Genomic DNA, 136,712 nt, shown 5'->3' on the forward strand with positions numbered 1-136,712 from the left:
GTATATGTGTGTGGGTGTATATATGTATGAATATATATATATATATATATATATATATATGTGTGTGTGTGTGTGTGTGTGTGTGTGTGTGTGTGTGTGTGTGTGTGTCTGACTCTGTATAATTTGACAAAGCAGCTGAATAATATAATAATCTCATAAGTGTTTTCTTATTAATTTTAATATTACAGTTTTTCTTGATTGCTTAAACTCATTCCTTGAAATTATGCCTCCTTTTCTCGAAACTCTAAACACAAATCCATAACTTCTCACCAAGGACGTGCACAGGGGGGTTGCTCAGGTTGCCCGGGCAACTGCCCATATGCCCTTCTCGACTCACGTTGCCCTTCCAAGGTGGAAAAAGATAAATAAAAAAAATCGTACAATGGATGCGAAATTTCATGTAGGCCTAGATAAAAAAAAAAAAAAAAAAAAAAAAAGAAAAGCAAAGCCTCATTCACTTCCATATTCGGGCACCTGTCCGAAAGTGAAAGTCAGTAGGGGAAGGGCAAACTCTGTTTACGTGGCTGCAGCGCTGCACGCGACCGGCACCTGAGCTGAGCCTGCATGAGCGGCACTAGAAGGAGATTGTCGCGGTTGTCGGGTGAGACGACTTAACGTTGTCGGAAAGGTGAGTAAGGTTATAATCGTTAACGAAAACGAAAAAAAAAAAAAACGAAAACTAGATGGGAAAAAACATCGTCGTTAACTAAAATAAAAATAAAAACGAGGCATTACAAAAAAACGATAACTAACCAAAACTGTAATGTGTGTTTGGCAAAACTAACTAAAATAAAATAAAATTATAGATTAAATGTCCTTAGTTTTCGTCTTTGTCAATGTCTTTCATAGAGCAAACGTTCAGCTGCATTTCATTTCCCTGCGTCTCTCACTCACGCGTCTCTCTCACATACTCGCGCACGCACAGCCCCTCCCCTCCGTGCACACCGCGCCTCCATGAGAACGAGTGTTGGAAGCAAGTTCGCGAAAGGTTGGTATCTCGTGAAAACCTTTACACAATCACACATTAAAAAGTGGTATAAAAATATTTTTAATTCTGAATATAATTTTGTCAGTGTGTTAATGTCGACCCGAGAAGCGATTGCTACTTTAGAAAGTTAACTAGACTCAAGTTTGAGGTAAAATGCACTTGGGTTGTCGATGTCAAAACACTATTAAAGCTGTGATTCAAGTAAGGAATAATTGACGACGGGCCGTTGAATTATTAGAAAAAATAACACACCTGAGGTGGGGGGGGGGGGGATTGGTAGGGGAGTGCCCTTTTTTAGGTCAGAGCAACTGCCCCTCAAAATTCCTGTGCACGTCTCTGCTTCTCACCCAGTTCCCCAAACTTCCTATTTTCTGGTCAAAATGAAACTCTCCATTCAAAACCATTCAATCTAGGTGAAAAACCAATCTTTGCCCTCAGACATGACACACACACCCTCAAAAACACACACACTAAAACATAGTCTTAGAGATAAATTCAAAACAATACAAAGAAAAACAGTAAGTTGATTTTCCCCTCAAAAACATTTTCACGTGATCAACACAACAAAAGACAACAAATGTTTACATTTGCACATTTTATTTATTCATTGATACTGTACAGTACAATACACCAAACAACAACATATATATATATATATATATATATATATATATATATATATATATATATATATATATATATATATTCTGCCCCACCCCAGCATCCCATCTTTGGTCTGGGACAGGCTATATTTGCGGGGGTAAAATCCTCTTGCATGCCTGATCCACCCCGGCACACATCAACCGAAACGTCTCCCTCATAGTCATACCAAGGACAAGGACACGGTCAACTAGAGTGACAAGAATTTCATCCAAGGCTGTTTGTTTCCTTGCCCTTCCTCATCCAACTCCTCTTCCTTCTCATCCTCTTCCTCCTCCTCCACCCCTTCCTCCAGAGCTCAAGCTGTGCTGACTTGAGTGAACAATATTGAATGCTATTGCTTTCTAAATGACCACACGGTCATGGTCAATGAGAAATGAAGGGATTTGTGTGTAGAGTTTTGCAGTGACAGTTGAACAATCTGACTCATGTGTCAAAACAGGGGAATAGTATTTATAGTTTAGGGAAATGGGTGCGCTTTTTGATAAATGGCATGATGAAATTTTAATTCAAAAGCCTGGTTATAGTGTTTAAGCAATGGAGAAAAACCGTAATCACTATATTGTGCCAAAGTTCGGTCTTTAAAAATGTGTGCGCAGTAACAGTATAGATTCACTGAAACTTTGCTGACGTTTGAGGATTCATGTGATGGATGTGAAATCAGTGTCGTTGGGCTGCTTTCAAGTGGTTCCTTTCTGACAATGACCTACTGAGATCCTGTTCCTTCTGCTGACTCATGTGTCGCCTCTGTCAGTGCATGTGCGCTCATGAAAGACAGAGGGCCACTTCCTTCCTCGGCCATGTTCCTTTTCTCCCTGTTCTTGGGGTTTTACATCACCGTTTCTTCCAACTAGGCAGCCCCAGGAAGCTTTAACAATATGAGAGGAACTGGACGCACACACACCCATCACGCCCGTCTCCCAAAAATGGCAAACTCACATCCTTGAGCGTTAGGAGAGATCAGAGGCAACAGTTCCCCTGTACTATCTCTCCATCTCTACTCCCAGAGTAAAATTTCAAGTCAAAGGTCAAGCAGCCGCTTTATCAGAGGGCAGTGATGATATAATGTTAATTTTTGGCTGATCTGACTCTTTAACAGTACCTTCACACGCCTGCTTTAACCTTCACATGTCTCGTCACGCATTCTCTCTTACACCCTCCAGCGGTTTATTCTCTCTTATCGGTGTCAGTGATTGTGCGCAGACATGGCATCCTGTTGCAGCTTCCTGTATTTCATTCACATGGGTGGGACAAACATTCCCAGTGAGGTCATTTACATCAGGACTGGCATCTGTTTGTAATGAACGTACCTTTGCAGGCCTGCTTAGCTCTGATAATGTATCTGTCTCATGTGGATAGAGCACAAGCTTCTGAACGGGAGTGAAAGCCTCCCCGCGGTCGACTTCAAAGACGCGAGGAAACATTACGAACAGCTTAACCTCTGACATTTCCCCGTATACCACACCCACATCCTCAGTACCAAGCAAAACTGCAGAACAGACAGCCAAGATAAACTAAATATGGGAGAAGAATGCCATTTACATTTCGCAAACCAGGGAAAAAGTGTCCAAAATAAATTGGAAAAGAAGATAATGATTATAATTTCTTAGAAGAAAAATGTTTTAAATCTCTTACAAAAACACCAATAGTGAAATTTCAATAATTATTAATTAATAAATGCAAAAAATTAACGCTAATTATTTTCTTCTTAGGCCTGATTGGTAGAGATGAAAATTCTATACTATTAAATAAATGAATACGAACTCAGACTTAATTAATTAATAATGATGCCAATAATTTATATAATAATTCTTATTATTATTTATATATAAATAAAAAAATGCTTAAAATGTAATTTTGGGTCACGATTAGGGTTATTTTCGTTAACTAAAACTACAAAACTGTTTCAAAATAAAATATAAAAAGAAACTTGCTGAAGCAACATGTCTCATTTTCATTTAAGTTCTAATTTACTAATTTAAGTACTAATTTAACTAAAACTAAAAACTAAAACATAATAAAAAATATACATATTTATTTAAATAATAAATTAAAAATGGCAAAAAAAAAACAACAACTAGAATTACAACAAATTAATGATAATTAATTAAAGTTTCCTCTCATGGCTGATAATAAATGGCAGAGATGAAAATATACTATTAAACAGATGAAAACAAATTCTGAATAAATTAATAATAATAAAAAATTTTGCCACAATTAAATAAATAATTATTATGTATTATTTATACATAAAATAATAATTATTATTATTTAATAATTTTAAATAATTATTTATCGATTGATAATTTATATATAAATCAAAAACCAAAATTATAAAAATGTAATTTTGGAGGTCACAACTAGGGTTATTATCGTTAACTAAAACCATTAAAAAAATGTTGCAAGACAACAGGTTTCATTTTTGTTTAGTTTAAAAAAAACTAAAAAAGAAACTAATAAAATTAAAATTAATAAACAAAGTAATTCATAATTAATAAAATTATTAAAGAAACTAATAAAAAAAGAAAAAAAATTACTAAAACTAACAAAAATTAAAATGAAAAAAGTATAAAAATAAAATCGAATTCAAAATATTAACAAAAATCAAAGAATATCAATTATACTACAATAACACTGGTCACAACATTATGATGTACGATATGAAAAATTGATATTTTGAGAAGTTAAATTATATTATTAAATTATAAACAAATAAATGAATTAACAAACATTAACTGACTGTTGGCAAAGGTAATGTAAATGTAAAAATATAGAAATTACCAACAAATATAGATATCCAATATCAGTGGATATATTAAAAAACTGTAATATAATAAAATTGTCTTCTTCCCCGTCTTTAATTTAGAAAGGTCTTTACATCTCTCCTCATTGAATATTTTGTTTCACTTAGAGATTGTGTAACATTATGGATGTAAAACAGACTGTGCCTGGCATTTCATGATATTATAAACATTTACATTAAGTTACATGAATAATTACCACCATGTAATCTGCTAAACAATTTTATTCAAATATATTAACTCATAATTTACTGTACAATAAACGATTACAAGTGCAGATGTGGCTTGCAATCCAACAAACAAACAGAGTCAGACTTTGATACAACAGAATATTATAATATACAATAGAACGATAAACACGCACAATAACAAACACGTGATTTATGTACAATCCCTGCATTGTTCCTTACTTACACACTTTCATTGCACATGCGTTCCTTACTGTACATCACAGAAGACAGAGCGACATACGTCTGCTGTCTATACACCAGAATGCTAATCAGAAAATATGATTCGACTTTTTGGTCAAAGCCAGCTGAAGGGCAAACGCCCTCCCTGTCGTAACAGAGAGCCATGGGGCGTCCTGACAGAGGAACAGCAAAGGTGGAAGGAAGTTGAGGGTGGCCGTGGCGCTCCTACAGCCGAGTCACTTCCTAAAGAGTCTGTTTGCTTATATTTCACACAGGATGACAGGGAAGTCCACATGGATTCGTGGGTGATCCAAATGAACGATTCCCTGAAAGCATGAAATATGAAAAAAATACGAAATATTGAGCTATAAAATTAAATTATGTGATTTAAGGTAAACAAAACATTTAGATAAGACACCAAGAATGAATAAATAAATAAAAGGGTAGCTTAGATGTTTAGATAAGAGACCAGAAACAATCAAATGTCTTGTGGTCAATGTCTTTTAGCTTTGAGGCTAAATGTATTTTTTAGCAGTTACACATCCTTCTATTCTGGAAAAACAGACTAAAAATATATTACATTTATTCATTTATCAGATGCTTAAATCGACTCACAAATGAGGAATACAACAAGCCATTCATCTTAAGGAGGCAATAATAACATGAGAAGAGCTAGTAATACAAAGTTTCATACCCAGTCTAGAATAGTACAAGAACGGGGAGGGATTTAAGAAATGGAGAAAGAAGAGAAAGAACAGATGTTTCAAGTGATTTTTTTTTTACAATAAATTATAAATATTTTATGGCACCGACTAGTTTTCCAGGCTGTGATGTAAATTAAAGTAATTTAAATAAGTCGCTTCTAACATAGGATCTTTAATATTAATTTAACAGTTTAATTATCATCATTAAGAATTATTGAGTTTAAATGTATTTATATATAATATATAACCAATATAAATATATAATTGATTTCTCGAGCTGATCCTGTCAATTTGCACTAATGTGTCCATGTATCTGATCGGATCAGTGTCTCTCACCTGAGGTATGAGGTTTTTCTGAATCCTTTTCAGCTTAGCTTTCTTTCTGCCATTCTTGGTCACCACAGTCTCCTCATAAAACTCATGAGCCAGATCTCCATCTTCATCAAAATACAAGGAGCTGCAATCACAAAGAGCAGCTGGGTGAATGTCACAATAACACATCCAGGTCACATTTCACACACACGTCTTTTATGAGTTAAAATTTGCACAAAACTTGAAGTCTTATCTTATTAAAATTTTATATTTATTTATTTAGGATTGTGGCATTATGACAATTGTATGGAAGCTTGTTTCTGCCACTGAATTAAAAATAAAAAAGGTAATTGTGAGTTTTTAATCTCATAATTCTGACTCTTTTTTTCCACAATGGCAAGTTTATATCTCACAATTCTGACTTTATAACACACAAATGCAAGAAAAAAAGTCAGAATTGTGAGTAATAAACAATTGTGAGTTACAGTCAGAATTGCGAGTTATAAATTCAGATTTGCGTGATATAAAGTCAGAATCGCATGATACAGTCAGAATTGCTAGATATAAATTCAGAATTGCGAGTTATAAACTCCTGCAAGTTATAGTCAGAATTGTGAGATATAAAGTCAGAATTGCAAGATATAAAGTCAGAATTGCGAGATATAAAGTCAGAATTGCAAGATATAAAGTCAGAATTGCAAGATATAAAGTCAGAATTGTGAGATATACAGTCAGAATTGCGAGATATAAAGTCAGAATTGTGAGATATAAAGTCAGAATTGTGAGATATAAAGTCAGAATTGTGAGATATAAAGTCAGAATTGTGAGATATAAAGTCAGAATTGCAAGATATAAAGTCAGAATTGCGAGATATTAAATCCGAATTGCGAGATATAAAGTCAGAATTGCGAGATATAAAGTCAGATTTGCGTGATATAAAGTCAGAACCGTGAGATATACAGTCAGAATTGCTAGATATAAAGTCAGAATTTCGAGATATAAAATCAGAATTGCGCTATATAGTCAGAATTGTGAGTTATCGTCAAAATTGTGAGTTACAAAGTCAGAATTGCGAGATATAAAGTCAGAATTGCGAGATATTAAAACAGAATTGCGAGATATAAAGTCAGAATTGCAAGTTATAAAGTCAGAATTGCAAGTTATAAAGTCAGAATTGCGAGTTATACAGTCAGAATTGCGATATAAAGTCAGAATTGCGCAATATAGTCAGATTTGCGAGTTATACTCAGAATTGTGAGTTATCGTCAAAATTGTGAGTTAGTCAGAATTGCGAGTTATAAAGTCAGAATTGCAAGTTATAAAGTCAGAATTGCGTGATATAAAGTCAGAATCATATGATACAGTCAGAATTGTGAGTTACAAAGTCAGAATTGCGAGTTATAAAGTCAGAATTGCAAGTTATAAAGTCAGATTTGCGCAATATAGTCAGATTTGCGAGTTATACTCAGAATTGTGAGTTATCGTCAAAATTGTGAGTTACAAAGTCAGAATTGCGAGATATAAAGTCAGAATTGTGAGTTACAAAGTCAGAATTGCGAGTTATACAGTCAGAATTGCGAGTTATACAGTCAGAATTGCGATATAAAGTGAGAATTGCGCAATAGTCAGATTTGCGAGTTATACTCAGAATTGTGCGTTATCGTCAAAATTGTGAGTTACAAAGTCAGAATTGCGAGTTATAAAGTCAAAATTGCATGTTATAAAGTCAGAATTGCAAGTTATAAAGTCAGATTTGCGCAATATAGTCAGATTTGCGAGTTATACTCAGAATTGTGAGTTATCGTCAAAATTGTGAGTTACAAAGTCAGAATTGCAAGTTATAAAGTCAGATTTGCACAATATAGTCAGATTTGCGAGATATAAAGTCAGATTTGCGAGATATAAAGTCAGAATTGCGAGATATAAAGTCAGAATTGCGTGTTATAAAGTCAGAATTGTGAGTTATAAAGTCAGAATTTCGAGATATAAAGTCAGAATTGCGCTATATAGTCATAATTGTGAGTTATCGTCAAAATTGTGAGTTACAAAGTCAGAATTGCGAGATATAAAGTCAGAATTGCAAGATATTAAATCAGAATTGCGAGATATAAAGTCAGAATTGCAAGTTATAAAGTCAGAATTGCGCAATATAGTCAGACTTGCGAGTTATACTCAGAATTGTGAGTTATCGTCAAAATTGTGAGTTAACCCCTTAACTGTCACCGTCCCACAGGTGGGACGTTTGCCATTACATATTTAAAACAGTAATATTCTATACTAAACCTAAACGAATCTTGACAAACTATATATCATTTGAAAGCTTAGAATCTCTTGTTTACATATTTGGTGACTGATTTCCAAAATAAATTACATAGGAGCAGTAATTTATCAATTTGCAACAAGCATATTTTCATACTCATAAGGCATGTTCAGACCTTTATTTTGAAATTGCAATGAACATGAAAAATCATTAAAGATTTGTTGAAACATGTTTGTTTTCATGCCAAGAGTTCAAAAGATAAAATCCATTCAATTTTTTGAGAAAAAAAGGTCTGAAAATGTTTTTAATAGGAAAAAAATACATTTATGATTGTGGCGCCGATCTATAACCTAGGCCTACATACATGTTATTTTTATGTTTATTAGAGGCTGAATTCATATCAAATTCTGCCAAAATTCCCATACTACTTCTATATAGGATATCTACTTCATAAATTGTATGAAAATAATGGAAATATATGGTTCAGATCACTCAAACCACATATGGAAATGGAGGCGCCTTTATATGGTCAGTAATGGAGCTTGGTTGTCATCTAGTGAAAAAGTGTGGTACTGCGCCCAAACAAAATCTTACTGAAAGCTCATTTTTTGAGATATCAACCTGAAATTTGGAACACAACTTGTTCAGATTTTTGGCTTTGATTTCCTTGCAGCTTTAGAGTAAAACTTGTTTTGTAAAATATATATTTTATGTAAAATATAAAATATTATATTTTTACATTTTACATTTTCATAAACATAAACTTCTATAACTTTTTTTCTGTTTCACTTACATAAGTTTTTTCACATCTACAATAATCTGCCAAATTTCATCTTTAAAACAAGACCAGCCTTTTGTCTATACTCCAAAGTATTCTTGAATTACAACCATTTAAGTTTGGATAGTGCATTTTCTTGTCTAAAAAAAAAAAGTGGGGGTGACAGTTAAGGGGTTAAAGTCAGAATTGTGAGTTACAAATTCAGAATTGCGAGTTATAAAGTCAGAATTGCGAGATATAAAGTCAGAATTGCGAGATATAAAGTCAGAATTGCAAGTTATAAAGTCAGAATTGCAAGATATAAAGTCAGAATTGCAAGTTATAAAGTCAGAATTGCGCAATATAGTCAGATTTGCGAGTTATACTTAGAATTGTGAGTTATCGTCAAAATTGTGAGTTACAAAGTCAGAATTGCGAGTTATAAAGTCAGAATTGCGAGATATAAAGTCAGAATTGCGCAATATAGTCAGAATTGCGCAATATAGTCAGATTTGCGCAATATAGTCAGATTTGCGAGTTATCGTCAAAATTGTGAGTTACAAAGTCAGAATTGCGAGATATAGTCAGAATTGCGAGTTATACAGTCAGAATTGCGAGTTATACAGTCAGAATTGCGAGTTATACAGTCAGAATTGCGATATAAAGTGAGAATTGCGCAATACTCAGATTTGCGAGTTATACTCAGATTTGTGAGTTATCATCAAAATTGTGAGTTACAAAGTCAGAATTGCGAGTTATAAAGTCAAAATTGCATGTTATAAAGTCAGAATTGCGAGATATAAAGTCAGAATTGCGTGTTATAAAGTCAGAATTGCGAGAAATAAAGTCAGAATTGCGATATAAAGTCAGAATTGCGCAATATAGTCAGATTTGTGAGTTATACTCAGAATTGTGAGTTATCGTCAAAATTGTGAGTTACAAAGTCAGAATTGCAAGTTATAAAGTCAGATTTGCGCAATATAGTCAGATTTGCGAGTTATACTCAGAATTGTGAGTTATCGTCAAAATTGTGAGTTACAAAGTCAGAATTGCAAGTTATAAAGTCCGATTTGCGCAATATAGTCAGATTTGCGAGATATAAAGTCAGATTTGCGAGTTATAAAGTCAGAATTGCGTGTTATAAAGTCAGAATTGCAAGTTATAAAGTCAGATTTGCGAGTTATAAAGTCAGAATTGCAAGTTATAAAGTCAGAAATGCGAGTTATAAAGTCAGAAATGCGAGATATAAAGTCAGAATTGCAAGTTATAAAGTCAGATTTGCGAGTTATAAAGTCAGAATTGCAAGTTATAAAGTCAGAAATGCGAGTTATAAAGTCAGAAATGCGAGTTATAAAGTCAGAATTGCAAGTTATAAAGTCAGATTTGCGAGTTATAAAGTCAGAATTGCAAGTTATAAAGTCAGAAATGCGAGTTATAAAGTCAGAAATGCGAGATATAAAGTCAGATTTGCGAGATATAAAGTCAGATTTGCGAGTTATAAAGTCAGAATTGCGTGTTATAAAGTCAGAATCATATGATACAGTCAGAATTGTGAGTTACAAAGTCAGAATTGCGAGTTATAAAGTCAGAATTGCGCAATATAGTCAAATTTGCGAGTTATACTCAGAATTGTGAGTTATCGTCAAAATTGGGAGTTACAAAGTCAGAATTGCGAGTTATAAAGTCAGAATTGCGAGATAAAGTCAGATTTGCGCAATATAGTCAGATTTGCGAGTTATACTCAGAATTGTGAGTTATCGTCAAAATTGTGAGTTACAAAGTCAGAATTGCGAGTTATAAAGTCAAAATTGTGAGTTATAAAGTCAGAATTGCGAGATATAAAGTAAGAATTGCGTGTTATAAAGTCAGAATTGCGAGATATAAAGTCAGAATTGCGAGATATAAAGTCAGAATTGCGATATAAAGTCAGAATTGCGCAATATAGTCAGATTTGCGAGTTATACTCAGAATTGTGAGTTATCGTCAAAATTGTGAGTTACAAAGTCAGAATTGCGAGTTATAAAGTCAGAATTGCGTGTTATAAAGTCAGAACTGCGTGTTATAAAGTCAGAATTGCAATATATAAAGTAAGAATTGCGAGTTATTAAGTCAGAATTGCGAGTTATAAAGTCAGAATTGCGAGATATAAAGTCAGAATTGCGAGTTATAAAGTCAGAATTGCGAGATATAAAGTCAGAACTGCGAGATATAGTCAAAACTGCGAGATATAAAGTCAGAACTGCGAGATATAGTCAGAACTGCGAGATATAAAGTCAGAACTGCGAGATATAGTCAGAACTGCGAGATATAAAGTCAGAACTGCGAGTAATAAAGTCAGAATTGCAATATATAAAGTCAGAATTGCGAGTTATAAAGTCAGAATTGCGAGTTATAAAGTCAGAATTGCGAGTTATAAAGTCAGAATTGCGAGTTATAAAGTCAGAATTGCGAGTTATAAAGTCAGAATTGTGAGATATAAAGTCAGAATTGCGAGTTATAAAGTCAGAATTGCGAGTTATAAAGTCAGAATTGCGAGTTATAAAGTCAGAATTGCGAGTTATACTCTTTGTTCTGAGTTAACCTTTTTTTTTTTGTGGCAGAAACAAGCTTCCATACAATTGAGCACACTTTCCCCCAAACTAACCTACTGAAAAATTAAAGGTTCTTAATGTTGATTTGGAGTCTCCTACAATAGGTTTACAGCATCCAAGGTAAAAAAAAACACTTTTTTCAATTTTCTCATAATATACATTGCAGCATCAGCTCTTTTCTCACAGTGTCTGAAACAGTTTGTTTGATTATTCAGCCTTTCCGAGAGCCTCCTCTGCTCTGATTGGTCAGACGGCCCAGTCTGTTGTGATTGGTCAACCACTTATAGCATGTGTCGGAAACAAAACGCCCATTACAATTTCTTTCAGATTTCCTTCAAAAGTTTCTTCTCTTGACTTTGGAGTGAAATATGACTTGAACATGGTATTACAATGAGAATCACCCAGTTAGTGACTAACATGGCCCAAAACATCAACAACTGACAAGACTAAACTAAATGGTGCTCAGAACTTGCAGGTTATTGACCTGGAGAATCACAGGTTGTCCTTACATTTCTAGAACAATTTTAAAGACTTCACATTACCCTATACAACACAATGTTTACCTTCTCCTTGTGAAGACAAATGGTGTCGCATTCTTGGAGCTTCGGAGACGTGCTAAACACTGTTCACTGACCTCACCGGGAGCTTCTCCTCCAGCTCCAGAGCTGGTAAAAGGCCAGACTCCTTTAGTTTTGGATCCGCTGCCTCCCATTTTTATTGATGATGCATTATTTTAGAGGAGGTGGACCGGCCAGCAGATCATCTCAGTTCAGTACTGAAAAACAGAGAGCATGTTACAGACTTCTGCCATAAAGGCGAAGTCATATGGCATTGTAACTGGGCATGTGTGGCTTGTGGTGTGGCTTCAAAGCACTGCTGTGGTTGCGCTAGCTCTGTGAAACTGTGGTGAGGTCTTTTTATAGTCTGTAATACCTGGAGGCAAGGTCCAAAATGAACACTCGTCAAGTACTAAATGGAAGTAAAAACTGGTTTTGATGAATGGACACTTTTATAAGCAATGCAGCATACCACCTGATCGGTCTAGCTATATTTGTTCTGGCAAAAATACATAAATAAACAAAGAAATAATAATATTTTATAGGGTCATTCTGTGTCAACTCAACCAGAGGTCCTTGACTCAAATTTTTTATTTTGTTAATATTTTTTCTGAAGAAAGACTACCATAAATAGTGATGAAAGCCAAAATATTACATGACGACATGGATGAATATTTACTGAGAAATCCACTGTTTTGTAGAGTGGGGTCAAAATTACAATTTGTACCTAAAATTCAAACCAAATTACAGGGGTAATGTAAATGATTTTAGAAAGGCATATAATGCAACAAAGATTGTTAAAGACAACAGATTTTACTAAAAGACCTACCAATCTCCATGTAAAAATGAATGATGTTGCCATCTCAAAATTTGTCATTTGAACCCCCTCTACAAAATAGTCGATTACTCAGTAAATATTTATGGCATTTAATATTTTGGCTTTTAATAAATAGGCCTATTAATGTTTGTCTTTCTTCAGAAAACACTACTAACAAAATAAAAAAAAAAATTGCCAGGGATGTTTCCAAAATGTGGGTGATTTCACAGAGTAACCCTAGAATTATAATAACAACAAATGAACAGAAAAAGTTTCTTTTTTTTTTTTTTTTTTTGCTGCCTTGCCAGCTGAATATTATGTGTCAAAAAGAATTATAGTGATCATAAAGAAGCAGAATATATATATATATATATATATATATATATATATATATATATATATATATATATATATATATATATATTCTGCAAATAAAATGCAATATAAAATGCAACATTCTGTTTATTTCACTAAATGTAATGAACACTTCATGTTAAAACAGCTTGTCAAATTAATAATGAACTTCTCCAAATGTGTTATGGTACATAAATCTTCTCTTAAGATCCAGATCTGCTGGTGTAAACTGTAATCCCAGTCTGTTAAAGCTGTAATCCCAGTTAGTTAGCATGCTAGCTGCTTATACCTGAAGAGCGTCACATGAACCAAATTATACACACAAGTAAATGCTATTTACAGGTCTCTGAAATTAATCAGTAAATTGACGTGTTTTTTTTTCTCAAAAAATGTCATTGACTCACCCTAATAAAGATGAACGTTAAAGAGTTGTTTGCGATGTAAACAAGACATAAACCATTGACAGCGATTCAACACTCAAGAAAACGCGACTATCACGCATTTCAGTTCATTGGTTCGTTTTGTTTTCATACCAGAAAACATTCAAACAAAGGACAATATGAAATGCATACATACAGATAATGTAAATCTCATTGTTTTGGTTCTTCTAGCCTGCTGTCTCCAAGCGCAATGACGTGATTTGGCGACGTCACAATTACGCGCCGAGTTTCTGAAAGGAACCAGCATTTTTTTCTTTTAGGGTTGTTTTAATATAATTTATTTATTGGATCTATCTATTTCAATATTTGTTTATATATTGTGAAGCGATTTGTGTTATATTATATTATATTATATTATATTATATTATATTATATTATATTATATTATATTATATTATATTATATTATATTATATTATATTATATTATATTATATTATATAAAGAAGGTATACGATTTAGGCTATTTATTTTCTGTAATCTATCTATCTATCTATCTATCTATCTATCTTTCTATATCTTCATCCATATCTATCTATCTTTCTATCTATCTCTATTTATCTAATTAATTATTTGTTTATGTATTGTGAAGCTATCTGTATTATATTATATTATATTATATTATATATTTTTATATTATATATATAAAATAGATTTAGGCTATTTATTTTCTGTAATCTATCTATCATCTATGTATCTATGTATCTATCTATCTATCTATCTCTCTATTTATCTAATTAATTATTTATGTATTGTGAAGCTATCTGTATTATATTATATTATATTATATTTTTTTTTATTATATATATAAAATAGATTTAGGCTATTTATTTTCTGTAATCTATCTATCATCTATGTATCTATGTATCTATCTATCTATCTATCTTTCTATATCTTCATCCATATCTATCTATCTTTCTATCTATCTCTCTATTTATCTAATTAATTATTTGTTTATGTATTGTGAAGCTATCTGTATTATATTATATTATATTATATTATATATTTTTATATTATATATATAAAATAGATTTAGGCTATTTATTTTCTGTAATCTATCTATCATCTATGTATCTATGTATCTATCTATCTATCTATCTCTCTATTTATCTAATTAATTATTTATGTATTGTGAAGCTATCTGTATTATATTATATTAATAATATAATATAATATAATACAGATAGCTTCACAATACATAAATAATGAATTAGATAGATAGATAGATAGATAGATAGATAGATAGATAGATAGATAGATAGATAGATAGATAGATAGATAGATAGATAGATAGATAGATAGATAGATAGTGTAAGGTAAGGTATACGATTTAGGCTATTTATTTTCTGTAATCTATCTATCTATCTATCTATCTATCTATCTATCTATCTATCTATCTATCTATCTATCTATCTATCTATCTATCTATCTATCTATCTATCTATCTATCTATCTATCTATCTATCTAATCTCTTATGCCTGTATATTATTTATTTAATTTGAAGCTATTTTCATATTATAATTTTTAAAGAAGATTGAAGACATATTTTCGCCTTTTTTATTTATTTTTTTTATTTTTTTCTTGAAGTTCATTTGTAGCTGGCGCCAGTAATCTGTCCCAGCCACTATATGCAGCATATGGCCCGTGAGATCCGCCTCTCTTCCCATCAACCTGCGGCTCATCCTGCTTTTCCATTGGCCTTTTATTCCAGTGACAGCCTGCTATTCCTGAACTCGCTTTAATCGCATCTATTCCGTGTATCCCTCGATACGATCGGAGCCGACAGAGTTAATTTCGCTGTTTTCCACCCGCAGACGTGTATTTGCCTTGGAATTAGACTGTGGTTTATTGGTAGACGATCGCTTGCGCTCTAATTCAATCAGCAGACATTGTGCGGGAGGTGGGGCCACCGAACAGAACAGCGCGCGCACCACACCATTATTTTCCTGTAAGTGCATGTAAGTCAATGTTTCGTTCTGTCTTAAATGGTTGCACGAGGGCTGTAATGCTCATTTGCACGTCCGTCTACAACGCAGCGCGCGCTATATGGCTTCCATACTGATTTATCGTTGCATAACCTATTGAGCGCCTCGCCTGTGCATCAACAGTTATTTACCAAAGGGTTTTAGACGTGAATGTAATTATTAAACTTTATGAGAGTGATTGTGGATTTTTAGGTTTGGGATCCCAGAGACCCTCAGTGCTGTATGCGTAACAATGATCTTCCCTTTAAACTTAACTCATTGCATCAGTCATTGCATTGCTTCTGTTTTACCTAATTATAAAGCAGGTTATCAGGGTGACATCAGCTAATGCATTCGATGCAACCTCTATTTAAGTCATATAAATAGGTAATCAGCATTAGGCTATGAGCTCAAATTGAATTTCCATGTATAGAATCAGCTGTTTAATTAATTTAATTTGTATTTTAATCAGCCTAGAAACATGAGCGATTCAGAGAAACAAACTGTCTCCCTCAAAGACAAGGATGGAGTGGAGAAAAGGGGACGAGGAAGACCAAGGAAGCATCCACAGGTATATAAAGTAATACTGCATTATTAATAATCAATTATCTTTGATTAGTCGGTATTAAACCACTTTACTTTCTGAGTGAAAAGGAAAAAAATTGCATGTGTGTTTATATAAAAAAACCTCAAATTTTAATAATGCATCCTCAGATTGAGTAACATTGTAGTCTTTTGTATTCAGGGAGCTTCTTAATAAACATGTTTTTTTGATTGTTTTTTACAGGAATCAAGCGGGTCACCGACTGCAAAAAGACCAAGAGGACGGCCAAAAGGTAGCAAAAACAAAGGCCCATCCAAGAGAGTAAGCATTCTTCTTTTTAATTAACTCACACTATGATTAATTAGTCTCTTTGTGTGATTACGGTATAACAGTTTGTATAGATGTAAATATAGACATTATTTTTCTCACTATTGCAGAGTAGTACAACACAGCTGTCTCCGCTTGGCAAACACACAGAGACATATGCATTATTAATTCTGAAGAGTGTTTGCAGGTTTTTCATTGACGGCTCATCCGCCGACCAAATGCAGGTGACCTGCTGTTAGCCACTTAGCCCTGAGCAATGCACGGTCAGCTCCCTCCTCAAGAGTCCTCAATGAACTCAATGCCCCCTCCATCTGTTGTCATGTGCAGAAAGAGGCTCCCTCTACTGGTGCACTTGTGATGCATTGCTATTGGCCTGTGAACATGCATTGGAAATAAATAAATAAATAAAAGCACCCTGGTTTTATCCAGTGGTTTAGGCCTGGGAGGGATGATTGCATATAAATAACATATTTTTTGACACTTGAATAATTGTTATTTCTGTTCAATAGAAATCATCGGCTTCTGGTACCAAACCGAGGGGAAAGCCTAAGAAAGAGGTACATCTTAAAAAATAGTTGAATATTCTGTCATTATTTACTAATTTCTTTCTTCTGTGTAACACCAATGTATACATTTTAAAAGTGGGCATGAAACAGAAGTTGAGATAGTCTTTTCTTTACTATTGCTACGTATATCCAAGTGAAACAGCTTCTCAAACAAGAACAAATGTAGGGCGGGGCTTGAATTTGTCTATGGGGAATTGATTGGATGGTTATGGTTTGCTACTGGATGATCTCATGTGAGTGACACGTGGCCCCGCCCTCGCACCAATCAACACATCATCAGAGAACAGAATAGATGACACTGCAAGAGGGAAGGGAAGATCATTTTATTAAAGATTACAAGGCACATGAATTTAACCCCTTAAGTGTCACCAACGCTATCTCACAACCAATTCGTATGTATTTTACAAGGTGGCTAATTCTTACGAATTCGTACGACCTCACTCGTACAAATTCATACGATTCGTCTAAACCCCAGTGACGGGTAGGTTTAGGGGCGGGGTTAAGGATAGGTCATTCGTACGAATTCATACGAATTTGGTTACTCGGAAAATACGTACGATTTAGCAAAAAATGTAGGAATTCATACGAGTGAGGTCGTACGAATTTGTACGGATTAACCACCTCGTAAAATATGTATGAATTGCCGTGGGATCGGGTTGGTATCACCGGCGGGATGCTTGGCGCTCTTTTTATTTATTGCCTTTTTTCCATATCACGTATTTTTACTCATATCATTTGAAAGCATCCAAACTCAAGATTCAGCCTGTGAAAACCATTTTGAAATCGGATGTTGCGTTACCATGGAAAAAGTACTTTAATTTCTTTTAGCAAGCTCCTCCCCTTGTGGGTGGTGTCAGGTTTCATATTACAATATTTATTTTAGCTACTTTATAGTCAAAACCTTTTCTAATCTTGACAAAACATATCGTCGGAAAGGTCTGAGTCTCACGGTTCCATATTTGTCAACTGTTTTGTTGGAGAAAAAAATTTCGGTTACACCTGGTGGCTAATTTTGGTACAGCGCCTTAACAAAATCTCATAGGAACTTCAATTTTTAGAACACAACTTGGTTAGACATTTGATAGCAATTTAATAGTAAAATATATTTGATAAAATATAAATTTTATATAATACATTTTATATAATACAGTACATTTGATTTACAGTAAATATAAACTTCCATAACGTTTTCATACTTTGATTTTTTTCAAGCAATTCTTCAGCAATAATCTGCTGGGTATCTTCTTTGAAACAAGACCAAACTTAGGTCTGTACTCCAAAGCATTCTTGAATTATAATAATTTAAGATTGGATAGTGCATTTTCATGTCTACTCTCAAAAAAACAAAAAAACAAGAATTGTCCATTTTGATTTCATGGTGACTTTAAAAAATTTTTTTGCGGCATATAGTGTCTATGACCCGAAAAATACTTTATGAAAGTACCCAGATGGGAACGTTCGACTAATGCATTAGACGCACAAGGTCCTGTTGAATATACTTCACATGTATTTTTGCAGCATCAATATTTGCACAACATCCATGGACAAAAGAAAATCATAACAGCATGAGAATACATAATTCATTTTATTTCTGGGTGAACTGCCGCTTTAAATTTTGAATTTCAACTTGCACAGCAGTGATACCATCCTGCATGATTTTAAAGGTCAAACTATCTTACTAAACCTATTTAAAATGGAGGTTCAATGCAAATGTCAAATATAACATGCAGCAAAAGAGAAGCTTTGCTTCCATGCATTTTATCCCCAAATGTTTGATTCTGTTCCGAACAGGAAAAGGAAAAACCTCATGACTCATCTGAGGATGCTGAAGAGGATGACGAGGAGGAGCAGTAACAATCTAACCGGAGCACTACCTCATACTCAACCAAACAAGCCGACTGGTCTCCAACCTGGAATGTCAATCAACTCTTTCTACAACCACAAAAGGACAGTAATAGATGTAATATTCTGCATTAATATTACATAAGGAGTTTTATGTCATTAGATCAAATATATGTAGAAACCAGAATCACACTGCATACAAATATGTCATGTGTTTCCAGCTATTTTTACTATATATATATTATTGAACTGAGGTGCTTTTCTACGTAAGATTTGTTTGTAGGTTTGTTTAGTAACGTTTGTGTCCAAATTGTAGACTAGATTTAGATGAAACTATAATTTAACTGTGTAACATCATGTGCTCGATAGTTCTCATAGAATGCATTCATTCTGAATGTAGCCATTTACAGCTTACCTAGCTTTTTGTTAGTGTATATTCCAGTGAACATTTGTTTTAAGGCTGGTTCTTATATTTTGTAATCAAATATGAGTTACCCAAGCCAGGTGTTGAGGGAGCACATTATTTTAGCTTATAATGTGATGTTTTCCACTAGAATCCCCAGGAATTAGCATTGAGGATAATAACAAAGGTTTGTATTTGGATGTATATTTCTGCATTTGTCTGTATTTATTTGTCACTATAGAAGTTTATGGAAGCATTAATCAGTTTTAAAGCCATTAATCAGTTTTAAATCACTGACACCAACCTTGCGGGTACAAATCGCACTTTTAAAATGATTCGCAGAAAACAGACGTCTTTGCTGGTGTATTACTGTGCTAAATGACATTCCTGCCTAAAAGATTTTGTGTTTTGGAACTACATAATGACATTTATTGTACTAATCCCTTATTTGGCACATCTTAAATGGTTAAAAAGGATAAAAAACTTAATGGTAATGAAAGAAATTAAACATCAAACTAAATAATTCCCTAAAACGCTTTGCTTATTGAAGTGGTTCTCAGGTGGTTTTGTTTCAGGACGCCATCAAGTGCTGACTCAAGGTACTAAAAAGTAAATAAAAATGTCCTTCAAGGATTAGTTTACTTCAAAATTAAAATTTCCTGATAATTTACTCACCCCAATGTCATCCATGATGTGCATGTCTTTCTTCAGTCAAAAAGAAATTAAGGTTTTTAAGGAAAACATTCCAGGATTTTCTCCTTATAGTGGACTTCAATGGGGTTCAACGGGTTGAAGGTCCAAATGTCAGTTTCAGTGCAGCTTCAAAGAGCTTTACATGATCCCAGACGAGGAATAAGAGTCTTATCTAGCGAAATGATTGGTCATTTTCAAAAAAAAAAAAAAATGGTATATACTTTTAACCACAAATGCTCATCTTGCCCTGTCTGTGATGCTCCACGCATTACGTAATCATATTCCTCCAACTTCAAAATCGTCCGACATCTTTGTTTTACCTTTTTTTTTTGTAAAGGGCATTTGGCGCTTGCTTTATAGACACTGGATTGGTACTTCCGCCTACGTCACGCGTGACCTTTCCAATGTGATTATGAAATGCATAGCTGATCGCAGAGCAGTGCAAGACAAGCATTTGTGGTTAAAAAGTTTTTATTTTATCTTTTTAGAAAATGACCGATCATTTCTCTAGATAAGACTCTTATTCCTCGTCTGGGATCATGTAGAGCTCTATGAAGCTGCACTGAAACTGACATTTGGACCTTCAATCCGTTGAACCCCAGTGAAGTCCACTATATGGAGAAAAATCCTGGAATGTTTTCCTCAAAAACCTTCATTTCTTTTTGACTACAGAAAGAAAGACATGAACATCTTGGATGACATGAGGGTGAGTAAATTATCAGGAAAATTTTATTTGAAAGAGGACTAATCCTTTAAAAATCGAACATTGAAATGTATTAATATTGCCAACTATATGTAGAATACACAAACCACTTTATTTTTTACAGCATCATTCCTTAAAGGACTGTTTGCATTACAGGGATCAGCTCAAGGTTTTCCACACCCAAGTGCTTATGGAATATTTATGATTTAATCATCTGGCTGTGTACATGACAGATCACAACAGTGACAATAAGCTATGGTTCTCAAGGATTCAAATGTACAACTTTTCAGGGCACTAAAAAGTTCAATTTACACACTCCCTTGGTATCTTGAGTGAGATACATACATATATGTGCAATCTAAATCATGGCCCATATTAATCCTCTTTAAACACTTCAGGATTGTATTTTCTGCATTCAAGTCCTCATAACTTCAGAATTCTGAAATATTCACCTCAGGTATTACGGTGTCATGAAGAGACAGCAAAAGCCCAAGACAATTTCAATAGTAGAAATACCCTTTATTCTGCAATGATCGTCCGTGTAGCAGTAAACGCCTATATAGGCATACTGTGTGTGTGACATTTTATTAATACAATATTAGAGTTCTAAAATGTGTATTAGATTTATAGACTGTTCATGTATAATGTGTGTTGCTCTTAATAAAAAATACTTTTTCAATTTGTTTATGCATTTACATGTTTTACAATAATAACTGTTACTGTTATAACATATTTCAATATGTTATTATATATTAAACATGTTTCTAATATTAGTATACTCATCATTTATATACACAAAACATAATCAGAGTAGTCTGGTAGGCGTTATGTTGCTATGTTGGTAAAATGTATGTAAAATTCTTTTTTTTTGGGGGGAGAAATATATATTATTTTAGGAATTAGATGGATTTATATTACACAAAACATAATCATAGAGTAGTCTGGTAGACATTATGTTGCTATGTTGGTAAAATGGATATATTTTGGGAGAAATATATATATATATATATATATATATATATATATTATTTTAGGTATTAGATGAATTTTTATTTAATGATTATGATGTTTATGATATTTAATATCCACTTCAATTTAAATACTAAATAAAATGCAGAGGTAATGATTATATTTTTGGAGATATATCTATTTTTATAGAGTTTTAATCTGTATATTTCGTAATTATTTGTCATTGTTAATATTGTTTATTTGTATACTTATTGGTTATAATGATTTTGTTTTTTATTTTAATTGTGAGAGATGTTATACATAGTATTATGTAATGATTTGACGGTATAGAGTCCAAGACAAAGTTACTGTGTATGTTTATTCAATACTGATTTTATCAACTTAATAATATTATAGAAATTATTCTTAAAATAATTGTCTAAAATATCAATAATAAATTAATCATATTATGTATATTCTGTAAAATATTTTAATTTATTTATATCAAATACGATTTATATCAAATTAATATTGTTATAACAACTATTGTTAATGTTAATGTAACTATAGAACTATAATAAATTAATCATATTCTGTAAAATATTTTAAATAATGTTATTAAATTAATTAATTAATATTAAATACGATTTATATCAAATTAATATTGTTAAAAATAAATAAAAAACATTTATAATTAATAACAATATAGCATGTATACAATGAACAGATGCGCAATTTTATATCCGCAGGCCTTATTCTCTAAAACCTAGAACGCGCCTTTTATCAGTATGCGCCGTGCAGGTTGCGCACATCCCGTAGCGGTTTCGATAATGGCGTCTGTCTCCGAGATGCGCTCGGCTTTGGAAAAATGAAGCGTAGAAGAGTCTATTTTCAGTGATTCACGCGGGGTTTCCATTTCGCGGACTTTGCCTCTCTATCCGCGCGGCAGGTTCAGGTTCCGATCTCAGTCGTGACGTCCAGCCCGAGATGATGAAGCTCAAGTCGAACCAAACGCGCACCTATGATGGAGACGGGTACAAGAAGCGGGCCGCCTGCCTGTGCTTCAGGAACGAGACCGAGCAGGAGGTGAGTAACGGTGTGCCGGTGGAACGGGCCGCCGGGAGAGCGCGCGATGCTCGCGCCTCTCAACGCGTCAGCTGGCGAATCTCAAACGCTTTGGCAGCGCTTTAGCGGCGTGCTATCAGCGGTTAGCCCGGGACTCGTTAGCGGAGTTGGCCTAGCATTAAACGACGCGACGAGCGGTAATCAATGAAGCGTCAGTGTGAACGCGCGACTCGGTGACAGCTTGATTGATTCATTGACATTCATCTGATGTGGGACTGTGCTAAATCTCAGTTGAGATAAGACTTTATTGTGTGGTGGTACTATGGCAACCATGTCCAAAAAACATGGTAATGCTATTGTTTTTCATTGAACACCACTAACAAGAAAAGTACCATGGTAAATCCGATGGTAAAAGTGATTTGAAATATATTATGGTACTGAAATTCATATGAATTTGGTGCTCTGTATGATTTTCCCATACTCGCAGTACTTCTAAGAATATCATGGTACATCTCCAACATAGTATGTATCATCTAATACCATAGCTCTTTATTAACTAAACCACTTACATTGCTTTAAAACATTGTATAAAATATTTACTGAAAATTGTCGGTAGATTTTGATCTGACACATCACTTCTGTTAAAGGATTAGTTCACTTTCAAATTAAAATTTTCTGATCATTTACTCACCTCCATGTCATCCATGATGTTCATGTCTTTCTTTCTTCAGTTGAAAAGAAATTAAGGTTTTTGATGAAAACACTCCAGGATTTTTCTCCATATAGTGGACTTCACTGGAGTCCAAATGGTTAAAGGTCAAAATTACAGTTTCATTGCAGCTTCAAAGAGCTTTAAACGATCCCAGACGAGAAATAAGGGTCTTATCTAGAGAAACCATCAATCATTATCTTTGAAGTGTATTGCTGCCCTCCACAGGTCAAAGTATGAAATAATTGTTATATACTTGCACTAGCATGTTGTATATGACAATTTAGTTCAAACTTTGACCTGTGGAGGGCAGTAAAACACTTAGAAGTGTGCTGGAATTCAAATAGAGATGAAGAGAGCTAGTTCAAGATGGGCATTTATGGTTAAAACGTATAAAATTTAAAAAAATCTTTAGAAAATGAGCGATGGTTTCTCTAGATAAGACCCTTATTCCTCGCCTGGGATCGTTGTAAACTGTTATTTTGACCTTCAACCATTTGCGCTCCATTGAAGTCCACTATATGGAGAAAAATCCTGGAATGTTTTCATCAAAAACCTTCATTTCTTTTCGACTGAAGAAAGAAGGACATGAACATCTTGGGTGACATGGAGGTGAGTAAATTATCAGGAAATTTTAATTTGAAAGTGAACTAATCCTTTAATGAGCACTGGCCAATGATTATTTCATGATGGCCTATTATTAATTGCCCTGTCCGGTATATTGTTCAGTCACTGACTTTGATAGACTGATATCTTGTAATATGTATCCACACAGGTGTTATTGGTGAGCAGCAGCAGACATCCAGACAAATGGATCGTTCCTGGAGGAGGAATGGAGCCCGAGGAAGAGCCCAGCGTCGCTGCTGCCCGAGAAGTCTGTGAAGAGGTTTGACTTTTATTCGGCACATGCACTTCTCTAGGATTATCATACTCAATGTTTTATAAAAGGAAATGGATCATTGAGGTTTCACACACCGTTTGTAGGCGATCTTGTTGATTTGTTATGATTTTATAGTACTAGTGCTTCATAGGTTTTTTTATGGCTAATGTGCATAAAATATAGAATTTATGACTTAAAGGGTTAGTTCACCCAAAAATGAAAATAATGTCATTAATTACATACACTCATGCCGTTCCACACCCATAAGACCTTCATTCATCTTCAGAACACAAATTAAGATATTTTTGTTGAAATCCGATTGCTTAGTTAGGCTTCCATAGGGAGCAATGACATTTCCTCTCTCAAGATCCATTAATGTACTAAAAACATATTTAAATCAGTTCATGTGAGTACAGTGGTTCAATATTAATATTATAAAGCGACGAGAATATTTTTTGGGCGCCAAAAAAACAAAATAACGACTTATTTAGTGATGGCCGATTTCAAAACACTGCTTCAGGAAGCTTCAGAGCCATCGATATATAAGTTGTATTTTTTGTTAGTTGTTTTTTTTGGCACACCAAAAATATTCTTGTTGCTTTATAACTGATTTAAATATGTTTTTAGTACCTTTTATGGATCTTGAGAGAGGAAATGTCATTGCAGGCTATGGAGGCCTCACTGAGCCATCGGATTTCAACAAAAATATCTTAATTTGTGTTCTGAAGATTAACAAAGGTCTTACGGGTGTGGAACGGCATGAGGGTGAGTAATAAATGACTTTATTTTCATTTTTGGGTGAACTAACCCTTTAAATGCATTTAATTTCTAGCTTTAAATCTCAGTGGAATGACCAATAGGCCTGATCATTTTAAAATCTAATTAAAGTATTAGTTCACTTTCAAATAAAATTTTCCTGATCATTTACTCATCTCCATGTCATCCAAGATGTTCATGTCTTTCTTTCTTCAATTGCAAAGAAATGAAGGTTTTTGATGAAAACATTCCAGGATATTTCTCCATATAGTGGACTTCAATAGACTCCAAACGGTTGAAGGTCATAATTACAGTTTCACTGCAGCTTCAAAGAGCTTTAAACGATACCAGGCGAGGAATAAGGGTCTTTTCTAGCGAAACGATCAGTCATTTTCGATTTTTTTTTTTTTTTTTTTTTTTTTTAAATGTATATGCTTTATATAAACAAATGATCGTCTTTGTAAATGCTTCCGCTTTCCGCATTCTTCAAAACACTTATGCTGTATGTCCTACGCCTTCCCTATTCTACTTACGTAAAAAATGGAACTGGCGCTGCGTTCGTTCCGTAAGTATAATAGGAAAGGAGGAGGACATACAGCGTAAGATTTTTGAAGAATACGGAAATGCTGTTTTGGTGGAAGCTCTTGTTTATATAAAGCATATACATTTACATTTTTCGTAAACGACCAATCGCTTCACTAGAAAAGACCCTTATTCCTCGTCTGGTATCATTCAAAGCCCTTTGAAGCTGCAGTGAAACTGTCATTTTGACCTTCAACCGTTTGGGCTCCTTTGAAGTCCACTATATGGAGAAATATCCTGGAATGTTTTCATCAAAAAACTTCATTTCTTTTCAACTGAAGAAAGAAAGACATGAAAATCATGGATGACATGAGGGTGAGTAAATTATCAGGAAAATTTAATTTGAAAGTGGACTAATCCTTTAATTGCCTGACCTATGTATTAGGCCATGTTCAGACTGCCAGAGTTTTTACATATCCAGATTTTATCAGATGGGTTTTTGACAGCAAAAAAACAAAAAACAAAACATGAAATCTGATTTTTTTTTTTCAAGTCTGATTATAACCACATATAGAGGTGTTTTGAAATGGGATTCCAATCAGATTTTTACAGATGCGTCTCAGTATAGACAATCCAGCTGCTCAAATTGCATTTCAGACTGTCTTTTGCGTCACTCTTAACACGACACACAATGCTAACGTCAAAACTGGTGAGGGAAATGCCAGAAGTATTTATATAGTGTTCAAATACTATGTCCGAAGATTTCGGAATTTTCCTGTGTGATGGAGGAGCTCTGCACTGAAACTTGACAGGGAAATTAAACCAAAATCACGCTTAAAGTGTTTGGCTTGGTGCGATTATGAAATCGCAACGCTTGCGCTTATTTTATTTTCATGCACAGTTTGTCAGTGAAGCACGGCTCTGTGATCAGTAGTAAATGCTGCTCCATCTGAAAGCACAGCGAGTTTGAGTCCCTTATAACGTGCATTTGATAAAGCAACACGTGTCAAACATCTTTCCAGACATGAGAAGCATTTATGAATCTCTTTTTGAACAAAAAACAACATTTAATAACATGTTTTTACTCCAAATTCACTTCATGTCAGTTGAGTCTTTGAAATAATATACACAGAATAATACACAAAAATACTCAGAATAAGGCGCACAACAAATTATTTCTTAGTATTCTATACAGTGATAAAGGCTATATCGATTAATTTTGCATTATAAATATACTTTATTATCCTGAAAATACCTAAGACGAACTCTGATAAACCATAAATTGTCGTAGTCGTGTGTTTATTAGACATGTTTAATAAATCAAAGGGTTTCAATCTTCCGTTGATTCAGCTACAGCGATGGTGTTTCTGCGTGAGAGCGCCCTCTGGCTTTCAGATGGAGCAGTATTTAGCTGTGCTTCACTGACTAGCTGCGCATTAAAAAAATCGCAGCCAGTTGCCAAATCGCATGCAATTTAATTTCGTGCAGCCCTAGAGAGCGAGATGATGCACCTCCATTTTTCCTGCATCCATTTTGAAAGTCACCTTCAATTAATAGTGCTGACAGTCTGCCTGAAAAGATCTGATTTGAGAACAAAATCGATTTTGGCTTCAGTCTGAGCATAGCCTTCATAGTCATTATACTAACAATAACTGTAGTAACTCTGATGTTTTGGCATATATTTTTTTCTTTTTTCTCAAATGTGCAAGCATGGAAACTCTAGGTTTTCTCTCTGCTTACACATAACCTATGAGGTTTCTCATAAAGAGAAGTGATAATGTTCCATCAGCTGAGATCTGCCACTCTCTTTCTTTCGCTGGCCACCTGACAGACGGCGAACATGCTGCTCATTCTGCCGTGACGATCGCCTTACAGTTTTAAAGGGCATTACACTCAGATTAAGAGCTGCTCTTCACACCTCAACTGCCAGACAGTAGCCAAGAGTGACCGCGGACTATAAACGTACTATGACACAATGCCATCAGCGTTCAGCGGGACCACATATGTGGGATTGTCCTGAAGTGTAAGACCACATGAAAAATGAAATGGGATGATAAATTAGTATAGAATATTTCAGATTCTGCATTCCTAGGTGACTGACCACATTTAAGTAAATGAGTGTTGTTGATCATGTGACTCTTTGGACAGGTGGTCAGATTTCCTTGCTTACATTGAAGCTTAAGATGCAGGAGATCACGAACATCAGGTTTCCTGAGTGTCATTAAAGCAAAAGAGTCTCACGTTGTTATCCTGATTATATCATTTGAAATAATAAAACGGAACACAATTGTTCAGAAGTTTGGGGTCACTAAGATTTGTTTATTTTTGAGAGGGAGAAATTAATACTTTTTATTTAGCAAGAATGCATTAAATTGATTAAAAGTGACAGTAAAAGACATTTATATTGTCACTATAGATTTATACAATGCTGTTTTGAAAGTATCCTGAAAAAAAAGAATCCGGGTTTCCCCAAAATATAAAGCAGCACAACTGTTTTCAACATTGATAATATTCAGAAATGTTTCTTGAGCAGCAAATCATCATATTAGAATGATTTCTGAAGGATCATGTGACACTGAAGAGTAATGATGCTGAAAATTCAGCTTTGATCACAGGAATTAATTACATTTTACAATATATTACAATAGAAAATAATTATTTAAAATTGTAATAACATTCAGTGTTTTTATTTTTATTCAGTGAATAAGAGACTTCTTTCAAAAAGATTTAAAAAAAAAAAATCCCAAACATTTGAACGGTAGTGTATATTAAATTTTAAAAATAAATGTAATAGCATATTCACTAGTGGTCTCAGCCATTTGGACCACCGTTTTATAATCAGGATTAAATTTAGCCCACATTTGACGGCAATCAACTACTCAAGTTGAGGTCAGCCACCATGTTGTGTACATGACATTTGGCCTAAAGAGCGCCACGATGGATCGCTATCACTCAGGATGGGTGTAGACTGTCACTGGCTGAAGAAAGCCTTCATGTTCCTACTTGAGTTCGCCACTACATCAAAACAAACTGTCTTTTCCTGACCTCTGAAAACATATCAGCTGTCAGATTCCCACATACTGTCAGTCAGCAAACTGAAGGACCTCACATTATAATGACTGTCTGTTAAAATTCTTTGTTTTATAGGCTGGTGTCAAGGGCACTTTAGGAAGACTAGTAGGAATATTTGAGGTACGTAGAAGTACTATGAGAAAGCATGGTGTTTTATAAAAGCTGAACAATTATTGTTAAGCATTTAAGATGTTGTGCTGCTTGTCATAACTGTTTTAATGTTTTGTTTTATACTCAGAATCGGGATAGGAAACACAGAACGTATGTCTACGTTCTCATTGTAACCGAAGTTCTGGAAGATTGGGAGGATTCAGTAAACATTGGTTAGTACTTCTGAATAATACCCTGTCCTTCAAAGTTTGGGCTTGGTAAGATTTTTAAAATATCACCAAATACACAGTAAAACAGCAATATTTTGAAAAATTATTACAATTTAAAATAACTTTTTTATTTGAATATATTGTAAAGTGTAATTTATTCCTGTAATCAAATCTGAATTTTCAGCATCATTACTCCAGTCTTCAGTGTCACATGATCCTTCAGAAATCATTCTAATATGCTGATTTGCTGCTCAAGAAACATTTCTGATTATTATTAATGTTAAAAGCAGCTGTGCTGCTTCATATTTTTGTAGAAACTGATAAAAAAATTTTTTTTTCAGGATTCTTTGATGAATAAAAAGCTCAAAAGAACAGCATTAATTTGAAATAGAAAGCTTTTGTAACATTATAAATTACTTGCTAATTAAAAGTATTCATTTCTTTTTAAAAAATTTGAACGGTACATCTAGAGTCAGCCTCAACGACACTTACATGCATATTATTTGCTGGTTAAAGGTCAATAATCTAGCTGAATAATCAGCCTGAGTAAACTAAGAAATTCTTTTCCTGTTATTCCTCTGCGGAAATACTGGAGATGTTTGCATTTGTTTCTCATAGTACCTAGGTGTGTGTGTGTGTGTAAAAGAATATTTCTTTACATTGTATATAATGAATACAGTGCACACATGACACACAATTCAGATTAACACAGACATGTGGCAGTGTTTAAGCAACATTTACATCATGTGTATCTCAATTAAGAGCCAATTCTATTTAAAAGGGTTAGTTCACCCAAAAATGAAAATTCTGTCATTAATTATTCACCGTCATGTCGTTCCAAACCCATAAGACCCTCAATTTTATAAAGCGACGCACCACGACGCATGCACGTCGTGTTGATACGAGAGCAGGCGTTGTGTGAACGCGTATTGGAGATAAATATTTTGTTAATTAGGTGGTAAATTTTTTTCACAAACAAAGCACTTGCGTCGTTTCATAAAATTGAGGTTAAACCACTGGAGTCATGGATTACTTTAATGATGTCTTTACTACCTTTCTGGACCTTGAAAGTGGTAGTTGCGTAGGCTGTCAATGGAGGGACAGAAAGCTTTCATATTTCATTAAAAAGATCTTCATTTGTGTTCTAAAGATGAACGAAGGTCTACAGGTGTGGAACAGCATGAAGGTGAGTAATTAATCACAGAATTTTCATTTTTGAGTGAATTAACCCTTTAATATCAGAATATTCTTATGAGTGCCACTGGGATTTGCAATTGTGTAAAACCTTGAAAGGTCCTAAAATCAAAAGTTTGTGATTGACTCACACACAATTGCACTGTGCTGGCTAACATCAACCCGTCGTTTGTCTTTTTTGTTTCGACAGGGAGAAAACGGGAATGGTTCAAAATTGACGATGCCATAGAAGTATTGCAGTGTCACAAACCAGTACAGGCCACTTACTTCACGGCTCTACAGGAAGGCTGTCTGAACAGTAACGGGACGCCCCTGGTGGCAACGATAGGCGAAGACATGTCGCCCACCTACAGCATTAATCAGAGCTCCGTCTCTGATATCAGATAACTAATACAAAACACAGACACTCCGGATGCTTCCACCACTCTTGCTCTTACTTTCATTATTCTGTTCTTATTTGCATTCTTTTTCTTTAAAAAAAGACACAAAAACAACGGTTTGCCAAGGCTTTTTGAAGGTGGCAAAGGCGTCGAGTGTTGGTCGAATATTCGAAACGATGTTTTGTAAATGTAATACTTTTGCTTTTCCCTGTTTAATTCTCCTTTCATGCGGACTGTTGCATGAAACCCATGACCCACGTCCTTTTAGCGGCCCAAGTGTGCGATTAAACGAATGCAAGAACTACTTTTTACTGTTGTGATGTAAAAATATACACATGGTGCATCAGCATGTGGCTTTCAGTATTTTTACACCTTGGATTTCCTCTGCGTGTGTATGTGCGGACGAGTGTTTCATTGGTTCTATTTCCGTGGTTGTGAGGGGAAGCGTTTAGTCGTGTGAATGGTGGAACTGTGAGAACTTGATAGTTTTGCATGAACACTGGTATTTATTTGTCTAATGAGTTTGTGTGATGCGATGAATGTTTAACCTGTACTTCGTGTTAAATTGTTGCTCTTAACTTAACCATTTTTTTGTCTTGCCATCTTGTAAATAACTTATGGGCCTCCAAAAACACATTTAATTTATTCTAGTACCTGATTAGACTGGAGCGTAATTCTACAAACGCACACTTTTTAATTCAGAACATTTTTTCCAATCGGCTGATGTATGAAGGACTTTGAATCTAATATTGTAAAATCTACAATGGATCCTGTGTGTCATTTTGTGCCACTAGCAGCACCAATTAATTGCAACTGAATTGTTTGGACATTATTTTTGCAGTTCTGTTTGGTGATGCAGAAATGAAACACTTCCCCTTTAAGCAAACTGTGATGTAATGGTGGTATGATTTTGTGCTCTTATGGTTATCTGTAGCACTTTTTAAAGTCGGCACGTCAACAAAATGGACTCAATTTACGTTTTAATACACTTGCCTGGTTTCATCAGTGCACCATATTGTGCTGGCACAATTTGACTGCAAACGCATACTTTTCATGATCCAGTCATTTCCAGATTTATTTTATTCCTCACCATATGGAAGTAAAAATGGAAGTAAAATGGGTTGTGCATACAATGTTGACTTCAAGAAGTGCCACAGTAGATTGGAAATCCACACAAGAAGATACACTTCAATTTTCAATGCAATCTGTTTGAAAAAAAAACTGATTGGAACATAACCTGGCCATTTCCAAAATCGTAACCACGTGAAATCAAAATGGATTCTTTTTACTTTTTTAATGTGCTTAATGTATTATTGAGCATGACTAATTTCAGTTCATGTTATTCCATGTGGAAAGAAATGCCATCAAGAATGAGCAATTGATCTTCTGAAAAAATGAAGCCATTTTTCTTTTCTTGTAATGGAATCTACTGTTCCGCTCTGAAATATGTCACATTAAGGAAGTAAAATGCTTTTACGTAGCAGATGTTTACATTTTGTTAACACCATAACGGCTCTCAAATGACACCTTAAGAGCTATTTGAATGAAGATGATTATATAGTTAATATTTTTAGTTTAATGCACTGTGCATGCATACAAAACTAGCTCTAGTGCGCACTAGCAGCGTACATACAGGACACATTTCACATCATGTTTTTGAGGACACTTTTGACAGATCTTCAGTAGACCCCTGAAATTGTTTCATTTTCCATTAGTAGATTTGGCCATTAATATTATTGTGACAATTGTTTTCTGGCCTTAATCTTGGATATTGAGATTTTGGGTTGTTAAACCTCTTTTAGAAGTGACCACATCTTCATCTACAACTCTTTAGACGCTTAACATTGCGAGATTTTGATCAACATGCACAGATTGTTTTAGTATATAAAAACGTTTAAACATCTCTTGCTTTGAAATGCCGCTCTGTAAAGTGCTTGGAAAGCAGCGGTTGGTAAAATACTGTGAATCTTGAGCCACTGTAGTTAGAAAGATGTTTTGGTGTCTTTTCATTGCTCTTGTACAGAAAAAAGGCAAAACGTCAAATTCGAGTGCTCGTGATTGCGATGTATTGATATGGTACATGTTAGGCTGGGAGTTTTATTTCCTCGAGACTGAACTGCATCGTTTCGCTCCTCTAGGAATTTTAAGTGCATTTATGATGCAAGGTCCTTATTAAGTACATTTCTGATTCAAGATTTCATCTTTGCGTTGTTAGTCTGACTGCAAAGTGAGTAATGAACCCAAGATTTAACAAGTGAATGAACATACATTTCTCAGTGATTTCCGTTTACATGCCTTTGATTGATCGATATCTATCAACACTAATGTCATAGATTTTGCAGCTGATTGCAAGTCTTTCTCTTTCACTTTTAGTGTAGCATGTATTACTTAATCTGGACTGTTTTCTGATTGATATGTGATGACGGCCATAATAATGTACCCCTCAATGGCACAACAGCATATAAAAGAACAACTTCTGTATTGAGCGGAAGTGGTCCGAACCACCTTTAACCAACATCAGTGCTGTAAATGACCTTCTCTGAGCACACTCATACTACAAAACAAGGATGTGAGATCTTAACTGCTGCATTTGAAGTACAAAACCATGTGAAATACTCATATCCTTTGACAAAAATCTCACGGAAAGCACCTTAAATTTGCCCTGCTTGTGACTCTGAATGTAAACTTTAGTAGATTGCATTTTATTTGGCCACATGAATAAAAGAGTTCGCCCTGGTATACGTGATGTAATTGGTCCGAATGGGATGTTGTAATTATGACTGAAATCTCCCAATGCTTCAAAACAAAAGCTGTGACCGTTTTTAGTTCCACAGCTGTACGCTTCACTGGAATATTTTGCTTTTTCATTTTGGGATTGTGAAATCAATCAGTATGAGAATGTAATATAAATGTGCCAACTAATAAACACCAGTATTTCACCTCAAGGTTTCAGTGAGTTTGTTCCCTCAAAAGTCAAATTTTTAATGGTTTAGCATGCTGCATTTTCCTGATTCACATTGTTGAAAGGTCACGCTTTTGCAGCAATATGTATGCGTGTAGATATATATACATTTGTAAGAAAAATGTGAACCACTTGCAGAATCTGTGAAAATGTGAATAATTTTAACAAAATAAGAGATCATACAAAATGCATGTTTTTTGTTTAGTACTGTCCTGAGTAAGGTATTTTCCATAAAATATGTTTACATAAAGTCCACAAGCCAAAAAACTAGCTGAATTTATTCAAATAACCCCGTTCAAAAGTTTGTTACCCATTGATTCTCAATACTGTGTGGTTACCTGATGATCCCCGACTGTTTTTTTGTTTTGTGATGGTTGTTCATGAGTCTCTTGTTCTGAGCAGTTAAACTGAGCTCTGTTCTTCAGAAAAATCCTCCAGCTCCTGCAGATTTTTTGCATATTTGAACCCTTTCCAACAGTGACTCTGTGATTTTGAGATTCATCTTTTCACACTGAGGACAACTGAGTGAGTCAAACTCAACTATTGAAAAAAGGTTCAAACATTCACTGATGCTCCAGAAGGAAACACAATGCATTAAGAGCCAGGGGGTGAAAACTTTTGAACAGGATAAAGTAGTCAATTTTTATTTTGAAATATTTTCATTTAGTACTACCCTTTGGAAGCAACATAAGATACTTGCATGTTTCCTGGAAGACAAATTAAGTACAATTTACCTTGATCTTCAAATTCAGAAAATTTTTACCGCTGGCACCGGTCTTCTCTCAATAATAGTCACTGCTGGAAAGGATTCAAATATGCAAAAAATCCTTGAAAACGGATGAATCTGCAGGACCTGGAGGATTTTTGTGAACAGAGCTCAGTTTAACTGTTCAGATAAAATAGGACACTCATGAAGAACCATCACAAAACACTCGTAGATCATCCAGGTAACCACACACAGTATTAAGAATCAAATGGTTCCCAAACCTTTGAATGGAGTTTAGTAAATTCAGCATTTTATGTCTTGTGGACTATAAACATCTTTTGGAAAATATCTTACTCAGGACAGTACTAAATAAAAATGATCTCTCATTTTGTTAAAATATTCACATACTTTTTCTTGCAACTGTATATGTATTTTAACAGGTTCTTTCCATGAAAATGTGTCAAAAACACAAAGCAGGAAGAAAATTAAATATTGCACTGAATGCATTCACAATTACCAGCAACCAATATACGAACGAGTCTGACACAAAAGTACTTTTGAAACTTTATTGTACAGATAATGTGGAAAATCACTGTGGCTGCTGTCCTCGGCCACGGCCAAAACCACCTCTCTGAAAAAAAGCAAAAAAGAAATAAATTGAGTGTCACCTTTTCCATTTCCCAGGTGGATTATTCAAGCTTGCATTTTTGTAATCGAGTCACACACTGAAATTGCATTTTAAATAGTATTTAAACAGCAGTACTTACAAACTGGAATTCTGTGGCTGCACCTGCACCAGCTTCACCCTTCTTATCAGCAACGGCTGTAAAACAAACAGTTTTAGTTTAACACAATGCTGCACGTCGAGGCCACAGATAAAGATCACGCTGATGTCAACAGTATGTATTGTGTACGTACGTGGAGCTGCAGACCGCCTGTAAGCATCTCTGTCTCCCTCACCACGGGCCAGACGAGCCGGTCTCTCTCCCTCAAGACCTGAAAAACACCACGTTTGATTTAGCAAGGGCTTTGAAATGGACTGACTTTGTTTTCATATACAACCATTAATAGATCACACTCCAAATAAGAGCAAAATTAGTCAATGCACTACATTCAAGACATAACAGCTTTCTAGTAGTAATGATTTTTAAAGATTGAGTTCTATGATCTACTTTTTTGGTCCTAACAATGTTTACTATGTCATTGAATGGAAAAGATGTGGATCTTCTACAAAAATTGCATGGAAAAACAAACAAGTTTATGGGTTTGGATCATCATGAAGGTGCAAAATAACCAGTTTCAATTTGAAAAGCTTTTTAGGTGAGGAAACAATGACCATCTTACCCTTGGGACGAGGTCTGGCGGTCTCTGGGCGGGTCTGGCGGCGGAGGGTGGCGGGGACGATCTCCGGGGGCAGGTGGAGGAAGTCCCGCAGGTACTGGATGCCCTCATTGGTCAGGTACCAGTAGAAGTGGCGCCAAGCAAACTGCTCTTTCACGTACCCACATGACTTCAGAGACTGGCAAGGCAAAAGTATTTCAATATACTATGGAATATAGAATCGATAATGAAAATCATAGGACAACAAATATTATTCGCATCTGCCCTCCGTGCACAGAAAACTTCCACTAGTTGCGTCAAATTACAGCACTGAATAACGCATTTCTATTTACAAAATGCAACTAAAAATAGCGGAAGAAACAAATTGAGCTGCTGCAGGAAAGGTACGTGATCCAAGCTGCCCAAAACATGACAATTCTTTAAGCTTCAAGCTAATGCATAAGCGTAATGTTGTGACATGGCTTTCCCTGTCACGTGCTTTGCCGTTTTCTCATTTTTGTTGTGTTTATTTTGTTACGGAGAGGAAAATGCACAGCACATACATTTACATATTCATCTTAATGCCGCTCTCAGCAGTGTGGGCGGCATCAGATGTTCGTTTACAGTATATCGCTGCTCAAGTATTTCGAACTACGCTTTACCCCTAAACGAAGAACGGAAAAGAACTTTGTTTAAAGTATATCAGGGCCTTAAGAGTGAATGTGTGTTCCTGCAAAACATTCCTCTTATCCAGGGGTACTCAAGTTCAGAGGCCAAGAGGGCCGCATTTTAACCAAATGAAACGCGAAGGGCCACAAATTATAACTTGGATCGTGAGACTTATTTAGTTAAGACAATATTTGTAGTTTTACTGTTTAGTTACTAAAAGTGCAGTTTTTAAAGTCTGGCTGTTGTTCACTGGCTGATGAGAGTTTGTCCATAAGACGAAAACATTGCACTTTTTTTATAGTCTTTTTATACTCCATTGCACCTTTTTAACACTTTTTATAACACCTATTTATACTCAGAGAATAAATGTTGTATTATTTGTATTATTACCTATCTTTTAATTTGGTCAGAATCCAAAAATCTTTTTTCTTTTTTTTAATGTTCAATCACAATTTTATGAATTATCTAACTATAACCAACGTTGTTAACATGATAAATCAGATATTCTCCGTGAGCTCAATGATGTGATGACAGATCTGTAATGGGAGCGCTGCTTGCTTTCTGTTTATAACACATTGACATTAAGAATAAAAGGTGTGTTTTTCATGCTGCTCGGCAACTTACACACTGCAAAGTTTGAGGAATGTCAACTGCATTTCATCATGGTTACTTTGTTTTTTACTTGCGCGCACAGTCTCGAGCCTTTAATGGCGTTCACGAACACACGTGCTCGACACATGCGCACTAGAGAGATTCATGCTTGTCTAGTCTTTTTCGCTCAAATAGTTACAATAAAATGTCTTTGTACTCGTTTAAAGTTAGTTGCTGGTATCTTTTAATCCCCTCAAACGAGCGCTCTTCAACACGGTTAGCTATTGTGTTTGTTGTTACTCTTGTTCCGTCTTATCCGTTTCTTTTCAGACTGAAACAGCCCGTTTCAGTGCTGACACCTTGTGGACAAACTAAATTAGTGCAAAAACTATTCAATGCGCGCGTGCAAAGTGCCTTCAGTTTATATTGTTCTTTGCGGTTAGAAAAACTGTGCTGCGCGCGTACACTATACGCGTTCTCTGGTGGTGATTAGCGTCACACGCACTGTACGCCTACCCTTGTGTACGTGTAAAAAAACGAAGTAATATTCACGCTAATTTTGAACGCAAATTATAATAAAAAATACATTTATAAGTAGCATGATGCGGGCCACAAATGTAATGCTGACGGGCTGGATGTGGCCCGCGGGCCGCCTGTTGAGTACCCCTGATCTTATCTGTTAACTAGGGGTGGGAGAAAAATTAAAAAATAAAATAATAATAGTAGTATTGATCCATCGCAATTCTCTAATGATTCTGGATCAATTCTTAAAAAATTAAGACAAAACTAGCTGATTAGGCTAACGTTACATTAATTTTGTGACAAAACCATTTTGAGACACAAGTACATTAAACCACATACATAAAGCAAGTACATAAAACCGCTGTGCGCGACTCTGTAAGTGGTTTAATGTACTTGCGTCTCAAAATGGTTTTATGACGCAAAATTAATGTAACGTTAGCCTGAACACAGCCATTTTTGTCTTAAGATATTAAATGGACAGGACAAACCGCATTACTTATATTTCAGAAGAGATCGGTGTGTGAATGCAACTTAGATCGCTGTCTATGAACAATGAAACGACAGTAAACGTGAGAAAGAAAACGTTCAGATAATCTTAAATACTGAAAGCACTCTTTGTTTATTGCTTGTAATCTGTTTCGTTGCTCATTATTTGCTACCTGCTTGCATTTTTTGAAGTTGTATTAGTTTAAATTCTTAACATACAATTGTTTTAATTAATTTCTCAACTTGTAATTATTTTAAAAAGTAAGTAATGTAATTGTAAGGGTTTTAAGGTTGTCAAAATAAAAAGAAAAAATGAGGAGACTAAAGATTCCCACCCCTACTGTTAACACGGAGTTCGTTTTTTTTTTTTTTTTTTTTATCATGGTCATTTTTAATGTAGGGATTTAAACTGTCCTTTTGCTTTATAGCTATTTTGCATATACACACACATGTTTTCATAGCATTCAACTGCCACGTTTGTTTGGAGGAATAAATAGTGTTTTGTCAAAAAAAAAAGTATCCGATTAATCAAAGAAATATCAGCAAACTAATCAATTATCAAAATAACTGTTAGTTGTAACCCTACAATATATAGTCACAGTCTCTGATTGGTCCATTAACGAAGGACTCACCTGCATCGCCTTCATCACGTGAAGGTTGGGTACGTTCTTGTCGGCGAGCTCTGGATGTTTTGCAAGATGCACATCTTTTTTGGCCACCATGACGCCCTCTTTGAAGAGGAGCTCATAGATAGCAATGCGGTTCTTCTTGGGCATCAACATCTGCAGAGAGAAAAAAACAATCATGAGCATGACATGCATTCATACCTTTTATGATATTTACATTATGCACTTGGCAGATGAGACTTGCATTGCATTCAATGTATATTTATATAGAAACAAACTTTTAAGCCAACATTTGAGACCTTAGTTTTACCATAAACACCATTGGTATATCTTACAGAATCATTTACATAAAATATGACAAACAGTACTATGGTATATTGTTCAAAACACCCCACTATTTGTCAGTTGTCATCACTAAATCAACGCAGAACCACATACAAGGAAGTGCTGCTGTAGTAGTGATGGTAATATCATGGTATTACACTACTATCATATTCAAGTATAGTAATTTACACGTTAGTACCATCATGGCTAAGAGAAAAAACATGGTAATAGCATGGTACTTTTAGTAACATTATGCGACGACAGTCATGCTAAACGCCTAGATGTATTCACACTAATAACGGTTTCGGCATTTAAAATATATTTATTTTCTGTAACAACAACACTAATAAATATTTTATTCAATGTTATTTTCTCATTTCATGTTACTATGTTGACTTTATACCAGCCGTGAAACACTCTCGCGCCGCAGACACATATCCCGCCTTATATATAGTATTTCTCCTATGCATATTTTCTCAAGACTGAGATATATTCATTATAAGGAGTTTATTCAAATGGAATTCGCTTGAAATGACACATAAAATAGTAAGATGATGAAGATTTTGAACGGATTTTTGGCTCTTGTTTCGGCCTACCTTTACTCTTGCTGAGAGACCGGAGCCGGAAAGAACGTCATCAGCTGTTCTTCCTGTATTGTTTCGCTGCTCTTTATGCGTCACGTGTGAAGCGCGAAGCGCCATCTAGTGAACTGGAGGTAGTATTAATTTCTCACAAAAGCGTTTCAATAATAATAATAATATTAAAAAATTGTACATGCAGCACTGTTCAAAAGTTTGGGATGGGTAACATTTTTTAATGTTTTTAAAATAAGTCTCTTCTGGTCACAAAGTCTTTATTTATTTGATCAATAATACAGTAATATTGTAAAATATTATTAGAATTTAAAATATCTGAATATATTTTAAAATGTAGTTTATTGTGATCAAAGCGGAATTTCCAGCATTGTTACTCGAGTCTTCAGTGTCACATGATCCTTCAGAAATCATTCTAATATGATGATTTGATGCTCAAGGCACATTTCTGATTATTATCAATGTTAAAACAGTTTATTGATGAATAGAAAGTTAAAAGAACAGCATATCTGAAATAGAAAGCTTTTTTAATATTATGCACTATACCGTTCAAATGTTTGGAGTCAGTAAGAATTAATTTTTTGACAGAAATTAATAATTTTATTCAGCAAGGATTCATCAAACATTCATTAAAAACATTTATAATTCCTTCTGTTCATCAAATAATCCTGAAAAAGATGTTTTCAACACTAATAATAATAATAAATGTTTCTTGAGCAGCAAATCATCATATTAGAACGATTTCTGAAGGATCATGTGACACTGAAGACTGGAGTAATGATGCTGAAAATTCAGATTTGATTGTAAATTACATTTTACAAAATATTCAGATATTTTAAATTCTAATAATATTTGATGTATGATTGATCAATTAAATGCAGTCTTGATGAGCAGAAGAGACTTCTTTTAAAAACATTAAAAAATCTTACAGATTTCTAAAACGTTTGAACGGTAGTAGTTTATACAGTATATTACAAATGCAATGGATGTCCTCAGTCGTAATTCATTGTATGCATGCAAAACAGCGACCAGTACAATTCAGACATCGCCTGTTTTGCCCATAAATACTGTCCTGTTGTGACATCAAATACAGTCCACAACACTTTGATTCAGTTGTCATTTCTCTGCCCTGCTATTTTTTGAGTTGAATGCTAAAGGATAACCTTTATATCTCAAGGTCGCTGTCTAGTGACATAGAGCTCATCCATCATACATGAGAAGTAAGCAACTTAACAATAAAGATACATTATATTGCCAAAAGTTTTGGGACGCCTGCCTTTACGTGCACATTAACTTTAATGACATCCCACTCTTAATCCGTAGGGTTTATTATGGAGTTGGCCCACCCTTTGCATCTATAACAGCCTCAAATCTTCTGGGAAGGCTTTTCACAAGGTTTAGGAGTGTGTTTATGGGAATTTGTGAGGTCAGGCAGTGAAGGCCTAATTCATCTCAAAGGCGTTCTGTCGGGTTGAGGTCAGGCCAGTCAAGTTCCTCAACACCAGACTCGTCATCCATGTCTTTATGGACCTTGCTTTGTGCACTGGTGTGTAGTCATGTTGGAACAGGAACATCCCCAAACTGTTCCCACAAAGTTGGGAGCATGAAATTGTCCAAAATGTCTTGGTATGCTGAAGCATTAAGAGTTCCTTTCATTGGAACTAAGGGGTCAAGCTCAACCCCTGAAAAACATCCCCACACCATAATCCCCCTCCACCAAACTTTATACTCGGCACAATGCAGTCAGGCAAGTACCGTTGGCAACTGCCAAACCCAGACTCGTCCATCGGATTGCCAGATGAAGAATTGATTCGTCACGCCAGAGAACAGGTCTCCACTGCTCTAGAGTCCAGTGACGGCGTGCTTTACACCACTGCATCCGACGCTTTGCATTGCACTTGGTGATGTAAGGCTTGGATGCAGCTGCTCGGCCATGGAAACCCATTCCATGAAGCTCTCTGTTCTTGAGCTAATCTGAAGGCAACATGAAGTCTGGAGGTCTGTAGCTATTGACTCTGCAGAAAGTTGCGCACTTCATGGCGGAGTTGTTCCCAATTGCTTCCACTTTGTTATGATATCCACTAACAGTTGACCGTGGAATATTTAGTAGTGAGGAAATTTCATGAATGGACTTATTGCACAGGTGGCAACCTATCACGGTCCCACGCTTGAATTCACTGAGCTCCTGAGAGCGAACCATTCTTTCACAAATGTTTGTAGAAGCAGCCTGCATGCCTAGGTGCTTGATTTGATACACCTATGGTCATGGAAGTGATTGGAACACCTGAATTCAATGATTTGGAGGAGTGTCCCAATACTTTTGGCAATATAGAGGTTATGCATAGATGTCACTTTCCAGCCGGAATGCGCTCCCACAGCTGGACTGAGTGGCAAAAAGAACCTGCTGCATGACTGGATTTAACAGGGGAAACTGCGAAAACTTGAGTAAAACAAACAGTTACACTAAATGTTTGGCTCGAAAGTGTTCCTTATAACCTAATCCATGGATATTGACATGCAGCCTGGAATCGTGTTTCCTGACATTTATATGTGCCTGATTTCGACGCAGGGGAAATACATAAAGAAAATCGTCCTGTGAACACTTTATATAACTAATATCGCTTATATCAATGTTATATATATCATCATATCGTCCAGCCCTAAAACTTGTATAGTTTTTGTCAGTGTTTATTTAAAAACACCCAATTATGCAGAATATTAGATGGTAAGTATTTATTTGATGAGTTGTCAACACAATATATAACAACACAATATATAGGGTATGATTTTACCCCCAAATCCAACATTTTGACACAAATGTTTCTTTGCATGAAATCAGTTGTTTCTGTGAAAAACAGTGACCTATTTGCTTCTTTTTTTCTGTAGCTTTCAGCAGTCTGTAAAAATATTCCTCAGATTTTGTGTCAAAGCTATTTGTACAGACAGTCGCAAAGCTTTTTCCCGTTTTGGATGTGTTTTGTGTGTTTTTCGCAGCATTCACGCTGAAAACTAATGCTGCCACTCAGTCTTTTGCCACTCAGTCATAACGGTCGACGGTGACGTCACGTGCATACCCTCTATGTCCTTATATATATGGCCTTTGACCTTGTTCTCAATTATGGCACTTAATGGGTTAATTTGGCATGTATTATGTATGGTCTACTATTATGGTAAAGTTTTATAGGTTGACTTTTGAGAGTAGGCCAAATAAATGCTGTTTTTAAGAAGAACAGTTAAATTTTAACTCTTTTTTTTTTAAGTTTCTTGAAGTTTCAGCTTCTGAATTGGCATCAGATCTGTGAGAATTTCAACAGCAGTTGCTCCATTCAGTTGCTAAAACTAAATTAAATCTTCATTGGATGCGTTAACAAGAAATGTATTGGTTAATATTTCAGCGCTCAGCACAAATCTCTGGCAGTTTGCGTTTGGCAGCGAACAGTTTTCCTGTTTCCCCATCTGTGTTGTGAGGCGGTGATGTGTTTAGTGCCTGAGGTTTGTGGACTTATGGGAATGAACCTTACAGGAGCTCTGATTGTTGTTCCACCTGCGCCAACAAATTGAGAAGTTAACATTGCAACACCTCCATCTGCTTTCATACACGGACCACCTGTGCCGCACTGACTTCGCAGTCGAATTCCTTTCATGTAATATTACATTTAGGAGCAGATATATGCAAGAACCGGTTAGTGCAAATACTGCACAGGTTTGAATTAAACTTTTTTAAAGAGTGCAAATGCAAATAAAAATGCAAAGTAGCTCATGAATATTGTGTTCGATGTTATGACGTCACCAAACATTTAGTTTTACTGCAGTATGATGACACTGCTGACCCCAACATCACATTGAAGCCCAAGTAAATGCATTAGCAATGTTTCACCAATAGGTGGCAAAAATAAACCCTAATATACCCTGAGTAAAGTGTAAATAAATACCACAGTACATGAATTTCACTATCATAGCACCGTGATATTAATATAACTGCACTGCAACAGACCAGTTGTTTTGCCACTTTTTTGCTAAATGCATTGAATTAAGAGTTCAATTGAATCATAATCAATTGCACGTTTTTCACAAGAATCATTCAAATAATATTTAAAATGGTGTATTATTGCACTGGTCACCCATTCATTGGTGCTCATTTCAGTAAAGGTCATTAATATGTAACGTGGGTCTCTTGACTGACCATCCCCCATCTGATACACCCGCAGCACAACACTGCCTGTGTTCATCCGATACCTTTGTGTTATAGTGATGTTCGATTCGCGAACGAATCATTCTGTCGAACCGATTCTTTTTTATTCACTTGAACTGTTTCGCAATGCGTTTGTAAACCACTTCCTGTAAATACCATATAAATGACATATTCAAAATATGTATCGAAATATTTATTTAATCACATGAAAACACTCGCTGAAACGAATTCGCCGAGCGAACCGATTCCCTAAACTGAATCAGACGGCTCACCGACCGTTATTGTGTTTTACTAGAGTGGAGGATCGTGAGAGGCTGGATTCTCGTTCATCCGTGTTTGGTATGTCTTAACGCATGATTTTGTTCTTATTTAGCTGCAGAAATGCGACTCTTGTTGATATATGCGGATAGACGTGTCGTCTTGTGTTGTGTCGTTTATTTCTGAACGCTTGCGCAGTCATTTCAGAACGCTGCGGTTCTTCGCATCAATACCGAACACTGAACGCTCTGTGCACCTGGAATTAATATGCATGTGTCGAATGAAATTGAATTGCATGAATAAATTAGACTTTTATGCATTCTTTATTATTATACACATGTTTTGCATTTGGAAAAATGCAAAAACTACTTTTGTTAACTATTAATATTAGCCTAGGTATACAGCCATTTCACAGAGACTTGAGTTGAATTTTTTTTATATTAGTAGAATGTTAAATGGTTAAATTCTTGCAAAAAAGTGGTAATCACTTGATAATGCAATGGTACTTTGATGATGAAATATTTACATTGCACTCCAAGGTACTTTTTGGTACTTTTTTTGTGAGTGTACCTTGTGTTTTTGTACTGTGTTTCAATACAGTTGTTTATAGAAAACACCTACTGTCTAAATGCTGGAAAATATGATGCTTTAAACAGCTCATTAGGAGGATAAGGATAAGGATTTTTTTTTTGTCATTTCAAAAGACATGCACTTGGAACGAGTTTAGATACTGAGGTCTGATTAAAACCCACTCACAAATAAATAACTAAACTATAATAAATACAAATAATATGTAAACAGTATAAACCTGAGAAATCCAAAGCATAATAATACAAATACAATGTAACTTTGAGACAAAAAGCTCAAAAATTTAAATGATCCTACTAAAATTACTCAACTTTTAGTTTAAAATAGACTGATTTTGTTTCTTAAAAAGAAGGTTTGTGCTAGCCTAACACGTAAATAACAAATGTTTTTGGACAAACAATGGTACACTGAAGTACCTTGTATGAATAAAGATGCCAGTTTACGAAACATGTTAACCCTGTGATTCACAATAGACCATTTTAGTAAGTGCAATCTCTGTTGCTCCCTAAGGAGACTTTATTGCCCTTTTCCATGTTGAACTTAAAAGGTCTGCTTTAATAAATCAATAGCAGCAGCTGAACATTAATCATTACACCAGTGTGTTGTTTGATTAGGAAATGTCTGGTAGTCCCATCTGTCTCAAGCAGCAGTAAATATACAAATGAGTGTAAGCTTAACCGCTCGTTCACAGACACCAGATGTCCGTTTGACTTCTTCTGCTCGAGTCAAAGGTGAAATCCTCCCCCTGGAGGGTCTTGAACTGTCCAAGGTCCTGAATTATCTCTTGGCACCTGAATTCTTTAGCTCCAGGACAATTATTATTTGTTCTAAAGCTTCAATTTTTGTGCACAGTTCTGTGGTAGTTTGGGATTTCTTATCGTACATAGATGTTAGTATTCAATCTCAAATGTAGGGTTTTGCAATCCTTTCACCCAGTGAAGTCAAAGCTGTAAAGTATATACTGTAGCTCTGTAACTGGATTGTGTTAGAGGACTCATTCACCTTCACTCTGAGTCCGTCCTTCAGCCTTCAGTAGCTTCAGATGGCGAGTAAACCCAAGGAGAGTGTGTCCTTAGAGGCTTTTAACTCAACTCAAGGTACATTACAAGGTCTGAGCACAACATCTCAATGCAACAGTTTCAAACTCTGCTGAAATTTCATTCCAGCCAAGACATCACCTTTAGAAAAGAGATTATCATTGCATATTGCCTAGTGCATCACATGCTTTTTATAAGTGTATAGTATGCAGTTAATAGCATAGGTTTGGTTGCATAACCCAGATTGAATCATTTGTATTTTATGGTGAACCACCTGTGGTTTTGAAGGATGACCCAGGGGTCAGCAGGGCCGTGTCATTGCTCACTTCAGGATGATTGGGGTCAAGAGTCAGGCTCAAGGACACAAATTTTATCACCCATTACTGCCCACATGGGATTTTAAACTGGTTACAGCGCTAATTTCTGTTCTTTTGATTAATCAGTAGCTTTTCTTGGTAGTTTTGACAACATATCTGATTGAGCTTTAGTTATAATTTCTAGCTAAACTTATTTATATAATTAATTTGGAATTTTATTTATAAAATTAATTTGGTACCTTATAAAGGTAATTTTTATTTATAAAATTATTCAGTAGTTTATGTAAAACTTTATTTATACAATTACTTTAGCATTTTATGTATAAATACATTCAGTTGTTTAGTAAAAATATTATTTTATATTTTATTTATAAAATTAATTTAGTGTATTTGTTGTTAGTTTTGGCAACATGTCTGATCGAGCTTAAGTTGTAATTTTTAGCAAATTGTATTTACTACCTATTATTGATATAATCAATTTGGAATTTTATTTATAAAATTAATTTGATACTTTATAAAATCTATTTGATATTTTATTTATTATATTAAATTACTATTTTATTTATAAAGGTAATTTAGCAATTTATTTATAAAATGATTCAGTAGTTTATATCTAATGTAATTTTGTAATTTATTAATATAATTGTTCAGTAGTTAAGTAAATATGTCATTTTGATATTTTATTTATAAAATTAATTTAGTGTTTTTGTTGGTAGGTTTGGCAACATGTCTGATCGAGTCATTTTTAGCTTTTATGTTATTTGCCAGTTTTTATATAATTAATTCATTTATAAAATGGATTCTAAAATTAGCATTTTATTTATACAGTTATTCAGAAGTTTATTTAACAATGTAATGTAGTATTTAAAAAAAATGTATAAAATTCTGTTATGTATAAAATACATTAATATAATTAAATAAGTATTTTATTTTCTAACTACACTAAAAATTATTTTCATGATTTGTTATCACAACTTTTTTCTTTTGTCAAATCAACTGTTACCCATAATATTTTGAATTTCTATTTATTAAACCAATCTCCTTCATTGTATTAACTCAAATTTTTTATTTTATAGAAGGCAACCAGGTAACTTTTTTAAGTCAAACCAACAATTATTTTGTACAGTGTAGTAGTATTCATTTATTTACATGATCCAAATCAAGCGTAGTGTTAGTTCTGGCAGGTCAAGTCAGTCAACTTTGCATCAGCTGATTCACGTCTACCTATAGAAAAACGACGCATATCTTACCTCAGCATCCCTATATATAAGGTCTGTTCAATATTATCAGCAGCTTTATCTCCTCTCGTCCAGTCAGGACTTGGCCTGATATTTCTTGAATTATGTTGTTGGTACATAAATTATATCTGCAATACATTTATGCTGGTTCTGTTCTGTTTACCCTGCTGTTATCACTGCTCTCCCGGCTCTTAGTTCTTGCCCAGAACAGAAACACACCACCAATCCAAGCTGTATGCTAACTGTCAATCATATTTGATGATAGTGGTCCTGACAGAAATCAATATGTGGTTTCAATAAGACATCTTTTTGTACTTTTTATTATAATATCATCTATTTTGTATGTGCGAGATTTCTGGTAGATAGGAAGAACAGAATCATGTGAAGAATTCTGTGGAAACGAGAGGGAGATGTGATCAGAACATCACTGCTGGTCAAATCTGAACCTGAGCTGCTGGAAGGAGCCAGTAGAGAGTGTTTTAAGAGTGTTTGTCCGTATATGACGTCTTTTATAGGATAGATTACGCTGTTCTTTGAAGCCTCAGGGAATCCATGCAACAAGATCTCAGCTGCTGCAGCTCTCCAGCGTCGTATTTCCAGGAGGCTGGCTTGCTTTTTGACAGGTTCTCATGTGTGTCTGAGTCGGTGTGGATGTCAGCTGCGCTGTGACCTTGCCTTAACACACACAAACATGTGCAAATCCTCACAGACACGATTTTGGCTGCTGTAAGGTCCTGCATCGATCCTTCTCTGCAGTCTTGCCCAAGTTTCTGCCTGTCTTTGAGATGGATAAAGATAGAGAGAAACAAATTGAAGACTTGGATGGAAGGACGTATCGATTGAGACTAAACACTTGAGAGAATGAGATGCTGAGGAGAGATGTGAGATTTATGCTTTGAACATTGCCAAGCAGCAACGATCTGATATAAATAATCCATTCCTCGGTCTCTGAAAATGTTTACTTGTGCTTCACGAATGCGAGTGAGAACTTATTTGAAGCTTAGTGCAGCTTGTTAGATGTTTCCACAACCTCACCCATAAGCAAGAACAATATTGTATGAGATATTTAAAATCTCAATTGTTTCTCCTATAGACTTCTTGTATGAGTAAAAGCTAACATATGTCTCCTCTAGAGATCTCAAGCTCGGATTTGCCAAGATGCAAGACCAAAAAGTTAGTTATCTTGAGCTCAAACAGTATATTGAGCTGAGATTGAGACTAAATGCTTGAATCCAAGGGATATTTCACCCAAAAATTAAAACTCTGTTGGGTAATCAAACAGTTGCTAGATCCCATTGACCTCCATTGTACTTTTTTCATACTGTGAAAGACAATAGGGACCAGCGACTGTTTGGTTACCAACGTTCTTTAAAATATCTTCTTTTTGTGTTTTTGAATGGTTAGTGGATAAATTTGCATGTTCTTGGGGGCGGGGTTTATGTAACGTTTGTGATGTCACCAACCCGGGAAGAAGCTCGTTGTAGTCCCTACCAGCTGTTTGTTGCAGTCCTTAAAAAGCAATTTCGGTAAAAGAAAATATCTCCCTTTGCATTGAACTTTGAGCGTCGTAACTTTGCAGATGTTGTTTATGTTCAAACAACAACGTTACACACTAACTAAAGTTAAAAAAAAAAAAAGTGAAATCATAATCAACCACCTCTTATGACTATATTGGTGAATATTTGTATATTATTGTACATTGAATGTGTGAACTCTCTCTTCTTAGGTTAAATGAGCCTCTGTTTTTCCAGGGTGTGACTGTCTCTGCTGTTAACGCTTACGCAGCTCCTCCAACACATTATTAAAGCAGGAGAGACAGAGGGAGTGTGCATCAGTCTCTTGAGTATTTATTGAATGAATGATTCAGTCTCTCAGTTTATGACTGTCTTCCTACACAAAGCTTCACCTGCGATGTTCAAATCCAAACACAGCTGTGGAGCATTTGTATTTCGCAAACATAGTAATGAATTGCATTAATTAGGGCGTTTACTGCAAGCATTTCTATTATTGCTCACATCTAGCAGTATTGGTATTGTTAAATGAAACAAAATAGTTTTCATTAATTGTAATAAACCTGAAATTTAATTAATATTATATTAGATTAGATATATTGCCTTGGCAGCTACCTGAAATAAAGTTAAAATTGAAGGACCAAAATCACTAAAACTAATACAAATAAATTAAATATAACAGAGATAATGAAACAAAGTAATAAAAATGATAAAAGCTCATAATAAAATGACTAAAACTACAATGAAAACTGAAAATATAAAAATATAAGCTAATGTAAAATAATAATAAGTGCTATGATAGCATATAAATAATACACTGAAAAAATGCTCAATATAATTCATTGGTTTGAGTAGGGCAAACTCAAATTAAACAAATTAGTTCAACCAAATGAACTTTTAAGAGGATTTAGGACTTTCTTTTTCCTTTGAGTTCAAGTAACTGACACATTTTAAGTAATCTGAACTGTTTCATTGTTTTGAGTTTTATAAACTTGTTTCTTTTAATTTAGACAAACTCAAATTTACCGGAAACTGGGCTGAGAATCATGTTATAAATTACTGTGTGTACCTCTTTGTTTCATTATCTAATGCAATTGTCTTGCATAAAATGTATCTCTTTTATGAAAACTGAATATCATCTGGATCAACATGCACATTGCCCAATTTCTATATCCTAATTATTGTTAATTTCCAGGAGCTCATTGCTTCTGCCTTCAGTTAAACTGCTAACAGTGATTGTAAATTAATTGCCTAAATGATTACATTATTTGCTAACTGCATTCTTAAATTGTGATGTTGACATGCATTCTCTGTAAAGCTGCTTTGAAATTATATGTATCGTGAAAAGCGCTATACAAATAAATGTGAATTGAATTGAATGGAAATCCTACCTTTCAGTTAAAAGAGCCAATCAGCTTACTGATCATGCATATGCATTAACTGGGCCGTGATTTGAGCTGAAGGTGCAATGTTTTTTATACTATCGTTGTTAGATTTTATTTGAAACGAGTGTCATATTGTTATTCTTTATGTGTAGTTCTATTTTGGATAAAAGTATACTAGTCAGTGTGACTGCAGTCAACATTTGCTGGCTCTCATGTCAAATGGATCCTGTCACTTTAGTGTTATTGAGCTCAGGTGTGTGTGTGTGTGTGTGAGAATGCAGTGTTGGTAATGGATGCTCTGTGCTGCCTCAGCCACTGTATTTCACAGTTGAATGCACTGAACTAGAGCCAAGAAATTTGTCGTAGAGATCTGTTTATTGTGTTTAGAGGCAAAAGCACGAGGAAGAGAGAGGCATGTAAGCGTCTATTATATGCAAAGAAACTTTGAAATCATGTAAATGCATAAAAAAAAAACTTGTTTGTTGATAGCTGCTGACTGCTCATTTTGGTCGTTATGGTTATTTTATGTGGCTTTCATTACTATCTGTTATGCGGTGAGCTGCTCTTTCATGCCGAGGAACGAACCGAGAGAGAAAGTACACGGGCTAAATGTTAATGTGGTTATTTAGGCACAGAATAGAAAAGGACCCTTTGAATTTCCCTTTGGGTCGTGGAGGAAATTAGACTTCTGAGGGTGAAGAAAAGGCCATTGTCAGCGTGAACTGGGTTTGAACTCATCTGAAATTGGAAAGACATTAACAGAGTGAATCTGTAAGCCTCATCTCCTGGAAATTAGCCAGTGCAATTAAACTGACTTGAGGTGCTGAGTTGGCTAAAGAGGAACGAGAAACCTGTCAAACTCTGATTCTCACGCAAACCCTTCGATTATACGCAGTGTGAGGTACACTATAATCACACTGCAGGACAGAACATAGTTGAGAAGAGTAGAATAGAATAGAATTGCTGACACCATATATATATATATATATATATATATATATATATATATATATATATATGTATATATATATTTATAGGCTATATTATGGCTATAATATTGGACTAAATCGCTCAAGTCATATGGATTTGTTTTATGATCTCTTTATGAATTTTTTGAAGTGTCAGTTGACTAGTTGACTGTCAATGGAGGGACAAAAATCGCTCAGATTTCATTAAAAAGATATTCATTTGTGTTCCAAAGATGAATGAAAGTCTTATGGGTTTGGAACGACATGCGGGTGAGTAAATAATGACAGAATTTTCATTTTTGGGTGAACTAACCCTTTAAGTTTTAGTAATTTTGTTATAGGCCTATGCTTTTGCCATGTTAGTTTTTTTTATAGTTTTATTTAGCTTTAATGTATTTTTATTTCAGTTTTAGTCATTTTTTGGGCTGGGACAATACATCGAATCTCGATTCGCAATACAAAGAATCTTTTCTAATGTATCGCGATCCTCTCTCGAATCGATTCTGAGCTTAGTTTTTAAACAGCAGATGGCACTACGTGCTTTAGAAAGACTCGGACACTGCCTGCTTCCAGTTCCTTTACACAAGCCACTTTAACCTAAAATAATCATTCATAAAGTTCGAAAAGGGTGAAGCAACTTAAAAATCTTGCATCATAAAAGCTTTCCGAGGTGCAAGTATATTTTACCACTTACATGGCTGCGTCCGAAAACTGGAAAATGCTGCCATCTGCTGTTAAAACTAATTTCTAGAGAGAGAAATTACCAGGATCGATCCAGATTCATTGTATCGATCGAGAATCGATGTATCGTACCAAATTTTACCATAATTTTAGTACTTCAACTTAAACATATTTGTTTCAGTTACTTGTTAAGGCCACATTTCTTTTGCTAGGGCTTTGCTGTGTGGTTGCTAGGGTGTTGCTATGTGGTTTCTTTGATGTTCTAGGTGGTTGTTAGGGTGTTGCTAGAGTTTTCAGGTTAATTTGCTGGGGCGTTGTTATGTAGTTGCTAGGGTGTTCTTTGTGGTTGCTAGGGCAGTGCTACATGGTTGATTTGTTCTAGGTGGTTGTTAGGTAGTTGTTTTATCCACTTTTAAGTCTAGTTTTTAAAAACAGCACATTTCATTTCAGGCAACATTCATGTCTGTAGCTAGCCTGACTTCGTCATACTCATATTCTAGGCAGAATATGAGTCTGATACTGCTCCATTGCACTTGAATTATGGGGCGTGTCTTAACCGAACCAGTAAAAAAAAAAACTCTGCACTTAATTGGATAGACCTACAACCAATCAGAGCAACGCAGTAAGTGACGTATGTTGAACTTGTACTTGAACTTTTGCCGAATCCCGTTGGAAGGACGGCAGACACATCTTTCCCATCGACAAATGCCTTGATTGCGGTTCTTTGTTCGTCTTTTAAAATGAATGCGCTGTCGATTTCTTTTATTACAGACGAGATAGCGGAATCTAAAGCAGTCATCGTTGGTGAAAACCAATTCAACCCAAGCGCTCTTTGATGACGTGGGTGGTTACGTAACCGCAGATAGCCTGTCCATCATCGATTAAAGCCCGCCCTGGCAATTTGATTGGCTCGGCCTTCTGGGAGCGAGCATAATTACTCCACAATGGATCGAGTCCAGACCGAACTTCCCATCCAAAAAATGTTGTGGGCGGGGTTCGGGCTGGCACCCAGGCTAGTCTGTAGCACAAACAGGCAGGATTATTTACACCCTGAATTCATATACTTAAAGTTTGGGGTTTGTTCCAATCACTAACCCTCATTATGAGCGATCTATCTTTCTGTCTATTACCATTTCAGTCGTATCTGACTCTTGATGATTCTATGACCATCTCTCGTCATACATGTGAGAGACTCTCCATGAATTTTCTTGGGGTAGGTTGTTCTTTCCCCAATCCTCCTCATTACATGGCTTGGGACTCACACACACGCATTCACACCTACGGACAATTTAGAGTCTCCAATTCACCTATACTGCATGTTTTTGGATTGTGGAGGAAGCCCACGCATACACAGGGAGAACATGCAATCTCCAGTATGAGCAATAGTAATAGTACTTATCAAACACTACTGATAATAATACTAACATTAGCCATTTAGTTATTAGCCTCAGCATTAAGCATTTCAGCTATTGATATCTGCTGGCCTCAGTCTTCCTTCACATTGACCCGATCAATGGTATTGATTAGTTCCTGTGGTGGGCGAGATCCAGTTGACTGTGTGCTGAACAGCTTTTAGTTGGCAATTAGCACCATTTAGCTCTCTTTCTCGACAACACGGGCGTATCCTTCGGTATTACTGGTGGGTTTACTGATGTTTATGTTTCTTTCACCAACATTTTGGGACATATTAATACCAGTGTCTTAGACTTTGTCCTACTACTAGTATGCACTAAACGTTGGTACTTTGCTGGTGATGGGAAAGCAATGTAACACATTTATGCCCCCTTGAGGAAGACTGGATTGACCTGAACTATGCATTTTATAAAATATCACCTTTTTTGAGGTATTTTATTTTAATGTCTTCTGGTTGGTTGTGCCTGTCTTTTTAAGACTCAGTATGTGGTAATGTTGACATGACATTCCTCTGGTTAATCATTGATCGTCTGCCATCTTGTTGGGTGGGGTTGTCAAAGTTCAGTTTAATGCATGAGTGTGTTTCAGAGCAAACATTTCTAATTGAATATACTGTGTGTGTTTGTGTGTGTTTGTGTGTGTGTGTAGTAGAGAGTGGGAGAAGTTGTGTTTGACATCTTTAGACACACCCACTAATCCAACACTCGTCTGATGTCAGGAGTATCCAGTGTCACTCGCAGGTCCTGGAACATCTTTCTCTTTTAGGCTGGATTTCCAGGTGAGATATTGTCTTATACTGAACAAATATTTTAAGTCTATGTCAATGACTGTAAGTCTCTCTTGTGAAACAGAAATGATATCCTGTGTAAAGGTGAATGTCACGAAACCTGTCAAGAATATGTCCAGGTTATATTTCACAAGAACATCAAAAGAAATGTATATTATGTGGTTACACTTTACAATAAGGTCTCATTTATTAACATGAACTAACAATGAGCAATACATTTGTTACAGTATTTATTAATCTTTGTTAATGTTAGTTAATACAAATACAGTCCTTCATGTTAGTTCACATTGCATTAACTAATGTTAACACATACAACTTTGATTTTAATAATGTATTAGTAAATGTTGAAGTAAACATGAACTGAGATTAACAAATGCTGTAGAATTATTAATTCTTAGTTCATGTTAACTAAAGTAGTTAACTAATGAAACCTTATTATAAAGTGTTACATATTATATTATATTATTATACTGACAATTTTTGTATTCTAATATTTTTAAAAGTAATAGAGTAACTGTATTAAAATAAAGAGAATCTAGTGAGAATCACTTTAATGGGAATTAGAATTTCAAAAGTAAAACATCTAGATGCAATATTGTAATCGGAATATGTGCTTAACGTTTATGCCAATTTTCTTCTGCAAAATATAATTTCTTTAATTTGATTTTGGAGTGATATGTGACTTGTTGGAAAGGTAGTGATGACAAAAGATGAATAATTGTGAATTATAACGAATGATGGAATTCCAGTGACGTCCGTTATGCAGATATGCCTATAATTATGTGACGTCATGCATTACGTTTGAGCGTATCATCTACATGGCTTTTATATCTATTGCTGCAATGCAAAGCTTTTCTATCAGTATCACAAAACGTGCTTGAGCCTTGAGGATGTGGTGAAGTTTTCCCTCTCAGCTCAGGAAATTACGTCTTCTCTTATTTCAGTATCGTCACATTTCAGGACTGCTTTAATCAACTCGATGTGGAGCCGATAGGCTGAAATTGTGTTGACTTGCACAGGGCAGCGTGTGTCAGCGATGGATTCAGTGTGTGCGGACATCCGTCCGGTTTTTGTTGGTTGTGTGGAGAGGTTTTGGGAGAGAGGTGTTTAGTTTCAGTGCAGGGTGCCAGTGGAATATACTTTATTTATAGCTGCAGACAGCAAAGAGAACCTGGTCACTTGCACAATGACAAAAATAAGGGATAGACAATCACCTCTGAGTTTCATCTGTTAGTTTAATTTATATGCAGAAAAAAATACACTGACAAACAATTGGTGTATTTACATTTAAAACAATTTTCACTCAGAAATTTTATGTAAATTTCACAAATAATTAAATGTGAAATTTTGAAGAAAGACTGAAATAGCATACTCTAATAATCTTTTTTTTTTTTTTTACACTTTTGAAAAATTGTTTTTTTTTTTCTAACAGTGCATATTTGCATTCATATTACAGTATTGCAGGAAAATAAAATGCAAATAGAGGATTTTTCACTGGTGGTCTCATATTTTGGACCCTGGTTTAAGCTGTAGATTTTCATCGGGTATGGCATAATAAGATATGTTTTTTCATGGTTGAACACCTTGCAATCAGATATGCAAAGAGATTTGGTGCTCAGTTATGTTTTTGCTGCAGTTGGGTAAATGACAAGTAACATGGACTTAAAATTTATATTTTTAACATCAAGATTTTAGGTTAAACATACAGTTTAAACATACACTCTAAAAATGCTGGGTTAAAAACAGCCCAAGTTGGGTTGAAAATGGACAAACCCAGTGATTGGGTTGTTTTAACCTACTGGGTAGTTTTATTTAACTCAAGTTACTATTGTTTAAAAATGACTATATGTCTGGCTTAAAATGGACCCAAAATAGGTTGGAAATTAAAAGTCAGACACATAATTACTAGAGGCAACAATAATAATCGAAAGGTGAACATTTAATAATAAGCTATTTAATAAATGCTTATTGTTTATTATTCATTAACCTTATTAATAAATGTTAGTTTTTTAAACATATTAATACATGTTAATTTCCAACATATTTTGGGTTCATTTTAAGCGAGCAAAACAGTAATTTTTAAACAATAGTAACTTGGGTTAAATAAACCTACCCAGCAGGTTGGACAAACATTTTTTTATTTTTTTTACTGGCCACCAATTTCTTTGAGTTTCTAACCATTTTGCCCCCATTTTTTTGCAGTTAATCTACAAATCCTGACAAATTAATTGCTAAATGTACAGATATTTCATCTCAGCTGCAGATGAGAAAATACTATTCAAGAATTAGCTAAAAATATTGTTTAAACTACTTTTACATGGACAGCATACTAACTAGCATGTCACACTGCAGGACACTGTGGTCACTGATCATGTCAGTTGCCCAAATGCAAAGCAGTTAATCTGAATAAAAGTCCATGCAGCATCTTTTGAGGGCTTTGCAAAAACCTTTTCGTGTTCAAGGGAATCTGCATCATGATCTGTGATATCAGATCTGAAGTCACATTAGAGAAAAAACAGCCCACATGGCTCAAGTTGTACAAGCGTTGGTGTATGTGGGTATGCAGGGGCTCTAGAATCGGTTGCCAATGTGATCTGTTAAATGAAAGCTGTGAATTATTCATCAACCCTGGGCTTAGCTGATCATAATCCTGCTACTCTTGCATTTTCAGCAAATGGCAAACGTGGGTCATAATGCAAATCTGTGTCATTTAGTGGGTTTATCATTCGAGAGTTCGAGAGAGAGTTAAGTAGATTACTTCTGCAAAGCCAAGAATCTCTGCTTGATCCGTTGAGTTCATAACAATACTCATATTCAGTCAATATTAAGGCCACTTTGTATTTTGCATGTTTTTTGTCTTGACTGTGTGGGAAATGTGATCAAATATGTGGTAAAATGGAGAGTACTAGACTTTTATTCACTGTAAACCTGAATAAGTTGGCAAAACTTGAAAAATTTGAGGCAATCAGTTACTCGGGGAGATAAGATAATGTGACAACCATATTTATTAACAATCAGCAAGCAAAATGTTGTAAGTAAGTTCTTTGACGTATAGGCCCCGTCCGTAGCTCAGATCCTAAAGGGTTGCGGACTCTGCATTTCCTGCCTGAAGATGAAGGCAGGGGCATAGCCGTCCCCCCGGGAGGTATGGACAGGGACCATCCTGGTGGTGGTGGGGAGGATGGAGGTGAAGGTTTGCGTCAGCATCTGCAAACTCAAACATGTGTCAGCAATCTTATATACTCCAAGTGCAAGATAATGATTGGTTAGCTCTAAACTAATTGGTGACGTAACATTGAGTCTTCCTGGCAGAACTTGCGCTAGAGCTTTCATTTAAGAAATTCAAAGTTTAAGTAGCAGAACTGGCAGATTTTTATTTTGTACTCAGACATTTTAATTGGTCTTAACACACTTAACTTAAAATGATCAGGTAACCTCAATGTGAACATTTTTATTAGTGTTAATTTAGCTAGCTATAACAAGATAAATCAGAAAATGCTAACTTGCTAATTTGCTAATATGTTAACAATAGCGTGGTATAGCACTTGCTGAATGAGTGCAAAGCATTTAACATACTTGCTCTCAAACCAAGCCACATGCTCCACTCGACACCATGATGGTAACACCATGAAGACAACATCTCCCATGATTCCACGCTCAATCTCGGTTTCATCAAGCTACGCCTTTGTTTTGAATTGGCGACCTCTACTGGCGAGAATTTACATATTGTGCCTTTAACAGTACCTAAGATTAAAAAATGCTTCAGAATTACTTTTCATTGTTCATGTTAACTAGTTAAATAATGTTAACAAATAGAACCTTATTGTAAAGTGTTACCATGGAATTAGACATAGTAAACAAACACACAGTGGCCAGGGAATGTGTTTAAATTAATGACTGATTGGCATCAGAATTGTGTGGATTGATGCAGGTGGAGTCTTCAGGCTCTGTGAGCAGGCAAGCGCTTGTATGTTTCTGGTTCGGAAGCGGCGTATAGGGTGTCTTTGGCTTTATTGATCTGCAGGTCTCATGAGTGCTGCAGTGGAGGCACTGCGGAGACACAGCCACTGCAGATGCAGCCGTTTACTGCTTATTACAGGACGGGTTATGATTACAGTGTGGCTCAATACTCACTGAAGTACTTGATAACAATTTCTTAGGATGGATGTGAGAGTGAGCTTTAATAGACTGTAAAAATGTTTCGTCAACTAACCAAAAATCTTATTTTTATTAAAGACAAATTATTTATTATTTTTAATCATTATGACATTTGTGTTCTTTAACATGTTTTCACATTTTATTATTATTTATTTTCATATTTGCTATAATTAATTTAAATGATTTTGTTATATATTATTATTTAATTTTCTATTATTTTATTTTATTATTATAACTGAATCAACCTGACTGCTTTAGTTTACGTCAGAAAAACTAAGTTCTAAGAGTCGAATCAGACGGAAATAGCTTCTTTAAAGTAACATCTGCACATTTTCACTTTTAACAGCGATAGAAATAGATATAAAACAACAAAAATAAAATGAATATTTAGTTTATAAAATTTCAGAAAGATTTACAAGTATTTGTTGTTACCACATTTCCCCTTAGAAAAAGTATACCATAGTATTTTTTTTTTAAATACTGCAAAATTTCTTTAAGGTTCGAGCGTGTGTATGTGGGCTTGACTTCTTTTGCTGCTCTTCCTGCTGACTGTGATCAATAAGAGTCAGTTCTCCTCATTATTACGTCTTTCTTCACTCCATCCTTTTTGCTTCCACCTCATGTGAGGGAGATGCTTAGATGCGTATTCACTTATCATACATTACATTGGTTTAATTTAACATATTGTTGTTTTCACATTTTATAAAAGCAATAATCCTTGAGGATGTTGAAGTGATTAAAGGGGTCATTTGAATGAGCTTTTATCTAATTTCAGTTTTTTTAAGCTCCATTTGTCTTTAGTTGTGATTGAATGTGACGTGATTGAGGGCTTTAAATAACATTCTCACATAACTTTACTATACTTCAGACTTTGAACAGCAGTTGAGCAGCTTTAGATAAGTTATCTTAAAGGGATAGTTCACCCTAAAATGAAATGAAGTCATCATTTACTCACACTTGTGTTGTTATAATGCAGTATGCCCTTCTTTCTTTTTTAACCACAAAAGGAGAATTTTTAAAAAATGTCCTGCTTGTGCTCGACCATATAACGGCAGTGAATAGAGACCGTCATCAAGCTTTAAAAAAAGACGCAAAACTATCACAAAATGGTCTTGGTCTTCTGTGCACGGTTATGTGACGCGCGTGTTTGTGTGACTCTGTTACCGCCACTGTTCACTCCAACTCTCCCAGAAGAAGCACACAAGTTGTGAGAAATCAAGACTGAAATACATCACTACCTGAAATACACAATCCATATACTTCTCTGAGGTGAATATATCCATTGTGTTCGTCGAAGAATTTATCACATTTACATCTGTCATCTGTCATCCTGACTGTCATCTGACAACCAGAGCTCCAGTGAATAAAGTACAAGGATTCTTTTGTGGGATTTTTAGGCATTGCATTTTATTTCACGTTTTTAAATATCTTGCCTTCTCACATCTTGTGTGCATTTTCTGGGTGAGTTGGAGTCAACTGCGGCATTAATAGAGTTTCATGAATGCACAGTCTTGCACAGAAGACCAGCAGCCAAGGTCAGGAATTTCCTTAAAGGTGCCATCGAATGGAAGATTGAATTTACCTTGGCAAAGTTGAATAACAAGAGTTCAGTACATGGAAAAGACATACAGTGAGTCTCAAACTCCATTGTTTCCTCCTCCTTATATAAATCTAATTTGTTTAAAAGACCTCTGAAGAACAGACGAATCTCAACATAACACCGACTGTTACGTAACAGTCGGGATCATTAATATGTACGCCCCCAATATTTGCATATGCCAGCTCATGTTCAAGGCATTACACAAGGGCAGCCAGTATTAACGTCTGGATCTGTGCACAGCTGAATCATCAGACTAGGTAAGCAAGCAAGAACAATAGCGAAAAATGGCAGATGGGGCAATAATAACTGACATGATCCATGATTACATGATATTTTTAGTGATATTTGTAAATTGTCTTTCTAAATGTTTTGTTAGCATGTTGCTAATGTACTGTTGAATGAGGTTAAAGTTACTATAGTTTCTTACTGTATTCACGGAGAAAAGAGCTGTCGCTATTTTCATTTTTAAACACTTGCAGTCTGTATAATTCGTAAACACAACTTCATTCTTTATAAATCTCTCCAACAGTGTGTAATGTTAGCTTTAGCCACGGAGCACTATGAAACTCATTCAGAATCAAATGTAAACATCCAAATAAACACTATACTCACATGATCCGACGCATGCATGCGGCATGCATGACGAACACTTTGTAAAGATCCATTTTGAGGGTTATATAAGCCGTGTGAACTTTGTTTATGCTGTTTAAAGCGCGAGCTCAGGGGGCGGGGAGCGCGAGGATTTAAAGGGGCCGCAGCCTGAATCGGTGCATAGTTAATGATGCCCCAAAAAAATTTATTAAAAAAAAATCTATGGGGTATTTTGAGCTGAAACTTCACAGACACATTCTGGGGACACCTTAGACTTATATTACATCTTGTAAAAAATTTGATGGCACCTTTAAATAATACACTACATTTTGGTTTGTTTTTACCAAACCCTATTGTATACCCCCAGAACAATACGACATGGACCATTCTTTGATACTTTTGCATCTTTTTTTTAAAGCTTGATGTAAAAATTTAAAAATTTGATTTAAAGCTCCTTTTGTGGTCTGAAAAAGAATACTGCATTAGAACAACACCAGGGTGAGTAAATGATTATTTTCATTTTAGTGTGAACTATCCCTTTAACACAAATGTAGTAGCATTGCTTTAGGCATTGTCATTATGACACTTTTATTCAATAGAAGTGCTGAAAGGTGTCAGTACATTGTGTGTTTTATTTTTACATTTTAACATATATTTGATTATAGTTTTTTCATTTTTTTTTTTTTTTTTAAAGTATAATTTTCTACAAAGATATAAAGCAGCACAACTGTTTTCAACATTAATAATAATTAGAAATGTTCCTTGAGCAGCAAATCAGCATATTAGAATGATTGGATCATGTGACACTGAAGACTGGAGTAATGATGCTTTGCTAACAGGAATAAATTACGATAGAAAGCAGTTCTTTTAAATTGTAATAATATTTCACAATATTTCACTTTTTATTGTATATTTGATTAAACAAATGCAGAATTGGTGAGCATATAACATAATTATTTCAAAAAGAGTAAAACATTCAGTGGTAGTGTATATTTACTGATTACATTTTCCATATTTACAAAAGCAATATTGAACTAAAATAACATATAATAACCACCAACTTAAAGCTTAACTATATTACTGGCCTGATCGAATGACAAACATATGCTACGCTAGTAAAACAGTCATTATTTTATTTCGGTTGACAAACAATCATCAACATGCCACTGGACATTGTTATGTCTCTGTCATTTTATGACACAGAAAGACATTCATCAGTCATTCACATTGCTGTATTCAATATCCACCTGTCATGGAAAAATATCAGGAAATGTTTAGGCATTCCAGCTGTTCTATCGTTCCTGATCTTTTTTTATCATTTCAGAGCTTTGGGCTTCAGGCATGGATATTTAAACACATTATAAAACTACAGTTATAGAAGATAAATAATGGAGACAAACTTTACAAAGAGAAACTTGATGACAACTTTCTTTTGTTGAGTTGAGCTTGAATAAGAATTAAAAAAAAAAAAAAAAATATATATATATATATATATATATATATATATATATATATATATATATATATATATATATATATATATATATATATATATGTGTGTGTGTATGTATATATACAGTGAAACAAAAAATTATTCAAATGTTTTTAATATTTTTGGTATATTTTTTCTAGAGGTTTGCAGAAGACTATAGTTCATTTATGTAAGTGAGGATAGCAATATGCATATATATATATGACACAATATATAATTATGAAAGAAATACATAGAAAATAGAACCAATGTTATTGTTGTCTAAAATAAAACAGAATTCACCCCCCATCATCCCAAGGCGAATACTGACCCACCTCCCACCCCCCCTTGCTGTCAGAATAATTCAAGTCAAATGTGATTAGTATCTCTCTCTCTCTCACACACTCACACAAACACACACACACACACACACACACACACACACACCCACATACACACACACACACACACACACACACACACACACACACACTGCTGCTCATGTGAGCACCCACTTTGTCCACCAAGAAGCATTTTTAACTTCCAGACATCAGAGGTACAGTGAGCTTGACTGCATCTGCTGTTACTCTAATGCCTAACCAAGTTAATTCAGTAAGAAAGAGGCAAAAATTGAACAAAAGTGTGGAGTGGAGAGGGTTGGTTTTGAGGGGGTGGAGAGTCCCACGTGCCTGAATCTGAATGCAGCCTGAGCCACAGCTGAACGCGGGGGATCGGTGAGCCTTTTGTTGCTTTTCCTCTTTTGTCATGGCTGGATTGGACTCTTTGGATGGAGCGTTCATCATCAGTATGGAAGAGATGATGCATGTGTGTGGATGTTGGAGGAAAGCTTTGTTTGGGGGTAGTGTGGGGTTTTGTTTTTGATGGTGCGATTTGGAGAGAGACTGTCTGACTCGTATTTACATTCATGCATTTGGCAGACGCTTTTATGGTACTTGGTTTGCATTTAAGGTATACATACAATCAGCTCATGATTAGGTCAGTTTATCAAATTTACTTTAACACACAAGCTCATTAGCTGGAGTCTGTCTTTTCGTGTTTTTGTGTGTATTTTAGTGCGTTCATATATGCACTGACCTTTGTTCTTTTGATGTGTAGATTTTATTTGAAGTTGTATTATTCAAAACTGTCTCATATCATTTGAAATGAGATAAAGATAGCATTTAATGTCAAAGCCAATCAGACATTTCATGACATTTTTAATGTGATCTAAATAAGAAAGTGGTTAAAGTTTATGATCTTAAATAACATGCATGCAGTGGCATGTTTTTTTCATTTGGGATGCAATGTTTTGAGTGTTGAATCAATAGTTAGGAAGCCTAACCACTTTTATAGTTCTTTTGTTTAACGTGCCAAAGAGAGTCATGTGCAATGATTAAAATGCCTCCCACTGCCGCCCCGTCAATTTGAATGGATTAACTGAACATGCCGTCCAGATTGAGGCCATTTTGCCAAATTGTTTTTGAGTAACTTGCGCTATAATTTGTTTAACCCTGCAAATCTGACATATGAAATAATAGTTAGGAAAAAAAAAAATGGAATTATTTATTGAAACTTTAGACAATTCTGTTTAAAAAAAAAAACAAATACATTTGATACATTTGGCTCATATAGTATGGCTCATATAGACTACTTAAATCAAATGCATAGAAATATTAGCAGTCACTTTATATCTCAGTAATATGACTGATTAAGATTATATTTAAATGCTTAGTTTTATGATCAAAGCTCTGTACTTTATAATGTCACAGGCAAAATATATAATGCAATGCAATACAATGACGATTGAGAGATGAAGAAATTAACATTCTTCAAAAGCCTGTTGTATAAAAATTTAGATATTTTAACATAATTTTTCTAAAAAAAAAAAAAAAAAATGTGTGGATAATGAAGTAGACATAAGTTGCTTCAGTCCAGTTAATGTCCATCTTGAAATATTACAAAAAATTTTAAATAAATTAGACTTTCACATGCTAATCAGACAACAGAAGGCATTTAGTAGCATTATTAGCAGTTTCGAGCAAGTTGATTATTTAGTGGCCTTATAATTTTGCATATCAAATTATACAGTAGGCTTTATTAGGCTAAGGGGTTAGTTCACCCAAAAATGAAAATTCTGTCATTAATTACTCACCCTCATGTCGTTCTACACCTGTAAGACCTTCGTTCATCTTCAGAACACAAATTAAGATATTTTTGATAAAATAAGATATATTTGGCTCAGTGAGCAGTTCATGTGACTACAGTGGTTCAACCTTAATGTTATGAAGCGCCGAGAATACTTTTTGTGCACCAAAAAAACAAAATAATGACTTTATTCAACAATATCTAGTGGTGGGTGATTTCAAAACACTGCTTCATGAAGCTTTGAAGTTTTACAAATCTTTTGTTTCAAATCAGTGGTTTGGAGCATGTTTTAAACTGCCAAAGTCACGTGAACTATTGAAATTTCAAAACATTTCGATACGCTTATGACATAACGAAGAATTGTTTACTGAAATCACATGACTTTGGCAGTTTGATACATGCACGAACCACTGATTCGAAACAAAAGATTCATAAATCTTTGAAGCTTCATGAAGCAGTGTTTTGAAATCACCCAACACTAGATATTGTTGAATAAAGTCGTTTTTTTTTTTGTTTTTTTTTTTTTTTTGGTAAAACAAAATAACAAAAAGTATTCTCGTTGCTTCATAACATTAAGGTTGAACCACTGTAGTCACATGAACACTTTCTGGTCATTAGAATGTGTTAATTATCTTGCTGGCAATGCAGGCCTCACTGAGCTATCAGATTTGATCAAAAATATCTTAATTTGTGTTGCAAAGATGAACGAAGGTCTTACACGCGTGGAACGACATGATTAATGACATAATTTTTGGGTGAACTAACCCTTTAAGATACTTTTGTTGTAAATTTTGGTGCACTTTTGCCACCCTTCATTGTTTTTGTTGCTCTAAACTGTTCACATTTATTGTTTTCAACTGACCCAGATATTATTCACCCGCCCTCCCAGTGTCCTATAAATAAGTGGAGGCCGTCTTGTCAAGTCTGAATAATGGCATGATATCATCATGGCTCGCCCATAATTTTATTATCATTGCAAACACTCAGAAGTCACTTGAGTCATTTGTCAATGTCGTTTTTGTTAGTTTTGTTAGTACACCTTCAGCGCAGCAATTCGTAGTGACATTCATAAATTTTATTCCAAGGTTACATAAAGATATACATTCATCAGATGTTATTGTGCATGCAGGTTATGTTTGTGTGATGTTGTGACATTGGATATATCATGACAATTATACAATCTTAACCATTTAAAAAAAGTATTATGTAATATGTAAAGTAATATGAGATAAGATATCTATCTATCTATCTATCTATCTATCTATCTATCTATCTATCTATCTATCTATCTATCTATCTATCTATCTATCTATCTATCTATCTATCTATCTATCTATCTATCTATCTATCTATCTATATATATATATATATATATGTATAATGTCTTGCTCATTTCCTTCAGTGTTTTCACTCTGATTGTTGTTCGTCACTGTGATGAAATCACTGACAGAGAATTAAATTTTCATGATACAATCAGGGCTCAAGGTTGAAGGCTGAAGGTTTGTGTTTGTTTTTGAGCATAATGTGGCCTGGAATAGATCAGGTGGATCACAGATTTAAAGTGGCAGTGTGATTTAATCATACTGAATCATTTGTGTAGTCTTGGTGGATGATGCCTTTATCTTCAAAGTCTGGTCTTTTTTGTGACTTTTCTTTGAGTGAGAATGTAAATTCAGTGTTTTAAAGATTGGATGCCATATCTGGATTGTGCAAACAGTTACATTGCTCTCTTGCCCTGCAAGAACACATTGATCTCTACATTACTAATTTGTCATATTAACAATTTGTTGAATGTTTTGCACAGGCAAAAACTACATTTTAATTATATTTCTTCCAACAGATTCAATTAAGGTATTGTCTGGGTTTAGATAATCACAAAACAACATAAGTCATGACAATTACAAAAATTCCCTGTTGTATTGGAAACAGCTCACTTTGTCAGATGGCGTCTGTTTTGATTCAGTTGAAATGATATTCTTTATCATGAACCGCCGCTCACAGCAATATTGGATTAGTGAAGTGAACTATATTGGTTTAAAATGACCTTGCAAATCCATCTCATAGTGTGCATGTCAAGAACAACAGATCTAGTTTCCACATGATTGCTAAAAGAGTCCCCCAGGGGTCTGTTTTGGGCCCTACTTTGTTTTCTGTTTGTCAGTGATTTAGGAAAAGGCACAGCCAAATGACTGAATAGTTTAGTACTGAAAAGGCTACTCGGGTTGGCAACCAGCAACAGGTCATTATGGACCTCTCTGCAAGATTGTAAAGTGGTTTTGAATACTCTGAAAATTAACTTCATGACTTATACAGAACAAGACACTACATGACTTTCCATTGTTTTCATTGTTTACTAAATTGATATTTTGAATGATTTAAATTAATTTTTAACAAAGCATTATTTTCCTGTAAGAGGTCTTATTAGATCGGTATTGTAGGTAAAATGCATTGTTGTTGTTCTTTCCCAGCTAAAACAAGGAACGTTCTGGCAACGTTTACCAGAAACATTAATAGAATGTTGCTTTAAAATGATCTGGTCTGGTCTTTAATAATGTTCCCAAAATGTTAGCACAAAAATATTTTTAAAACATTTGAACAACGTTCATAGAACATATTTTCATAACTTGATGGGAACATAAGCAAAAACATTTTTTGTTAGCTTTTTTATTCTATACTTTTTCCTTTTATTTTAAATGCAACCATATGTGTTCATTATTAAGTTCTCATAACTTTTGTCTTTCTTTTTCTGCAGTACATGGTGAATTTCATTTGTTAGCTTCAATCCTGCTCTGCCAAATCTCACAGCATGTCGGGTGCCTACGATGAGTCCGCCATGTCCGACGAGACCACAGACAGTTTCTGGGAGGTCAGGCTCAAAATCTTACTATTTCTGTAATATTATTATTCACATTACTTATTTGTACAGGAAACCACAGCTATGAAGCTCTGGTGGATTGATTAGCTGCCAAACAAGCTGTTAGCGGCTGTTACATGTTGTTGTATCATATTGACTAATTGGCTTTTAATGCTGTGAAAGTATGTCATTGAGCCAAAGGGCAACCAAACATTATATTGAATAGTATGGTGTTAACATAGTATTAGAAGTAAAACTGTGTCATTGTTGATTTATTGGCTATACATTATAGCGCAGACTGTAGTAGGATCACACTCATTTTCTCCAGAGATATCGATTTTTAACAGATAATATATAAACCTTTAAGGATGTGAAATTCTTTTAGAGCCAAGGACACCAAAAAAGTGGACGGTCACTGTTTTCCATTGAATTATAGATAATTTAGCTCTAATGCTTTACTAGTGCCCTGTCCTTGACTTTACCTGTGTTTCTCAGGTTGGGAACTACAAGCGTACAGTAAAGCGAATCGAGGATGGCCATCGACTCTGCAATGACATGATGAGTTGCATACAGGAGCGTGCCAAGATCGAGAAGGCCTATGCCCAGCAGCTCACCGACTGGTCTAAGAGGTGGAGGCAGCTCGTGGAGAGAGGTGCTGAATGATTTATGACGTGGCCATAGAGAACGACGTTTGCGCACTTCAGAAATCCTTGAATACATTTAAAGTGACAACCTTGAAAGCGAACGTTGTGTTACTTCTCAATCTAAACAAGCTTCTCTTTCATCCTTGCATTCTAACTCAATCAATTTTAATGCGCTGTTTATTGCTGCTCGCAGGGCCGCAGTACGGTTCTCTGGAGAGAGCCTGGTTAGCTGTGATGACAGAAGCAGAAAAAGTGAGCGAGTTGCATCAAGAGGTGAAAAATAACCTGCTGAACGAGGACTTAGAGAAGGTGAAGAACTGGCAGAAAGATGCCTACCACAAACAAATGATGGGCGGATTCAAAGAAACCAAAGAGGCGGACGAGGGTTTCAGGAAAGCCCAGAAACCATGGGCCAAAAAACTCAAAGAGGTGAGGGAACAGAACTTCTCTCACAAGTCTTTTTTTGGGACCCATTTCCAATTAATGATCGCACTGACATTTTTCCACATAAAAAAAAGAAAAATTACTTTCAAAAAATGATTTATAGAGAATATCAGCTTATTATTTTACACACCTATCAACCTGATGTGAAATGCCATAAATGCTGATGATTTAGAGGCACCAAACCTGGGCTACATTTGGAATAACGTACTATTTATGCAGTATATAGTGTGTATTATGTGCATAGTATGCATATTTTCCGTGAGCATGGAAAACCTGAGTATATTTGTTTAAATGTGCAGTATATAACAGCACTTTGTGGAATACTGTATCCCAGAATGCAATGTGCTTGACTTGACCTTCCTTTTTCAGAGTAAATATTGAAACCGAATGAGATATATATATATATATATATATATATATATATATATATATATATATATATATATATATATATATATATATATATATATTAGATTAAGAAATGCCAAATAACCATATATAATATATATATATTTTGAATTAAACATGAGGGCTAGGTATAATGTGTTCTGTTTCACATACTATTTTTAAAAAATATAGTATGCAGCAAGCAGTACTCTACTATTCCATTCCAAAAATTTCCATAAACAAGAAATGACGTAGTGCATGTTATATCTTGGCTGAAGAAATATCTTCATTTGAAACTACAAACAAATCATTGAATAATTCACTTAACATGCTTATGTTCATCTTTAATTTTTCATGTTATCTTTAACTTGCAGTTGGAAACAGCAAAGAAAGCATACCATATGGCCTGCAAGGAAGAAAAAATTGCATCTACAAGAGAGGCCAATAGCAAAGGAGAGGCGTCAGTCACATCAGATCAACAAAAGAAACTCCAAGAGAAGGTGGACAAGTGCAAAAACGACGTTCAGAAGGTCAGCCAAGAAAACAATGCATGTTATGCACAACTTGCATTTTTCATAAACAAACCAAAAGTTGTTTATGTCATGTACCTACAATGAATGTCTATGGAACAACTCCAACATTCCTTTAAGTGCATGACATATATTAGTGTCAATGTTTTTGTATTTTAAAAGTATCCAAAACCATTTTGATCTAGAATGCAGCTTATTTGGCCTGGTTTCTTCTGAAATTCATGTTGCACTTTATGTGAAATTTCTTTCAATTGTCTGTTAACAAAAAAAAAAAAAAAAAATCTTTTCAAAGCTCACCACAATAGATGCAACAGACGGCAGCCAACAGAAATATCCTCAAGCAATTTCATCCGCTATTCATTACACCAGCAGGTCCGACTCCCCAGAGCTTGCTTTCATATTACTGCTCTGCCTTTGGACCACTTAATGGGAAACACAGGGACGTTCAATAAATGGGCCCCTAACACACTGTAGAGCCAATTCATTAGCCTTTAATCTAACCCAGCATCCATTATAAGCACTTAACCTAGAGTCCCAGAGGAATCAGCTGTGTCACAGTAGAACAATGGACAAGCTGGACATTTGAGTGATGGCTGTAGTTACCTATAAAACCATCCCATATTATGATATTGTACACATCCTCTAACTTTACAACTCACATTTCACCCCTAAAAGAAAAATATAGAGGTATTTTGCATAAAGCAATCAAACCTGCTTCACGAGTCATTAAGATGTTTGCATTTTGACACCTTGTTTCCGCCATGAAATAAAAAAATAAAAAAGGTAATTGTGTATTTTTATCTCATAATTCTGACATTTTTTCTCGCAATTGCAAAATATAAACTCAGAATTGCGAGAATAAAGTCAGAATTGCAAGTTATAAACAATTCTGAGAAAAATAGAGTTTATATCATGCAGTTCTGACTTTATAAGATGCAATTGCGAGTTTAAATCTCGCAATTAACTCTCAATTTTTACTTTTTTTCTCAGAATTGCAAGTTATAAAGTCAGAATTGCGTGAAAAAAAAAAACTCACAATTGTGAGAAAAAAAGTCAGGATTGTGAGTTACAAAGTCAGAATTGCGCGATTTTACGTGATATTTCCCTCAGAAATGATAAATTACTTAAATGTGTCTGAACATTTAACTTAGATAATTTGAGCTTATTTTTCTTTATTACAATAATGAGAATTTAGGGAAAATTGTCATTAAGTGAGCAAATATTATATACCTTAGTGGTCCTAAAAATAGTTTTATTTGTTATTTAATATATATTTACCTAAATTTCATTTTAAATTGATTGTGTCATTTCATTTTATTTAGTTTTTTTTTGTTCTTTCAGTCCACTTGTAATGCCATGGTTTTGTGTACAGAAGTCATTATTTAATTTAACATCACCATTTTCCATCCTCTCTAATCCTTGAACAGGGCTAGAATTTCATAGGCTTTAATTTTAGAACTTTATGCAAATCCCCTTTGTTATGATTGGCTCACCTTTTCACATTTGCATAAATAAGACATCTCACATTATATGCAACAAGTCAGAGGATTTAAGATGTCATTTGTTTTGTGTTTCAGGCCAAAGAGAAATACGAGAAGTCCCTTGATGAGCTCAGCAAGTGCACGCCGCAGTACATGGAGAACATGGAGGTCGTGTTCGAGTCGTGCCAGCAGTTTGAGGAGAAGAGACTGAACTTCCTCCGCGAGGTGCTTCTAGATGTCAAACGCCATCTTAACCTCACTGAGAGCCAAAGGTCAGCTTGAAATCACAGATCTGGTCTCCTAAGCCTGATGATCTGAAGCCTAGTTATTTTTATTAACATAATGCATTCATAATGCATTTTTTTTTATGTCATCCTTATGCTTTTTTTTTAAAGAAATTAATGTTTTATTCAGCAAGGATGCATTCAATTTATCCAAAGTAACAGTAAAGATGTTTATAATGTTTCTAAATATTTCTATTTCAATTAAATGCTGTTCTTTTGAACTTTCTATTCATCAAAGAATCCTGAAAAAAATATGTATGACTAAATAAATGAAGCAGCACAACTGTTTTCAACATTAAATAATAATCAGAAACATTTCTTGAGCAGCAAATCAGCATATTAGAATGATTTTGATGAGTAATGATACTGAAAATTCAGCTTTGAATCGCAGGAATAAATTACATCTTAAAATATATTTAAATAAAAATACAGTTAATATAAATTGTAATAATATTTCACAATATTGCTGTTTTTTACTGTATTTTTCATCACATAAATGCAGCCTTGGTGAGTGTTTTTGTTCAAAAACATTAATAAATCTTACTGACCCTAAACCTTTTAACAATAATGTCCACATAATTCACAGTATTTTTCTTTTTGGAAAACACAACAAAAATATGTATGCTGGCCCATATACATTTTTATCAAATCATAAGCTGTCAAGTGTGATAAGCCCTTCAATGTCCAGCCACTAACTTCCTACTGTATTTGAATAGGAAATGCATTAGTACATAAAAAAGAAAATTGCATTTACCAAACCAGTCATCAGTCTCTTAATAATCTCTATAATTCTAATTCTACAGCTATGCCACAGTCTACCGGGAACTGGAGCGTACCATCACCTCAGCCAGCGCCCAAGAAGACCTCAAGTGGTTCAGTAGCGTCCACGGGCCCGGCATGCACATGAACTGGCCGCAGTTTGAGGTAAAGTCCATATGTGGGATCAGTGAGAATGCATAACAACACATATCTGGTGTTAGGACTGTTCATTTTATTACTGAGTATTTCTCATATAATTCACCTTGTCTCTAAATCAGGAGTTCAACCCAGAACTGAGCCACTCCATTAATAAGAAAGAGAAGGTGAAGCGGAACCATGATGGAGTCACGTTGACTCACGTCACGCATGGTGCAGATCAGGGCACACCGAAGTCTGGAGACCGGGGCAGGTACAGAGGTTTTTTTGTGTTATTTAACCCTATAAAGCCTTCTGTATCATATTTGATACACACATTTCTGATGCCTCTAAGTGATCTACTACATGCCCTCTATCATCTGATTGATAGTTTATACATTTATATCAAGTAAAAGTCCTTTTAGTATAATCGTAAAAACATCCTCCTTCAGGTCGTGGTCTTTTTGCTGTAAAATCTTGACTGATTTTTATAAAGTAAATGTAAGAATAATTTTCAGATTATTATTAATATTTCAAGAGGAACTAAACCAACTTAGGTTTACTTGATTATTCATTCATCCATTCATATTTTTTTTAAATCATGCTAAAATGTGAGTATTAAATATGATACTTAAGGCTTTTGAGGAATGTTTATTTGTTGATCTCTCAATCATCATATATTATACTACGCAGCTGTTGAATGCTTGAATCTGATTGGTTGATGAACATTCTAAGGTGTGCAGTTATTTTTAGGGAAACACAAGGCTAAAGTAGTAAACCGCATTGTATGTCCGTATCACTTCACCAAATTATTTCAGTTATTTCAGAGGACCTTACAGCCTACAAGAGCAAAAGAACCAAAACCCAAATAAATATAGTAAACAATAGGATAAAAACTAAATTAAGTTTTATTATGAAAGCACATACTCCCTCTCCCACTCAAACGCACACATACAGTACAGACACACACTCGCACAGAAACGCGTTGTGAAACGCTGCTCTGGTCATTTTATCAGTAAAATTGTTTAGCAACTTAATAGCTACGTGACATTTTGCACTAGCGAGGTAATAACGTCGCTGTTCTTGAAGCAGATAAACTTACAGTTTAGCTATTAGTAGAGACGTTGCTGCCGAACACTGTTGAGAGACGCACAGACTCAGGTAATTCACATGCTTAAAGGTGCCCTAGAATTAAAAATTGAATTTACCTTGGCATAGTTGAATAACAAGAGTTCAGTACATAGAAATGACATACAGTGAGTCTCAAACTCCATTGTTTCCTCCTTCTTGTGTAAATTTGATTTGTTTAAAAGACCTCCAAAGAACAGGCGAATCTCAACACAAATCCGACTGTTACATAACAGTCGGGATCATTAATATGTACGCCCCCAATATTTGCATATGCCAGCTCACGTTCAAGACATTAGACAAGGGCAGGACATCTGGATGTGCGCAGCTGAATCATCTGACTAGGTAAGCAAGCAAGGACAATAGTGAAAAATGGCAGAAGGAGCGATAATAACTGACATGATCCATGATAACATGATATTTTTAGTGATATTTGTAAATTGCCTTTCTAAATGTTTCGTTAGCATGTTGGTAATGTACTGTTAAATGTGGTTAAAGTTACCATCGTTTCTTACTGTATTCACGGAGATAAGAGCCGTTGCTATTTTCATTTTTAAACACTTGCAGTCTGTATAATTCATAAACACAACTTCATTCTTTATAAATCTCTCCAACAGTGTGTAATGTTAGCTTTAGCCACGGAGCAGTATCAAACTCATTCAGAATCAAATGTAAACATCCAAATAAATACCATACTTACGCGATTAGACATGCTGTATGATGAACACTTTGTAAAGATCCATTTTGAGGGTTATATTAGCTGTGTGAACTTTGTTTATGCTGTTTAAGGCAAGCGCGAGCTCCGGGGGCGGGGAGCAGGAGAATTTAAAGGGGCCGCAGCCTGAATCGGCACTTATTTTATGATGCCCCAAAATAGGCAGATAAAAAAATGAATTAAAAAAAAATCAATGGGGTATTTTGAGCTGAAACTTCACAGACACATGCAGGGGACACCTTAGACTTATATTACATCTTTTGAAAAGACGTTCTACGGCACCTTTAATCTCTCTCTCTCTAATAACTGCATTAATAACTGCATTAATAACTGCATTGAGGCCCGTTCACACCAAGAACGATAATTATATTTGCGTCCACACCAATGAACATTAACGGTCTGTTAATTCTAAACTCGCACACTGCGGTTTTAAAGTGTATACAACATGTTTTTGCTGTTCTTGTTGCATTTACACGGCGTAAGAATTTTGTAAGAAATTTGTCCTTCACACAAGAGCGTTTTAAGGACAAAAACCTGACAAATATCTTAAAATACAACATCTGAACAATGTCTTGAAGTGTGGTAACTGTAGTATAAGCAGAATAATTGACTCAGGTTTGATTATTTTCTAATAATTCAACAGACCGGAGTCAGTTATTCCCTACGTGTTGCATTGCATTATATGTTTTGCCCCCCAGAATTAAACCACAGAGACTTGTTCATAAAACTGAGCATTTAAATATCATCTTAATAAGACAAATCTGTTCTATGTGTGGAATCTTATGTTGTTTTTCCTTTGGTTTCCTTGTTTCCTTCTCATGTTTTGTTTCTGTTCCCTTTGTTGCTAGGTGGTTTCTAAGGTTACCCATTGGTTAACTGATTATGTTCACCTGAGTCTTGTTTGGTTCCTCATTTAGCCATGTATTTAAGCCCTCAGTTTGGTTCTTCTCTTTGTCCTGTATTGTCTTTGCATTAGTGAAGCTGTTACGTTGAGTGTTTCCTTCTGGATTGCCTTTGTTGTTGTAAGTAAAAGTATATCTGCTGCAGCTTAGATCCTCTGCTCCTCTTCCCTTGCCTGCACTGTGCTGTTTGTGAATGTTCACCATTGTTGCTAACCCTAACCTCTGGAGAAATTAACCTGCACTTCTCCCATCTGGTTGTCGTCTTCAGCGTGAGCAGTTACGAGAAGAACCAGCAGTATTCTGCCGAGTGGTCTGATGACGAGCAGCCGCCTGCCGCCCGACCAGCCAGTGAAACTAACGGTGGTGAAAATCCATTCGATGAGGAGAGTAAAGGAGTGCGAGTGAGAGCGCTGTATGACTACGATGGCCAAGAACAAGACGAGCTCACATTTAAAGCTGGTGAGAATCACATGAGTGATGTTTTTGAGAAGTTTTTATGTTCACAAGGCTGAATTTCTTTGATCAAAAATGTAGTAAAAACAGGAATATGGTGAAATATTTTAATTTAAAATGATTATGTTCTATTTAAATATATTTTAAAATGTGATTTATTCCTGTGATGCAAATACTTCAGTGTCACATGATCCTTCAGAAATCATTCTAATATGATGATTTGCTGCTCAAGAAACATTTCTGATTATTATCAATGTTGAAAAAAGTTGTGCTGCTTCTGATTTTAGTGGAAACTGTGATACATTATTTTCAGGATTCTTTGATTAATTGAAAGTTCAAAAGAACAGCATTTATTTGACGTTATAAATGTCTTTACTGGCAATTTTGATTAATTTAATGCATTCTTGCTGAATAAAAGCATTATTTTTTTTTTAGAAAAAAAGTTCTGAACAGTAGTGTATATCATATGGTGGTTATGGCTCTGCTATAGCCTACAATTTGGTTTAAAAATGTTTTTCAAACATTCCAGGGCTTGACATTAATGACCTTGTTACAGTAAATACATTATTTATGGAAGCTTGTTTCTGTCATGAAGCAAAAAATAAAGTTAATTGCGACCTTTTTATCTGACTTTTTTTCTCAGAATTGTGTGTTAAAGTCAGAATTGCAAGTTATAAAGTCAGAATTGTGAGAAAACCCACAATTCTGACTTTGTATCACGCAATTCTGACTTTATAACACGCAATTCCGACTTTATACCACGCAATTCCGACTTTATATCTCGCAATTCCGACTTTATACCATGCAATTCCGACTTTATATCATGCAATTCTGACTTTGTATCTCGCAATTCCGACTTTATACCACGCAATTCCGACTTTATATCATGCAATTCTGACTTTATACCATGCAATTCCGACTTTATATCATGCAATTCTGACTTTGTATCTCGCAATTCTGACTTTATATCTCGCAATTCTGACTTTATACCACGCAATTCCGACTTTATACCACGCAATTCCGACTTTATACCACGCAATTCCGACTTTATACCACGCAATTCCGACTTTATACCACGCAATTCCGACTTTATACCACGCAATTCCGACTTTATACCACGCAATTCCGACTTTATACCACGCAATTCCGACTTTATACCACGCAATTCCGACTTCATACCACGCAATTCTGCAATTGTGAGAAATAAAGTCAGAATTGTGAGATGCAAACTCACAATTGCGAGAAAAAAATAGAAATCATTCTCCTTTGAATTTTTGGTGCTTCCCAGGTTATTTTTTATTTTTCAGTTTAATAAGACTGCTTTGCCTGCTGGGCAAGAAAAATCCTCTTTCGCTTGCCCTTTTTCAAAAAATCCACTTTCGAGCCCTCGAGTTGTCGAGCCCTACATTTCATTTTGGTTGTGAGAATCTTAAACTGTACCTGTTTTCTTACTGTGAATAGAATGTTGTTTAAACGTTTTAACAATGTTGATTCCGAATATTCAAATAGTGAGTCGTGTTTTGAATGTAAGGATAAAGTACATTCAGCTGTTTATTATAATGGCCACTTCACTCTTCGCATACCAAACAGATAAATAAATGGACATTAAATATTGAGTTTAACATTTATTACGCTAATAGAACATATTTAAGGATGCGACTTGCATCTTTAAAAGTGCCTACTTTAGCATTTTATCATATTAACTGTTGATCAACATGTTTTCTCAGGAGATGAGCTGACCAAACTGGAAGATGAAGACGAGCAGGGTTGGTGCAAAGGCCGATTGGACAGTGGTCAGCTAGGCTTGTACCCAGCTAACTACGTGGAGCCCATTTAGTTGCCTCATGCGGTGAAGAAGGCCTTAAAGACTTTACCCCACGCTGCTCGAATGCGAGATTCCGGAGAAACTATTTCCTTGCCTGATTGACTTGCTGAGAAGCTTTACGCAGCATTTCTTTAATACCGTAACGAAAACCTACAGCATCCAAAACACATATCGAATTCCAGCGAGAGCAGGGAATGATTCTGTGCGTCTATATAGCCATGTTCAGTATGAGTTATTGTGCTGCTGACATGTGTTTGCGTATGGTCTTCTGTAACAATATTAATGTACTGATGTCCATGAAGCCTAGCATAGCAAGAATCAGCTATGCAATGTGTATACTAGACTTTTATTTTGAAGTGAAATGTTCTGTGTTGAACCTAGTGAACATGAAACAGCATTTCGCTTGCATAATCTGACGTATTTATGTGTGAAATGAGATTTAGGGCGGGGTTTTGATTCTATGTTAATTGGATTGTGAAAAGTGGGCGTTACCAGAATGGATTGGAGGGGAGGGGGTTAAAATTTAAAGGGACTGGTGACATCATTCAACAAGGAGAGTTGAGATGGAGGTGGAGCATTTTAAAATTTATTTTTCTCAATGAATTGTGTACAATAAGACCAGAAATATGTGTTAACAAAGTAAATAGGGGCAGTTTTGAATATATGTTTGCTTTAATGCAAGATGCGTCAGGATTTTTGTCCCTTTTTTTTTTTTTCATCTAAGTGCAAATTATGCCTCAAAACACATTAAATGCACATTTCCATTTTTTTTTTTTTTTTTTTTTTTTTTTTTTAAATCTTTTGTTTTTCCAGCCATTTTAAGAACCTGTAAAGAGCCTGTGAACAAATTGTAAGTTTTCACTTTAAAGAGGAGTGAAACTTTTTTTTAAATATCCTGATTCTAAAGGATTGCTGATGGAATTTTTTGTCGTAATTTGGAATAAATCCAGAATGAATCAGAACTGAGATTCTAAAAGAAAAAGAAGTTTAGTTTACCTAGTGCATTTTTTTTTTTTTTTAAATCTTTAAAAAAAAAAGCATAATTTTTTATTTTTATTAAATCATTATAAAAAAAAATCCTCTTTTTTTCAGATTTTTTTACTCCGGATATTAGTTCTGATTTCATGACCATTGAACTGTGTGGTTCACAGTGATATCTGGACACATGCTATTGAAAAGTATGTTCAAATGCTTTTAAGTATTTCTTCTGCCCTTTTGTCTCTTTATGTAAATGGGAATGTCTTTTAACATGCGATCCATAACTTATGTAGCACAACAATTATAATTTTGTTTGTCATATGTTTTTAACACTGTAGCTTTGTTTTTAGTGTGGGAGCTCACTCGGGCTCAGCTGTAATGGATTGTGTCTTTAAGAGCAGGATGGAGGAGGTGATGTGTGTGTGTGTGTATATACTGTATGTTTAGACTGGACTGATGTGTTCTACTCTTCATGTCAGTGTAGTAACTCTTCCATTCAAGTTCACAATAAAAATGATTACAAAGCTTTGGGTCACCACTAGAGGTCAGCATTGCAGAATACCTTATACTGTTTAAAGTGCCCAATAATATAAAACGTAAGTCGGTCATATTTCACCCCAAAATCAGTAGATAAAGAGAAGCTTTTTAAGCTTTTAATATTTTTTTACATAAAAATTATAATAATAATAAAAAAAAAGTACTATTAGAATAAGTAAATACAATTTTAATTAAAATATTCGTATTTTTTATTTAATTTGCATCTGAAAGAGGAAAAAAATCTTAAAAGTAAAATATATGGATGTATTTTGGTAATGAGAATGTGAGAGGAATATTAATTGTCATTAAAGCTGTTGAAAGTTTTATTGTAAAATAAACATTATTTCTGTTTTGTTTTTTTCTGTTTTGGGGTGAAATATGGACATGTTTTTTTTCGCGCGTGTGTGAGATTCACCCATTCCCTTTTAGAAAAATAAAAAATACCATGGTAGCTACATGTTCATGATAAAAGTATAATTAAATACATGTAAAAGAACAAGTGAAATATACAGGAGACAGCAAAATGAAAAAGGAATATTTAATAAAGAAACTGAGGCAAAATTAATGAGGAAAAAACAAGTGAATGTACATGAAAAATTGCTTTTCAGCTCTGATATAGTTATAACAGTACGGATAATGTTTCATAACATCGACTCTTCGAGATTAGAGTTCACAATAGAGATTTACAAAAATACAAAAGCCACAATAGAAACCAAACCTCCCTCAGGCTCAAAATGACTTTCTCTCTTAAACTCGGACTTCCTGACTTAAACGTGTGTCAATTAACCGTTACAAAACACGTGACAAATGCGGTATAAGAAAATACGCGGGCCGTCGATAAGCCCTCGTTTGCATCTGTATAAAACGTGACGCGATCACAAAGCTGGCTGATTATTGAAGAAAATGGAGAAAGTTCACATGGACAGACTTGAAAGGTTTGCAGTGCAATTAATCAGAAACCAGAAAAAAGGAGATGTTTGTTGGGTGGCAGGCAGAGATTAGCGCTAACTCGTGGCCTTTCCACTGGTTTGCTCATTAGAGACACGCTGGCAGATTCACACGGTGATTCACAGGCAGACCTTGCGAGTAACCTGTAACATACTTTAAAGAATATAGGCTACTAAATCTCTCTTATTTTAACATTAGTGCTAAACATCATCATCATTTATTCTTGAAGTAACAGGAAGTAGCAGTGCAGAGCTGAGGCAAGACATTACAGGCAAAAGTACTGGTCAGTTTTGAGATGTTGGGCTATTTTGCTTCCAAAACATGTTTTCTTTCAGACTAGTGGAAAGAAAACGTTCAGAATACACATTTATATGTTTATTTTATATGTAGATTTCAATTACAAAACAAAGGCTGAGTATTTTCTCCTCAGAAATCTATAGAAGCTTGTTTGCGCCATGTACTAGTAGAACAATTTTTCAATCTAGCAATTATGACTTTTGTCTCGTATTTGGGAGTTTATATCTCGTGTTATAATGTCAGAATTGCGTGATATAAACAGGCAATTTTGAGGGAAAAAAGGCATTTCTATCTTGCAATTTTTACTTTATAACTCGCAATTGCGCGTTTATATCACGCACTTCTGAGAAAAAACTTTAGCGTTCAATTCTCAGTATTAAAGGGATAGTTCACCCAAAAATGAAAATTTGATGTTTATCTGCTTACCCCCAGGGCATCCAAGATGTAGGTGACTTTGTTTCTTCAGTAGAACACAAATGATGATTTTTGCCGTCTGTTAGCCGTATAATGCGTGTCGATGGGAACTCCATCTATAAGAGTCAAAAAAACATGCACAGACAAATCTAAATGAATCCCTGCAGCTCGTGATGACACATTGATGTCCTAAGACATGAAACGATCGGTTTGTGTGAGAAACCGAACAGTATTCATATCATTTTTTACCTCTAAAACAACACTATGTCCAACTGCCCTGCGCAACCGGTTAGTGAGGTCTGAACGCGCTCTGACAACGGAAGTGATGTTTCGCACTCACTGAAGCAAAGCGTGAGACATCAGTTCCGTCATCAGAACGCATTTTTGACCTCACTAACCGGATGGTCAAGGCAGTCGGACATGGTGTTTTAGTCTTAGGCCATGTGTCGTCAGGAGCCGCAGGGTTTACTTTGGATTTGTCTGTGCATGTTTTTTTGACTCTTATAGATGGAGTTCCCAGTGACATGCATTATATGGCTGACAGACTCGATGGTTGGAGTTAAAAATCATCATTTGTGTTCGACTGAAGAAACAAAGTCACCTACATCTTGGATGCGCTGGGGGTAAGTAGATAAAATTAAAAAAAAAAATCATTTTTGGGTGAACTATCTCTTTAACTACAACTTTTGCCTCAATAAACGCCTAAATTCTGCTTATTAATAGTTAGTAAGGTAGTTGTTAAGTTTAGGTAGGCTATTGGATAGGATTAAAGGGATAGTTTACCCAAAAATGAAAATTCTGTCATCATTTACTCCCCTTCAAGTTGTTCCAAACCTGTATAAATTTCTTTGTTCTGCTGTACACAAAGGAAGATATTCAGAATAATGTTTGTAACCAAGCAGATCTCGCCCACTATTGACTACCATAGTGGGAAAAAAACATACTATGGCAGTCAATGGGGGGCGAGATCTGCTTGGTTATTGATGTTCTTCCGAATAGGTTTGGAACAGCTTGAAGGGAGTAAATGATGACAGAATTTTCGTTTTTTGGGTGAACTTGGATGTAGAATATGGTCATGAAGTATAAGACATTAATATGTGCTTTATAAATACTAATAAACAGCCAATATCCTAGTAATATGCATGCTGATAAGGAACTAGTTTATAGTGAGAATTGGACCCTAAACTAAAGCGTTACCGAAGTCAGAATTGCGAGATGTTAAACAAAATGTCGCAATTACCTTTTTATTTTTTTATTCAGTGGCGGAAACAAGCTTCCATAGAAATATTTACTTAAGTATCACTTACATACTCTAAACTTTACAGTTTTATTCCTATTTATATTCTAAAGGTTTTTACAGAGGGGTTTGTTCTAGAGATGCACCGATATATCAGACAATTATCGGTATTGGCCGATAAAAGCTAATTTTCACATTATCGGTTATCGACCGATAGTTTAAAAACAGCCGATAGTCATGGCTGATATTCCTGTCAATCAAAAAAGGACAGGAAAATGCACTGAATTTGTACTTTGTGTAAAGAAAATGCTAAGAAACCAGTTTGAAACCAATTAACATTCTGAATGAAATATGAATAAGAAATATTAATTTAATCTTCAGAATTTAGTTAATGAGTGTTAATATTAATGTGAGTAATAATGTGTTTGTTTATAATTATACCAGTTACTCTTAAACAAGTTGATGAAATGGAGAGAATAAAGATTTAATTTGTATTTCTTTCAAAATATAATGATTCATTATTAATTATAATGAAATTATCATTAACTTAAAAGAAGGTAGGCTATAAAAGGCAGAACCCCCAACTATTGGTATCGGCAGATATCACTTTGAATAGTCAGCTATTGGTGGAGAAATTTAGTATCGGTGCATCTTTAGTTTGTTCATATATCATTTGCTTGATTTATATGACATTGTATTCCTAAAAACATGGTGAATTTATTTTTCTGTTTGACTACATTTTTTTCTGATTTATGGATTGATAAAAAGAGATCCAAAAAACCCTCTGTAAAAACCTTTAACTCTAATATGTCATCAAAATCAAACAACCATTTTTGAACCATGGCTTTATCCAATGTACAGGTTTCTGTTCTGGAAATTTATGCAAATGAGTGCATATTTCATTAAATAATGCATCATTTGCATATTGCATAAACAAAACATTTCAGAAAACTGTACTGTCATTAATTATCTATTAGTTCACCTCTAGTTTCTCGCTTTAATGGTACATTTAAAATGTTAAACAGACACACAAGTGTTTTTAAAAGAGTGCAAGTTTATATTGGACGTTTCCAAGCACAATTCTATTTTATACTTCGAAAAAGACAGAAATAGTCTTCAAAATAAAGCAAGAAATGTGTAGGAGGGTCTGTCAGTTCAAAAAGTTCTGAGTTCACTATCTCATACTGGATGGACAAACTGATAGACGAGTCTTTGAGAGACATCTGGCTTGCGGATGATGCCCTTTTTATAGTACTGCCGAATAGAGCGGCTGAGTTTGTCATAGTTCATAGCCGGACGGTTCTTCCTCAAACCCCAGAGACGTGCCACGTGAGCAGAATCTTCGATTTTGAAGATCCCTGTGAAGACACAGATCCAAAAGATTGGCATTAGGCAAGTAACAACTAACAAACAAACCAAAGAGTAGTATTAAAAATAAAAGTTTCAAAAGTTTTTGCAGTGATGCTGTACAAGAAACAGTTTGGGTTTCTTCAAATAGCCTCACAGTGAGCAGTTACATTTCTTCTTAGTGTGAAGAACACTTGAAGAATCTGAAGAATGTTTTGTGCAGTGAAAAGATTCATTGGATATTAAAAGTTCTTCATGGAACTATTGATGGCAAATAAAGGGATAGTTCACTCAAAAATGAAAATGATTCCATGATTTACTCCCCCTTAAGCCATCCTAGGTGTATATGACTATCTTCTCTCAGACGAACACAATCAGAGTGTTAAAAATATCCTGGCTCTTCTAAGCTTTATAATGGTAGTTAATGGGGGGCGTGTATCCATCCATCATAAAAAATAATCCATATGGCTCCAGGGGGTTAGTAAAGGCCTTCTGGAATGAAGTGATGGGTTTTTGTAAGAAAAATATCCATGTTTAAAACTTAATAAAGCAAAATAACTAGCTTCCGGCAGACGGACATACGCATCGATTTGCAGCGGAAGAGTAACCCCTGACGTGACGCATGACGTAATGACGAACGCAGAAGCGCAAAACACTGCTCACGAATTAGAAGTCTAAAATGGCCATTTTTAAGAGAAAGGGGGTTAACTCTTGTGGCACAAGTTGACTTGCGCAGTATGTGTACACAGCAAAATCACTAGAGTTAAAATCAACTCTACTTAGAGAAAATATGGTCCCTCTCTAAATAGTATTAAAGTAACAATGAAACAGAGTTAAAGTCAGTTGTAGTTTTTGTGTTTCTCTTTTCTTCAGTGATTCTGCTTGTTAACAGCAGGTGTTCATCACTAATGCTCAATCATCACTTAAATAATCGCTTAAGTATCTCATTAACGTTAACTCTGCTTCAGTGTTACTTTAACACTATTTAGAGAGGGACCATATGTCCTCTGCGCAGAGTTGATTTAACTCTGGGGATTTTGCCGGAAGCTAGTTATTTTACTTTATAAAGTTTTAAATCTGGATATTTTTTCTTACAAAAACCCATCACTTTGCTCCAGAAGGCCTTTACTAATCCCCTGGAGCCGTATGGATTATATTTATAATGGATGGATATATTTATTTTGGGCTTCAAAACACGTTTTCTGTTTACTCCCATTATAAAGCTTGGAAGAGCCATGATATTTTTAAATATATCTCTGATTATGTTCATATGAAAGAAGATAGTCATATACACCTAGGATGGCATGAGTAAAATATGGGATAATTTTCATTTTTGGGTGAACTATTCCTTTAAGAATCTTTAATTTTAAGATTGTAGCATGGTATTCTTGAAAACACCTTGGAGTACCATGGTTTAAAGCATCATGGTAACCATTCAACAAGTCCCTTTTTACTGACCCATCATCAGCATCCAAGACTGACTTTTATTCTTTGGCCATTAAAGGTGCTAAAGGTGATGTTTTGTTTTATACATTTTTGCTATATTACTTGAAACTGTCTTTACTAACTGATAAAAGACTATTTATAAGGTGCACTGAAAGGAATAATATTAATATACATCATCTGTGCACGAGTTAGGGCCTTAAAAACATAAGCCAATCGTTTACACGATCAGCGCCCTCTGGCTTGTCAATCACTGCCATGACGTTCCTTGTGAGAGACGAGCGCGGCTGCGCACTCCAGTAACTTTCCACACTCTACAGGCGCTGCATGCGATGTTTTTGTCAGGAGACAGGAATAACAACTGCAGATTATGAGTTACCTGCGGTGAGTCCGACATAATGAATCCACTAACACAACACAGCGAATGCCGGTGGTAAACACTCGTGTTCCAATACTCGTGCACGAGTTTTGGGAGGCGTTCCCTCGAAATGAGGTGTGAAGGAGGGGGGTTGTTCTTACGCATGCGCTTATTTCAAAAACTCAGTAACAGTCTTTGGTTTCTCAGTCAATGAAAAGATCCTCTTTAGCACCATTAAGAGCTGCCTGCGTCATGTCCTCACCTTTGTCTTTATTCAGCCAGCGGATGCAGCGTCCGTAACTGTGAGGTTTGAGGAGAAGTTCTCTGAGGAACTGCCACAGGTGGATCGGCTGACCAGAACAAGAAGAATCTGCTTCTGACCACAGCTCTTCACCTTCTGTGAGAAACACACACACAGACATGGTCACCGGGAGTTTGCCCAGTAAGACGTTTCATTTTGATTGTTTTGAAAAATGTAGTCCTAATCATATCCTTACCCCTAAACCTATCCATATTATCCATAATATCGGATTGAAAATTATAGGTGAATAACACTGATGTAGAAGCACCTAACCTTGGTTGTAAGTCTAAATTTGACAAAAAATGTAAAATTGTCCCTCAAATCTGATTGGTTGATTGGAATGTTCGAGGATCAACAAAGACATTGATTCAGGCATATGTTGTACTTGGTGAACTGTGATTTTGCCAAGCAAGTTTTTGAAAACAGTACATTACCATCTCTGCGTAAACTACAAAAACGTGAATTTGTGAATATGGTGATTTCATGCACGTGTATTACATGTTAAGTCTATAGGCACGTAGTGTTTCTTTACAAAGTGACATCGCCATCTACTGGCCTGGCAGTAGAATACAGCATTTTTAGTTGTTTTCGACTTTGATTTTGACATTGTTGTCGTCTATACGTGAAAAGGAAAAACTGTGTTTTTAGTACATTGTTGTAGAGTAAATGTACCCTGAGTTTTAGTTAAAAATAACAACACTGCCATGGAAATAACATGGTATGTGAATATTGTAAGCAGCATCAGTACCTTGATATTGTTAAAGTATTTGTAAAAGTAGTGCAGTATAACTTGCAATGGAAATTCTGTATTGAAAATGCCTCATGATAAGCTCTTTTGTTTATTGGCATTAATCGATCTGATCTGGACAGGTTAATTATTACATAGCAATGACTACTCTCTGCTATCCTTTTCTGGTCTGTCCATTGTAGATTTGTAAGCGAACGGCATGGTATTTTTCTGCATTTAGTAACATCTGTGTAGTTTACTGTGACGTACCTCTCATCCTGGTCTCTCCACCTGAACATCTTTCCTTCATCCAGGCAGCTGAATGCACAAAGAAACGAGAAGTACAGCATGAATACACACACATGCAAGTATCCAAGATGCCTCATATAATACAATTTCTGAATTTAAAATACAGTTTCAAACAGGATGCAAACTTGTGAATGTGAATATAAGCAAGTGGAATTAAAATGGAATAGAAAGAAAGCTGCTACAAGTGGCTTTTAATGATAAATAGTCATTTTTCATTATGAGTTACCTGTAAATATGTTACATTAATAAACTATGTTAATTGTTTTGACAGTATTTTGTAACTTAAAGAAATGGGTCTTAAAATGTATTCTAGATATAAGTGAATAAAAATGTATTATTCGTCAAAATTATTAATAATAATTATTATCTTGAATTATTATTATTATCTTGAACTTGCTTTTATTTTGCTTTTATTTTTTCGATAACCTTTTACAATACGGTTCATTTGTTAACATTAGTTAATGTATTAGGTAACATGAACTAACAATGAGCAATAAATACATTTGTTACTGTATAAATCTTTGTTAACGTTAGTTAATACAAATACAGTGATTCGTAGTTTGTTCATGTTTCATGTCTTTTGACTTTAATAATGTTGTAGTAAATGTTGAAATTAATATTAGCTAAGATTAATAAATGCTATAGAAGTATTCTTAGTTCATGTTAATATTTTAAAACTTTTTTTATTTGAGCTTTTTTTTTAATTTAATGAAATTTAACAGTTTTAGTTAACAATAACAACACTGTCACTGTATTGTGTTTCAATATTATAGTGTAGAAAGTTTCACTTCCTGCCATTTAAATTCCAATTCAACTTCCTGTGGGGACAGTTTAATTCAAATTCGCAAATTTCGCATTCTGAATTTTCATAACCCTGAAATCAAAGAGTTCTTTGCATGCAGTACTTCATCGTTGACTTAGTACACGCATACTGATCCGAATATTTCACCTGATTTCCATATATCCAGATGTGCATGTAACGTTTCACTGCACTGTGGCGAACGCTGTCGGAAGTCTTCCTCGCTCATGGAACATAAGTCTTTCCCATCCAGATCTTGGAAGGCCTTTCCCACCTGCGGAAGCCTGTAGAGATGCTCCGTCCATAACAGCCACTTCTGAACGTTCCCACAATTCCACTCCATCGGGTCTGAAAGATCAAATCAGATCAGATAAGTCACTCATGATCGGTCTGGAGCACCCAACCACCTCTGACAAAGCACACTGTTTGGATTCAGAGCTGTTTGGACAGACTCCAGAATGTTTTGAAACGTCTTAAAGAGAGTTAGTGAAGGAAAGCGGCATTCAGAAGAGCAAACAGTGGGGATGGGTGTTTGTGCAAGGTGGTGTGACTTTATAAAGATGCAAAATTGAACATGATACCACAAATTGCGTGAGCGCCATTATAAAATAAGGATAAATCAATAGCAGTATGACATATCACTGATAATTAAAGCTAGTTACAAGCTATTTTTAATATGCATCGCTATTAAAAAACTATATCTGCAAGACCTATTTGAATGTTTGTTTTGTCATCATCGTTATACGGGAGGGGTTTGAATGTCCTTAAGGAAAGTTAGTGCAACAAAGCTCTCAGCACATTAGTGAAACTCTGGAGGATTAGGCAGATCCTGGTGGAGATACTTTCAGCTGCCTTCAGGGGTGGTTCAGTCAAAGACCTTTTCTAACAGTTTCATTATGAATGTTTGCACGGCTCAATCATAACCCAGAGCTGCCTGTCACTCACATTGAACATGAGTGATGAATGGTGAGTTGTTCATTTGAATAAGTGTCATGAAAATATCAGCATGTTGTTGTTTTAATGCTGCGCCTGTGAATATAAATGCGTCACAGCTGTATTGCGGTATTTCATGTGGAAGTATTTTTAGGCGATGCGTAGGTTGTTTGGTAAATTTGGAAATTGAAACATTTCGCATAAATATTTTACCTTAATATATTAATAACTGTATACTGTATACTTATAACTATATATAAATAAATATATGTGAACTTTATCATATCTTTGTTATTTATATAGCTGCTCTATTTGAAAATAGCCCTTTATATGGCCATAATCTGAATCTAATAAAAATCTAATCTGAATTTGGGAGATTATTGTCTAAGTTTTTTGCATAAATATCAGACCTTAATTTGTTTTTGTAATATATTTTGATTGGGATAATATGCATAAAATGTTGGCATAAGCACTAAGTCACATTCTGTGTTTAATCTGAATCTAATGTAAATTCGCTTCTTTTTAAAACTGAGTAGCTATCATATGTTTTCTTGGATGCTTTTTTTAACAGCTTTATTGCAACATGCATAAAATCACAATCTGAATCGAATCTTAATTTAATCTAAATTCCGTGTTCAAACCTGTTTCTAACTAAACTGAATGTAATGAACTATACCAGTGTAAATGTGCGACTGTCCACATGGTACTCTTGCTTAAACATCTTTAAGTTAAGGCATATTTAACATAAACATTAAACACATTAAATACGTAGAGTGAAAGCAAGACATTAATACAGTTTTGTAAAAATAATAATAATATATACATTTTATATATTTCTTTATCTTTTATGTTTAACTAATGACATATTTAATGTTTTTAACATTTGAATAATATAGATATTTTCTTTTAAAAATACACATATATTTCTTTATTTTCTATTAATACAAAATATTTCAATATTTAAACAATTTCTATTTTCTTTTAAAAATATACATATATTTTTTTTAAATGAATATAAGAAATAATATTTAAATATATATATATATATAAAGAACATATTAATGTTATTTAAATATTAAAATATTAATTGTAATTAATATTTAAATAAATATATATAAAATACATATTAAAAAAATGTATAATAAAAAATATATTTTAATTTTTAAACCAAATTTCTATTTCCTTTTAAAAAATATGTAATACATATATTTCTTTATATTTTAGTGAATATAAGAAATAATATTTTTTAAATTATATATATATATATATATATATATATATATATATATATGTGTGTGTGTGTGTGTGTGTGTGTCTACATAATTTAAATATTAAAATATTAGTTCTTTTATACATTAATATATATATATAAAATGAACATATTAATATAATTTAAATATTAAAATAATTATTTAAATAATTTATGATTTAAATGTTTAATTAATTAAAATTTGTATTTGTTATACTTTATATATTTTTATTATTTATATATTTAATTAATACAAATATAGTTTTAACATTTTAAAAACTATTTATATGTTCTTGTAATATAACAATATACATATAATTTCTTTCCTTTTTATTGGAATAGTTCTGCAGCTTCATTAACCAACATAAAAGTCTGTATTATCTCACCTGGTGTGATGTTGAGAAGTTTACAAGCTGTTTCAATGTCCTTCAGAACTTCTCCCACTACCAGACTCTGCACCTGTTCTAAAGATCTCTCCTCCACCTGTTCTTCCAGGGTGGGAGACAGCGGCGAGACTCCCAGTCCAGGGCTGTCGATCACAGGGCACTGCTCAGGTTCCTGACACGGCTCCAGTCTGGACCCGCCGCCCGCAGTCGTGGATGAATCCGACACCCTGACCAGCCAGGTGGCGTCCTCGGTGAACAGCATATCGAAGCAGGACAGATAGAGTCCTGGATGGCCTCGGTCCGAGCCGTCAAGACGGGGTTTGAGGTCAACCATCTCTGAGGTCTGCACTATGCCATCTTCTCGCTTGAGAAGGGCCAGCGAGCTCTCAGTGAAGCCTGTGGAGCGTGGCGGCTGAAGAACAGTGCTGTCTGTCTGAATTCGGACTGGACTGGCCATTGTCTCCTGCAGAAGTTAAAGAGAAAAGACCTTAAGTGAAACCATATACCTCAATATTATCCAATACTATCAGTTTATAATGCGTAAAAGAGCTGCCGTATACCAGAACGCTCAGCAAACTGCTGGTTCTTGAGTGTTTTGGTGATCCATAACCAACCAACTTATCCTACCCAAAGAAAACACTGAGCCTAGGTGATGCTGTTTCTGTTTTTAAGGGTTTCAGGACAAATGGGAATGAATGAAGAAAGTCAGTGCAGCATGGGGGAAGCAAACTGGATTTGACTGAGTCACTTACTCATGGGTCACTTGTACAGAATGATGGGTGACACTGAAGCAAAGCGGCGGTTTGGAGGACTGCTTTCAAGGTGCCGTCCCCGCTCTCCTGTCTCCTGTGTCAGCATGAGTTTTTAATCAAATTGCAAAGAGGAAAAGATGCTTCAAATGTAGGATGACAGGAGAGGCGGGGATGGAGCTGATATCTATCTCCAGTAGCCAGGAGGTAAAGATAAAAAGGTGGGAAGATTGCTTGAAGGAAAGAGCCTGCTCACATTACAAGTTCACTGGAAGACAATTTATAATTTGGAAGCACTAGTTAAAAATAATTGCCTTCAAGAACCGTCTTTTTAAACTGCTGGTTAAATACCAAGAGTTTCCTCAAAGAGCAAAAGTCTCATCAAAGTGTGTGACTGTAAGTAAACTATATATATATATATATATATAAAACTAAACAAATTTACACAGTAAAATACCATGTTCCTTTGGAACAGTAATATACCGCAAAACAATGCATTCTGGGTAATATTATTAAACGTTTTCGAAAAAATAACCTATAGGCTACTCTCTTGAAAATGACAAATATTACCCAGAATGCGTAGTTTTACAGTATATTACTCTGTATATTACAATGCATTCTGGGTAATATTATTTGTTGTTTTCGAGAAAGTAGCCTATAGGCCTCTTTTCTTAAAACAACGAATATTACCCAGAATGCATTGTTTTTATGGTATATTACTGTTTCAATGGAAAACAGTATTTTACTGAGTAAATTTGTTAAATTTTTTTGCAGTCATTTTTAGAGTATATATATATATATAATCAGTTTATTTATAGTCACACGCACACACACACACACACACACACACACACACACTGGACAACTAAAACTATTGATAATATAAAAAATTATATAAGATATGAATATAAATAGTAAATGCAAAACTTAAAGAACTTAGGCAACTAACTCAAATAAGTTTAAGTTGAAGTATAAAATTACTAAAAACAATGAAATTAAAAATTAATTAAAACTAAATAGAAATGTAAAAAAAACCTAATAAAATGGCAAATGAACATAACAAAATTACTAAAACTTCAACTGAAATAAAAAAAAATGGGAAATATACAAATACAAGCTAAAATATTAAAAATAAAATAATAAAAAGTTAATAAATAATATATAAATAACACTAATATAAACTACATCTTTACATTTTCTGAGGAAAATATGAGTGTTGTGGATGCTTGTCAATACCCTGACCTTTCCTAAAGATATATGTTGTTTTTTTTTTTTTTTTTATAAAGTCTGTGTAACATTAAACTCTGCCCTTGGGCGTCTAAAAAACTGTACTCTGAGGAATGCAAAAAAAGCTGTAAAATATTACCAGTGACAGAAACAAGGAACTTCATGAATCATGAAGGTCTTGTCAGGGCCTCCACATTACATGAAGAACATTGCAGGCAGCCAATGAGGTGCTGTCGGAACGAACAAAGCGTGACTTAATGTGCTGACACGGGTCAAGTGAGCACAACTGTAATTTAGACATGCTAAATGTTAAATGTCATAGTTGCATTTGTAAAAGAACAGATGGTTCACAAGTATTTTCAAGTATGCATAAAGATTTGGCAACATTTTATTTTGATAGTCCACTTTAGACATTGTACTAACTATAAGTAACTTTACTATGAGATTTTAGGTTAAGGTTAGGTATCAATAGACTGTTTGCTTAATATCTGCAACTTTATTTTGATGCTCCACTAACAGACATTCTACTGACTACAAGTAACTTTGCAACTACTAAAACTTAATCCTAACACTAACAGTCTACTAATACTCTAATGAGAATTAGTTGACATGTAGTTGCAAAACTAGTTAGTTATTAGAAGATTAAAGTGGACCATCAAAATAAAGTGCAACTGAGGATTTTCTCTGCTCTTAAAAAGATAGTTCACCTTAAAATAAAAATTCTGTCATCATTTCAAAATCAAACACTGTTTTGCAGAAGAAAGAGTCATACAGTTTTGGAATGGCATGAGGGTGAGTACTGTATATACTTTTTTCCCTTTAATGTGGATACTGAGAGTTCAGGTCCAGTCTGCAAAATTCTCTGTGCCGTTTCCCCTTTTCACCACAAAAAAATCTTCCAGCAACCACATTTCTGATTTCTGTATCATCCTGCATTGCCATTTTCCTCCTTGCATTGTTTGCTTGCCATAAATGCTTCTTATATAGATCCTGTGAGGGTATTTGTTGGACAGCCTCCTCTTTTCATCCCATAAGTAAATATGGGCCCATAATCGTTTGATTTAAAGTTCACGGCACAGATGGAGAATAAGACGCATTTGTAGGTAATCAGTTGTCATTAGAGCGTATGTCTACAGGACATTCCCCATCTGCCACATGTTCTCGGACAACCTCCGTTTGTTTGGACACGCCACTGCCGTCATTCATAAAATCGTGAGATTGCTCCACACCCAGCAATAGCAGAGGAAATGAGGTATAAAATGAAAACAATCAGTTTTAAAGGATGGATTATAGTGGCTTTAATCTTTTATTGTGTCTCTCAGTTGACTTTTTCCTTGTTTTTTAATGTTTTTAAAAGTCAAATTTTCCAGAATTCCACTTTGTTCCAGACTTTTTAATAATTCCCCTCTATAATAACTTTATGTAAAAATTTAAATCAATAAAAAGTGTTATTCTTAGCATTTCTTATATCCTATTTTTAATATTTTTGGGTAACACTTTACAGTAAGTTCCCATTAACATTAGTTAAAACATTGACTAACATAAAACTAATTATGAGCAATATGTTTGTTACAGTATTTATTCATTTTTTGTTAATGTTAATTAATAAAAAGCTTAGTTTGTGTTAGCTCATGTGCATTATACTGTATAATAATATTGGTACAACAGATACAAATTTTGATTTTAATAATGTAATAATAATGTAATGTAATTTACAATTAAGTATTTTTCATTGAAAGTTCAAAATGTTAACTAATGGAAACTTACTGTAAAGTGTTACCAATGATAGTTATTATTATTTATTTTATACTTCAATTAGAAATCATCTGCTATTTGTGTACAGTTTATACTTTTTTTACCTACTCGCCATCATTAACATCATGTCAAGTATTGAAAACAATTGAGTCTTTCTAAAATAAATATATCTGTTTTTATAAAAAATAAACATGTTCTATAGTAATACAGATCGTTTCAAAGCAGCTTTACTGTAATAAGCAGGAAAGTAATGATCAGTGATGCAAACAGAGATTAATTTTGCTGTAAAGTGTCATTGTTCAGCTGAAGTCAGTTCAGTGTTGATTCAGTTCAGTTCAATGACTGTGTAAAGTTCATCAGTTATGAAATGAGTTTATAAAGTAGCTCTGGAGAAACCAGTTAAGTCATCGTCCAGCTCAATTCAGTTCTCATCTGAAATATCATTAGATCAGATCTTTTTTCCAGGACATATTATTATTGTTTTAACAAAAATAGTTTAAAGCCATTTCATTTATCAAGTTTTTAAATAGTAAAAATTCTCAAAACTGCGCCGCTGCTGCTGCATGTGTCACGTTGGACACAGCGATGGAATGGCAGAGGGTCAGAGGTCAAACCATTTGTCTCTCGCTCTTTCACTTCTCCGTATGCAAAGACAAACGGAGGCCCCGTACCGTGTCTTTGAAGCTGTCCTGGAGTAAACCCTAAAGGAAATGAAGTTATCCTTCCTGGAATCCCTGTTCTCATCTCCAAACTCCTGCTGCTTTCACATCCCCCTCCCTCTCTTCTCAGAGGAAAATGATGGAGCGTGGTTTTGCGGCCAGCTTAGTTTCAAGTCTGTAACCTAGTGTCCACTCTTGCTCGCAACAGCTTGCGATAAGCCCATTAGACAGGCACATTTAGTCATATTGACTCTGGCTAGCAGAGAAAAAACAGCGGTGAGGAGATGCAAACACGCTCCCCAGGCGCGGGATTAGGCCCGTGACTGATCCTTAAATGAGTTTGGTTAAAGACTCGAAAATTCATTTTGGAAGGGTTAAGAGCCGCTCCATTTGCCAGGTCAGCAGCATTCAGTGCTAAATAACGACTGTTTATCTGCAGGGCGTGAAATACACAATGGCCTTCAGGGGGGTCAGAAAGATTATATATACTACTACTACTACTATAGTAATGAATGCAACTTTCGCGCTCCTATTTCAGTGTTGTTAAGTTGAGGATATTTTCAACAAAATATTTGCTTCGTACATTTAGTTTAACAGCATTAAAGAGGGCAAATGTTATCATTGAACTGAACTGTGTATATGCATTTTAAACACATTATGTTCTTCATCAATGCAATAAATGCACGTCCCATAATGCATGACCTATCGAGCCTTCTTTGACCTGTAATTCGCACCGTTTATCAGCGTCTCACACCAGAAGACACAGACTGGCCCTTTCCCAAAGTTACATTACTATACTTGTGCTTTATATATAGTGATTAATTTATGCATAGTGCACCTCTTTAAAAAGCATACAGGAAATAAAATAAATGAAAACAGGTAAAAAAAAAAAAAAAAATCATTATTTTCATGTTAATTAATTACAATCCTCAAATAGGTATCATTTGATTTTTTCAAAACATAGTTTCTTACATCTTATTCTTTAAATGTTGAAAATTTTTTATTTTTTTTTACCCCTATATATATATATATATATATATATATATATATATATATATGTATGTATAATGATTCCTGTTCTGTCCCAGCATAGCAACCAGCACAGCACAGTTCAATAGCAAAACATTACCTATTAATAACAAGTCTCCCCGCTCAATGAGTCTAGGTTGCGTACATGCCGTGCTCATAGTAAACGTCTCTTACTGGAGGAAATGCTCCATCGACTGCAGGGTTTCAACAACAGCTGCACAATATTCAGCTTGTTCACATCATAAGGACATAAAAGATTTGGTAATCATTACAAGTAATTAGTGCGGCGGCTCCCCCAGCATATGACTGAGCTCCAGTGATGTGTCGTACAACGATTGGCTAATTCTTAAAAACCATCAACAGAATCTCTAAAAACACTCTTCAAGGTCAAAACGCTTACCTACAAAAGAAGAATTTGGACACACTTAAATTTATTGGAATATTGTTGGATAACAAAATGTCAAAACCATATTATGGTTCATCATCAAATATGATCATATTTGGTATTTTGTTATCTAAAGAAGTACCATTCAGACATTTTTTTAAGTATGTATTGTGTGTCCAAATAGTTCTGGGGGACTTCATTAATAACCTAAATATGAAATCTAATTTTTTAATTCAAATTTAACAAACATTTTGACAAATGATCAAAATGACTGGCCCGCGATAGTAAGGAAATTATGGTTTTAAAGATCAGAGGAGCTGTAGCTTGTCTTTCACTGATTTGAAGTTAAAATGCAAATTTATTGCATTTCTCAGTGACATTATGATGTCCTTTATGAGGCCATCATCTGTCTCTTCAGACTGTAAAAACTTTGAATTTTGCCATAATTTCTTTCCAAACACAACACTCCCAGCTGTTTGAACAAAAACTGGAATAGCATGTTTATATGCAAATTGGCATATTAAGTCACTTAACCGCTGACAGCCACCTTTGATAAGTATCTGATCCATTCTGGGATCTTTAAGCCCAAGTGAAATCATAGAGGGGAATTCTTCATGACTCAAGATCACATTTAATGTTCCTCGAACTCCCGAGCAGGTGTGATGTACCTGTGCCAGGTTGACTCAGATAATTAGGTTATCTACTTGTCAATCTCATAATGTGATACTTGGACCAAAAGATTGAAATCAAATATCTCATTTGTAAAGATGTCTTGCAAATAAAAATTTGTAATTCGTTCCTAACCCATACTGTTTTCCATATAATGAAAATGAGCCATGATTTTTACTGTCAAGCCACAAAAAAGTACTTAGTACTCATGCACTTCACTCTATGGAAGCTAGTTTATGCCACTAAATAAAAAAATGTAAAAGGTAATTGCGAATTTTTATCTTACAATTCTGACTTTTCTTTTCGCAATTGCGAGATTTAAACTCACAATTGTGTGATATAAAGTCAGAATTGCCTGATATAAACTCGTAATTCTGACTTTATATCACACAATTGTGTGTTTATATCTAGCAATTCTGACTTTATATCTCACAATTCTGACTTTATATCTCACAATTCTGACTTTATATCTAGCAATTCTGACTTTATATCTCACAATTCTGACTTTATATCTCACAATTCTGACTTTATATCTCGCAATTCTGACTTTATATCTCACAATTCTGACTTTATAACTCGCAATTCTGACTTTATAACTCGCAATTCTGACTTTATAACTCGCAATTCTGACTTTATATCTCACAATTCTGACTTTATATCTCACAATTCTGACTTTATATCTAGCAATTCTGACTTTATATCTAGCAATTCTGACTTTATATCTCACAATTCTGACTTTATATCTCGCAATTCTGACTTTATATCTCGCAATTCTGACTTTATATCTCACAATTCTGACTTTATATCTCGCAATTCTGACTTTATAACTCGCAATTCTGACTTTATAACTCACAATTCTGACTTTATAACTCGCAATTCTGACTTTATATCTCACAATTCTGACTTTATATCTCGCAATTCTGACTTTATATCTCGCAATTCTGACTTTATATCTCACAATTCTGACTTTATAACTCACAATTCTGACTTTATATCTTGCAATTCTGACTTTATATCTCGCAATTCTGACTTTATAACTCACAATTCTTACTTTATATCTCGCAATTCTGACTTTATAACTCACAATTCTGACTTTATATCTCACAATTCTGACTTTATATCTTGCAATTCTGACTTTATAACTCAAAATTCTGACTTTATATCTCGCAATTCTGACTTTATATCTCACAATTCTGACTTTGTCATACAATTCTGACTTTATATCTCGCAATTCTGACTTTATATCTCGCAATTCTGACTTAATATCATGCAATTCTGACTTTATAACTCGCAATTCTGACTTTATATCTCACAATTCTGACTTTATATCTCACAATTCTGACTTTATAACTCGCAATTCTGACTTTATATCATACAATTCTGACTTTATATCTCGCAAATCTGACTTTATAACTCGCAATTCTGACTTTATATCATACAATTCTGACTTTATATCATACAATTCTGACTTTATAACTCGCAATTCTGACTTTATATCTCACAATTCTGACTTTATATCATACAATTCTGACTTTATAACTTGCAATTCTGATTTTATAACTCGCAATTCTGACTTTATATCATACAATTCTGACTTTATATCTCGCAATTCTGACTTTATAACTCGCAATTCTGACTTTATGTCACACAATTATGGCTATATCTCACAATTCTGACTTTATAACTCGCAATTCTGACTTTATAACTCACAATAACTTGGATTTCTCACTTTATATCTTACAATTCTGACTTTATATCACAATTCTGACCTTATATCACTCAATTCTGACTATATCTTTTGATTTTGACTTTATATCACACAATTCTGACTATATCTCACAGTTCTGACTTTATAACTCACAATTCTGACTTTATATAACTCACAATTCTGACTTTATATCATGCAATTCTGACTTTATATCTCACAATTCTGATTTTATAACTCGCAATTCTGACTTTATATCATACAATTCTGACTTTATAACTCGCAATTCTGACTTTATATCATACAATTCTGACTTTATAACTCGCAATTCTGACTTTATATCTCGCAATTCTGACTTTATATCTCACAATTCTGACTTTATGTCTCACAATTCTGACTTTATATCTCACAATTCTGACTTTATAACTCACAATTCTGACTTTATATCATGCAATTCTGACTTTATAACTCGCAATTCTGGCTTTACATCTCATAATTCTGACATTATATCACTCAATTCTGCCTATTTCTCGCAATTCTGACTTTATAACTCGCAATTCTGACTTTATGTCACACAATTCTGGCTATATCTCACAATTCTGACTTTATAACTCGCAATTCTGACTTTATATCACGCAATTCTGACTTTATATCATGCAATTCTGACTTTATAACTCGCAATTCTGACTTTGTCACACAATTCTGACTTTATATCACGCAATTCTGACTTTATATCTCGCAATTCTGACTTTATATCTCAATTCTGACTTTATAACTCACAATTCTGACTTTATATCATGCAATTCTGACTTTATATCTCACAATTCTGACTTAATATCACGCAATTCTGACTTTATATCTCACAATTCTGACTTTATAACTCACAATAACTTGGATTTCTCACTTTATATATCACAATTCTGACCTTATATCACTCAATTCTGACTATATCTTTTGATTTTGACTTTATATCACACAATTCTGACTATATCTCACAATTCCGACTTTATAACTCACAATTCTGACTTTATATAACTCACAATTCTGACTTTATATCTCGCAATTCTGACTTTATAACTCGCAATTCTGACTTTATATCTCGCAATTCTGACTTTATATCACGCAATTCTGACTTTATAACTCGCAATTCTGACTTTATGTCACACAATTCTGACTTTATATCACGCAATTCTGACTTTATAACTCACAATTCTGACTTTATATCTCACAATTCTGACTTTATATCTCGCAATTCTGACTTTATATCTCACAATTCTGACTTTATAACTCACAATTCTGACTTTATATCTCACAATTCTGACTTTATATCTCACAATTCTGACTTTATATCTCACAATTCTGACTTTATAACTCGCAATTCTGACTTTATATCTCGCAATTCTGACTTTATAACTCACAATTCTGACTTTATATCTCACAATTCTGACTTTATATCTCACAATTCTGACTTTATATCTCACAATTCTGACTTTATATCTCACAATTCTGACTTTATATCTCAATTCTGACTTTATAACTCACAATTCTGACTTTATATCTCACAATTCTGACTTTATATCTCACAATTCTGACTTTATATCTCGCAATTCTGACTTTATAACTCACAATTCTGACTTTATATCTCACAATTCTGACTTTATATCTTGCAATTCTGACTTTATAACTCAAAATTCTGACTTTATATCTCGCAATTCTGACTTTATATCTCACAATTCTGACTTTGTCATACAATTCTGACTTTATATCTCGCAATTCTGACTTTATATCTCGCAATTCTGACTTAATATCATGCAATTCTGACTTTATAACTCGCAATTCTGACTTTATATCTCACAATTCTGACTTTATATCTCACAATTCTGACTTTATAACTCGCAATTCTGACTTTATATCTCGCAATTCTGACTTTATATCATACAATTCTGACTTTATATCTCGCAAATCTGACTTTATGTCACACAATTCTGACTTTATATCACGCAATTCTGACTTTATATCTCGCAATTCTGACTTTATATCTCACAATTCTGACTTTATATCTCACAATTCTGACTTTATATCACGCAATTCTGACTTAATAACTCGCAATTCTGACTTTATGTCACACAATTCTGACTTTATATCACGCAATTCTGACTTTATATCTCGCAATTCTGACTTTATATCTCAATTCTGACTTTATAACTCACAATTCTGACTTTATATCATGCAATTCTGACTTTATATCTCACAATTCTGACTTTATATCTCACAATTCTGACTTTATAACTCGCAATTCTGACTTTATAACTCACAATAACTTGGATTTCTCACTTTATATCTTACAATTCTGACTTTATATCACGCAATTCTGACTATATCTTATAATTCTGACTTTATATCACAATTCTGACTTTATATCATGCAATTCTGACTTTATATAACGCAATTCTGACTTTATATAACGCAATTCTGACTATATCTTATAATTCTGACTTTATATCACAATTCTGACCTTATATCACTCAATTCTGACTATATGTTTTAATTCTGACTTTATATCACACAATTCTGACTATATCTCACAATTCTGACTTTATATCTCGCAATTCTGACTTTATATCTCACAATTCTGACTTTATAACTCACAATAACTTGGATTTCTCACTTTATATCTTACAATTCTGACTTTATATCACAATTCTGACCTTATATCACTCAATTCTGACTATATCTTTTGATTTTGACTTTATAACTCACAATTCTGACTTTATAACTCACAGTTCTGACTATATCTCACAATTCTGACTTCATCTTGCAGTTCTCACTTTATTTGGATTTCTTACTTTATATCTCCAATTCTGACTTTATATCACGCAATTCTGTCTTTATATCACGCAATTCTGACTATATCTTATAATTCTGACTTTATATCACAATTCTGACTTTATAACTCGCAATTCTGAGGGAAAAAAGTCTGAATTGTTTGATATAAACTCGCCATTGCGAGAAAAAAGGTTGCAATTACCTTTTTTATTTCATTGCGCAAACAAGCTTCCATAATATTCTGACTTTAATTTACTGATAAACTCTTAAAAATAAAGGTTCCTCATTGGCATCAACGGTTCCATGAAGAACCTTTATTAGCATCTGTGGAACCTTTCTTTTCTACAAAAGGTTCTTCATAGTGGAAAAAGGTTCTTTAGGTCTTTAAAATGTTCTTTAAACTAAGAAAAAAAGGTTCTTTTAAGAACTGTTCACTTTATAACTCACAATTCTGACTTTATATCTCGCAATTCTGACTTTATATCTCACAATTCTGACTTTATAACTCGCAATTCTGACTTTATGTCACACAATTCTGACTTTATATCACGCAATTCTGACTTTATATCTCGCAATTCTGACTTTATATCTCACAATTCTGACTTTATATCTCACAATTCTGACTTTATATCACGCAATTCTGACTTTATAACTCGCAATTCTGACTTTATGTCACACAATTCTGACTTTATATCACGCAATTCTGACTTTATATCTCGCAATTCTGACTTTATATCTCAATTCTGACTTTATAACTCACAATTCTGACTTTATATCATGCAATTCTGACTTTATATCTCACAATTCTGACTTTATATCTCACAATTCTGACTTTATATCTCGCAATTCTGACTTTATAACTCACAATAACTTGGATTTCTCACTTTATATCTTACAATTCTGACTTTATATCACGCAATTCTGACTATATCTTATAATTCTGACTTTATATCACAGTTCTGACTTTATATCATGCAATTCTGACTTTATATCATGCAATTCTGACTTTATATAACGCAATTCTGACTATATCTTATAATTCTGACTTTATATCACAATTCTGACCTTATATCACTCAATTCTGACTATATGTTTTAATTCTGACTTTATATCACACAATTATGACTATATCTCACAATTCTGACTTTATATCACGCAATTCTGACTTTATATCTCACAATTCTGACTTTATAACTCACAATAACTTGGATTTCTCACTTTATATCTTACAATTCTGACTTTATATCACAATTCTGACCTTATATCACTCAATTCTGACTATATCTTTTGATTTTGACTTTATAAATCACAATTCTGACTTTATAACTCACAATTCTGACTATATCTCACAATTCTGACTTCATCTTGCAATTCTCACTTTATTTGGATTTCTTACTTTATATCTCCAATTCTGACTTTATATCACGCAATTCTGACTTTATATCTCACAATTCTGACTTTATATCTTGCAATTCTGACTTTATAACTCAAAATTCTGACTTTATATCTCGCAATTCTGACTTTATATCTCACAATTCTGACTTTGTCATACAATTCTGACTTTATATCTCGCAATTCTGACTTTATATCTCGCAATTCTGACTTAATATCATGCAATTCTGACTTTATAACTCGCAATTCTGACTTTATATCTCACAATTCTGACTTTATATCTCACAATTCTGACTTTATAACTCGCAATTCTGACTTTATATCTCGCAATTCTGACTTTATATCATACAATTCTGACTTTATATCTCGCAAATCTGACTTTATAACTCGCAATTCTGACTTTATATCATACAATTCTGACTTTATATCATACAATTCTGACTTTATAACTCGCAATTCTGACTTTATATCTCACAATTCTGACTTTATATCATACAATTCTGACTTTATAACTTGCAATTCTGATTTTATAACTCGCAATTCTGACTTTATATCATACAATTCTGACTTTATATCTCGCAATTCTGACTTTATAACTCGCAATTCTGACTTTATGTCACACAATTATGGCTATATCTCACAATTCTGACTTTATAACTCGCAATTCTGACTTTATAACTCACAATAACTTGGATTTCTCACTTTATATCTTACAATTCTGACTTTATATCACAATTCTGACCTTATATCACTCAATTCTGACTATATCTTTTGATTTTGACTTTATATCACACAATTCTGACTATATCTCACAGTTCTGACTTTATAACTCACAATTCTGACTTTATATAACTCACAATTCTGACTTTATATCATGCAATTCTGACTTTATATCTCACAATTCTGATTTTATAACTCGCAATTCTGACTTTATATCATACAATTCTGACTTTATAACTCGCAATTCTGACTTTATATCATACAATTCTGACTTTATAACTCGCAATTCTGACTTTATATCTCGCAATTCTGACTTTATATCTCACAATTCTGACTTTATGTCTCACAATTCTGACTTTATATCTCACAATTCTGACTTTATAACTCACAATTCTGACTTTATATCATGCAATTCTGACTTTATAACTCGCAATTCTGGCTTTACATCTCATAATTCTGACATTATATCACTCAATTCTGCCTATTTCTCGCAATTCTGACTTTATATCTCACAATTCTGACTTTATAACTCGCAATTCTGACTTTATATCACGCAATTCTGACTTTATATCATGCAATTCTGACTTTATAACTCGCAATTCTGACTTTGTCACACAATTCTGACTTTATATCACGCAATTCTGACTTTATATCTCGCAATTCTGACTTTATATCTCAATTCTGACTTTATAACTCACAATTCTGACTTTATATCATGCAATTCTGACTTTATATCTCACAATTCTGACTTAATATCACGCAATTCTGACTTTATATCTCACAATTCTGACTTTATAACTCACAATAACTTGGATTTCTCACTTTATATATCACAATTCTGACCTTATATCACTCAATTCTGACTATATCTTTTGATTTTGACTTTATATCACACAATTCTGACTATATCTCACAATTCCGACTTTATAACTCACAATTCTGACTTTATATAACTCACAATTCTGACTTTATATCTCGCAATTCTGACTTTATAACTCGCAATTCTGACTTTATATCTCGCAATTCTGACTTTATATCACGCAATTCTGACTTTATAACTCGCAATTCTGACTTTATGTCACACAATTCTGACTTTATATCACGCAATTCTGACTTTATAACTCACAATTCTGACTTTATATCTCACAATTCTGACTTTATATCTCGCAATTCTGACTTTATATCTCACAATTCTGACTTTATAACTCACAATTCTGACTTTATATCTCACAATTCTGACTTTATATCTCACAATTCTGACTTTATATCTCACAATTCTGACTTTATAACTCGCAATTCTGACTTTATATCTCGCAATTCTGACTTTATAACTCACAATTCTGACTTTATATCTCACAATTCTGACTTTATATCTCACAATTCTGACTTTATATCTCACAATTCTGACTTTATATCTCACAATTCTGACTTTATATCTCAATTCTGACTTTATAACTCACAATTCTGACTTTATATCTCACAATTCTGACTTTATATCTCACAATTCTGACTTTATATCTCGCAATTCTGACTTTATAACTCACAATTCTGACTTTATATCTCACAATTCTGACTTTATATCTTGCAATTCTGACTTTATAACTCAAAATTCTGACTTTATATCTCGCAATTCTGACTTTATATCTCACAATTCTGACTTTGTCATACAATTCTGACTTTATATCTCGCAATTCTGACTTTATATCTCGCAATTCTGACTTAATATCATGCAATTCTGACTTTATAACTCGCAATTCTGACTTTATATCTCACAATTCTGACTTTATATCTCACAATTCTGACTTTATAACTCGCAATTCTGACTTTATATCTCGCAATTCTGACTTTATATCATACAATTCTGACTTTATATCTCGCAAATCTGACTTTATGTCACACAATTCTGACTTTATATCACGCAATTCTGACTTTATATCTCGCAATTCTGACTTTATATCTCACAATTCTGACTTTGTCATACAATTCTGACTTTATATCTCGCAATTCTGACTTTATATCTCGCAATTCTGACTTAATATCATGCAATTCTGACTTTATAACTCGCAATTCTGACTTTATATCTCACAATTCTGACTTTATATCTCACAATTCTGACTTTATAACTCGCAATTCTGACTTTATATCTCGCAATTCTGACTTTATATCATACAATTCTGACTTTATATCTCGCAAATCTGACTTTATGTCACACAATTCTGACTTTATATCACGCAATTCTGACTTTATATCTCGCAATTCTGACTTTATATCTCACAATTCTGACTTTATATCTCACAATTCTGACTTTATATCACGCAATTCTGACTTAATAACTCGCAATTCTGACTTTATGTCACACAATTCTGACTTTATATCACGCAATTCTGACTTTATATCTCGCAATTCTGACTTTATATCTCAATTCTGACTTTATAACTCACAATTCTGACTTTATATCATGCAATTCTGACTTTATATCTCACAATTCTGACTTTATATCTCACAATTCTGACTTTATAACTCGCAATTCTGACTTTATAACTCACAATAACTTGGATTTCTCACTTTATATCTTACAATTCTGACTTTATATCACGCAATTCTGACTATATCTTATAATTCTGACTTTATATCACAATTCTGACTTTATATCATGCAATTCTGACTTTATATAACGCAATTCTGACTTTATATAACGCAATTCTGACTATATCTTATAATTCTGACTTTATATCACAATTCTGACCTTATATCACTCAATTCTGACTATATGTTTTAATTCTGACTTTATATCACACAATTCTGACTATATCTCACAATTCTGACTTTATATCTCGCAATTCTGACTTTATATCTCACAATTCTGACTTTATAACTCACAATAACTTGGATTTCTCACTTTATATCTTACAATTCTGACTTTATATCACAATTCTGACCTTATATCACTCAATTCTGACTATATCTTTTGATTTTGACTTTATAACTCACAATTCTGACTTTATAACTCACAGTTCTGACTATATCTCACAATTCTGACTTCATCTTGCAGTTCTCACTTTATTTGGATTTCTTACTTTATATCTCCAATTCTGACTTTATATCACGCAATTCTGTCTTTATATCACGCAATTCTGACTATATCTTATAATTCTGACTTTATATCACAATTCTGACTTTATAACTCGCAATTCTGAGGGAAAAAAGTCTGAATTGTTAGATATAAACTCGCCATTGCGAGAAAAAAGGTTGCAATTACCTTTTTTATTTCATTGCGCAAACAAGCTTCCATAATATTCTGACTTTAATTTACTGATAAACTCTTAAAAATAAAGGTTCCTCATTGGCATCAACGGTTCCATGAAGAACCTTTATTAGCATCTGTGGAACCTTTCTTTTCTACAAAAGGTTCTTCATAGTGGAAAAAGGTTCTTTAGGTCTTTAAAATGTTCTTTAAACTAAGAAAAAAAGGTTCTTTTAAGAACTGTTCACTTTATAACTCACAATTCTGACTTTATATCTCGCAATTCTGACTTTATATCTCACAATTCTGACTTTATAACTCGCAATTCTGACTTTATGTCACACAATTCTGACTTTATATCACGCAATTCTGACTTTATATCTCGCAATTCTGACTTTATATCTCACAATTCTGACTTTATATCTCACAATTCTGACTTTATATCACGCAATTCTGACTTTATAACTCGCAATTCTGACTTTATGTCACACAATTCTGACTTTATATCACGCAATTCTGACTTTATATCTCGCAATTCTGACTTTATATCTCAATTCTGACTTTATAACTCACAATTCTGACTTTATATCATGCAATTCTGACTTTATATCTCACAATTCTGACTTTATATCTCACAATTCTGACTTTATATCTCGCAATTCTGACTTTATAACTCACAATAACTTGGATTTCTCACTTTATATCTTACAATTCTGACTTTATATCACGCAATTCTGACTATATCTTATAATTCTGACTTTATATCACAGTTCTGACTTTATATCATGCAATTCTGACTTTATATCATGCAATTCTGACTTTATATAACGCAATTCTGACTATATCTTATAATTCTGACTTTATATCACAATTCTGACCTTATATCACTCAATTCTGACTATATGTTTTAATTCTGACTTTATATCACACAATTATGACTATATCTCACAATTCTGACTTTATATCACGCAATTCTGACTTTATATCTCACAATTCTGACTTTATAACTCACAATAACTTGGATTTCTCACTTTATATCTTACAATTCTGACTTTATATCACAATTCTGACCTTATATCACTCAATTCTGACTATATCTTTTGATTTTGACTTTATAAATCACAATTCTGACTTTATAACTCACAATTCTGACTATATCTCACAATTCTGACTTCATCTTGCAATTCTCACTTTATTTGGATTTCTTACTTTATATCTCCAATTCTGACTTTATATCACGCAATTCTGACTTTATATCACGCAATTCTGACTTTATATCTCACAATTCTGACTTTATATCTCACAATTCTGACTTTATATCACAATTCTGATTTTATAACTCGCAATTCTGAGGGAAAAAAGTCTGAATTGTTAGATATAAACTCGCAATTGCGAGAAAAAAGGTTGCAATTACCTTTTTTATTTCATTGCGCAAACAAGCTTCCATAATATTCTGACTTTAATTTACTGATAAACTCTTAAAAATAAAGGTTCCTCATTGGCATCAACGGTTCCATGAAGAACCTTTATTAGCATCTGTGGAACCTTTCTTTTCTACAAAAGGTTCTTCATAGTGGAAAAAGGTTCTTTAGGTCTTTAAAATGTTCTTTAAACTAAGAAAAAAAGGTTCTTTTAAGAACTGTTCACTGAAATGTTCTTTGGGAAACCAAAATGGATGTTCTTCATGGAACCATTGATGCTTCTGTGGCATCACTGTAAAAATACCCTTTAGGAACCTTTACTTTAAGAGTGCATGATGCTCCAAAAAAGTTTGGAACAGCATAAGATTTTTGAACTATTCCTTTAAGGAAAAATTGACATTTGCTGTAAGCCAACTTGACACAACTCCATAATGAGTTTAGTTCTGTTCACTCAGTACAATGTAACACTTTAGCTCAGTCACAATACTGTGCTTAGCCTCAATGGAAATCAATTGAAACTTTACATTTGACTTTGGGAATTAAGGTCTTTTCTTCTTCTGAAAGATTTGGCCATCAGCCAGAACACGAGTCACTTGCACTTTTCCCTTCAGGGGAAAAAAACAGTCATTTGTGGTTTGCTGGTGGTGTTCTGGAGGCCAGCCAGATGACATTTGAAGACCTAAGAGCTTTACACCTTTTAATTTTTGGAGACATGTTCCCGTTTATCTTTCTAAATGAAGACACATCGCATGTGAACAACAGGTGAACTGTGTCAGCTTGAGAACAGGTGCATTCAGAACCATCTGAATTCATATCGGCCTCTATTAATGAAAGGCAATATGATACGAGCTGGTGATAAGGCTGATCGCTCGGTTGCCTAGAGATATAGACACATTTACAAATGCATTTTATGTTTTGCTGCACTAATATTTGAACACAGCTCCTCATTCTTTATAGAGTGCAACAGTTGGGTTACGGAAGTAAAAACTCCATTAATTTTCTCCATAGGGAAATTGATTTTGAACGATAACTTATAAACCCTCAAAGATAGAGTAGGTCTACTGAGCTACGAGGTTGTTAATCCATGGTATTTACTCTCAAAATACTTAAAGGTTTATATATATATTTATGCATACTTTGCAATAAACTTATAATATATTGTTTTTAAATATATGATCAACAGCTGTAAAATAGTAATTTTATATTTCTCCATTTTTAATGCTGTTCGCAATGCCTCATGGGATTGTAGTTCTTTCCCTCGCTAAAGGCGTCTTATCTTTTTGTCCAATTTTCAAAACCTTTTTTGCTTCAAATCAAAATTTGGACGTTGTGATTCACCTCATAGCCGATTGGCTTGAAACTCTTTAATGGAGACTTTTTTTAAATCCCAGTAGGAAAAATTTATACTTTAGCTGAAAAAGGGGGCACTGTTGCACCCTATTATGACCATTTTCTTCATCTTAAAACAATAGTTAAGTCATGAAAACTATGAAACAACACAAAAAGAAATATGGGAATGACGTAGTGACTAAAACATGTCACGCAAATGAAAACAATCTCAAATTTGAGCTTCTTCCCACTCTGGACGTTCATGAAGTGCATCCTGGGATGCTTTTAAAAACTATCGTGAAAGAAGAACTAGTGCAGTGATGCTTTTCTGCTCCAACACATGCAATTTCCATTTTTACATTCAAATAATTTTAGTTTTGTAAACACTGATAGGCACAATATATGTGTAACAAGCAATCAAACATTCACGCAGAAGGTAATATCAGTTAAAATGTGTCCAACCGTTGCTTTTTCTTCTTAAGTACACATTAAATACATGTAAGCTGTAATATCCCTTAGAAGTGGGTTGATAGGAGGTAGCAGTGCAGACTTACCTGTCCAGCTGAATACAGTGTTGCAGGTGCGAGCAGGAAGGCCTTTCCTTGTTTCCTTTGGTTTCAGCTTGTTTCTCAAATGTGGGACTAATTCTAGGCCTCCAACAGACTCAACAGGGAACACGGCAGGCTGGAATTGTAGAGTGCCACATTACTAACCTCAATGACTAATACTGCTAGTGACAGGAGTGTGTGTGTGTGTGTGTGTGTGTGTGTGAGTGCACCTGATGTGGGTGTGCGCAAGACTTCAAGTAAGAGTGAGTGAAGGAATGCCTGCTTCATTGACTCCCGTGGCACTTTTATATACAGGCCTTATTAAGCTGTGTAAACATTGTCTCAGAGCCCCATTCCCAGCCTGAAGGCGTTTGACATGCCTGTCCGTTGTTGTGGACCACTAACCCCCCACCCTCAGAGGAGGAAAGAGACAGTTTCCAGAGGAATTGTTTGATTAAATGTCTGACATCCGCTTTTTAATCTTAAATGACAATAGTTATTAGAAATCACGTGTGATCATCAGAGGCAAATATGGCAAGATGACCTACTTGTTTTATGTTTTTTTTATTCAATTGCAGTCAATTATTGTTAGTGCATATAAAATATGCACATAAATGCACATATTTTTGGATTATTATTATTATTATTTGCAATAAATATGATCCAATTGGTTAAAAATAAACTAAAATTATAAATAAAAAAAATAAAACTCATGCCAATATCATGGAAGCATTTCCCGGTCACTTTTCACTCTACAAAAACATTAAAATAAAATTATATATATAGTCAAACCAAAATCTATTCAGACACCTTGAACATTTCATTCATTAATACAGTTTATTCACTATAGTTTTTTTAAAAAAAAGGTAATAAAATATGACAAGATCTCAGAGTTAAACTGTGTCAGAAAAAATCAATCTTAATTATGTCAGGTAACACTTAAGCAAAACATGGTCGGGTCAAAGAGTCTGAATAATTTTTGGTTCCAAATTTTTATCAGTTTTACTGGTAGTCCACTATATGAATAATTTTTGGGTATAATATGTCACAGTTTACTTTATTTTGCTATCCTCACTTACAGAAATGAACTATAGTGTCCTTCACCCACTAGTAAAAATATATAAAAATTATCAAAAATGTCTGAATAATTTGTGGTTTGACTGTATATATATATATATATATATATATATATATATATATATATATATATATATATATATATATATATATATATATATATATATATTATTATTATTATGATTATTATGGTGATGAAATTACCTGATTTCATGACATTTACCCAATAACTCAGAGGCAAAAAGAGACCCAAATCTGATACTAAGATGCATATGTATAGAAATGCATACCTTCTTTAATATTCTTCTACCTGTTCAGATGTTATGGTAGAGACATTTCACTGTATGCAAGGCATTTCTGAAGTGTATTTCTGTGCATTTGAGCGTGTGAGAGTTTGTGCCTGCGTCAATGTGCTGATGATTCGTCTGCAAGCACGCAGCATGCCACAGTGTTTGCACAGTTAAACAGACACACCAATACAAACCACACACACACACACACACACACACACTTAATACAGACTTTATTGATAATAGAAAATAAAGAAGGTGAGCAAGTGAGAGAAAGATTGTATATCAGAGTATTTTACATGCTATTACACAGACTTCCTCAGAAACGCCCGATAATGATGTATCTGTTTTACAAAAATGTATATATATATATATATATATATATATATATATATAAATAACTTTTTTTTTTTATTAAAATACATTGAAGAAATCTGCCGATACAACAAGATAAAATAAATACTGTGAACTGATCTTGTTTTAAGGGTGCTTTTACTTGCAGAATCTTTATAGACCAAATACTGCACAATATCATCCCTGGATATCTATAACAGTTTAACAATTTTATTTCCAGTCTATAAAGAGCGACAGCTGCTCGGATAAGAATTGGGAAACGCGTGGAATGTCTTGCTCCAAACAAAGGTTTCCTTCTCTGTATTTTTGTTTGTCTTGCACATTTCCCAGAGGGCGTTCATTTGCATGGCAGTTAGAAAGACCGCAGGTTTAAGATGTACTCTTTTCAGTGTCTTACTTTGAAACAACTTTCTCATGCACTAGATAACCATTTATGGACAGAAAGGTTACTGTCGCCGCCAAAGGTGTCCGTTTACGATGAAGTTCAGTTGAGCCATTTGTCAGAATGTGCACACCTAGAACTCACTTGATGCTCTCAATGGTTCATTGTGAAAGAGACTGCGCACATGAATCCCTCCGAGTTTGAGTTGGGTTAAATCCATAATCCTTCAGACTTCTCCATGATGGATGTGGAAAGCGTTAGGAAAAGTGCCTTTTGGGCATAAGTTTATGAGATGTACCCTCATGAAAAGCTCTTAATTAGCAGGTTTTGATGCGAAACCCAAAATTAAGTAAGTAATAAACATGTTATGAACAAAATGCTTTAGTGACATTGTGCAAGTTAATAAAGTAACCAAAAAATAGGTAATACTTTATTTTAGGGGGACGTAAAAACAGTAAATTATGCATAGTTACAAGTAACTAACCCTAAAACCAAAACTCTATAGTAGTTAATTAATATTAGTGCTTATTTAAATAAGTACAATGTAACTATGTCACCTTAAACTGAAGTGTAACCAAAATGATCAATAAGTAATGTTTTTACATTACTTTAACTCATCAAAATTTCAACTTTTCAGTTTAATATAATTTACGTTTAAATGACTTGTTCATTTAATTTGATTATACTTTTTTTTTAAATTTAAACTTGAAATAGGTTGAAATTTTTACAGTGAAGAGTTTCTTTTCTAGATCTTGTGGTCACTTGATCAAGTGAAGTATAGCTAAAGAAAACCATGCTGCAAGTGCTGAAGAATATATGTTGTAGAATTTATTCTGGATATCTTTTCCTAGAGAAGCATTTCAAAATAAATTTAATAAGCCATTTTGTTATGACTAAAATTACAAAATACAACAACAACAACGACTGAATGGCTAAACTCTGAGGATGACAAACATCTTCAAGAATGTTGACAACGTTAGAAAACAGTTGCATACAATTATATTTGCCCCCATTCGAATTAAACTTATTATTTCACGAGAATTCACTTGATGGGCAGATTTCCAAAAACAAATTATACTGATAAACATCGAGGGAGGAATTAAACAGGTGCTAGAGAAGTTTCCTCTATAGTTTCCTTACAAACACACGCACATATAGCCTATAGTGGCACAATAACAATAGCCTGCTACATTTAGTCAATATACTCCTAAAGGGTTAAACGAAAATAAAAACTTGTTGCTACAGATACTTTAGTGAGTCATGCGCAAAACTAAGATCACATAAGGTGAGGCTTCACCATAGCAGTGTTGAATCTGCTAGTGATTAAATGTACAACACTTGAGATGCGCTGTTTTAGTGTTTCTAGTGTTTATCAGAGGCTCACTGATAATAGGTTGTACTAGTATAATGATATGAATTCAAACGTTAGATTAGATCACTTGGTGCCAAACCAGACAGTTTACCAACAGAACTCACATTCACCTGAGGTGGTAACCATTGCAACACGAACCGCTCGAACGCTTTCTGTGAGAAACTCTATAGGACAGTTCATCACAAAACACACTGTCATTACTTATCTCTTTATTCTTACACAAGTTCATAAAAACAGTTGTAGATTACAACACGTATATGTAACGGAGGCCAGCTAGTAGTCGCTGTGCGAGTAAAACCTCACTCCTCTGATCTCAAGAGAGGTTGCTGCGTTTAGCCTCCTTGTTAGAGCGTCCAACTCCCACGCCAGAGACTCAGAAGCCCGCGCCAAGTAGGACCTGGGTGAGGGGTTACATATATCAGCTAGGATTATTTAAAGAACTCTAGAGTCTTGTAAAACTATCTAGCATTAAAAATCATACGCTGTATTGTAATATACCTATGTAAATTAATGAAAAGAGAAATTATGACAATAATTGTTGTTTAATGTTGTTATTATCAGTGTTCTACGTGCTAAGCGCGCTATTGCTGTGGTTATCGAACGCGATAGTTTGCAATAGTTTGGCACCACCCGCCACGTAAAAAAACACAAACCGTGACCTCTGACTTACTTGTAATCTACCAAGATGATGTTTGACGCTGTTCCTTAAATTACATCGGACTAAAACTCTTTGGCAGGGTTCATTCTGATGCATATATAGACCTTATTCACAGCAGCTCCATCTTTGATTTTTAACGGCAGTGAAAGCGAGACTGTGAGGGATAGACAGAGATCTCTTAAAGGTGCTACAAAGGATGTTTTGTTTTATACATTTTTGCAATATTACTTGAAACTGTCTTTACTAACTGATAAAAGACTATTTATAAGGTGCACTGAAAGGAATAATATTAATATACATCATCTGTGCAAGAGGTAGGGCCTTAAAAACAACCGTTTACGCGATCATCGTGCCGTAAACGATTGGCCCTCTGGCTTGTCAATCACTGCCGTGACGTTCCTTGTGAGAGACGAGCGCGGCTGCGCGCTCCAGTAACTTTCCACACTCCACAGGCGCCGCATGTGATGTTTTTGTCAGGAGACAGGAGTAACAACTGCGGATTATGAGTTACCTGCAGTGAGTCCGACATAATGAATCCACTAACACGATACAGAGAATGCCGGTGGTAAACACTCATGTTCCAATACTCGTGCATGAGTTTTGGGAGGCGTTCCCTCGAAATGAGGTGTGAAGGAGGTTGTTCTTATGCATGCGCTCATTTCAAAAACTCAGTAACAGTCTTTGGTTTCTCAGTCGACGAAAAGATCCTCTTTATCACCTTTAAAGCCGAGTTCAGACTGCACGATTTTCAAAGCAGTCGGGTCACTGTTCTTTTCACACTGCATGACTATCTTGGCCAGCATTCAGTCGCTGCTGTGTTCAAACTGCACGATGGATCGGCGACAGAAGGTTTCACACTGCATGACTTTACAATAGGAAGAATCGCCGACAACTCTGTCTGGCACGCAAACTACGTTTCACAACCAAACACACGCGAGATGTGACAAGGAAATAACGCGTGCAAGACTGAAGTCATTATTATTATTATTATTAAAAACGGTAGCCCGCAAGAAGCTTGCAATCCGAATTGCCTGTGCGCTGATTTGCAGCGAAAACAAGAAAAAGAAAAGAAGAATATGGAGGAGGAAATGGTTGGGGAGACTGTGGATTGCGTGTTCTGCAACGAGAGTTGGAGGTAAATACATAACTTTTCAATGTGCTGCTGTTGCGGATGGTCAAGCAAATGTTTGTGCTTTTTCTGTTTGATACAATTGTAATGTTTATCTGTAACGAAGCCATGCTTGCTGATATTGTGGTCTATAACTCCTCCCCGAACTCCCCGCTGCTCTGTATCTTGCTCTCTCATTGGCTGTCGGTCATCGCCGATGTAGTTTTCAGTCAGAACACTTTTCACACTGCAGGATTTTGAATCGGCGACAGTTCCAGATATTTAGCATGCCAAATATCTCACGGGTGTCGGCGACTCTTCTGCGATTCTCTCAGATAGCGTCTTTGCTCATTCACAGTGCGTGATTGTCACTCGCGTGAACGAGCACCGATTTAGGCATTTGCAGGCGATTTCTCAAAACCTGTCGGCGAGCCAAAATCGGGGCTGAAATCGTGCAGTCTGAACTCGGCTTAAGTGTGTTTTTTGGATTGTTCTGCTGACGAAATACTGCGGAAATATCTTAGAAATTTCAGTAGACAAAAAAACTTCATAGAAAATTACAAGTGATAGGAGCAAGTCATCTGTCATGGTGCTGCTCTGAATAAGGTCTATTGTTCATCATTCATACTAAACTAGTACTAAATGATTTCATAAACAACTGCAATGTCAAATGATCAGAAAGTAGGCTACCCAATGTTGCCGGTATACTACCTATGTGTACTTTATTTACAACTTACTCATGTTGCCCTTGTCAAATGCTCGGCAGTCAGTCACAGTCCAGTGCTGATATCAGTGTAAACAACAAAGCTGACCAGGTTTATCACCTTTATATTCACCAGTCTTTTATGATTTGTTGCATGTATTTATAATAACTATGGGTTTAGGATTTTTTTGTGGAAAAAGTGGAGAAGATTAGAGCTAGTCTGCTTACATCCCCAGCAGAGTCTGTGATGTCCTCGGCTTGTGTCAGGAGTTTTGAGCTCTTTGAGCAGGCGCCACTGGTGCAAATTAAGGACATCATTATGCGTTTGAAGCCTACATCTGGTGGTTGCAATGTGGTTCCTTTACGTCTTCTTAAGGAGATGGTTGATGCTGTTGTTGGGCAGAGTATTGCTTCTGTTATTAACAGTAGTCTTCATAATAACCTTAAGCAAGTGGTTATTCAGATTTTTAATCCCCGTATCCGCTTACATATATTTATATATAATCTATTTTTAATCTCTATAATAAAAATGTATAATTCAGATTTTGATCTCCATATCCATTTACATATATTATATATATCTTCCAAGGGGTTTTTTCCCTCCTAGGACTTTTTTCCCAGTGCTAGCACGCTGGGTTTTTCACCTAGGGGGTTTTTTCAACCCCTGGGAGTCAGCCGACATTGGCTTAATGTAGCACCATCTTGTATATGTTACATATTACCACGCTTGTTTGTACAGCTTATTTTTAACCACTTCCATTTTTTCTGTGCTTCTAATATGTAAAGCTGCTTTGAAACAATTACCAATTGTAAAAGCGCTATATAAATAAATTTGACTTGACTTGACTTATTCAGCCACTTCTTAAAAAGCCTAATTTAGACCCTCTAGAAATGAAGAATTAACAGCCCATCTCAAAACTACCATGCTTATCAAAGGTTTTAGAGAAGGTGGTTTATTCACAGCTAATGTCATTTTAAGCAAGTTTGAGATCTTAGACAAATTTCAGTCCAGTTAGGGCAGGTCACCGAACTGAGTCTGCACTCTTCAGAGTTGTTAATGACAGATGCAGGTAACACTGCAGCTCCGATTTTATTGGACTTTTTTGGTATTTTGAAACAACTGACCATTTGATTCTGATAAAGCAGTTATCCCATTTGGTTGTAATTCATAGGATGGTTTTAGAGTGGTTCAAGTCTCATATTTCAAATAGATAATTCTCTTTAAATTGACCCTTCGCTGGGAGTTTGATTGACAAGCGATCTAACCAATCATAATGCCGAATCCGCCATTTTGTCCGTCAAAGCAGTCAGGAGTTAGAAGATTAACGTTGTTGGACTTGAACTTGAAAAATTATGTGTGTATGTGTGTATTTACATCTTTATGCGTTTGAAACAACATTCCTTCTCATGTTCATTCATGTTTATTTGATTCTATAAATTAACTAGTAGGAAGAGATGATTGGTTCATGAGCCCCTTGAGCTGAGGCGGTACAGCAATCTGTCACGACACATTAAAAAGCCACAAAACGGTTTTTATTGTTGGAATTTCTTAAAAAATAACACAATTTGAAAGCTGGGACTTTGTTTCATATAAGTAACCTGCTCCGTCTTGTCTGTCGACACGTTCTCAGTGTCCTCTTTGCTCCGCGATGGATTTTTCACTCTGTGTGGTGTGACAGCGCCATGGCTTGTCGGACAAAGCAACAGTAACTAAGGGGGGCGGGTCTTTGCGAAGGGTCAGTTATGGTAACTTTGTTTCAACAACAGTGCCTGTCACTTGTGGGGTTCCTCAGGGTTCTGTTATTGGCCCGATTTTATTTTCTTTGTATATGTTGCCTCTGGGCCCTATTTATAAAAAAAAAAAAAAGGCATGTCTTCCCATTTTGTATGCTGATGATATAGATTTATCTTCCTTTGAGAGTGAGAGAGAACTATGGCTCTTTTTGCATGTCTAGAGGAGGTTAAGAGCTGGATGGCTCACAATCTGGTGTGCGTTTCTCGTACAACGACGTAACTCGCTGCCTCACTACCATAGTACGATGCATCATCGAACATATCAACTAGCTAGTCAAAACTGTTTCCCGAAACCGTATTGTTGCAAACCTGTCGTTCAGCCACATTGTTTAATGATGTCACGCAGGTGGTGGATTAATAACTTCTTTAAATGAATCCATTTGAAATCAAATTAATGCTAGATTTTTTGCTATAAATTACGAACATGACATCTGAGGACTACTTCACGTTTTTCTCAGTTATTTTGCTTTATTTCCAAATTCAATCATAGGCTCGTTCTTACGTACTTGAGGACTTACGCACATGTGCACTCTTCAAAATGACATTTGTATATATTCAAAATAAAACATATACATTGTACATAATGTCAGCTTGCTTATTTTGCTCAAGATAACAATTTAAGTCCACGTCATAAACCTGCTTCTAACCACAGCTCGAGAGCTGCCGTTCCAACCACACAAGTTTGCGAATGTTTGTTTGAACAATGGTTTCAAGAAACACCAAATCGGAACTTGCGATGTTAGTTGGCTAACGATGATTTTGGGAAACGCACCCCTGGTCCAGTTAAACCAAAGTAAAACTGAGATTATGCTTTTCGGCCCCACCAGAGGATGTTTGGGCATGTCCACGTATTTAGGTTCATGGTCAGACTATTGCCATGATCAAATAAGGAACGTAGGCGTTGTATTCGACCCAGAGCTGAAATTTGATAAGAAGAGTAATGCCATCAACTCTTGAGACTCCTTTGAGACTGCATGACAAGTTTACTTACCATACCAACAAACTATTACACCCAACTGTGTCAATACTGAGTCTGAATGTGTATGTTTACCCCCCACACTAGAAAATGATGAAAATGCACAGTCTTGGTTGATCTCTATACCCTGCAGTTTTAAAGGAAGCTGTTCTACTGAAATACACTAATGACAATGCCCTGCAGTCTGAAACTTCCTTGTTTGCAGTCGTCGTCTTGGTGAAGCTTTAGTGACATCACAGGGAAAATAACTACATTTAGGGAGTTAAAAATCAGCACAAAAATCCAGTCAAACTTTTCAAATGAAGCAATATCCAACACCTGGAAACAATTGCTTATAGTTTAAACAGAGAGAAAAAAGAAATGCTCAAGGCTCATTTCACTTAAATCAGTGTTTTTATACAAGAGCCCATTACCATCCTCCAGATACCACAGAATTTGCCTGTTTCTTCAAACTCCCACAGCCCACACAAGTGCAGCTGTCAAATCAAGAGGAAATAATTTGCATTTGTTTAAGGTCTTTCAATGATCTTACATGTTTGTTAGGTGGGTAATATTACGATAGTGCCAAGGCAAGTTGCACAAGACCTGAGATGTGAGCAAATATTTGCCTAGATATGGTCTCCTCATCCCAGATCAGCACATCCCAGCTATGGTAATTAGTGTAAACAAGATTATATTCTTCCTGAAGGGCCATAGAACATCAGGGTTGTACTGGAATTCAGTTTATGATTAGAAGTAGACATGGTTTTGGTCATAAAAGGCACAAACATAATCTTCACAAGTGAAATTCTCTTTGGTATTACTGGGGATGGGGAAACTTTAAAGTCCCCCTGTAGTCAATCATTTTATCCCTTAAAATTTATCTTTGATCACCAAAATTACATTTAATTGACATCACACCCTTGCCTCATTTAGTATATGTGGTTCTATAAATATGCAAATTGGTCCCGTCTCCACCAGTTCAGAGACACCTTTAAGGAGAAAATACTCAGCAATGGTGTTGACTAATAAATTTGCACATGGTTTGTCTTAAAGCATATTAAAAACACCACACAGACATTAGACAAACATTAAAAACTTGATTTTCACCACTTTAAATGAGTTAAAAATCAGTTAAAATGAGTGACTGTCAATGATTAGATATCAAAATATCACACCAAGCAGTTTTAAATTGCACACAAAGTTCATAGTTAATGTGAAGTTGAACAAATGATTCTGTGTGAACTTGAGAACAGACTTCATACATCCACTAAAATCACCAGAACTCAAGTTAAAAGTCATTGAGGCTTCAAAAATGAAGTGAAGCTAGTGAAACAATCCTTTCGGCTCAGGGACAGACATTTGCTTTGATATTTTATCAAATACAATGACATTCAGACATATTTAAGTGCAACTTAAGTGTGCAAATACATTTTGGCACCTGAACTTGTTAAATTGCTATAGTACATTAAATTTAAGGTGTATAACTCTTGAAAATAAAGGTTCCAAAAGAGGGTTTTTGCAGCGATACCATAGAACTATTTTGGGTTTTCCAAATAAGCTTTCAGTGAACGGTTCTTAAAAGAACCAGATTCACTTAGTATGGAGAACATTTTAATAATCGTTTGTGCAAAGGAAAGGTTCCATGAACGTTAAAGGTTCTTAATGGAACATTCATGCCAATAAAGAACTTTTATTTTCAGAATGTAAAACAACTAAAAACACTAATATTCCTATTAGGCCAAATTTTGACTAGGCAATGCTGGCAAGGAATTGAATGCTTCAAGACTGCCAAATCATTTTTGAAGGTAAAAAACAAGCAAGATGTAAAAGGACAATGACTTCTTCTGGGAACTGCATTAACAAAATCACACTGCTCACATATGCTGCATGCAAAACACATGACGACAGAATCATTTGTTTCAGTGTTAATTTAATCATACAAATGTTCAATTATACATACAGGAAAAGGCTTTTTATATTTTCTCTCTTTCACTGTGCTATCATAGGACTCTATGCAAACTCTCCGCTCAGTCATACACCATGCCACAGTGCAGAAAACCCAACAGATCTAACAGGAAAAAAAAAAAAAAAAAGAAATCAGAAAAAAAAGACAACGCAGCAATGAATCAATCACACTTCTCACATGCATAAGCAACACCCCCCACCCCCCTCCCCCCTCCCCAAAACAAAAAAGAGAAAGAAAGAAAAATCCAGAGTGTAATTATAAATCGGAAGGAGACCGTGAAGTATGCAGCGCTTGGGATGAGGACATTCACAAAGAACAGCTCAAAGGAAGACTTGACTGATGAAGCGGCGACATCATCCAATGAGCTGTTTATGGGCCGAGCACTAGGAGAAACGTCAGTGTTGTTCTGTCCTTACGGCAACATGAATGGCGACCAGTTTCAGAACATTAACTTCTTCTATGCTTCAACTGTGAGTGCAACTTTTTGGAATACAGAAGGGACTGTCCTTTAACACACTGCATAGATCATTTGCAATGTAAGAGTGAAGCCACAGTAATTCTAGAAATTTGGACACAATGTCAGTATCCGTTAATGTCGAAATCTTCCAGGTGCATAGAATTAGGGTGAAACAGACAAGAATTGCCTGACGCATTAAATTTAACAGGACATGCTGACACTAATCTCTTTTTTCCTTGACATAAAGGTCAATTTGGACTCATTGATTTGCATACTGCTTGAGGACACCGGGGAATTTGTTTAAACGCTCCTATCTTAGTAAACTGACAAATAAAGAAAAACATTATAGGAGACTGTTAACATTTTATGTTTTATAAATTGCCTATCCATTGCAGCAAAACAGAAAATGGTGAGTAAAACGGCCTTTCAGATATATTTAGCGAGATATAAACATCCAAGAAGCTTTCCATCATACCAAACACAGAGGCACGATTTAAACCAAATAAATTCCACAAAAATTCTTTATGCATTAAAATATTATTTGGAGCTTTCCAGCTCAAAATTTGCCATTTCAACATTTAGCAACATCTCAAGAGAATACAATTTAAAAGATTATTTTTGGTTAAATGCAGGCGCTACCACAGAAAATAATTGGTACCTTAGTAAAACAGAAAAAGAGAAGAAAAAAAAAAGTGTAAAGGGAAATGCCCATACAACAGAAGTAGTGCACTTGCCACATAGACTTCGATTGTAGGCACATACATTTTCAATTCAGAGAGGTACAAATGGTCAATAGAGCACAACTTGCATTTAACCCAGAATATTCCTTTAAAATGAACTCATTCTCACACTTTCCCTCATTAAAACACCCTCAGCTCATTTAAAAAAAGCTTAATACCATCGCAGGTCTAGGTGAACGGCAGAAATGTATGATTGGGAACATAAATCAATGATGTGCTTGTGAACTCTTAGGTCAGTAAACAAGGGAACCAAAGCCACATCTGCTTACTATCAATTCTGATGGATTGTGTCATCACGAGTGGAAACCAACATCAGCACTCAACTCCAGAAAAACATCAATGTAAACAAATATGACAACAGCAACAAGATAGTAAGGGCATCTCTGACAACAGCTATGACTTGACCTGTAGTGGCAGTACAGATGTATACTTCAATATGATGAGACATTATGTGCTCATGTACGCTGTACAGGTTGCTGGGTTTTTTAGTGAATCCAGAGCAGGTTTCAATAGCAATTACAAGTGGCTGGCAAAGGACCATATGAAATCTTTGTTGTTTCTACCAATTACATTTAACCTCCAAGTAGGCACATTGACCTTTCTTTTTTCTTTTTACTTGAAACGGTTCAGTCTTGGTGAAGTTAAAGTCAAAGAACATTGATGAAAAAATTATAAAACTACTTGACAGGCATTAATTCTTCATTCATTTGTTGATGGCTTTTGTGCATGGCTGAAACACTCAGTCGCACACATATTCAGATGACTCTCACAAACCTGTCAAGAACAAACCCCAGTCATATTTCACTGCAAAATCAAAAGGAAGAAATGAGAAATGATACTTTGCATGAAGAAAACAAAGCCTGTTATTAGGACCATTAAGTTTTCCTTCGTTGTGACATTATTTTCATGGTATATAAATCATTTGTTATAATGCAAATATGTTTATATTATTTAAATATTGAAAGTATTTATACATTGTTGTACATTAATAGGTTGTATTTCAATCAGGCTAATTAAAAAAAAAAAACAGTGCAAGTACATTTAAAAGAAATGTAATACAATCATTTAAAGGTGAGAACAATGGGAATCACAGAAATATAATTGTCTGTATTTATTAATGAGAATTTGGTGGAAAATGTGCTTAATTGTCATCAAAATAATGCCATGAAGCAAAATATCTTGCACGTCCTAAAATCAGGCTTTATTTTCTTTAAGCGAAATATGGTTTTCAATTGATTTTGGGGTGATATGACTTGGATTCTCTCGTTCATTCATCCACACGCCCTGCCTCTCTTTCTCTTACGCATTCGTGCACTCACACATCTGAATTTACTGCTGTAATGTGACAATACAGATCAGAAAAAACGGTGTATTTTTCATTATATCTCTTTAGAATTTCTAGCACTCGTCTAAATCTAGCATTCACACATGCGTAACACAGGTGTTGCTTCAATATTGATTTGGAGCCAAACAGATTTGTCCACACATTTATGTGATGTTGTGATGCATCGGGGGAGAGGGAGGGTCACCAAGTCTTTAGAGTAAATCTGTTCCTCCTCTCACTGAACCCCTGAAAAGGGCAAAAGCAGCAGCTCCGATGAGCTACCGGATGGTTTCTGTATCTTAAGACTGTCCAAACGGGAAGGGTCCATTAATGCCCTGGGAATAAACAAAAAGAGTGAGATAAAACTCTGTCAAAACAAGATCAATTGTCATTAAATTTTTTACATTTGCTTAAGAGAAAACAAATGGCACTTGACCGTTGCACAATACTAGGACACTGCTATACAGTTGCTAGGGTGTTTTTAGTGATAAACTCCAAATAAAAAGAGGTCCCTCCAATGTAAGTCAACTATGGGATTCATAATAATATTACCACATAGATTAATATTTAGGGTTATGGGCATAGGTGCAGTTTCCGGAAATGCCAACATTTTCCATTCACTTTAACCAATCAAAAATTCAGGAGCCTCTCTGATTGGTGGTCAACAACCTGACGCAAACGTTTGTGCTTTTTGTTTTTGCACAGTGATAAATTGCATTTTTAAGAAGTCATGACATGAGAAATCATATTTGCCTTGATCTTTTGACATAAAAGAGGTATTTTTACCATTAAAACATCCTGCAAGTTTCAGAGCTTAAATGAAAATTCTGTCATTAATTACTCACCGTCAAGTTGTTCCATACTCGTAAGACCTTCGTTTATCTTCGGAACACAAATTAAGATATTTTTGATGAAATCTGAGGATATCTGATCCACACATAAGCAGCAACTTCATTGCACCTTTTGACATCCAGAAAGCACTAAAAGTAAGTCTCATCACTTCATAACATTAAGGGTGAACCACTGTAGTCTTCTTGACTATTTTAACCATGTTTTCATCTACCTTTCTGAATGTGCAATGATGTTGCTGCCTATGTGTGGATCAGATACCGCCAGATTTCATCAAAAATATCTTAATTTGTGTTACGAAGATGAACAAAGGTCTTACGGGTGTGGAACGACATGAGGGTGAGTAATTAATGACAGAAACACATTTTTGGGTGAACTAACCCTTTAAAACATTGTCATTATAAACAAAGCATTTATTTAATCAAGCTCTAAAAACGGCTCGTTTTGATTTTGGGTGACCTGTGACATCACACGGGCAAAACATTTGCATATGACTGCCTCCAGAGAAAGACACTGACGAACAGCCATAGGTCCGCCCACTGGAGTTCAGTCGCTTAATGGCTGACATTTGCCTACACTGGATGAGAGCGTCACATCAAAAGCAAAAAGAAGCCTTTATAATCACTGACGCTGTCTACACTGGATACAGTATTCTGTATACTGTATTCAACAGGACAAATGGAAGAGTGAAAGAACATTTGCTTTGATGCATCCAGGTTAAACAGGTTTTTTTTTTTTGGGTCTCTATATAGACTTCAGAAGGATCTCAGCGTTGGAAACAAGTGGATGGTTTATTTTAATGGCTTCCCGGATTGTGTCTGAGGATTATGTTTGTTCGGAGCATTTCATTTTATGTACATAGTCTAATGAAGAGTTCACAATGAAACATTTGTTGATAGATGAAGCAGTCAGCTGTATTTGATCTGACAGCAGCTGAATCACAAACAGTAAAGGATTTCATAATGCTTTTTCTGCAAATTATGGTTTTATATGGATAATGTTTTTAAAACACTTAAGTGCAATAGCGAGTGGGCGTTCATACGGTTTCCTATACAATGACGTTAGCCAATCATAACGGTGGGCATTTACTGACAAACCTTAAAAGGAGCCGCCCCTTAAACAGAAGTCATTTCAGACTGAGGGTCGGAATGAAGGTAGAAAATAGTAGTTTTTCGACATGTTGGTTTTTTTTGTGTGAAAAAAAAAAAAAAAAAATCCATGTCATGACCCCTTATTAACTCCAAAATCATCAGGTATATCAGCGTGAGATCGGCTCATGGAAAGAATGCGTTTGTTTTTTGACAACATATTTGCGGTCCGTGTGTTTCTCTTTGCGAGACAAATAATTTTTGAGTAATGAATTCATTAAGTGCACAATTGCATGAAGTTGAAGCCAGCACTAACACCAATTAATTATTGAGTAATGAGCATGGTAAAATGTTTCAAGGGGGCATTTGTTGCGCATGTCTATGTGTCACCTTGCTTAGCCCAGTTATCATTTGCTCATGGGGAAAAAAAGGTGAATAAAGATGTGTTTACATTTGGTTTGTAATGTAATTGCACACAAAACTTGTTTCTTTTCACTGGGAAACATAAATCGGCACCTATGGTTAAAGTCCCCATGAACCGCAAGTTGCAACCGACTTTACTAAAAACTTTACACGGATTAATCGTTCACCTCAAGACTAGTAATGTGTGCTAACAAAGTAAATAGGGTCAATTTTGATTTCATGACACCTTTAAGGGTTTGTTTAAATATGATGAGCAATGTATGAGTTATGACCGAGTTTTACACAAATATTTGACCCTCTGGTTGTTGTTAAAGGGATAGATCACCAACAAATGAAAATTCTGTCATCATTTACTCACCTTCAAGTTGTTCCAAACCTACATGAATTTATTTCATCTGCAGAACACAAAAGATGATATTTTGAAGAAAGCAGGTAACCAAACAGTTGATGGACCCCATTCACTTCTATAGTATGGGAGAGAAAAAAATACTATGGAAGTCAATGTGGACCATTAACTGTTTGGTTACTGACATTCTTCAAAATATCTTCTTTGTGTTCAGCAGAAGAAAGAAACTCAAAGGTTTGGAACAATTTGACGGCGAGAAAATTATGACAATTTTCATTTTGGGTGAACTATCCCTTTAAAGGCAAATAGTCTAACTCAAAAATCAATACTAGATTTCCAACATTACACTGGGAATATATTTATACTATGGGTTGGTTTGGTTGTTAGTAATTTGTGAGATTTCAACTGTAACATATTTCACTGGTTAATGACATTTCTGCATCAGCTCACATGCTTGTCTGGAACTCCATCTTGTGGCTGAGAGGCAAAGTTTTACCCCCTCAAGGGCCAATTAAACAGCCTCTCATTCACAGATGTCAACCCTGCAGTTAACACATCAAGGCCAAATTCAGAACAAAAAGCTTCTACATGGGGCAGGGAGACAAAAGCATTCAATATTTTCAGCCTAATGACATTTGATATACATCTCAAAATAAATTTATGAAATGGTTTAAAGAGTGGTTTTTTTTTAAACTAGGGAACAAACCAAATAGCCATTAATAGCAAGCAGATTCAATACACAAAATGTGAATATTAGGTTAAAATAAGCAGTGCATGTTTTTCCAGATTTCACTAAATGAACACTGGATTAGTAATATTAATTCATTTGAATTTATATGCACCAATATAATACAAAAATCAAAGCAATATTTACCTACATATTATATTTTTAAAAAAATAATGCGTAATGAACATTTGAGTGAATCAGAGTTATAATATTCATTGAAATGAACAGCTTAAATGGATTCACAGACATTAATCAAATTGATCAACTCTAACACTCTGTTTTTAAAACCCAGACAGTATTAAAACAGTCACAAGACATGCAAAATTAGTCTAATGACAGCTTTTACTTAATGGGCACTAAAACCACTGGTAGCAATAAGATCGCAAATATATCATGAATATTTCCCAGTGCTACTTCAACATATGATTTTCTTTCACAAGGACAGCTGCTCCGTTGTTTTAAAGACCTTTAGGTGTGTCTGAAAACAATCTCTTTGTATGGTGCTAATCATCCACACAGGTCACAAGTCAGCAGTAATGTCAGCAGAGAGCCAATCAGTACTTTCTGGCTATCTGGATGGAAATTTAGTACAGGTTTTTCCAGTATTCCAAGGAAAACGTACCAGAATATGCTGTTGGTCGGGTCAGGAACTATTTCAACAATTCTTAATCAAAACTTGCTGCATAATTACTCAAATGTTCATGCTGTTGCATTATTCACTTAATCATATAATAAAATAAATATTGCTATTTATATTGGTGCATATAAAAGAAAACTACAACAGTCAAATTAAGTTACTACATTAAACATATGCTTGGCTACAATGAGTGTTTAGTCAAAATAATTGAAGAAAAAAAAATTCAACCACAAAAATTCAACATCACCCTTTCAGGGCATTTCAAAGCAACTACATAAACAGAATAAAGATACAAATTAAATCGTCAAAAGGCTGAAACTGTTTTAGCTGTATCTCCCGGCTTCAGTATCACATGTGTGCGGAATGAGGAAAGGTGTAACCAAACACGGTGAATCATCACAATGTGCTTTTCTTTGGTTAGATGTCACAAAACAGGGCAGGGAACAGAAAGGTGACGCGCTGTTGTTAAGTGACCTTCTGTGCTAATAGATCAGATGGCGGTCAGCACATTGAGAGCTTTCCAGTACAGACTTTTGGCATGAAAGGAAGATTTTGGGAGGGTGTCAAAAAACCTGCTGAGTGTTTCATCTTGGTTTTCAAACTGAATCTTGTGCTGTATGCATTGTGACCTATTAACTTACCTTTAGGAAAAAGCTCCTCATTTTATGAACATTTATATCAGGTTCACAGCATTAGACTGTTGAGCTTGTACTCATCAGGTTAGTCAACAGTATTTGAAATCACTCATCATTCTGACAGCTGGGTGATAAACTGAACATTCATAATATATTTGCAACGATTTTGTTGCCAATATACACAGCTATTTAAAAGGTTTGGGATCAGTATGATTTTTAAAATACTTTTTAACAAAAAGTCTCTTAAGTCTCACTAAGGCAGCATTTATTTGATCAACAATACAGTAAAAAAAACAGTAATATTGTGAAATATTATTACAGTTTAAAATAACTTTTCTACTTCAATATATTTTAAAATGTAATTTATTACCGTGATCAAAGCTGAATTTTCAGCATCATTACTCCAGTCATCAATGTCACAATCTTTCAGAAATCATTCTAATATGCTGATTTGCTGCTCAAGAAACGTTTCTGATTATTATCAATGTTGAAAACAGTTGTGCTGCTTCCTATTTTTGTAGAAACCGCGATACATTTTTTATTTATGATTCTTTGATGCATACACTGTGTGCAGAATTATTAGGCAAGTTGATTTTCTGATCATATTTTTTTTCCAAGCACATTTTACCAATTCCAATCCACATCAATCTTAATAACTACTATTAATATTGTTTTTAATTATTTATAAGTGATATATAATTGTTCATGAAGGCTGGAAATGAAAAATGCCCTATATTCAGGTGTGCAGAATTATTAGGCAGGGTTTCTTTTACAGATAAAATGAGCCAAAAAAGAGATTTAACTGAGACATAAAAGTCAAAAATTATTAAATACTCATGAGAAGGACGCAATACTAATGTAATACTAGAAATTACAAAGTTAAAGCATGACCATTGGACAGTGAAATGCTCATTGGGTCAGCGGGGTCATACAAAAACAGCTGGAGAAGAAAAGACACGTTAACTGCAAAATAATTACGAATTAAGGTGAAGAATTAAGTGTGAAACCATCAGGAACCCTTTAGTCTCCAGTGCCACCATTTCCCAGTACTGAAACCTACCTGGAGTCTTCAGAAGTGTGAGGTGTCAGGATCTCAGAGACTTAGGTTAGGTGAAGAATCCTAAAAAAATGACCTGCTCTTAATAAGAATCACAAGCTGAAGTGTTATAAAGTACATGAAGACTGGGTTTTTATAGGCCTTATAGACAGACAGCTTGAGAGTGACTCCTGAAGGACCAGCACCACATCCTCTTGTACCACTGTTTGAAGAATTTATCTTCCAGAATCTGGCAGTAAGGTGTGGGAGTTCACTTTTAGTCCATCTCTTATCCTGAAATGTCCATCTTGCAGAGATGGACTAAATGATTTCCAAAACTTACTGCCAGATTCTGGAAGATAAATTCTTCAAACAGTGGTACAAGAGGATGTGGTGCTGGTCCTTCAGGAGTCACTCTCAAGCTGTCTGTCTATAAGGCCTATAAAAACCCAGTCTTCATGTACTTTATAACACTTCAGCTTGTGATTCTTATTAAGAGCGGGTCATTTTTTAGGATTCTTCACCTAACCTAAGTCTCTGAGATCCTGACACCTCACACTTCTGAAGACTCCAGGTAGGTTTCAGTACTGGGAAATGGTGGCGCTGGAGAGTAAAGGGTTCCTGATGGTTTCACACTTAATTCTTCACCTTAATTCTTAATTATTTTGCAGTTAACGTGTCTTTTCTTCTCCAGCTGTTTTTGTATGACCCAGCTGACCCAATGAGCATTTCACTGTCCAATGGTCATGCTTTAACTTTGTAATTTCTAGTATTACATTAGTATTGCGTCCTTCTCATGAGTATTTAATAATTTTTGACTTTTATGTCTCAGTTAAATCTCTTTTTTGGCTCATTTTATCTGTAAAAGAAACCCTGCCTAATAATTCTGCACACCTGAATATAGGGCATTCTTCATTTCCAGCCTTCATGAACAATTATATATCACTTATAAATGATTAAAAACAATATTAATAGTAGTTATTAAGATTGATGTGGATTGGAATTGGTAAAATGTGCTTGGAAATAAAATATGATCAGAAAATCAACTTGCCTAATAATTCTGCACACAGTGTAGAAAGCTCAAAAGAACAGAATTAATTTGAAATAGAAATCTTTATATATTATAAGTGTATTTACTATTAATTTTGATCAGTTAATGGGTCTTTGCTGAATAAGTGTATCAATTTATTTCAAAAAGAAAAATCTTACTGACCCCAAATATTTGAATGGTACTATAAATATAAGCATCGCTGTAAATATTTTAATCATTTTAACTGGCGAATGACTGTAAAGATCATAGCATTAGACTAATTTAAAAATCTCTCCTTCTTGGGACTCAGGAGTGCATTAAGAGGGATTTAATTTATTTTTATTGCCATTTCAGCAAAGATTAAATTCATGGCAAGAATTTAAAAAAATGTTACCACATTGCAATAATGAGAGATTATTAATAGCACCCCTGTTAAACAATAGGAGTAAAAATGCCAGTAAAGTTCATAACAGTCAGTCGGTTCGAAAACCATCACCCAGCCGTATTCACACCCCATTATCATGCTAATCTTCATTCAACTCAATGAAACACTACAAATGGCAAACATACCTGGCTGTAAGTCACTACTGATAAGTTGTTTTGGAGACCATTTGGTGTAATATTTACAGAGCTGTGATTGAGTCCATTTTGATCTTGCTGAATGGAGTCCAGTGGGGCCTCCCAGGGGCCCCCGGGGTCTTTTAGATTATCCTCATTGGTGTCCTGCTTGTTCTTCTGTGGTGAGGCGAAAGGGTTGAAGCCTCCCTCCACACTGCGGTGTGGCTGCGTGTTGAACTCCGTCTCAAAGGAGGATAACTGCTGTGTGACGCCCAGCAGGCCTCCCTCTTCCACACTCAAGATCACCCAGATCACATCTGCAAAACAAGGGGAGTGAGGTGAGCCACGCATCCTTCAGGTCACCAAAGTTGGTTGTAGAAACTCAGAACTTGCAAAACTAATGCTCTGAATAACATGATAGGAGACATTTTATTTCATGACAAAGATATACATTGATATAAGGGATAATTGTCTGCAAGTTGTGCATTAAATGATTTTAATGCACGAAGTGGAGGCAAAGAACCAATTGACATGGAGCAGAGTGCATTCAAATCTTTTAATGCACAGCTAGCCATGGATTATCCCACTTATACCATGTTTGCAGCATGAAATTTGACTGGAAGGGTTAAAATGGCGGTTATTTTCGTCAGCTACGACTTGTTAGATACAGAGATTAAGTAGTGCAGTAAGGTTACACTTATTTGATTGACTTATAACATTGAATTGAATGAATTAGTCTATGGAGTGAGAAAGGGAGAGAGATGTGCATGTGAATTACCTGTATCTGTTCAGCATCTCTCAAGCAATGAAGTTGTAAGTTGAATTACTTCAAAAACAGCAACGTTACCACCTTCTTGCTAAGCAGTATAATGTAGCGATTCAGTAGCGGAGTTAATTTATTAATAAAAGTCACGGGGCACACCTTCCAGCCAATCAGAATTGAGTATTCAGACAGACCATGGTATAAATCACAATATACACAACAAAAATTTGCTGTAGAAACAATTTTCACTCAGAAATTGCTAAAAAATTTCACAATTAATTACAAAGAAATGGCAAGAAACATTGAATTAAATGTGAAATTTTTAAGGAGATGAAATAGAATTTTCTTGTAAAACGTGCTCCAATAATCTTTGAGAAATAATGTAGTAACAGTGTAGTTATTTTTGTAATTAAAAATAAGAATGAAGCAAATTACAAAAAAATAGGACAAATACAATAAAACAAAGATACAAATTAAAGTTCTTCATGAACAGTAGGTTTATTTAACAACTGAATGATTAAATGTAAAAATAAAACACTGCATAGTCTTCACTGTATAAATTACATATAAATTAATCCTGGTAAAAGCTACAAAAGTTACACAGACAGCAGCAGCATATTAGTCACTTTAAGACAGAACGCACAGATCCAATATACTGATACACATGCGTTTCCTTTGTCAAATTCTTACATTCAATTAAGACAAAACTGACAGTGTTTACAATGATACTCGCCAAGATGGGTATTTTGGTATATATTTGTGTGCATTTCTCTGGTCAAAACACGAAAGAGAACTCAAATCGGTATTAGTGCAAACTGAGTTTTCTTTGCATCCTCTTGCACTTGAATGGTTTAATTGGAAAGACATAAAAACAGTAAGCAGAAAGAAAATCATATGAGGATGACTAAATGACCAGTGTTTTCATTTTTTGGGGAACTATCCCTTTAAAATTGTCATTGTATAACATTTCACATAATTTAAAAAAAAAAATAGTTGTTTCTTTAGCTCATTGTTGTGAAAACATTAACTGTTACTTTTATCGTTTGCGTCTCACCTCCGTAGAATAGTCCGGTGGCTGTGCACATTCTCCACTGACCCTGATACATGCCAGGAACGGCTGGACTGCGCATCTGCACACTCACGTCTGAGATCTCCTGCGGATCCAGAGACCGCACCATCACCATGTTCACATGACCAAACTGATCCCCGCCAACATACTTCAGACACACACCTGGGGGCCACGACTCTGTACCTGCAATGCACAAAGACAGGAATGACTTTAGGATTTAATTTGAGGTGGCTAGATTAGCAATGCATAAAGAAGCAAAAGTATTCATGATGTGTTAAAGTTTTTGCTCACCCAAAAATGAAGATTCTGTCATTAATTACTCACTCTCATGTCATTTTACACCTGTAAGACTTTCGTTCATCTTCAGAACACAAATGAAGATCTTTTTAATGAAATATGAGACCTTTCTGTCCCTCCATAGACAGCCTACGCAACTACCACTTTCAAGCCACAGAAAGGTAGTAAAGACATTATAAAATTAATCCATGTGACTCCAGTGGTTTAACCTCAATTTTATGAAGTGATGCAAGTGCTTTGTTTGTGCAAAAAAAAAAACGTCCGGCAAAGATTAACATTTTGTAAAAAAAGTGGTAAATTGTGGGGGTTTTTTTTGCACAAACAAACAATCAAGTCTTATGGGTTTGATGACATGTAATTAATGACAGAATTTTAATTTTTGGGTCAACTAAGCCTGTAATGGTGCTTTTCCACTGCGTGGAACAACTCAGCTCAACTCGGTTCGGTTCAGTTCGGTATGGCTCGCTTACTTTCGGTTTGCTTTTCCACTGCAGTTTAGTTCAAAATGGGTGGGATTATAGACTGATCGTTATATTTGCACCACCTTTACTCTCGTGGATCAACTCCTCGGCTACCAACAAGTCACCTCGTGTACTGACCATAACACAGCCATTTCTTTTATCAAGTTCTGTGCGATGGTCGTTTAAAGCAAGTCATTTAAAAAAAGTTGCATGAACAAATGATACTGTGGTGGGTGTTGCTGACTATTTAAATCTAGCGTGTTTGGCGTCTCCTGTTTCAAAATCCAGTGACGCTGGTAGTGACGATTCTCTTTGACCAATCAGTGATCTGCAGTGTTTACACGTCACATATAGTATCAGTTCAGCTCGCTTGGAACCTCCTTCGAGGTTGTACTATTAAAGCAAGCTGTACCGAGCCATCCCATGCAGTGGAAAAGTGCCAAAAAGTGATCCGTACCAAGCCGTACCATGCAGTGGAAAAGCGCCTTAAGTAAAAAGTAAAAATAAACCTATCAAATTAAGCAATATAAACAAGAAATAAAAGAAAATGGCGGCAATAAATAAATCACAGTTAATCATGGTTTATTACAGTGCAAAACGACCATTAAACACACAAGGAAAAACAAACATTTCTTTTGGACATATGTTACATTACAATTCCACTATAAAAGGAATATTTAAAGGGTTAGTTCACCCAAAAATGAAAATTCTGTCATTAATTATTCACTCTCATGTCATTCCACACTCATAAGACCTTCGTTCATCTTCGGAACACAAATTAAGCTATTTTTGATGAAATTCGAGAGCTTTTTGACCACTTTCAAGGCCCAGAAAGGTAGTAAAGACATTGTTAAAATAGTCCACGTGACTACAGTGGTTCAACCTTAATTTTATGAAGCAACGACTGTGTGCAAAAATCAAACAAAAATAACGACTTTATTCAACAATTTCATCTCTTTCCTGTCATTCTCCTACGCTGTTTTATGTTGTATAGTCAGTGCAGGCTTCTGTGTTCTACTTCATCCTATGTCAGCATCACATGTGTGCTCACGTGAACAGCATCAACCAATACTGAGCTGGCATTCGGATGTAAAACGAAAACGCTGCACTGCCTTCACTACATGAACAGCGTAGGAGACTGACATGGAAGAGAAGAAATTGCTAAATAAAGTTGTTATTTTTGTTTGGCTCTTGCACTCAAAAAGTATTCTCACCACTTCAAACCACTGTAGTCACATGAACTATTTTAACGATCTCTTTACTACCTTTCTAGGCCTTAAATGTGGTAAATATGTCTATCGGAGGCCGGAAAGCTCACAGATTTCATCAAAAATATCTTAATTTGTGTTCCGAAGTTGAACGAAGGTTTTTTTTGACATGAGGTTGAGTAATTAATCTCAGAATTTTCATTTTGGGGTAAACTAAGCCTTTAAGGTAAATGTGTGATTTCTGTGCATGCATGCAAATAACAACATTGGTGTAAGATTGGGTCATTCATCCTGTTCAACCAGAACAAAACAAAAAACCCTCAAACCTGTGTTCTGTATCCTCCATGTTTTTGTGAACTGTGTGTCAGGAGGAACAGATTCCCCCTCTCCAATCGTCACATCTTCCACAAAAGACATTGACGGCGTGTTGATATTTGGACTCTCAAAGTCATAATATGCACCAATAGCTGCTTGAAGGTTCCTGATAAGACACAAATACAGACATATCAACATGGGAGATTTAATCACAGTTTTATTACCAAGAGGAAAACGACATGCATATAGTTAAACATATGTAAAGTGGCTCGAATTTAAAGTCATGTTCAAAACAAAAGAAGGGAGGGACAAACTTGTGCTGGCCTGTGTGTAAGACCTCTGATGAAAGTACACTCGTGCATTACGTAACTCTGAGGAAAACTTTACAATAGCCTATCCATGTCAACAAACAACAAGTTTACGTAAAAAAAGCAACATAGAAACATTAATGAACACAAATTAAATATAAGATATCACTATCGTTAAACCAAACGGTATTTTTTAAGAGTCGTGACTGAGCAACATTAAACAATGTCTGTGGCTCAAAACATAGCGAGACCCCTACTACTTAGACATCTTTTTGAATGCACTACCCAAGTCAGCAGCATTTCAGGTCAGAAAAAAAAACAAAGAATGCTGCTTAGATAGGGAACTCACGAGGGTTTGAAACACAACCACTATGGTAGCGAGCTACTAGCACATACAAGCTACATGTTTGACAACTGACATAAATGAAACAAAACACATTATTTAAGAACATGTTTGAGAAAATGCATTTTTAAGAGGCTAAATGTCTAAAATATTACTTCTACAGTTCATATGAGCCGAAATGTTACATTTGTTGTCTTTGTAAACAGTCAATTAGCTATTAGCTTGTTGTCTTTTTCGCTTTAGCTTTATTTAAACTCCACTGGGCTCATGACAACTGTCCTCGCGAATCTATTTTTGACATGTAAGGGGTTTTAAAGCAAGAAACCGCAGTGGTAAACTCTTTATGTTCAGTTCAGCTTTAGGCCGCGGCCGAGTCCCCGGACTCACCAGTTGGTCATGTCCAGGAAGAAGGCGCAGCCAGCCGGGTTGAGCTGAAAACCCAGCAGCCTCTGAAACTCCGAGATGAGGACATCTTTATCCGTTGTGCCCATGCAGCTGAATTTTTGCATGAGCTCCGGATCCAGGTCTATGTCCATGCCCTCCATGAGCATGCGGCTGTCCCGGGGATAAGTTTTAATTGAGTCCGAGGCCTTCTCCAGTCATAACAAGCGACCCGATAACAAGCAGAGTACGCATGGCTGCGGGCGGGGCGTGACGTAACGCACGACGTAACTATGGTGCGGGGGAACGTCAGCTGTTGCTATTCGACTGCGGCGTGTCGTAATCCGGAGCATTCATACAAACCAGTAGGCCTGCCATGGTAGCATAAAGGTAAAATATACAACGATATTAAATTATTGCCAAATGTAATTTTCATCGTATTCACACGGTGCGCAAAGGTTGTCTTCTTCAAAAAATATGTCCAACAAGTCATGGTACATACCCAATAAATATCAAACAACTAGAAAAAAAAAAAACTATCGCCATGTTTTTGGACATGGTTTTATTTGTGCACTCTTTATTCTGTGTGAATAATAAACTGTGATCTAAAATAACTTTCCAATTATGCAGTTAAGAAATCCAATGCACATTTTTAATTAAAGAGGGCCTATTATGCCCCTTTTCACAAGATGTAATATAAGTCTCTGGTGTCCCCAGAATGTGTCTGAAGTTTCAGCTTAGATCATTTATTATAGCATGTCAAATTTGCCCCTATTTGGGTGTGAGCAAAAACACGCTGTTTTTGTGTGTGTCCCTTTAAATGCAAATGAGCTGCTGCTCCCCGCCCCCTTTCCAGAAGAGGGCGGAGCTTTAACAGCTCGCGCTTCGGTTGCTCAACAACAACAAAGCTGGAGAATCTCACGCAGCCAAAATGAGGATTGTCAGTGTTGGTGTTCAGCTTTACATTGTTCAAAGCGGAGTCGACACTGATGGAGAGACTCAGGAAGAAGTTACAACTTTTAGAATGAAACTGGATGTTTCTGAATGGTTAGTGGATAAATATATGTAGTTGCTGTGGAGTTGATTCAACTCATCGACTAGCATGTGCCATCATGTTAATCTTTTTTTTGCCAAACAGAGCCATACACACCAGGCTAAAGTTTATGATTGCTATCAAATGCTGATTCAAAAATAGTGTTCTGTGCAGCCAACGACAGAACAGTTAGCATGCTTTGCTCAAACTTTTCCATAATGTTAGAGCTGGTACACCGTTGTCGCTTGTGAAAACAAAATGGCGGCACCGTTTGTGGAAGCGTGCAGATTAAAGTGTTAGTTCACCGAAAAATGAAAATAATGTCATTTATTACACACCCTCATGTCGTTCTACACCGTAAGACCTTCGTTCATCTTCGGAACACAAATTAAGATATTTTTGATGAAATCCGATGGCTCAGCGAGGCCTGCATAGACAGCAATGGTACTTCCTCTCTCAAGATCCATAAAGGTACTAAAAAGATATTTAAATCAGTTCATGTGATTCAGTGGTTCTATCTTAAAGCGACAAAAATATTTTTTGTGCGCCAAAACAAAACAAAATAGACTTTTTTACAATATCTAGTGATGGGCAATTTCAAAACACTGCTTTGGAGCAGTGTATCAAACCACCAAACTGCTGAAATCACGTGACTTTGGCGCTCCGAACCACTGATTTGATCCGTAAAGCTCAGAAGCTTCAAGAAGCAGTGTTTTGAAATCGAATCGGCCATCACTAGATATTGTTAAAAAGTCGTTATTTTGGTTTTTTTTGGCACACAAAAAATATTCTCATCGCTTTATAATATTAAAGTAGAACTACCGAACTCACATGAACTGATTTAAATATGTTTTTAGTACCTTTATGGATCTTGAGAGAGGAAATACCATTGCTGTATATGCAGGCCTCACTGAGCCATCAGATTTCAACAAAAAATCTTAATTTGCATCCCGCAGATGAATGAAGGTCTTAGGGGTGTAGAATAACATGAGGGTGAGTAATAAATGACATTATTTTCATTTTTTGGTGAACTAACCCTTAAGGGGAGCGAAATCTGAGCAGCTCGTTTTTTATGCACATGCTTGCAGAGAAAGTCTTACCAAAACAAAGTTACGGGGTGGTACTTTTTCATATTTTCTGGGTTGGTAGATGAACCGGGGACCCGATTATAGCACTTAATCATGGAAAAAGTTAGATTTTTATTATTTATAATTTTTTATAATTTTAAATTTATTTATTATTTTAATTGATTATTTAAAAAAATTATTTAATGAATTCCTCCTCTAAGAGTCTAACCCTATTGTTTACCAATGGCATTACATTACCATTGTAATAACTTGTGCTCACTCTATTCAGTATAATGTGCAGTGGATTTCCTTGCGGCATATTTGGAAAACAGTGCTGTTATTTTAAATCAAAGTTGCTTAGAGAATGACCCAGCTACTTGCATCATGTAAAGTGAATAGCCAGGCCCACCAGCCTGTGTGAGAGTCTCAGTAACCTGATTAGCCAGCCTGTCAGTTATAATAAGGCCAGTCCTTGGATCTAGTAGCCATCGCTGTGTCAGCTAGTGTGTGACGACAAGGAAGACTGGGAGAACCAACCACAACAGGAGACAACGAAGTGAGTAACTTAATATAAAGCAAAAGGTTTGTGTTTTAAAATAATGTGTGCTTGCATGCTCAATTTAACATTTAACAAGGATTCGCTTTAGAGATGTTGATGTAGGTTGAACAAATATTATTCTGGAACACTTGCATCGCCGGGTTTGTAATATACCCTAACCCTAAAGAACAATTTCAACATATTGTTCTAAATTGAACTAATGTAATAAAATGTAATAAAAAGTTGATTAAATTTAAATTGTTTATTTATTTTTAATT

At 34.8% G+C, this 136,712-nt stretch overlaps 7 protein-coding genes across 13 annotated transcripts; 3 read left to right on the top strand and 4 right to left on the bottom strand.

Moving 5' to 3' along the window:
• Nucleotides 1-4,665: 4,665 nt before the first annotated feature.
• tusc2a (tumor suppressor 2, mitochondrial calcium regulator a) lies at nt 4,666-13,859 on the bottom strand. Of its 2 annotated transcripts, none has more exons than XM_067373423.1 (4): nt 13,788-13,859; nt 12,047-12,258; nt 5,900-6,020; nt 4,666-5,185 (listed from the first exon to the last, which is right to left on the bottom strand). In XM_067373423.1, the coding sequence occupies exons 2-4, from the start codon at nt 12,193-12,195 to the stop codon at nt 5,120-5,122; spliced, it is 336 nt and encodes a 111-aa protein (XP_067229524.1). In that variant the 5' UTR covers nt 12,196-12,258; nt 13,788-13,859; the 3' UTR covers nt 4,666-5,119. The 2 variants fall into 2 exon arrangements, with proteins under 2 accessions (XP_067229524.1, XP_067229525.1); XM_067373424.1 differs by lacking the exon at nt 13,788-13,859 and adding an exon at nt 13,616-13,781.
• Nucleotides 13,860-15,377: 1,518 nt separating this feature from the next.
• On the top strand, nt 15,378-19,961 carry hmga1b (high mobility group AT-hook 1b). 3 transcript variants are annotated; one of them, XM_067374415.1, is made up of 5 exons: nt 15,378-15,608; nt 16,087-16,194; nt 16,402-16,479; nt 16,995-17,042; nt 18,843-19,961. In XM_067374415.1, exons 2-5 carry the CDS (start codon nt 16,096-16,098, stop codon nt 18,903-18,905), a joined length of 288 nt encoding a protein of 95 aa, XP_067230516.1. In that variant the 5' UTR covers nt 15,378-15,608; nt 16,087-16,095; the 3' UTR covers nt 18,906-19,961. The 3 variants fall into 3 exon arrangements, with proteins under 3 accessions (XP_067230516.1, XP_067230518.1, XP_067230517.1); XM_067374417.1 differs by having other exon boundaries at nt 16,087-16,185; XM_067374416.1 differs by having other exon boundaries at nt 15,378-15,598.
• Nucleotides 19,962-22,438: 2,477 nt separating this feature from the next.
• nudt3b (nudix (nucleoside diphosphate linked moiety X)-type motif 3b) lies at nt 22,439-33,473 on the top strand. Of its 2 annotated transcripts, XM_067373913.1 has the most exons (6): nt 22,439-22,726; nt 24,190-24,300; nt 28,720-28,764; nt 28,883-28,967; nt 30,115-30,150; nt 30,349-33,473. In XM_067373913.1, exons 1-6 carry the CDS (start codon nt 22,628-22,630, stop codon nt 30,543-30,545), a joined length of 573 nt encoding a protein of 190 aa, XP_067230014.1. In that variant the 5' UTR covers nt 22,439-22,627; the 3' UTR covers nt 30,546-33,473. The 2 variants fall into 2 exon arrangements, with proteins under 2 accessions (XP_067230014.1, XP_067230016.1); XM_067373915.1 differs by lacking the exon at nt 30,115-30,150.
• A 1,285-nt stretch (nt 33,474-34,758) lies between these two features.
• Nucleotides 34,759-39,429, bottom strand: rps10 (ribosomal protein S10). Its single transcript, XM_067373515.1, has 6 exons — nt 39,341-39,429; nt 38,427-38,576; nt 35,551-35,725; nt 35,125-35,202; nt 34,974-35,029; nt 34,759-34,837 (listed from the first exon to the last, which is right to left on the bottom strand). Exons 2-6 carry the CDS (start codon nt 38,574-38,576, stop codon nt 34,796-34,798), a joined length of 501 nt encoding a protein of 166 aa, XP_067229616.1. The 5' UTR covers nt 39,341-39,429; the 3' UTR covers nt 34,759-34,795.
• A 4,330-nt stretch (nt 39,430-43,759) lies between these two features.
• On the top strand, nt 43,760-77,721 carry pacsin1b (protein kinase C and casein kinase substrate in neurons 1b). Of its 2 annotated transcripts, none has more exons than XM_067374397.1 (11): nt 43,760-43,868; nt 53,574-53,703; nt 66,430-66,543; nt 67,027-67,183; nt 67,369-67,604; nt 68,381-68,536; nt 70,114-70,289; nt 71,105-71,225; nt 71,339-71,469; nt 74,209-74,399; nt 76,121-77,721. In XM_067374397.1, exons 3-11 carry the CDS (start codon nt 66,484-66,486, stop codon nt 76,228-76,230), a joined length of 1,338 nt encoding a protein of 445 aa, XP_067230498.1. In that variant the 5' UTR covers nt 43,760-43,868; nt 53,574-53,703; nt 66,430-66,483; the 3' UTR covers nt 76,231-77,721. The 2 variants fall into 2 exon arrangements, with proteins under 2 accessions (XP_067230498.1, XP_067230499.1); XM_067374398.1 differs by lacking the exon at nt 76,121-77,721 and adding an exon at nt 74,015-74,060 and having other exon boundaries at nt 74,209-74,388.
• A 2,635-nt stretch (nt 77,722-80,356) lies between these two features.
• LOC137010966 (SAM pointed domain-containing Ets transcription factor) lies at nt 80,357-108,395 on the bottom strand. Of its 2 annotated transcripts, none has more exons than XM_067373468.1 (6): nt 108,146-108,395; nt 88,482-88,944; nt 86,064-86,261; nt 85,076-85,123; nt 84,040-84,174; nt 80,357-81,987 (listed from the first exon to the last, which is right to left on the bottom strand). In XM_067373468.1, the coding sequence occupies exons 2-6, from the start codon at nt 88,936-88,938 to the stop codon at nt 81,809-81,811; spliced, it is 1,017 nt and encodes a 338-aa protein (XP_067229569.1). In that variant the 5' UTR covers nt 88,939-88,944; nt 108,146-108,395; the 3' UTR covers nt 80,357-81,808. The 2 variants fall into 2 exon arrangements, with proteins under 2 accessions (XP_067229569.1, XP_067229570.1); XM_067373469.1 differs by lacking the exon at nt 108,146-108,395 and adding an exon at nt 90,597-90,692.
• Nucleotides 108,396-119,003: 10,608 nt separating this feature from the next.
• ilrun (inflammation and lipid regulator with UBA-like and NBR1-like domains) lies at nt 119,004-134,063 on the bottom strand. The gene is made up of 5 exons (XM_067373471.1): nt 133,803-134,063; nt 132,776-132,930; nt 130,469-130,666; nt 128,664-128,968; nt 119,004-121,657 (listed from the first exon to the last, which is right to left on the bottom strand). The coding sequence occupies exons 1-5, from the start codon at nt 133,964-133,966 to the stop codon at nt 121,622-121,624; spliced, it is 858 nt and encodes a 285-aa protein (XP_067229572.1). The 5' UTR covers nt 133,967-134,063; the 3' UTR covers nt 119,004-121,621.
• Between the last annotated feature and the right edge of the window lie 2,649 nt (nt 134,064-136,712).

This window comes from Chanodichthys erythropterus, chromosome 21 (genome assembly GCF_024489055.1).
Source record: "Chanodichthys erythropterus isolate Z2021 chromosome 21, ASM2448905v1, whole genome shotgun sequence".
NCBI lineage: Eukaryota > Metazoa > Chordata > Actinopteri > Cypriniformes > Xenocyprididae > Chanodichthys > Chanodichthys erythropterus.

Excerpts from the sequence above, each read along its gene's own strand:
- ilrun (XM_067373471.1), bottom strand. The coding sequence starts at position 133,966 with ATGCTCATGGAGGGCATGGACATAGACCTGGATCCGGAGCTCATGCAA. Across the intron at positions 132,931-133,802 it reads TTCCTGGACATGACCAACTG|GAACCTTCAAGCAGCTATTG; the intron begins GTGAGTCCGGGG and ends GTGTCTTATCAG. Across the intron at positions 121,658-128,663 it reads CAGTAGTGACTTACAGCCAG|GGCATTAATGGACCCTTCCC; the intron begins GTATGTTTGCCA and ends GTTTATTCCCAG.
- hmga1b (XM_067374415.1), top strand. The coding sequence starts at position 16,096 with ATGAGCGATTCAGAGAAACAAACTGTCTCCCTCAAAGACAAGGATGGA. Across the intron at positions 16,195-16,401 it reads AGCATCCACAGGTATATAAA|GAATCAAGCGGGTCACCGAC; the intron begins GTAATACTGCAT and ends TGTTTTTTACAG. Across the intron at positions 16,480-16,994 it reads ACAAAGGCCCATCCAAGAGA|AAATCATCGGCTTCTGGTAC; the intron begins GTAAGCATTCTT and ends TCTGTTCAATAG.
- tusc2a (XM_067373423.1), bottom strand. The coding sequence starts at position 12,195 with ATGGGAGGCAGCGGATCCAAAACTAAAGGAGTCTGGCCTTTTACCAGC. Across the intron at positions 6,021-12,046 it reads TTTGTCTTCACAAGGAGAAG|CTCCTTGTATTTTGATGAAG; the intron begins GTAAACATTGTG and ends TTGTGATTGCAG. Across the intron at positions 5,186-5,899 it reads AGAAAAACCTCATACCTCAG|GGAATCGTTCATTTGGATCA; the intron begins GTGAGAGACACT and ends TCATGCTTTCAG.
- pacsin1b (XM_067374397.1), top strand. The coding sequence starts at position 66,484 with ATGTCGGGTGCCTACGATGAGTCCGCCATGTCCGACGAGACCACAGAC. Across the intron at positions 68,537-70,113 it reads GCAAAAACGACGTTCAGAAG|GCCAAAGAGAAATACGAGAA; the intron begins GTCAGCCAAGAA and ends TTTGTGTTTCAG. Across the intron at positions 71,226-71,338 it reads TGAACTGGCCGCAGTTTGAG|GAGTTCAACCCAGAACTGAG; the intron begins GTAAAGTCCATA and ends TCTCTAAATCAG.
- rps10 (XM_067373515.1), bottom strand. The coding sequence starts at position 38,576 with ATGTTGATGCCCAAGAAGAACCGCATTGCTATCTATGAGCTCCTCTTC. Across the intron at positions 35,726-38,426 it reads ACGTGATGAAGGCGATGCAG|TCTCTGAAGTCATGTGGGTA; the intron begins GTGAGTCCTTCG and ends TTGCCTTGCCAG. Across the intron at positions 35,030-35,124 it reads CAGGCGGTCTGCAGCTCCAC|CCGTTGCTGATAAGAAGGGT; the intron begins GTACGTACACAA and ends TTTGTTTTACAG.
- LOC137010966 (XM_067373468.1), bottom strand. The coding sequence starts at position 88,938 with ATGGCCAGTCCAGTCCGAATTCAGACAGACAGCACTGTTCTTCAGCCG. Across the intron at positions 85,124-86,063 it reads TCTGGATATATGGAAATCAG|CTGCCTGGATGAAGGAAAGA; the intron begins GTGAAATATTCG and ends TTGTGCATTCAG. Across the intron at positions 84,175-85,075 it reads TGGAGAGACCAGGATGAGAG|AAGGTGAAGAGCTGTGGTCA; the intron begins GTACGTCACAGT and ends TGTTTCTCACAG.
- nudt3b (XM_067373913.1), top strand. The coding sequence starts at position 22,628 with ATGATGAAGCTCAAGTCGAACCAAACGCGCACCTATGATGGAGACGGG. Across the intron at positions 28,968-30,114 it reads GGAGGATTCAGTAAACATTG|ATGAACGAAGGTCTACAGGT; the intron begins GTTAGTACTTCT and ends TGTGTTCTAAAG. Across the intron at positions 30,151-30,348 it reads AGGTGTGGAACAGCATGAAG|GGAGAAAACGGGAATGGTTC; the intron begins GTGAGTAATTAA and ends TTGTTTCGACAG.